At 42.5% G+C, this 144,179-nt stretch overlaps 4 protein-coding genes across 4 annotated transcripts; 1 reads left to right on the top strand and 3 right to left on the bottom strand.

The window, feature by feature from the left end:
* Positions 1–24,126: 24,126 nt before the first annotated feature.
* On the bottom strand, positions 24,127–26,667 carry LOC110888163. The gene is made up of 3 exons (XM_022135702.1): positions 25,957–26,667; positions 25,198–25,849; positions 24,127–25,082 (listed from the first exon to the last, which is right to left on the bottom strand). Exons 1-3 carry the CDS (start codon positions 26,665–26,667, stop codon positions 24,127–24,129), a joined length of 2,319 nt encoding a protein of 772 aa, XP_021991394.1.
* Positions 26,668–38,114: 11,447 nt separating this feature from the next.
* Positions 38,115–38,636, bottom strand: LOC110888164. The gene has a single exon (XM_022135703.1). The coding sequence runs from the start codon at positions 38,634–38,636 to the stop codon at positions 38,115–38,117; it is 522 nt and encodes a 173-aa protein (XP_021991395.1).
* A 273-nt stretch (positions 38,637–38,909) lies between these two features.
* On the top strand, positions 38,910–39,674 carry LOC110888165. Its single transcript, XM_022135704.1, has one exon. It carries the CDS (start codon positions 38,910–38,912, stop codon positions 39,672–39,674), a length of 765 nt encoding a protein of 254 aa, XP_021991396.1.
* A 16,291-nt stretch (positions 39,675–55,965) lies between these two features.
* On the bottom strand, positions 55,966–56,853 carry LOC110888166. The gene has a single exon (XM_022135705.1). The coding sequence runs from the start codon at positions 56,851–56,853 to the stop codon at positions 55,966–55,968; it is 888 nt and encodes a 295-aa protein (XP_021991397.1).
* Positions 56,854–144,179: the final 87,326 nt, after the last annotated feature.

A 144,179-nucleotide genomic window follows, 5' to 3' on the forward strand; every position in this document is an offset into this window, starting at 1 on the left:
AAACTTTTTTTTTTTGGTAAAGGGTTACCCCGGTGATTCTATTATAGACAACCGCCAAATAAGTACAAGTAGTGAGGATGAGTTCCGCACTAGTTTATATACAGGACAGGCCCCATATATGTAATCAAAAATGACAAAAAACAACCAATAAACCACATCAACCTAGCCTACTACAATCATGAAAATGACTAACTAGTAGACAAGACAAAACTAACAAACAAAATCTTCATCCGCCATCATCAAAAATGAAGTTGCCCCCAAGAAGCAAACCCCTAGCCCGATCCAAACAAACTCTATCCATTGGAGAACCTTGTATGAGAGGTGCTTGCCCCTGCCGTAGTAGACGTGGGACGCGTGCCCGATGTCATAAACTCATTGCTTTCATCATAAACCACCTCTACCTCATCCTCACCAGACTCCTCATTAGGAACACGTCCCCCTTTTCTATTTCCCAGTATGGAACCCCCATTCCCCCCATCAACTACAAGAGCACTAAATGGGTTATGAGTTTGAACCTTAGACGAAGTAGTACCCTACTCATTTACATAGGGAGAACTCCCTGTCTTCTTCTTTCTATCCACAGGTCGATATTCGAACTTGGGTTTCAGGTTATTTACTTGAAAACCACTCTTCTTTGCACTCTTTTTCGACCTACCTTCCGTGTAACCATCCTCATCTACTTTCGGCTTGTTGGTAGGAGGTTGCGACGTCGAACCGATGCATTTAGTACATCCCTCAGAGTCATGTCCAAACACATGGCAGTGGGCACATCTTGTGTCACACCCCTCCAAGACCCCACCCCGCCTTGGAGGCGTGACATGCCCAGGATCATAGCCACCAATCATATTGAACAAACATGTAGTTTTATTTATAAAATCCAACACAATACAATTGGTGTCAAAACATAGTTTGAGTTTACAGCGGAAGCAAAACATAAGTTTAATATAAGTTTTCCCCACAACGACCACGCCTCCCAGTGCAAGCTCCTTAAGCTAGGGATCTAACGACCTGCAAGGCATGTAACAGAGAGTCAACAACAAAGTTGAGTGAATTCACGGTTGGTTCGCTGGCTTACTAGCCCGTATCGCGGTCTCCCAGACATGTGTGCGAAGGTTAGTATCCGTATCGCGTCGCATCGCATCGCGGCCCTACAGGCATGTGTGCGAATGATTAGTTGTGACAACTCGGACTTTAGACTTACTTTGATGTAACGTTACATGCTTATGAGAACTGAATTATATGATTAATGAATGTTTTGTTTTATGTGTATTATGTGTGTATGTATGTATTGAACCGCACAACACTAGACAACCCAAATCGCACAACACCTTTAGACCGCACAAGCCTTTTGGGCTCTACACTTTACATTCGGATCCGTGGGCACCGAGTTGGGCTCGGCCCACTCCCCTTTCACGTGAACAAACAAACCGTAAGGGGTTTTGTTTCTCATTTGTTACCAAAACACACAATACACACAAGAACCCTAGGCTCTCTCTCTCTCTTTCGGCTTGCTTAGAACCCGACGGCACACACACCTTTCAAACCGAAGATTCATACTACTCGAATCCCTTTTGTTACCTCCTAATTGGTTAGTGTTTGTATTGTTTTGTTTATTGAATGATTACATGATTTCATTGTTTAAACTAGAATGATCTTGTATTGTATGATGAACATGATATTTAAGCACAAGAGATGTTAATCGGCCACCATGTTATATACTCGGATTATTGTATGATAATGTTAGATTGGATGTTGCCAATTGATGATGTATAAGTGTTCATGTAATCGGTTGATGTTGAACTCGAATGATATACTTAGATGATATGATGGATCCGTATGAATGTCATGATTGTTGTTCATGAAGATTTAGATTAGGGTTCATACGATTTCATGTTGTTATTGCCCTGTTTGATCTATAGTTGGTTAACCGAATTGTAGGAATTGTGTTAATTGATAGAATGTTGATTTTGGAAACTGTTTAAGATTGTAACTGATAAGCATGATTATGGGAATGATTTCCGGAATTTAAAACCAATCGCACAACTAGGCTGAATCACACAAGCCCACTCGCACAAACTGGTCCGATCACACAAGCTGATCCAGTCGCACAAGGCACTACTCAGTCGCACAAGGGGAATGCCGTTTAACGGTTGGGCCTTAGAAGCCCAGGACCCAAACGCACAAGCCCAAACCGCCTGATCGCACAAGATATATGTTTTATTTAAACTGTTGGGCTTAGATTGATCGCACATGTGTCATTTATATGTTATCTTTGGGCCGCATGTTGTCTGTTAGGTATTTGGGCCGAAGACATGGGCTGGGTAATAGAGCCGATCGCACAAGTCATATGTTTGTTTGATTGTTGGGCCGGATGATATGTTGGGCTGGGCTACCTTAGATCGCACAACCCGGCCGGATCGCACAACCCAATCCGGACCGTACAAGTCACATATGTGTTTTATTTGGACCGGTACATGATGGAATGCACAACACATTGGGCCGTTTACATTTGGGCTAATAGTTTAGACGCACATGTACGATTGCATTGTTATACTTTGACTGTTTACGTGCTATACATGTTTGCCATGACTTATACGTGCATAACTTGAAGTCAAAACCTGACTTGTGTGGTAACCCTGTTAGGACGTGGTTGACCACCCTTAGTTCAAGAAACCCTCTTTGTGTATCTGCCGAGCAACCCAAGGTGAGTTCACACTCTTACCAGGGCATGGGATTCCCGGGATGTTGGGAATGGGATCGATAAGGATAAGGTTGAATAGACTCATACGGACACTGTTACTAGACTACCATACCATCGTCCTCGGTCGTGCAGGACACATACGTAAAACCTACGTATAACTAAGTTACTCACTATCCTCGGTTGTGAAGGATACTCACGTAAAACCTGCGTGAACGGATACTCACTAATGCCTCGGTTGTGTCAGGCACTTAAGTAAAACCTACGTAAACCCCCACGTACCCTATCCTCGGTTGTGAAGGATACTTACGTAAATCCTACGTAAACTTGTACGTATTACTGTTCTCGGTTGTGAAGAACACTTATGGTTACGCACAGTCTAGTGGATTAATATTTGGGAAGCCCCCACCTATAGAACGTACTATCGGCCCAGTAGAGCCACCTGATACTCATGAACTTACTGTTACGCATTTACTTTCTGTGAACTCGCTCAACTAGTTGTTGACTCTCTGCTGCATGCCTTGCAGGACCTTAGGTACTTTATGGAGTTTGCACAGGGAGGAGCAGGTCGTTGTTGGAATACGGAACGTGAACGATACTTGAATTTATAACTTATTTTGGGTTTTCATTATTATGCTTCCGCTACTTAAACAAAGTTTGGTTTTGAACATCAATCATGTCGTGATGATTTATTTTATCTACTTTTATTATTAAATGCTATGTTTGATATGATTGATGGCTTGATCCTGGTCATGTCACGCCTCCAAGCGGTGGTACTCCGCGAGTGGATTTTGGGGGGTGTGACAGATTGGTATCAGAGCCAGGTTATAGAGAACTAGGTTTTAATATGGAAAACGTTTTATTAAAACAAGACTATAACAAGAACAGTGCTCTCAACGATCCACAACGACGCTTCGCTCCACGTGAAAGACTCGACATCCTAGGTAATAAGGTTTATGTTTATTGCCTGTTTGCTAGAACTGCTTAGAACTTTGCTCGCATAACGCTTAGATACACATGACTTTATTACATGAGAACACCTACGTGCTTACACTTTTCTGTCATCGCCCTACTCGCGAACCACTCTCACTTACGTTACTTTTACTATGAAGATCATGTCTGGACGAATCAACATGACTCAAGCCCAGCTAGAGGCTCTCGTTCAAGCTCAAGTTGCTGCGGCACTTGCAGCAGCTCAAGCAGGTAGTATACCCTGCAGTATAGATTCATACTAGGATCCTTAGATCCTGCATTAACTATCGTATTTAACTTCGTCCTATTTATACACAATAGGTCAACCCGCGCAGCAACCTGTCTGCACTTTCAAGAACTTCATGGACTGTCGTCCAAGTACCTTTAGTGGCACTGAAGGAGCAGTTGGACTCCTCCACTGGTTTGAAAAGCTCAAGTCTGTGTTCGAGATGTGTGAATGCCCTGAGGCTCGCAGGGTGAAATACGCCACTGGCACGCTAGAAGGAATAGCACTAACTTGGTGGAACGCCCAAGTTCAGATCTTAGGGTTGGCAGCTGCTAACGCCACACCCTGGAACGAATTCAAGGAACTGATCAAGAGGGAGTATTGTACCCGGGAAGACATCCATAAGCTGGAGGATGAGTTTTACCATCTGAAGATGACTGGATCGGAAATTGAAGCTTACACCAAAAGGTCAAACGAACTGGCCGTACTGTGTCCAACTATGGTGGACCCTCCGATTAAGCGCATTGAGTTGTATCTCAAAGGGTTGGCGCCAGAGATCCAGAGCCATGTTACTTCGGCTAATCTTGATAACATCCAGGATATTCAACGCCTCGCTCACCGCATCACAGATCAGGCAGTGGATCAGAACAAACTGCCTAAACGTATCAGCGCGACTGCTACCGCTACTACTACAGCTACTCCTACTACTCCCAGTGACATCAAGAGAAAATGGGATGGGGATTCCAGCAGGGGATCAGCTTCAGTTCAGTCTCAGGCCCAGCAGCGAAAGACTGACAGTCATCAGAGTCCCAGCCAGCATTCTTCAGGTAGTCACAGGCAGGGCGGATATCGAGGGAACCTTCCAAAGTGCAACAACTGCGGTAGACACCACGGTGGCCAGTGTAACAAGGGTCGCTGTCAAAGATGCCTCAAGATGGGTCATGAGGCTAAGGATTGTAGAAGCCCACGTCCTGCAAACCAGAACCAGCAGCAGCCACCAGCACAGCAGGATCAGCAGCAGGGTAGCAAAGTATGTTTTCAGTGTGGGGCAGAAGGTCATTTCAAAAGGCACTGCCCTCAGTTAAACAGGAACCAGAACAACAACAACAATAACAACAATCAGGGCAATGGCAATAACAACGGGGGAAACAAAAGTGGCAACGAGGCAAGGGGTCTAGCTTTCGTGTTAGGACGAGGAGACGCAATGAACGATCCCAATGTGGTTATGGGTAAGTTTCTCCTCGACAATATTTACGTTACTGTTTTGTTTGATTCGGGTGCGGATACAAGTTATATTTCTGTGAAAGCTAGTAAATTGTTAAAACGTACATCAACACCTCTAAACACCAAACACGTCGTAGAACTAGCTAATGGTAAGAGTTTAGAAGCCACGCAGATAGTTAGGGGTTGTAGTATTACCTTAGCCGGTCAAGCTTTCTCCATCGACCTTATTCCCATAGTCTTGGGAAGTTTCGATATCGTCATAGGGATGGATTGGTTATCCCAGCATCAGGCAGAGATCTTATGTAGTGAGAAGATTATTCGCATTCCACGTTCTGGTCAAGAACCTCTCGAAGTCCAAGGCGACAAGAGTGGTGCAGTGGTTGGCATCATCTCTTTCTTGAAGGCTCAGAAGTGTCTGCGGAAGGGTCACACCGCCATCTTGGCACTCGTTTCAGATGCATCAGTGAAGGAAAAGAAATTGGAGGATATTCCAATTGTTCGCGATTACCCTCAGGTGTTTCCTGAAGACTTACCTGGCTTACCGCCTCATCGTCAGGTCGAGTTTCAGATCGAGCTCGCTCCAGGAGCAGCACCCATAGCTCGCGCACCATATCGTCTAGCTCCATCAGAATTGGAAGAATTGTCAAAGCAGCTACAAGAGCTCTTGGAAAAGGTCGTCCAAGCTCTTCGCCATGGGGAGCTCCAGTACTTTTTGTGAAAAAGAAGGACGATACGTTCAGAATGTGCATCAACTACCGTGAACTCAACAAAGTGACGGTGAAGAACCGTTATCCTCTTCCACGCATAGACGACTTATTCGACCAGTTGCAAGGGTCGTGCTACTATTCGAAGATAGACTTGAGGTCAGGTTATCATCAACTGAGAGTCCGGGAGGAGGACGTCTCTAAAACCGCTTTCAGAACACGCTACGGTCACTATGAGTTTCTTGTCATGCCGTTCGGGTTAACGAACGCGCCTGCCGTATTTATGGACCTCATGAACAGGGTGTGCAAACCCTATCTTGACAAGTTCGTCATAGTATTCATCGACGACATTCTGATTTACTCCAAGAGTCAGGAGGAACACGAGCAGCACCTACGCCTTATTTTGGAACTCCTACGGAAGGAACAGCTGTACGCTAAGTTTTCGAAATGCGACTTCTGGCTTCGTGAGGTCCACTTCTTAGGCCACGTAGTGAACAAGGATGGGATCCATGTCGATCCATCCAAGGTGGACTCGATCAGAAACTGGCCTGCACCACGTACGCCAACGAAAATACGCCAATTCTTGGGCTTGGCGGGTTACTACAGACGGTTTATCAAAGACTTCTCCAAGATCGCGCAACCACTTACACTACTGACACAGAAGGGTGTCACCTACCGTTGGGGCAACACGCAGGAAACTGCTTTTCAGTACTTAAAGGATAGACTTTGCAGTGCACCTATCCTCTCTTTGCCAGAGGGCACAGACGATTTCGTAGTATATTGTGATGCATCCATCCAGGGTCTTGGGTGTGTATTGATGCAGCGGGATAAGGTTATTACTTACGCTTCGCGCCAACTTAAGATTCATGAACGGAACTACACGACGCACGATTTAGAGCTCGGAGCTGTTGTTTTCGCGCTTAAGATATGGCGACACTACCTGTACGGTACCAGGTGCACGATTTACACCGATCACAGGAGTCTCGAGCATATCCTTAAGCAAAAGGATTTGAACATGCGTCAACGACGATGGGTTGAATTACTGAACGATTACGAATGCGCCATCAAGTACCATCCAGGCAAAGCCAACGTTGTGGCTGATGCCCTCAGTCGGAAGGATACTTTACCTCGGCGCGTGCGAGCGCTACAACTTACGATTCAGTCTAGCCTTCCAGCACAGATACGAAATGCTCAGGTAGAAGCATTGAAACCCGAAAACGTCAGGGCTGAAACCCTACGCGGCTCTCGACAGCGATTGGAACAGAAGGCAGACGGCGCCTACTATGTAACGGGGCGTATTTGGGTCCCACTTTATGGCGGTCTACGCGAACTTGTGATGGATGAAGCTCACAAGTCTCGCTACTCGGTACATACAGGGTCGGATAAAATGTACCACGACATCAGAACTACTTATTGGTGGCCTAGCATGAAAGCCCACATCGCTACTTACGTTGGAAAATGCTTGACCTGTGCGAGAGTCAAGGTTGAATACCAGAAAGCAGCAGGACTACTTCAGCAGCCTAAAATACCTCAATGGAAATGGGAAGAAATTTCCATGGATTTCGTTACAGGCCTACCTAGATCCCAGCGTGGGAATGATACCATATGGGTGATCGTGGATCGACTCACCAAGTCTGCACACTTCCTTGCTATAAAGGAAACGGATAAGTTCTCCACTCTCACAGACGTTTATCTTAAAGAAGTTGTTTCGAGGCACGGAGTGCCCACCTCCATTATTTCGGATCGCGATGCACGATTCACGTCAGAACTATGGCAAGCAATGCACAAATCTTTCGGCTCACGGTTAGACATGAGCACAGCATATCACCCTCAGACGGATGGGCAGTCTGAGCGAACGATTCAAACACTTGAAGACATGCTTAGGGCATGCGTTATAGACTTCGGCAACGGCTGGGAAAAGCACCTCCCTTTGGTGGAGTTCTCGTATAATAATAGTTATCACACCAGCATTCAAGCCGCTCCATTTGAGGCATTGTACGGACGTAAATGCCGGTCACCTCTCTGTTGGGCAGAGGTGGGGGATAGTCAGATTACGGGTCCAGAGATTGTAGTGGACGCCACAGAAAAGATTGCACAGATACGACAACGCATGGCGGCAGCACGCGACCGTCAGAAAGCCTACGCGGATAAGCGTAGAAAGCCATTGGAATTTCAGGTCGGGGACCGGGTTTTACTTAAAGTCTCACCCTGGAAGGGTGTGGTTCGTTTTGGCAAACGGGGCAAACTGAATCCGCGATACGTCGGAGCATTCGAAATCATAGAAAAGATTGGCAAAGTATCCTACAGATTGAACCTACCAGCTGAACTCGGTGCAGTTCACAATGTCTTTCACGTGTCGAATCTGAAGAAGTGCCTATCAGATGAGACCCTTATCATTCCTTTCAAAGAACTCACTATCGACGAGCGGTTGCAGTTCGTCGAGGAACCAGTTGAAATCACGGACCGGGATGTGAAGGTCCTCAAAAACAAGAGAATCCCTCTTGTTCGAGTACGTTGGAACTCCAAACGTGGCCCATAGTACACCTGGGAACGCGAAGACAGGATGACAGAAAAGTACCCCCAGTTATTCGGAACCAAAGCAACCACTACTGAGGCTGAAGCTACTACTTCGGAATTTCGGGACGAAATTCCAGATCAACGGGGGGAGGATGTGACACCCCAGGAAAGCCAGTGAACGATTGAACTTACCTAGCTTCCTCAGTGAGTGCATACCAAATTTCGGGACGAAATTTCTTTTTAGTTGGGGATAATGTGACAACTCGGACTTTAGACTTACTTTGATGTAACGTTACGTGCTTATGAGAACTGAATTATATGATTAATGAATGTTTTGTTTTATGTGTATTATGTGTGTATGTATGTATTGAACCGCACAACACTAGACAACCCAAATCGCACAACACCTTTAGACCGCACAAGCCTTTTGGGCTCTACACTTTACATTCGGATCCGTGGGCACCGAGTTGGGCTCGGCCCACTCCCCTTTCACGTGAACAAACAAACCGTAAGGGGTTTTGTTTCTCATTTGTTACCAAAACACACAATACACACAAGAACCCTAGGCTCTCTCTCTCTCTTTCGGCTTGCTTAGAACCCGACGGCACACACACCTTTCAAACCGAAGATTCATACTACTCGGATCCCTTTTGTTACCTCCTAATCGGTTAGTGTTTGTATTGTTTTGTTTATTGAATGATTACATGATTTCATTGTTTAAACTAGAATGATCTTGTATTGTATGATGAACATGATATTTAAGCACAAGAGATGTTAATCGGCCACCATGTTATATACTCGGATTATTGTATGATAATGTTAGATTGGATGTTGCCAATTGATGATGTATAAGTGTTCATGTAATCGGTTGATGTTGAACTCGAATGATATACTTAGATGATATGATGGATCCGTATGAATGTCATGATTGTTGTTCATGAAGATTTAGATTAGGGTTCATACGATTTCATGTTGTTATTGCCCTGTTTGATCTATAGTTGGTTAACCGAATTGTAGGAATTGTGTTAACTGATAGAATGTTGATTTTGGAAACTGTTTAAGATTGTAACTGATAAGCATGATTATGGGAATGATTTCCGGAATTTAAAACCAATCGCACAACTAGGCTGAATCACACAAGCCCACTCGCACAAACTGGTCCGATCACACAAGCTGATCCAGTCGCACAAGGCACTACTCAGTCGCACAAGGGGAATGCCGTTTAACGGTTGGGCCTTAGAAGCCCAGGACCCAAACGCACAAGCCCAAACCGCCTGATCGCACAAGATATATGTTTTATTTAAACTGTTGGGCTTAGATTGATCGCACATGTGTCATTTATATGTTATCTTTGGGCCGCATGTTGTCTGTTAGGTATTTGGGCCGAAGACATGGGCTGGGTAATAGAGCCGATCGCACAAGTCATATGTTTGTTTGATTGTTGGGCCGGATGATATGTTGGGCTGGGCTACCTTAGATCGCACAACCCGGCCGGATCGCACAACCCAATCCGGACCGTACAAGTCGCATATGTGTTTTATTTGGACCGGTACATGATGGAATGCACAACACATTGGGCCGTTTACATTTGGGCTAATTGTTTAGACGCACATGTACGATTGCATTGTTATACTTTGACTGTTTACGTGCTATACGTGTTTGCCATGACTTATACGTGCATAACTTGAAGTCAAAACCTGACTTGTGTGGTAACCCTGTTAGGACGTGGTTGACCACCCTTAGTTCAAGAAACCCTCTTTGTGTATCTGCCGAGCAACCCAAGGTGAGTTCACACTCTTACCAGGGCATGGGATTCCCGGGGTGTTGGGAATGGGATCGATAAGGATAAGGTTGAATAGACTCATACGGACACTGTTACTAGACTACCATACCATCGTCCTCGGTCGTGCAGGACACATACGTAAAACCTACGTATAACTAAGTTACTCACTATCCTCGGTTGTGAAGGATACTCACGTAAAACCTGCGTGAACGGATACTCACTAATGCCTCGGTTGTATCAGGCACTTACGTAAAACCTACGTAAACCCCCACGTACCCTATCCTCGGTTGTGAAGGATACTTACGTAAATCCTACGTAAACTTGTACGTATTACTGTTCTCGGTTGTGAAGAACACTTATGGTTACGCACAGTCTAGTGGATTAATATTTGGGAAGCCCCCACCTATAGAACGTACTATCGGCCCAGTAGAGCCACCTGATACTCATGAACTTACTGTTACGCATTTACTTTCTGTGAACTCGCTCAACTAGTTGTTGACTCTCTGCTGCATGCCTTGCAGGACCTTAGGTACTTTATGGAGTTTGCACAGGGAGGAGCAGGTCGTTGTTGGAATACGGAACGTGAACGATACTTGAATTTATAACTTATTTTGGGTTTTCATTATTATGCTTCCGCTACTTAAACAAAGTTTGGTTTTGAACATCAATCATGTCGTGATGATTTATTTTATCTACTTTTATTATTAAATGCTATGTTTGATATGATTGATGGCTTGATCCTGGTCATGTCACGCCTCCAAGCGGTGGTACTCCGCGAGTGGATTTTGGGGGGTGTGACATTAGTGGAGTGGCATCCTACCTCTGGAGGATGGCCGTGCCTTGTAGAAAGTTCGTGAACTCACCTTTGCTTTTGCTTTGCTCGGTTTGCTTCTCTTCTTTGATTGTAAGGGTATGGGATAGAGTTTAGTCTACTGATAAGCCTAATAATCTAATGCACACGAAATTAGGTAAGTAACCAATACAGCATTTACGACAATTCACGAGATTAAACCCTCACAACGATTAATAAGGTGCAATACTTAACAATTCAACGGATTCACAACGAATAACAGAGCATAGTCTGAATTCGAACAGCACTCAAATATTCAAGTCGAAATCACGACGAATCAATAAAGTATCAACTCAATTTGAGCAGCACTTAATCATACGTTGGATAGTTACAATCGATCGGACGTTGAATCGTAATAGCGATCGAATTAATACCCTGAATCGTAGCAGCACTTAGTGATTGTGTGTGTTGTGGACTGATTCTACTATAACTCGACGTCAATTAGAAGTTTGAGCGTCGTTTAAATAGCAAACTGCAAGTGCCAATGTCTGCTATTTATACACAAAATTGGGCTTTGCTTACGGACCGTATGCCTTATCCCTTACGGTCCGTAAGGGACACCTATTTACTATAGGGTAGCCACGTTTGGGACTAGGCCTGCTGAGTTGACAGAATTGGCAAATGAAATTTAAACAACGATTTATTTAGATAATCGTTAGCTAGGGTTTTACCCCCCTGAGTTTTAGGGGCCCTGATCCTGATTCTGATTGTTCTGGAAATCTTAGGGTTTCTGCAGAATCACTTGGGTTTCTCAATTTGGGTTTCCTATTAGACTAATAATAAATAGGATTTTAGTGAGAGTTGCTACATTCTCCCCTCCTTATAGAAATCTCGTCCTCGAGATTTATTGGAATAAGTTAGGATACTTTCGCTTTATTTCTGCTTCGAGTTCCTAAGTATATCCCGGTCCTTTCTTCGAAACCTATTTAACTTTGACCAATACTAATCTTTTATGTTCGAGAAACTTAACCTTTCTGTCTTCTATATAAAGTGGTTTCTCAACTAATCTTCAAATTTTTCATTCACTTATATGTCTTGAAGAGGTACTACCAGCTATTCGTCCGATAGATATTTCTTAAAGTTGGATACATAAAATACTTAGGGAAGACTTAATCCTTAGCTGTAACACTTAAAATAAATATTATAGAACATCGTAAAGTATTGAGTCTTGCACTTGGAGCGAAGCATCGTTGCGGATCATTAAGCACTGTACAGGTTATAGTCCGGTTTTATCAAAAACTTTTCCCTTTTTAAAACCAAGTTCACTATAACCAATGGCTCTGATACCACTCTGTCACACCCCTCCAAGACCCCACCCCGCCTTGGAGGCGTGACATGCCCAGGATCATAGCCACCAATCATATTGAACAAACATGTAGTTTTATTTATAAAATCCAACACAATACAATTGGTGTCAAAACATAGTTTGAGTTTACAACGGAAGCAAAACATAAGTTTAATATAAGTTTTCCCCACAATGACCACGCCTCCCAGTGCAAGCTCCTTAAGCTAGGGATCTAACGACCTACAAGGCATGTAACAGAGAGTCAACAACAAAGTTGAGTGAATTCACGGTTGGTTCGCTGGCTTACTAGCCCGTATCGCGGTCTCCCAGACATGTGTGCGAAGGTTAGTATCCGTATCGCGTCGCATCGCATCGCGGCCCTACAGGCATGTGTGCGAATGATTAGTGGAGTGGCATCCTACCTCTGGAGGATGGCCGTGCCTTGTAGAAAGTTCGTGAACTCACCTTTGCTTTTGCTTTGCTCGGTTTGATTCTCTTCTTTGATTGTAAGGGTATGGGATAGAGTTTAGTCTACTGATAAGCCTAATAATCTAATGCACACGAAATTAGGTAAGTAACCAATACAGCATTTACGACAATTCACGAGATTAAACCCTCACAACGATTAATAAGGTGCAATACTTAACAATTCAACGGATTCACAACGAATAACAGAGCATAGTCCGAATTCGAACAACACTCAAATATTCAAGTCGAAATCACGACGAATCAATAAAGTATCAACTCAATTTGAGCAGCACTTAATCATACGTTGGATAGTTACAATCGATCGGACGTTGAATCGTAATAGCGATCGAATTAATACCCTGAATCGTAGCAGCACTTAGTGATTGTGTGTGTTGTGGACTGATTCTACTATAACTCGACATCAATTAGAAGTTTGAGCGTCGTTTAAATAGCAAACTGCAAGTGCCAATGTCTGCTATTTATACACAAAATTGGGCCTTGCTTACGGACCGTATGCCTTATCCCTTACGGTCCGTAAGGGACACCTATTTACTATAGGGTAGCCACGTTTGGGACTAGGCCTGCTGAGTTGACAGAATTGGCAAATGAAATTTAAGCAACGATTTATTTAGATAATCGTTAGCTAGGGTTTTACCCCCCTGAGTTTTAGGGGCCCTGATCCTGATTCTGATTGTTCTGGAAATCTTAGGGTTTCTGCAGAATCACTTGGGTTTCTCAATTTGGGTTTCCTATTAGACTAATAATAAATAGGACTTTTAGTGAGAGTTGCTACATCTTGGGGGTATCCATTCATATTCCACTCGAATAGTCTCAGTAACATACTTGCCTTCATCCAACTCGGGAATAGCCATGGTTAGAACCTCTTTAAAGTCATGTTCAGCTGATATTTCAATGAGAGCCCTAGCATAGCTGCTCCTTCCCCAAGCCTCATTACACATATCACTTGTATACGAATCCAACCTCATAGGAGAACCAATTTTAGAAGCCAGCATGCTTAACCCATCATCTGTATATGCCACTAACGGAACCTCATGCAATTTAACCCAAACCGCAACCTTTTTAATGTCTTCTTTTTTAAGGGTGTTTGTAGGAGACCAAGTGTTGAGAAACAATGGTTTATTACGAATCAGCCATGGCCCCCCTTCAAGAACATTATTCATACCCTTCCTATCTTCAAACTTGAAGAAGAAAAACCCATTCGAATTCATCATAGTCTTCTGCAGACCATATTTCTTCCAATTTGTTCTCACAAAGTATTCAACAACCGGATATGCAATTCTATCCCCCAAGAAATACCCATAGAGAGTATTAGCTAACCTGTTGTTAACCTGATGCACAGAGGCGATTGGTAAGACAACATCCACTCCCTCCAATGAGACATCAGACTTTAGTGCCCGAAAGTTAATCTTGGGAGTTTGATCAGCCGATCCAGTAGCGTTCATAGCTGAATTATCAACTTTTGTCGCACCGAAATCCATTTTAGCACCACCCTGTTCAGCTTGTTCCTTTGAAACCACATTAGCGTACGATTGGTGTTGAGAATGAACACGGGGAAGAGGGCTAACGTCATTAAACGAAAGCACAAAAGCAACTTTTCGTTTGTCAACAACCCTAGCGTACTGCTGGTTAGGAGAATCAGAACCTCCCCTAGCCGCCATACGTAGCGATTGCTTTGGCTCAAATGGTTTACCATCAATATTCTTGATCTTCTTTACAAATACGCCTGAATTGTCTGGAACATCTGCGATTTGATCATCCATTACCAGCCAACGGAAAGAATCAGAATAAGAATAAGCTGATTGCAACCTATCTTTGATTGAAACCTGATTTATAAACCCTAATTCGTGAATTCAGGTTAACCAGCCTTCAACACCTTAATATTGAAACCCTAATCAGTCGTCAAGCACCTTACTTGAAACCCTAATTCGTGAATGCTACCAAGAATCCTTAATTAAATCAGAATATAACGAATGGAGTCACTCTCTCTAGAAAACCCAAACCACGAACGAACAACAATCCCACTTAAAAAGGCAGCCAAAGAAAAAAGCAAATAGGAAGAAAAATTCGTAGCCCTAATGTGTAAAAACGGATCAATTGATGATATTACTGATTTGCGAGCATGAATAGAGAATCAAGAAACCCTAATCACACAAACAATCACCATAACCACCAAGAAATCACGAAATTAGGTCAAGAACGGAAGGGGGCACCGTTTTTCTCGATTCCTAGAGAGAGTCACCACTATTGTGGCAATTTTTGAAACAGAAACTTTGTGATGCACCTATTCTATCTTTACCCGAGGGTAACGACGATTTTGTTGTGTACTGTGATGCATCAAATTTAGGCCTTGGTTGCGTTCTTATGCAAAGAAACAAAGTTATAGCCTATGCATCAAGACAGCTGAAAGTGCACGAGAAAAAACTACACCACTCATGATCTTGAGTTAGGTGCAGTAGTCTTTGCTCTCAAAATATGGAGACACTACCTGTATGGTACAAAGTGTGTAGTGTTTACTGACCACAAAAGTCTCCAGCATATCTTCAATCAGAAAGAACTTAACATGAGGCAACGACGTTGGATTGAACTCCTGAACGACTACGATTGTGAAATTCGCTACCATCCTGGTAAGGCGAATGTCGTGGCTGACGCATTAAGTCGTAAGGAACATGTCAAGCTTCACTGTGTTCAGGTTCGATCTGACCCTCAATCTCGCATAATTTAGGCTCAACATACTTGTGTTACACAAGATTTGATGGGTAAAGAGTTACCGTGTCATACTAATCCTGCGCTTGAACTGAGAGACTTCGGGATATTTTATTACATGGGGCGTTTGTGGGTCCCAAGCATAGACAATCTTCGTACCTTGCTTATGGATGAAGCTCATAAGTCTCGTTATTCTATTCATCCGGGTGCAGACAAGATGTATAAGGATCTTCGAACCCAGTATTGGTGGCTGGGTATGAAGAAAGATATAGCCTTATATGTTTCCAAATGCCTTACTTGTCTTAAGGTTAAGGCGGAACACCAACATCCCTCTGGATTATTGGAACAACCAGAGATTCCGGTTTGGAAATGGGAAAACATTTCTATGGATCTCATTACCAAGTTACCGCGCACTAAAAAGGGTCATGATGCCATTTGAGTTGTTGTTGATCGTTTAACAAAGTCAGCACATTTCTTACCAATCCGTGAGGATCTATCTGCTGACAAGCTTGCCAAAATCTATGTTGATGAGATTGTATCTCGACATGGTGTTCCTTTGAACATTATATCTGACAGAGATGCTCGATTCTCGTCTCGCTTTTGGAGAACCATGCAATCTGCCATGGGTACTCAACTTCATTTGAGCTCAGCGTACCATCCGCAGACAGATGGTTAATCTGAGAGAACAATCCAGACACTGGAGGATATGCTTAGAGTGTGTGTGATTGATTTTGGTGGTAGTTGGGATTCGCATCTTCCATTGATCGAATTCTCCTACAACAATAGTTATCACTCTAGCATTAACATGGCTCCTTTCGAAGCTTTATACGGTCGAAAATGTTGTTCACCGGTCTGCTGGAATGAGATAGGTGAAGCTCAGCTTACAGGACCTGAACTCATTCTAGAGACTACAAATAAGGTCAAGAAGATTCATGATAACCTTCAGAAAGCTAGAAGCCGTCAGAAGTGTTACGCGGATCGACGATGCAAGCCCTTAGAATTTCAAGTCGGTGATCACGTCCTACTCAAGGTATCCCCTTGGAAAGGTGTGATTAGATTTGGGAAGAAAGGAAAACTTGCACCTCGCTATGTTGGACCATTCAAGATCGTTGAAAGGATCGGAAAAGTAGCCTACAGATTAGAGCTACCTCCTGAACTTGGAAATGTTCATCCAACCTTCCACGTGTCCAATCTCAGAAAGTGTTTAGCTGATGAGAACCTCCACATACCACTTGATGAAATTCGTGTTGATAACACGATGCACTTTGTTGAGAAACCTGTGGAGATAGTGGACCGTTCATTTAAACAGTTGAAGGGCAAAAGAATTAAATTGGTCAAAGTTTGTTGGGAATCTAAACGTGGCCCTGAGGTTTACCTGGGAATGTGAAGATCAGATGAAAGCGAAATATCCACATCTATTCTCACAAGTATCCTCTAAATAAATTTCGGGACAAATTTCCTGAAGTAGGGGAGACTGCGACATCTGTGCTTGTGATATCATTTTACAGACTCTGAACAATACAGTATTAATAAAACAATGTGTTTTGATCCCAATGTTTGTCATTTATGTTTGGTTTTATGCCCATGTTGATATTTGATCAATTTTGAACTCTATATCGCTTTCTGGAGAGTTATACGCAAACTGATGCTTAAACACGATCAGTACAACGCGACAAACACTCCGGAACATCATCATAAACTTAACATACCTTAAATAACCTTTACATAACTTAGAAATAAGTTTTGAAGGCTTTGGTATGGCAAAAACAAGTTTATTCGCTCTCAGGAACTATTTGCGTCAACTTGCAAAAGTCTGCCGTTTCGTAAGGCAACGTACAACGTACAGTCCGGAACTTGATCATAAGTTAAACATACCATATATAACCTAAACATGGCTTAGAAATAAGCTTTGATAGGTTCGGTGTGCGAAAACACGCTTATATGATCTTACAGGGACTAAAAGTGTCAAAAACGGCGTAAGTTTGCATTTTCGCGCATAACGTATGTTCTGGCCACATCTGGACATCCAAAATTTTTGTACACACTAAAATATCTTTATTTTAGTGATTCGGATGCGAAAACGCCATTCGTCGCGCATTTTGGATCGTAAACACGTTCGTTTGAGTTTCGTCGTGAATTAACGAACAACGCGACCGTACGACCAAACGAGCCGACAACCGAGACTCCTCTGAGCATATTTTGAGTCCTCTAAACTTTATTGACCTTGTAGAGCCTTGAAAATGGCTTAACGGGGGTCAAAAAGGCCTAAAATGGACTCGATTACATGCAGGGACTAAGCTGCCAAATTTGAAACTTGTGCTGAACTGGGGAGGTCAGGCGGGGCGCGTAAGCCCACCCCCACCTCTTACGCGGGGCGCCTGAGCAGCCCAGTTACCAGAAATTGTTTTTCAGGTGCTGTTTGATAATTCAGGGGCTGTTCTTGTAATTCCTTTGTGTGATCATCAAGTTAATACTTCTCCAAGTCATGCTAGCTGTCCCTAAACACATGTATGGCTGGGATCATTGTTTCATTGCTCATTCTTCATTCTTCTCCTCTCTTACCTGCTTTGGAGCTCTCATAAGCTGATTGGGACTTTGTCTTCTTTGTTGAAAAGATAGCAAGGACCCTTATTGAGCTTCTTTCATTTCTTTTATTGCTTTTCTTTATATTATTGCAGAAAGTCAAATAGTTTGGCCAACAGTTTGACTTTCGGTTTTGACCATCAAATGGTCAAGTCAAAGTTCAATTGTACTTTGATACGTGATTGTAATCACGATAGTTATAATCCTTCGTGATTATAGCCGCTGATTACCATGTTAGCTAGGCGTAGTGTCGAGTCAAAGTTTCGGTCAAAATGCGTTTTAGCATGCATTTTGCAACGGAACTACTTTAGGGTATCAAAACACTTTGTTTTGATACAAAATCAGTAGGTTAGACATGTTTTGACATGTCTAACTCGACACTATTAGTTTGTGATTGTTTAGGGTCGTAAGTTAAGCGGTCTAAACAACCGCTTACACTTCCGAACCCGACCCGTTTGGTCGATCTTTAGGATCCAGCCAAGCTTAGTTAGTGATCATAGTTGCATTGGGAATAACCACTGAGGTTATACCTTATGATCACATAGGATTGGTTAGTCATTTGCTAGTTAGCTTGTATGCCCATAGGAAATGACTAAAATGCCCTTTTGAAGCTAAAATCCGTATTTTGCCTATGTGAACCTATTTTTGACAAGTAATCTGATTTAGTAACATGTTTAGGGATAATTGGGCATGTAAGACTTGGCATAGCACATAGTTAACCATCTGAACATAGTTTTACGCAAACAACGCCTTATAGTAGCTTATTTTTTTTTTTTTTGGGTAAAGGGTTACCCCGGTGAATTTTATATCAATCAACAAATAAAAACAGGGCGTGTCGCGACATCGACACACACTACTAGACTTGACATACCAAGCCTAGGGAAACAAACAATGGAAAAAAACCCGACAAACGTCACAATCCAGACAAAACTACAAAGGAAGCACAACCCAAAACACACTCGCTAGGCTAAAGAAACAAACAGTAGACTCTTTTAGCCCGGATCAAGCTCCATATTCTTCGAGATCAGCCATGTCTCCATTGTCTTCTTATGCTTCGGTTCTCCACCAAGTTTGAAGCCCATAATCCTCAGCCGAACCGTATCAATAATAATCTTCGAAAGATCACACGTATTCCTTTGAAGTTGAGAGAACAAGCGACTGTTCCTTTCTTGCCATATAAAATACGTTGTAGCTGCTATCAAAATCTTACAAATAATATGATCCAAAGTCTTCGATTGTGCATTGAGTTCCATCCATAGCATAATAGAAGACCACGAATCCGTAACACTTCCCATATCTACCATCTTCCTAACTAAACCCCATACCTCAGAAGAATAAGGGCATTGGAAGAATAGATGATCTCTAGAATCACGGTCATGTTTGCACAAGGGGCAGCACATGAGTCTCAAATTAGTAGCGCTGCCCGCTTCCCAATTTGCCATTCTGTCTTGAATCTTTAGCTTGTTCTTGATGACTAACCACAAGTGGAAAGAATGTCGAGGGATGCATTGACTGAACCAGACCGCATTGACCCAAAACACCTTCCCCTCTCTATGCCGTAAGCTATGCCAAGCCTCCCCAGTTTTAAACTCCTGAAATCTACCATCTGTGTCTTTCCAGTGTAACCGATCTTCCGCATCAGGAATAATCTGAGGAACATTCACATCAATAAGAACCGGATAAAGATCATACCATGCTTGGGGCCATAACCATTGGCCATTATCATTAATAAGATCAGCAACCATAGAGCTTAAAGATAACCCAGCATTTGCAATGACTCGAGGGGTGATAAACGACCGAAGGGGACTATATGCACACCAATTATCACTCCACGCATTAGTTTTGCACCCGTTTCGAATAGACATCCAGAAGCAAGACCGAACTCTAGTGCGAAGAGCCAAGAGCTTCCTCCATCCCCAGCTAATGTTACAACGACTCTGGACATCCCAAAAGCTAGCACCCTTCAACTTGTATGAATGTATCCACTGAACCCAAAGGGACTTTCGATTGGTAAGAATGCTCCAGATATGAGACGTTAGAAGGGCTCTATTGACATCCGTGATACTCCTGATGCCTAGGCCACCCTCCTCTTTAGGCAAGCAAACATCCTTCCAGGCAACTTTAGGACGGACCGATCCCTTTGAACCACCGTTCCATAAAAATGAACGCAATCGTTTCTCCAAATCCTTAATAACACCATTGGGAAGCATAAAAACCGAAGCCCAATAAGAATACATGGCTGCCAAAACAGAATTGATCAGTTGTAGTCTCCCCGCAAACGACAATGACTTGGTCATCCAGTTATCAATGCGTCTTTCTATCCGCTCCACAAGGGATTTACAATCCCGAGCAGCCAATCTAGTGGATATCAGCGGAACACCAAGATAACGGACCGGCAATGACCCCTCCTGAAAAGGCATAACTGCCAGAATTTGATCTTTTACATGCCGAGGCACGTTACTAAAGAAAATGGTGCTTTTGGGCGAGCTAGGAACCAGACCCGAGATTTTCGTAAACTTGTCAAGGGCTTCTCTTATGTGTTTAACTGATGCACTATCACCATGCGAAAAAATGAACAAGTCATCCGCAAACGAAACATTTATGATCTTTTGTTTTTGACAACGAGCATGGAACTTAAAAGAATCATGAGAGGCTGCTTGTTTCAATAAGAGAGATAAAACCTCCATTACTAGCGTAAACAAATACGGGGACAAAGGGTCCCCTTGCCTTAGACCCCGCTTCCCTGCAAAATAACCATGAAGCTCCCCATTAATGCTCAACGAATATGTGACCGTTGTAACGCATGTCATAATCCAATTCACCATTTTTCTATGAAAACCAAATCGATGAAGTATTATTTCCAAGAAGTGCCAGCTGACTGTGTCATACGCCTTCTGAATATCAATCTTAAAAGCACATCTTGCTGGGCCCCGATTAAGATGATAATTATGCATCAATTCCTGCGTTAGAAGAATATTATCCGATATTTTCCTTCCCGGAACAAACGCCGACTGATTTATGCTGACCAGATTATCCAAACTCCCTTTGATCCTATCCGTGATTATCTTACTGATGCACTTAAAAAGAACATTACAGCAAGAGATAGGGCGGTAATCAATAACCGAGTTAGGAATGTCCTTTTTAGGAACCAGAGCGATAATCGTATGGTTAACCTGCTTCAAAAGTTTACCATTATGAAAAAACTCCAGAATAGCATCAGTCACCTCATCCCCCACAATATCCCACGAATGTTTGAAGAAAGCAGACGTGAAACCATCCGGACCAGGAGCCTTGTTTTCACCAATATTAAACATGGCTGATTTCACCTCTTCACGGGTCACTTGTCTAACCATGTGTTCAGCCGAATCTTGATTTAGGGTAGTAACAAAAAGATCCTCATCCTCAAAGTTCTGAACTCCCTGCGTTGTTTGTCTACTAGATGTCGTGTCATGATGTATAGTAGACTAGGATATGGGGTGTTTTTGGTCTTTGGTTTGTTTTGTTATACATATATGGGGCATGTCCTGTATATGAATTAGTGTGGAACATATCCTCACTACTTGTACTTAATTGCGGTTGCATTTTAATAGAATCACCGGGGTAACCCTTTACCCAAAAAAAAAAACTCCCTGCGCCGAACCCAAGAAATTCGAGTAATGATCCACAAGGGCCGTCGTGACATTCTCACCCTCAAACCGATTCCCATGCACATCGTCAATACAGTGTATTTTGTTTCTAAAGTTCCTAGTTTTCACAGCATTGTGAAAATAGGTTGTATTCGAGTCACCCGCACAAAGCCATTCAACCTTGGATTTTTGCTTTAAGAAGCACTCCTCATCATAAGCCGCCTCCTGAAATTCTCGAAGACATTTAGCAGCTAAATTACGAGCCTCACCATCTAAAGGGTTTTTTTTTGGGTAAAGGGTTACCCCGGTGAATCTATTAAAATGCAACCGCAAATAAGTACAAGTAGTGAGGATGTGTTCCACACTAGTTCATATACAGGACATGCCCCATATATGTAAAACAAACAAAAACCAAATACCTATCACACCCCATAACCTAGTCTACTATACATCATGACAAGACAGCTAGTAGACAAACCAATGCAACACACAAAAACAAAACCTCAACCACCATCATCAAAGATAAAGAAGCCACAAAATAGCAGCCCCTTCAGACGAAAAGCAGACAGCCTATCCATTAGAGACCTTGGTAGAAGAGGTGCTTGCCCCTGCTTTCGAAGAGAAAGGATGAGTACCCGATGTCATAAATTTACTAGTTCCAGTGTAGACTTCTTCAACCACCTCCTCATCCGAATCCTGCCTGTCACCCGACGGTTTCTTCTCCACTCGTCCCACATTGGTACCTCCCTGATTACCATTATCATCCTTTAGAACATCAAACGGGTTAGACGTTGAAACCTGATTCTGCATCGGACTCTTTGAGGACGATTTTGGTTTAGGGTTGACTACTGGCCTGTAAACTACCTTTGGTTTCTGATTCTTGATATGAAGACCTTGGTTGTTAGCTTTTTTCTTCCTGGCACCCACAACCTGAAAGTCATCTATTTTCACACCAGAATCCCCATTCGAACCAACCTGACAGTTTTTTGGGCACGAGCTATCTTCATGACCAAAAACACAACAAGAAGAGCATCTTAAAGGCTCCCAATCATATTCAATTTTAACCTCCACCTTTGAGTAACCATTACCATCTAAAGACGGAATTGCAACAGTAACACACCTCTTTAAGTCAGCCCCTGCCTGAACTTCAATAAGTGCCCTAGCATAACTGCTTCTGCCCCAAGACTCAGCACACATCGTGGCAGTGTATGAATCCAGCATCTTGGGCACCCCTATCTTAGAGGCAATCAAACTAATACCATCCTCAGTATATGCCGCTAACGGCACATCATGCATCTTTACCCATACTGGAATAGTTTTAATATCCTCTTTCTCTAGCTTAACTGAGGCTGACCACTCCTTCAAAATTATCGGAACATTTCTTATCATCCATGGCCCGTCCTCTAACATGTTGTCCATCCCTTCCTTTGTCTTAAACTTAAAGAAAAAGAAACCGCTTGCATTCATCATTATCCTCGACAAACCATACTTCACCCAATTGCTTTTCGCAAAAAAATCCACCACAGGAAATGCTAGATGTTTGCCCAAGAAATACCCATACAGAGTGTTTGCATACCTGTCCGTGACTTGCTTAACTGAAGACAACGGAATAACAACATCAGCTCCATCTACGGTCTCTGTAGATTCCATCTCCCTAAAATTCACCTTCACTTTCTCCGTAGTATTGTTTACAACTTTAGCAAACGATAAAGGTACCTGAATTCCCGAAGATTTTATGTTTCCTTGACCAGCCGATTCAGCAAAATCCAAAACAGAATTAGAGTTTGGCGCATATCTCTTGTTTAACTGGTCGGACCCATTCACAGCCTATTCAGTAGCTCCAAAGAAGTCTGATTTTGGCGTGTAATCCCAAAAATTATCAGACTTTTCAACCTCCCATTTTTCTAAGCGAACCGGAGCTGAGACCTTGGTAAGTTCATCGATGATGTTGGTAGTCTTATGGTCACTTAGTGTTGAACTTGTTACACCACGCTTTGGGTTCCCATCAGCATCTAGAAATCGAGCAGCAATTTGTTCAAAGGATAATGACGGCTTCCCACAACTAGCCTGTTGATTTCCACCATAAGATTTAGAAGCATCCATTCCCAAATTGTCACAACCCTAGCAGCCGGCAATTGGAATGTGACGGCTGAAAAAACCCTAGTAGCCGTGAATATGGTGATTGTTCAGCAAAGCCGCCGCAAAAACTTAATTCTATCAATCAGAAACGTATGAGAAAGAACCCTATTTGGTAAATATGCAGCCGTCACCCGAAAATAATCAGAGGAAAAAGAGAAACCGGAAACAGATTAGTAATAGGCTTGACGACAGCAAAACACAACAGCCTACTTGTAAAAAAACCCTAATCTTAACTTCAATCAATTAGGAATCACGGTATAGTCAAGATGCCTTATCAAAGGAATCGACAAACCCTAATTACTAATCAAAATCGATCAAGAAAACAGGTTAGAGATGAATGAAAGTAGGGTTTAGAGAGAGTTCGCCAATTTCGCCCAGAGCTCCTCCATTCTGTGCTGTTGTTTTTGCACTTTCACCATCTAAAGGGTTCGCATCAACAATTTGCTGAATGGAATCCAAGTCACAACGCAGCCGTTTAACCTTGTCATGCAGATTTCCTTGGAGGTGCATAAGCTTACGAAAACAAGGTTTAAGATTCCTCATCTTCTTAGTAACCGAAAACATATGACATCCTTGCACTCCCTTAGCCCATTCATTAACAACTACTTGTCTGAATTCTGGTTTAGAAGTTAGGAAATTCGGAAATTTAAAAGGCCTCTGCTTGGTACGAGTAATAGAAGATAGCTTCAGAACACAAGGGGTATGGTCAGAAACCCGAGCTGGTTGAAAAACCGCATACACTTCCGGAAATAAGTCCATGAACTTCATATTGCTCATAATTCGATCTATTTTCTTGAGGATTCCAATCCCTTCCTTCGGTTTTTGATTCCAGGTGTAATGCAACCCATGACTGTTAACATCCACTAGCTCAACAGCTTGAATGCAATCAAAAAATTCTCTCATACCAATTGTATGAGACGAGGTACCATATAAGCAATCTTCCAGATTAAGGGCTGCATTAAAATCACCTAAAACTACCCACGGGTGATCATGAGCTAAGGTGTTATGCTTACAAAGATCATCCCAAAGAGTTCTACGATCTTGATACTTATTCTCCGCATAGACAAAGGAACAAAAAAACGATTTGGATTCAGCTTTAAAATGGATTTGAGTGTGAATAACCTGATCTGATTGAGAGAGCACCATGAGGTCAATATCATCTGTATTCCACCCCAAGATAATTCTAGTTCCTCTTTGACATAAGCCTCCATTTGACGTCCAGTTCCACCTTTGAAAGACATTCTTGCAAATTTTTCCCAGGTTGTTTACACTAACATGAGTCTCTAGAACAGCACATATACTTAGATGATTTTCAGCAATGAGAACACGCACCTCGTTTTGTTTCAGGGGACGATTCAAACCCCTTATATTCCAAACAGCAACACTACCCATTTAAACTGTTAGAACCGGGAGTGCTTGCCCCCTCAGATTGGCTACCCATCATGTTGTTACTCATAAATTTAGACATTTCCGTTGGGATCGTCTCTAGAACCTCATCATTTATCTTCGTGATCTTGACCACTTCTGCCTTCTCTAAAGGTTGCCCATTAGCATCTTTTAGAAGATCTCCATCATCGTCTGTATGTAAAGCCTGAAACTGGTTTGTCACTTTCACCATAGGCTGCCCACTATTAGATTTCGTACCAGATGTACTAGCACCATAGTTGTTCATCTTCGGTTTATACATAAACTTTGGCCTTTGTTTCTTTTGGGGAAAAGCCTGCTTAGCAACACGTTTCCGGTCCGTTACAAATCCCTCCTCGTCTATCGTAACCTGCTTTGCTTTACCCTTATCATTTTTGCTACATGAGTGTTCATCATGGCCAAATAGACAGCAAGTAGCACAACGAAGCGGTCGCCATTCATATTCAACTTTAATATGTTCCATAATATAGCCTTCCTCATCCATCTTAGGAATAGCAATAGAGATATGATCTTTCAGCTCACTCTCCGCATTTACCTCTATCATAGCACGGGCATAGCTACTCCTACCCCAATTCTCTGCACAAATATCCGCTGTGTATGAATCCAATCTTTTAGGAACTCCCAACTTAGAAACCAATAAACTTAGACCATCATCCGAGTAAACTGCAATGGGAACATTATGCAATTTGACCCAAAGGGGAAGAGTTTTAATGCCATCTTTTTTAAGCTAACCTTCGGCGACCATACATTAAGAAATAACGGAATTTTCCTTATCAACAACGGACCACCTTCCAGTACTTTCATCATACCCTCCTTTTCTTCAAACTTGAAGAAAAAGAAACCCGATGAGTTCATCATTAGCTTAGAGAATCCGAACTTCGACCAAACATTTTTCGCATAGTATTCTACCACCGGGAAAGGAAGTCTATTTCCCAAGAAATAACCATATAGAACGTTTTCAAATTTCTCTTGGACCTGTTTAACAACCTCTCTAGGGATAACAATGTCAGCATCTTCTCTTACCTCATCTGTTTGCATGAAACGGAAGTTTACTTCCCTTTTGGTTCGGTTCTTAGACTGAAGTTTATCCGCATACGAAGTCTTGTTGTCTTTCTTCAAAGGATCCCAAAAAACCTCATCATCAAGAACAGCACCCTTCTTCTCCCCATTACTCGAACTAGGGTTTACCTGAGTCTGCATGTTGGCAGCCGTATACCCTCCTCCGAATCCCCCCATAGCATCTAGTTCCACAGGTTTGGAAATTTGAAACAAGCCATCAATCACCGATGAATTATTAGTAGAGTACAAACCACGTCTTGGCAACATAGGATTACCCTCTATATTAGTTATTCGCAGTCCAATCCCACGTACTGGTGGAGTGTTATCATCGTTCCCAGGAGTACCAGGATCCAAAGGTTTTACCCCATCACTCTTACCCTCCATACATGCACGTAATAAAGAGGAAAGAACAAAGCTTACGTCAAAACCCTAATCAGCCGCCAAATAAAAAACCTTTGATTACGAGAACCCGCAAGCACACAAGAGGACAATCAACAAAACAGAAGACCAAATGGAATAACCCAAGCGATATGGCGGCAGGAACCCTAGCAAGCAAAACGAAACGAAAACAAATCCTAAAACCTGACTTCAAAAGATTAGAAACCACGGTCGAAGTCTAGAACCTTACTCAGAAGGATCGACAACACCACAATTGCTAACCCAGATCGATCAAGAATAGGATTAGATTGAACAAGAAGAAGATCAAGAAACTAGGGTTTCCTCAGATTCGCCAAAATCCATGTGCCTACTTGTTAAGCTATGTGCCTTATAGTAGCTTATGTTACCATAATGTGTTGAAACGGGTCACAAGCACTTAGGTAGACTTTCCAATCAGAATGCAGGGCCTATTAAATCATATCATATGAGTTTAAATTACTCATTTGATTTATTTTTTGGGTAAAGGGTTCCTAGCATATTCCTAGCATATTCCTTAGCATATTCCTTAGCATATTCCTTAGCATATTCCTTAGCATATTAACAAATACGTGTAAGCATAACACAGATATCAGAAAGCAGTTAAGTAATTCCACACAGTCGTTAGACACTTTAATTATCATTAATAATTTGTACGGAATACATGGGATTTTGAGGGTTGTCACATTCTCCCCCTGTTAAGAGAATTTCGTCCCGAAATTTAGTGCGTGGTTACTGAGGAAGCTAGTTAAGTTGCGTTGTTTTCCTGATTTTCCTGGGGTGTCACATCATCCCCCCGTTGATTTGGAATTTCGTCCCGAAATTCTGCGGTAGCTTTAGCCTCAGTAGTGGTTGCATTTTTCTTAAACAACTGGGGATACTTGAGTTTCATTTGGTCTTCTCGTTCCCAGGTATACTCTGGGCCACGACGGGAATTCCAACGAACTCGGACGAGAGGTATTCTAGTGTGCTTGAGAATCTTAACGTCTTGATCCGTAATCTCTACGGGTTCCTCAACGAATTGCAGCTTGTCGTCGATTGTGAGCTCTTTGAGAGGAACTATGAGGGTCTCATCTGACAGACACTTCTTCAGATTTGACACATGGAAAACATTGTGAACTCCGCTGAGTTCTTCAGGTAGGTTCAGCCTGTAAGCGACTTTGCCAATTCTCTCAATGATCTCGAACGGTCCGACATAACGCGGGTTGAGTTTGCCTCGTTTGCCAAAGCGACCTACACCTTTCCAAGGTGAGACTTTGAGCAGCACTCGATCCCCGACCTGGAACTCGAGTGGCTTTCTTCGCTTATCGGCGTAGCTCTTCTGACGGTCACGGGCTGCTGCCATGCGTTGTCGTATCTGAGCAATCTTCTCGGTTGTATCTACTACGAGTTCTGGACCAGTGATTTGACTGTCACCAACTTCTGCCCAACAAAGAGGTGATCGGCACTTGCGTCCATACAATGCCTCGAACGGATCGGCCTGGATGCTGGTGTGGTAGCTGTTGTTATATGAAAACTCCACTAAGGGGAGATGCTTTTCCCAGCCGTTACCAAAATCGATTACACATGCCCTAAGCATGTCTTCAAGAGTTTGGATGGTGCGTTCTGATTGCCCATCCGTCTGTGGATGATAAGTGGTGCTCATATCTAATCGTGAGCCAAAAGACTTGTGCATAGCTTGCCACAGTTCAGAGGTAAAACGCGCGTCACGATCAGAAATGATGGAGGTTGGCACTCCGTGCCTTGATACCACTTCTTTTAGGTAGATGTCTGCTAGAGTAGAAAACTTATCCGTTTCCTTGATAGGCAGAAAATGTGCAGACTTGGTCAGTCGATCCACGATTACCCAAATGGTATCATTTCCGCGTTGAGATCTGGGCAGACCAGTAACGAAATCCATGGAAATTTGCTCCCATTTCCATTTAGGTATCTCTGGTTGTTGGAGTGGGCCTGATGGTTTCTGGTATTCGACCTTGACCCTGGCACAAGTCAAGCATTTGCCGACGTAGGTTGCTATGCTGGCTTTCATACCAGGCCACCAGTATGTAGTCTTGAGATCATGGTACATCTTGTCCGAACCAGGATGTACTGAGTAATGAGACTTATGCGCTTCGTCCATCACAAGCTCGCGCAAGTCTCCATACAGCGGAACCCAGATGCGTCCGTTAACATAGTAGGTGCCGTTTTCTTTTTGTTCTAGTCGTTGCCTCGATCCTCTTAGGGACTCAGCTCTGATGTTCTCTGCCTTCAATGCTTCAACCTGAGCATCGTGAATCTGAGCGGGAAGGTTAGATTGGATGGTAAGCTGTAACGCACGTACACGCCTAGGTATAGTATCCTTCCGGCTGAGGGCGTCAGCCACAACATTGGCCTTGCCCGGATGATACTTGATAGCGCATTCGTAATCATTCAAGAGCTCTACCCATCGACGTTGACGCATGTTTAACTCCTTTTGCTTGAAGATATGCTCGAGACTCCTGTGATCGGTGTAAATGGTGCACTTGGTACCGTACAGGTAATGTCTCCATATCTTAAGTGCGAAAACAACTGCTCCCAATTCCAAGTCGTGCGTAGTGTAGTTCCTTTCGTGAACCTTAAGTTGGCGCGATGCGTAGGCAATGACCTTGTCACGTTGCATCAACACACAACCAAGTCCTTGGATGGAAGCATCGCAGTAAACCACAAAATCGTCTGTGCCTTCAGGCAATGAGAGGATAGGCGCGCTACAAAGTCTATCCTTCAAGTGCTGGAATGCGGACTCCTGTGCATCACCCCAACGATAGGTGACACCCTTCTGAGTCAGTGAAGTGAGAGGTTGCGCAATCTTGGAGAAGTCTTTGATAAACCTTCTGTAATATCCTGCCAGACCTAAGAATTGACGGATCTCTGTTGGTGTGCGGGGTGCAGGCCAGTTCTTGATCGAGTCAACCTTGGATGGATCAACATGAATCCCATCCTTGTTTACCACATGGCCCAGAAAATGGACTTCGCGAAGCCAGAAGTCACATTTCGAAAACTTGGCATACAGCTGCTCTTTACGAAGTAGTTCCAGAATAAGTCTCAGGTGTTGCTCGTGTTCCTCCTGACTCTTAGAATAGATCAGGATGTCGTCGATGAACACAATAACGGACTTATCTAGGTAAGGCTTGCACACTCGGTTCATGAGATCCATGAAGACCGCTGGTGCATTCGTCAATCCGAAAGGCATAACCAGAAACTCATAATGGCCGTAACGAGTTCTGAATGATGTTTTGGAGACGTCCTCCTCTCGGACTCTCAGCTGATGGTAGCCTGACCTTAGGTCAATCTTAGAATAGAAACTCGACCCTTGCAATTGATCGAATAAGTCATCGATGCGTGGAAGAGGATAACGATTCTTCACGGTCACCTTGTTGAGTTCGCGGTAGTCAATACACATCCTGAAGGTACCGTCTTTCTTCTTTACGAACAAGACTGGAGCTCCCCATGGCGAAGAGCTAGGACGTATAAAACCCTTTTCCAGAAGTTCTTGTAGTTGCGTAGACAGTTCTTCGAGTTCTGATGGGGCAAGTTGATAAGGCGCACGAGCTATCGGTGCTGCTCAAGGAGCTAGCTCGATTTGAAACTCGACTTGTCGATGAGGCGGAAGGCCAGGTAATTCCTCAGGAAATACCTCGAGAAAGTCGCGTACAATAGGAATGTCTTCAATTCTCTTCTCTTCCGTTGATGTGTCAGTAACGAGTGCTAAAATGGCAGTGTGGCCCTTTCGCAAACACTTCTGGGCCTTAAGGAAAGAGATGATGCCTTCGACAGCACCACTCTTGTCGCCACGAATCATGAGAGGTTTTTCACCAGAACGAGGAATGCGGACGATTTTCTCCTTACAAACAATCTCCGCTCGATGATGAGATAGCCAATCCATCCCAATAACGACGTCGAAACTACCCAGTGTGATAGGAATAAGATCGATAGAGAAAGTCTGACCAGCTAAGACGAGGTTACAACCTTTAACTACGTGTGTGGCTTCTAGACTTTTACCGTTAGCTAGTTCTACCGTGTGTTTGGTGTTCAGAAGTGTTGGAGTGCGCTTAAGCATTTGGCTAACTTTTACAGACACATAACTAGTATCGGCACCCGAATCGAACAAAACAGTAACAAAGAAGTCGTCCAGAAGAAACTTACCCATCACAACGTTAGGATCGTTCCTTGCTTCTCCCTGACCAATCACGAACACACGACCTTGGGCGCCATTTCCATTATTGTTACCTCCATTGTTGCCTCCGTTGTTGTTTCCATTGTGGTTCCCGTTTCTTTGGGTATTGTTCTGGTTTTGGTTCAGCTGGGGGCAGTTCCTCTTAAAGTGGCCCTCAGCGCCACACTGAAAGCATCCTTTATTGCCCTGTTGATGCTGCTGTTGGTGGTTCTGCGGAGCTTGTTGCTGTTGTTGGCGATTCTGATTCACAGGACGTGGGCTCCTGCAATCCTTTGCTTCATGACCCAGCTTGTGACACCTCTGACAACGACCCTTGTTGCACTGGCCGCTGTGGTGCAGATTACATCGATTGCACTTAGGGTGATTTCCCTTGTACCCACCCTGACCTTGATTTCCAGATGACTGCTGACTGGGGCTCTTGTACTCATCTGTCTTTCGTTGCTGAGATTGAGCTGAAGTAGAACCCTTGCCCAGATTTCCATCCCACTTGCGCTTATTGTCGTTGGGAGCATCAGAAGTAGTGGCGCTAATACGTTTGGGCAGCTTGTTCTGCTCAACCGCCTGATCAGTGAGACGATGAGCCAACTTGACGATTTGCTGTATAGTGCCAAGGTTAGCTGAGGTTACGTGGCTTTGAATTTCTGGCACCAAGCCCTTAAGGTACAGCTCAATGCGTTTGTAAGGAGGGTCCACCATAGTAGGACACAGGATGGCCAGTTCGTTTGACCTCTTAGTATACGCCTCAATCTCAGACCCCGTCATCTTCATGTTGAAAAATTCCACCTCTAGCTTGTGGATGTCGTCACGACTGCAATACTCTTCTCTAATCAGTTCTTTGAAGCCGTTCCATGGGGTGGCATTAGCAACCGCCAACCCAAGCAATTGGACCTGTGCTTTCCACCAGGTTAATGCAGCTCCTTCGAGTGTTCCAGTAGCATATTTCACCTTACGATCTTCCAGGCAATCACACATCTCGAAAACAGACTCAAGCTTCTCGAACCAGTGAAGAAGGCCTACAGCACCTTCTGTGCCGCTGAAAGTGCTTGGTCGGCAATCCATGAAGGTTTTGAACGTACACACAGGAGGCTGAGCATGTTGACCTATGGTGCGAGAATAAATGACAAGGTTAGGCACGAGGGTAGGTTTGCGAAGGTAAGATCTAAACTTCCTAAGATAGGTCGGAGTAGCAGGTTATACCTCCTGCAGGAACAGCTGCGAGTGCCTCAGCAACTCGTTCGTTGATCAGAGCCGTCAACTGGGCTTGAGTGAGGTTGATACGTCCTCCGCGTCCGCTCATGATCTTCATCACGAAGCAACGTAAGTGAGAAAAGTGTCGTGAAAGTGCGTAAGTGTGGGACGACAGTAGAGAGTAAGCACACAAGGTTCAAGTAGCAGTTATCACGTTAACTAATGCACAGTGTGGGCTATCTAACCGATAATCTAACATATATCATACCACTTATGGTGTCGAGTCTTGCACGTGGAGCGAAGCGTCGTTGTGGATCGTTGAGCACTGTACAGGTTATAGTCTGGTTTTATCAAAAATCTTTTCCCATTTTAAAACCAAGTTCACTATAACCAATGGCTCTGATACCAATCTACCACACCCCCAAAATCCACCATGCGGAGTACCACCGCTTGGAGGCGTGACGTGACCAGGATCGAGCCACCAATCATATTGAACAATGTATTTAAGTAAATAAAACCAACCACAATACAATTGGTGACCAAAAGCCAGTTAACCAAGTTTTAAATTTAAACAGCGGAAGCATAATACGTGATACCAAAATATAAGTTCATAGACCATGGTTCATAAGTTTAAAGTCCAAAACGTAGGTTTAATAAGTTCATAAAGTTTATTTATTAAATACGGGACATATCAGTTCGCATCCCACAACGACCACCTCCATATGCAAGCTCCAAGCATTTAGCGACCTGTAAGGCATGTAACAACGAGTCAACAACAAAGTTGAGTGAGTTCACGTTTGGTTGTTTAGTTTTAAGTTGTTTTCCGAAAACGTGGTTTGTCTTTCGTTGGCGTAATTGCCGTGGGGGTTACCCCGTAGTTGAAAGAAAGTTTAACCAGTTCATTCTTTATACTAATATTCATTCATTAACCACCTTGTTCATCATTTTAGTAGACTTTTAGATTTGGATCTTGTATGTTCATAATTTTTAACCGACTAATCTCTTATTAACCACATCAAACATGAACAAGAAGTTGATTAGAAGCACTTACAACTAGCACAAGGCTAGGGAAGAAACTATGCGAAAAAGAGGTGGATAAAAGCAAGATAGAGAATCTGTCTCGAGTCTGAGGGTTCTCTGGGCGACAAGGGCGAATATGGCGATCTGGGATTTCCTGTGAAATCAGTTCTCGTTTCAATCAAATCCTGGTACTGATCGACGTTTGTAATCAGGCTAGGGTCTTGCGAGTAGAGGTGTTTTGATTCTTTTTCGTTCGTTCTACTTAGTTTTTGATTTCTGATTTCGCATTTACGGTTCAAGCTTCTCTATGTCGGTAATTGATTGCTTTTAGTTGCTGAGGTCTGTGTTCCGATTGGATTCTGGTGGGATTTTGTTCGATTCTCACTTTGACGGCAACTAGGGTTTTTGATCGTTTTCAATTATTGGTTCCGGCTAGGGTTTATCAAGGCTGATTTTGTTCAGCCGGTTTTCTTTGTTTGCTGAATACCTGTTGACGGCAACTAGGGTTTTCGTTTCGCCTATCCATTGATCGTTGTTCAACAGTAATTCAGGTTTGTCTATTTTCTTTGAAAGCTGCTAGGGTTTGTCGAATCGGGGATGGATGATTTAAACGGTTCTGGTGGATATGTTAGTAGTTCCGGTGGAAATCGTGCGACACCGAGGGCAACGTTTGAAGAAATTGCAGCAAGGTTTAACATCATTGACAATCTCTCGGCTCAAACTGAACCCCGTAACGTTAACATAATTGATGAATTGATAAAGAATTCAGTTCCAATTGAAGCTGAAAACCTGCGGTCAGCAACTAGGGTTTCTGATTGGGAAGGGATTAAGCAAGCTACCAAGAGATATGCGCAAAAATTAGAATCCAATGGTGCTGCATTGGCAGGTATGGGGGGAGTGAATTCATTGGCTGCACAAGGTTCACCACAGAATTCGGGGGCTGCAAACCCGGTCTCATTCGCTAGCGTTGTGAACACCGAAAAGGAGAAAGTAAAGGTTAATTTTCGGATGATGGAAGCTAGCGAGTCGGTTGATGGAGCTGATGTGGTTATTCCATTGTCTTCGGTCAAGCAAGTCTCAGACAGGTATGCGAATACGTTGTATGGATATTTTCTGGGCAAACGGCTGGCTTTTCCTGTGGTGGATTATTTTGCAAAGAACAAATGGGTTAAATATGGTCTTTCTAGACTAATGATGAATGCAAACGGGTTCTTTTTCTTTAAATTCAAAACAAAGGAAGGGATGGATAAATTGGTGGAGGATGGGCCTTGGTTGATTAGAAATGTTCCGATAATCTTGAAGGAGTGGTCGGCCTCTGTCAAGCTGGAAAAAGAAGACATAAAGGCTATCCCTGTTTGGGTTAAGATGCATGAAGTGCCGTTAGCAGCTTATACTGAGGACGGTCTTAGTTTGCTTGCTTCTAAGATAGGGGTGCCTAAGATGCTAGATTCATACACTGCTACAATGTGTGCTGAGTCATGGGGAAGAAGCAGTTATGCTAGAGCTCTTATTGAAATTCAAGCCGGGGCTGAATTAAAGAGGAGTATTACAGTTGCAATCCCATCTTTACAGGGTAATGGTCACTCAATGGTGGAGGTGAAAATCGAATATGATTGGGAGCCTTTGAGGTGCTCTGCTTGTTGCGTGTTTGGTCATGAGGATAACTCGTGTCCAAAGAGGCCTCAGGTCGTTTCGAGTGGGGAGTCTAGTAAGAAAATTGATGATTTTCAGGTTGTGGGTGCAAAGAAGAAGAAATCTACTAACCAAGGTCTTCACATGAAAAATCAGAAGCCTAAGGTAGTGTACAGACCAGTTGTAAACCCTAAACCAAGCTCATCCTTGAAGAAGCCGGTGAACAATCAGGTATCAACGTCAAACCCCTTTGATGCACTTAACGATGATGATGGTGGACAGGGAGGTAGTACGGTGGGTCGTTTAGAGAAGAAGGAGAAAAAGTCGAGTGACAGGCAGGATTCAGAAGAAGAGGAGGTCGAAGAAGTCTACAATGAAACTAGTGCTTTTATGACATCGGGTACTCATCCGTTCTCTTCGAAAGCAGGGGCAAGCACCTCTTCCACAAAATTCTCAAATGGATAGGCGTCTTTTGGGTTCGTTTGAAGGGGTTGCCGGTTTGTGGCAACTTTATTTTTGATGATGGCGGTTGAGGATTTTGTTATTTGTTTTTTCCATTGTTTTGTCTACTAGATCATGATGTATAGTAGGCTAGGTTACGGGGTGTCATAGTTGTTTTGTTTTACTGGGTCATACATATATGGGGCATGTCCTATATATGAACTAGTGTGGAACACATCCTCACTACTTGTTCTTATTTGCGGTTGCATTTTAATAGAATCACCGGGGTAACCCTTTACCCAAAAAAAAAAAAGCAAGATAGAGAGGTCCTTCGCCTTCCGTTAGCTCCAAGACTCCTTATGCGTGACCCGTAACACTTGTATAACTTTGGAATGAGGAGATCAAGAGCCAAAAATGGTGGTGTGTTCAAGGGGGGTCTCGGCCGTGAGCTAGGGAGGAGAGGGGAGAAAGAGAGTTTTGGTGGAATGGTGGTATTTATAAGATCTTCCATATAGCATATTCCTAGCATATTCCAAGCATATTCCTAGCATATTCCTAGCATATTCCTAGCATATTCCTAGCATATTCCTAGCATATTCCTAGCATATTCCTTAGCATATTCCTTAGCATATTCCTTAGCATATTCCTTAGCATATTAACAAATACGTGTAAGCATAACACAGATATCAGAAAGCAGTTAAGTAATTCCACACAGTCGTCAGACACTTTAATTATCATTAATAATTTGTACGGAATACATGGGATTTTGAGGGTTGTCACATTCTCCCCCTGTTAAGAGAATTTCGTCCCGAAATTTAGTGCGTGGTTACTGAGGAAGCTAGTTAAGTTGCGTTGTTTTCCTGATTTTCCTGGGGTGTCACATAATCGAGAGCCAAAAGCTTTGTGCATTGCTTGCCATAGTTCTGAAGTGAATCGTGCATCCCGATCCGAAATAATAGAGGTTGGCACCCCGTGCCTAGAAACAACTTCTTTCAAGTAGATGTCTGCTAGTGTAGAGAACTTATCTGTTTCTTTGATAGCTAAGAAATGAGCAGACTTTGTGAGTCGATCAACGATCACCCAAATAGTATCATTCCCACGCTGGGATCTAGGTAGGCCAATGACAAAATCCATGGAAATTTCTTCCCATTTCCATTGTGGTATCCTGGGTTGTTGCAATAGGCCTGAGGGTTTCTGGTACTCCGTCTTGACTCTCGCACAAGTCAAACATTTGCCGACGTAAGTTGCAATGTGGGCCTTCATACTAGGCCACCAATATGTAGTTCTGATGTCGTGGTACATTTTATCCGACCCTGGATGTACCGAGTACTGAGACTTATGAGCTTCATCCATTACAAGCTCTCGTAGACCGCCGTATAGTGGGACCCAAATACGCCCTGTTACATAGTAGGCGCCGTCTCCCTTTTGTTCTAATCGTTGCCTTGATCCGCCTAAGGCTTCAGCCCTGACGTTTTCTGGTTTCAATGCTTCAACCTGAGCATTTCGTATCTGTGCAGGAAGATCAGACTGAATAGTGAGCTGCAGAGCTCGTACACGCCTACGTAGAGTGTCTTTTCGACTGAGAGCGTCAGCCACAACATTGGCTTTGCCTGGATGGTACTTGATGGTGCATTCGTAATCATTAAGTAGCTCGACCCATCGTCGTTGACGCATGTTCAATTCCTTCTGCTTGAAGATATGCTCGAGACTCCTGTGATCGGTGTAAATAGTGCACCTGGTACCGTACAGGTAGTGTCGCTATATCTTGAGCGCGAAAACAACAGCTCCCAGCTCTAAATCATGCGTCGTGTAATTCCGTTCATGAATTTTGAGTTGTCGCGAGGCGTAGGCAATAACTTTATCCCGCTGCATCAATACACAACCAAGCCCCTGTATCGACGCGTCACAATAGACCACAAAATCGTCTGTGCCCTCTGGCAGTGAGAGAATAGGTGCGCTGCAAAGCCTATCCTTTAAGTACTGAAAAGCAGTTTCCTGAGTGTGGCCCCAACGGTAGGTGACACCTTTCTGTGTCAGCATAGTAAGTGGCTGTGCGATCTTCGAAAAGTCTTTAATAAATCGCCTGTAATACCCCGCCAAACCCAAGAATTGGCGTATTTCCGTTGGTGTGCGAGGAGCTGGCCAATTCCTGATCGAATCTACCTTGGATGGATCGACGAATCCCATCCCTGTTCACCACATGGCCTAAGAAGTGGACTTCACGAAGCCAGAAGTCACATTTTGAAAACTTTGCGTACAATTGCTCCTTTCGAAGAAGTTCCAAGATAAGACGTAAGTGCTGCTCGTGTTCCTCCTGACTCTTAGAGTAGATCAGGATGTCGTCAATGAAAACGATGACGAACTTGTCTAGATAGGGTTTGCACACCCTGTTCATAAGATCCATGAAAACTGCAGGCGCGTTCGTAAGCCCAAATGGCATGACTAGGAACTCGTAATGACCGTAGCGAGTTCTGAATGCTGTCTTGGAGACGTCCTCATCCCGGACTCTCAGCTGATGATACCCTGACCTTAGGTCAATCTTGGAATAGGAACTCGACCCTTGCAACTGGTCAAATAAGTCGTCAATGCGTGGAAGAGGATAACGGTTCTTCACTGTGACTTTGTTCAGTTCGTGGTAATCGATGCACATTCTGAAAGTGCCATCTTTCTTTTTCACAAATAGTACTGGAGCTCCCCAAGGCGAAGAGCTTGGACGAATAAAGCCCTTATCCAAGAGCTCTTGTAGTTTTTTTTTTTGGGTAAACGGTTACCCCGGTGATTCTATATATCAACATAAACAATACAAAACAAGTAGTATGGATAGTCCATACTAGTTCAAACATGGAACAAACCATGAAAGTAAACCAGACACACAATTACATCAAGACCAAAAACAACTAGCCCACTAGACTAGACATCCCCTCAACAAAGACTCTACTCGAAATCAGCTGCCATCATCAAATACCCGTGTATCATATATCTCCCATGCTCGAAGCAGCTCCTTAACTCTCAATGTATTCTTCAGCTTAGCTCCCATAAGTTTATAACGAACCGTATCAAGAATCACGTCACATAAGGCCTCAGGCGGTCTTGTCTGGTTCTTGAAAAGTCTTGCATTCCTCTCTTGCCAAATAAAATAGGTAGTTGCTGCCAGGACTAATCTGCTAATATAGACGGACGCAGACTTAGACCGGGACCTATGAACCATCCAGTCAATAATAGAGCTCCAATCTGAACTAACATTAGGCATACCACCTTTACTACGAACCGAATTCCATACCCGTTGCGAATAAGAACAATCAAAGAATAGATGGTCATGTGAATCGATATTAGCATAGCAAAGGAGACAGCAAATCATGTTCATATTCTTTCTTCTCGAAAAATCCCATTGTAGGATCTTGTCTTGCGTCAAGAGCTTACGACGAATAACCAGCCACATAAGAAAAGCATGCTTATGACCAGCCATATTTGGAGCATTGTCACTCGAAGGAAGTCTCTATGGGTGGATTGGATCTATGACTATAAGTTGAAAGACCGTAGTTTTTGGGATATTCAACCTCGTGGGAGTATCAGTTAGGGATGGCGGAAAATATTGTCCATTCGAGACATAGTTCGTCCGTTTATTTGGAAGGAGGTTAGGAGTGGGCTGCATACGAATGTATGGACCGATAATTGGTGTCACATTAGTCCTCTAAGCTCTTTTATAACTCCTAGACGCATTGCTCAGGCGGGGTTTTCCATGTCAGCTTCGGTAGAGGATCTGATTGATGGTAATGGTCAATGGAAGTGGCCGATAGCGTGGTATGATCTTTATCCGGTTTTAATCGATTTGGAGGTTCCCCAATTAACCCATGATATGCCTGATCGTACAGTTTGGAAGGATTTGGAGGGTAAGTGTTGTTGGTTTCGGTCACTAGAGGTTTGGAATGTGCTAAGATTCCGTGCAAGTCTTGTGCCGTGGGTTAATGAAGTTTGGTTTGCTCAATGCATCCCAAGACACTCGTTCCACCTATGGTTGGTAATAAAAAATAAGCTTAAAACTCAAGACAGGTTGGCTGAGTGGGAAGTAGGTAGCGCAACGAACATGAATCTCATGTGTTGCCCCTTATGCAGAAATGATCGTGATTCTAGAGACCACTTGTTTTTTCAGTGTTCGTTCTCGGCTACGGTTTGGCAGCAGATGAGACCGATGGGGTTCTTGGATCAGGTTGATGATACTTGGCAATCCATTATGGATTGGATGTTGCTTCATGCCTCGTCGAAGAAGGCGGAGCATATTGTTAGCAAGTTGGTAATTGCGGCGACCACTTATTTTATATGGCTTGAGAGGAACAATTGTTTGTTTTCAAATGATCGGGCTAAAGTTGAATCTGTGGTTGGGAGAATCAAGAGGACAGTCAGGCTTCGTCTTATGGGGTTTGACTTCAAAGGTGATGCCAAAGTTGACAGGATGTTAAGGAATTGGGAGATCGCTGAAAGTGAACAGGAGGAAGATCCGGGTTAGCGGCTAGCAAGCTTTTGGGGTGTGTTCTTTTTCGAGTGTCGGGCTCGTGGCTTTGTTTTTTAGCTGGTCTTTGTTGTTGGTTTTTTAGACTTTGTGATTGTCTTGGGTTGTGTTTTTTCTTTGTTATTTCCTAGGCTTCGGGTTGTGGAGCCTAGTTGGTGTGTCATTCTGGCATACCCTTGTACTTATTTGAGTTATTTATAAAATTCACCTGGGGTAACCCTTTACCCAAAAAAAAAAAAAGCATGCTTCGGGATACATTGTGAGAACCAAATGATGTTCACCCAATCGACCTCTAGCTCCCTTTGCCGAATTGAATGCCAAACTTGAGAAGACGAATGCTCAAAAAAATCATTACCTTCTTTCCATAGCAGTTTGTCTACCTGATTAGGGTGAACTTGGACATGATCAATCTGAATAAGCACTGGAAACAGGTCTCTCCAAGCAACCGGCCAACGCCAGACACCATTATGATAAACATCTTTAACCGTGGCATTAAGACTAAATCCTGCTGAGGTGATAGTTCTCGGCGACAAAATGTTACCCAGCGGACCCAAGTTGCACCACGTATCATACCAAGCCGAAGTACTACTCCCATCCCCTAGCTTGGACCAAACAAAACTTCTAATGAACGGCCTAAGCTGAAGAATTTTCCGCCAACTCCAACAACAATTAGACACAGATTTACAAACCCAAAAACTCTTACCTCTTAACCTATATGAATAAATCCAATCAACCCATAAAGATTGACGTTTGATCAATATACTCCAAATGTGAGAGGCCATTAGAGCTTTATTCACTTCACCAACCCGACGAATCCCCAAACCGCCTTCAAACTTTGGAACACAAACTGATTTCCAAGAGACTTTAGCCTTCCCCTTTTGAAACGAACCGTCAGAAGACCATAAAAAATTCCTCATTTTGGCTTCCAGCTCTAAAATGAGCCTAGAAGGAAGAATAAAAGCGGAAGCCCAATACACATGCATAGCAGAAAGCACCGAATTAATCAATTGTAATCGGCCAGCAAACGACAAGAACCTATTTCTCCAACTCATAATTCGTTGATCCATCCTTTCCACTAAGATACTGCAGTCTTTATATAAAAGTCTAGAAGAGATAAGTGGAACTCCCAAGTACCTGACTGGTAACGATCCCTCCACAAATGGCATGATACTAAGGATGTGAGCTTTAACACTGTTAGGCACGTTACAAAAGAACCCCGTACTTTTCTGAATACTCGGCACCAACCCAGACATTTTAGTGAACTTTGCAAGAGAAGACATAATACATTTCACCGAATTAATATCACCTCTCGCAAACAAAAAAAGGTCATCTGCAAAACACAGATTAATGATCCGTTGCCTTTCACATTTGTTATGAAATCTGAATGACGCATCAATTCTGGTAGAATGCTGAAGAATACATGTCAACACTTCCATAACAAGAGTGAATAGATAAGGGGATAAAGGATCACCTTGACGAAGCCCCCTCTTTCCCTTAAAATACCCATGAATATTTCCGTTCACACAGATCGAGTAAGAAGCCGTCGATACACATGTCATAATCCATTTCACCATTTTAGAATCAAACCCAAACCCAATCAACACACTCCTCAAGAAATTCCAGTCAACCGTGTCATAGCCTTTCTGGATGTCCACCTTAAACGCACATCTAGGGGGACCTGCATTCCTATGATAATTATGTAAGAGCTCCTGGGTCAACAATATGTTATCCGAAATCTTCCTCCCGGGGACAAACGCAGACTGGTTTATACTAACCACTTGATGAAGCACCCCTTTTAAACGATCAGCAATTATCTTAGTAACACATTTAAACAAAACATTACAGCAGGCAATAGGACGGTAATCCGTCACCATCATCGGCGTCAACTTCTTTGGCACAAGAGCAATTAAAGTGTGATTCAGCTCCTGAAGGAGCTTACCTGTAGCGAAAAAATCAATAATCGCGTTGGACACATCATCACCGATAACCGGCCAAGCAGCTTTAAAGAAAGCGGCCGTGTATCCGTCTGGGTCGGGAGCCTTGTCATTGCCTATAGAAAAAACAGCTTTTTTGACCTCATCCACTGTAACCGGCCTAACCATATGAGACGCATCAACTGAATTCACATGATTAGAAAACAACTCAGGAGAAGGTTGGAGAGAAAGATCATCTTGACTGCCTAAAAAATTTTGATAATGTTGCACTAGAACAGCGCTGACCTCGTCGCCCTCGTACATAACCCCATTCATATCCGAAATCACTTGAATCCGATTCCAATGATTCCTACTTTTCACGGCCGAATGAAAATATGCCGTATTCGCATCTCCCGCTCTAAGCCACTCCATTTTAGACTTTTGCTTCAAGAATCTTTCCTCGTCTAAACACGCTTCCTGATACTGAGACGTTAACTTTGTTTCCCGAGCTCTTAATTCCGCATTCGTGGGGTCATTGTCAATAACATGCTGGATATCATCCAGTTTTTCACGAAGCTCTAACACTTTCTTATGAAGGTTACCCTGGCTGAATAATAAAGCTCTCAAAGGAGATTTTAACTGCCGCAACTTTTTCACAATCTGGAACTGAAGCACCCCATTAACAGTCGTTTCCCAATTCTCCTTGACAATACTCATAAAACCCGTTTTATGCACCAGAAAATTTGCAAATTTGAACGGCTTATGTTTTACTTTTACTTGGTTCTGGATTTTGAGAATACATGGAGCATGATCCGATAATCGATAAGGATGAAAGAGCGCCACCGAATTCGGGAATTCAGTAATAAACTGAGAATTACCCATAACTCGATCAATCTTTTTAAGCAAACCAATCCCTTTCTTCGGCTTTTGATTCCATGTGAAATGGAGACCCGATCGATTAATATCCATGACTTCTAAATCTACCACACAATGCTGAAAATCACGCATACCTGCTGACAATGAAGACGCTCCCATAGACTTGTCTTCAAGGTGCAATGCCGAGTTAAAATCTCCCATAATCACCCAAGACTTATCGGCCACCACATGCTTATGCATAGATAACTGAGCCCACAACTCACGTCGAGTAATGTAGTAGTTGGCCGCATAAACAATAGTACAAAATAAAATACGCCTGTCATGTTTAAAGAGAAGCTGAAGATGCATGAGTTGATCCGATTGGAAAAGAACCATGACCTCAAAAACCTCCGGGTCCCACCCTATGATAATACGAGTTCCTTTATCACAACAGCCCCCATTAGAAGTCCAATCCCAACGTCGAAAAACAGAAGAACAAACCTTACTAAGATTCACCATATTCACATGAGACTCCAAAATACCACACAGACTCAGATTATTATCTTTAACTACTTGACGAACCTCTTTTTGTTTAAGAGGACGGTTCAACCCTCTTATATTCCAAGTAGCTAAGCTAACCATCAGAAACTAACGGAGAAGGAGTGCTTGCCCCTTTTTTAGTAGTATTTCGAGTACCTTCCATAATGAACTCATCAGTTTCATTATAACCTTCAAGCACCTCTTCCTCGTCCGATTCATCCTGATCACCTCCTGCATCCCTACTACTCTGCCCTTGCTCCCCACCTTCATTCCTCAAAGCATCAAACATATTGTTCGAAAAGATATTACTAGAAGGCTTCACATTTTTCACCACATCCTTCGGTTTAGCGGCAACAGGACGATACTCGAATTTCTGCTTTGGTTTATTCATAGGATATCCCGTTCTCCTAGCCACTTTCTTAGCTTGCACCCCCATGTACCCATCAGCATCAACTATCGGCTTTTTATCAGGTCGACGTCCTTGATCCACATTTTTCGGCTTACTCCCATAATTCCGATTCCCATCATCCTTCACAGGTTTAGCTATATTCCTCGGTTGCTTCGGACAGTTATCATCCGAATGCCCAAACACACAACAGTGTGAGCACCTAAGAGGATTCCACTCATACTCAACATACATCGTGTGTTTGACATATCCCTCACCCTCTAGATTCGGGATAGCCATTGTGATCTCCTCTTTCAAATCCTTCTCAGCCGAAACTTCAACCAAAGCTCTAGCATAACTACTACGTCCCCATGAATCCATGCACATTGACGTGGTGTACGAGTCAAGTAGTTTAGGCTCACCAATTGCAGTTGCTATCAAGCTAAGCCCATCCTCCGTGTATGCAGCAATAGGAACCTCGTGAATCTTGACCCATAACTGAACCCTCTTGACTTCCTTTTTTTCCAACTTAGAAGTGGGAGACCATTCACATAAGAATAACGGTTGCGATCTAATGATCCATGGCCCCGCCTTTAGAACAGCCCTCATACCCTCCTGGTCCGCAAACTTAAAAAAAAATATCCATTGGCGTTCATCATCGTTTTTTGTAACCCGAACTTCCTCCATTGATTCTTCACAAAATACTCAACAACTGGATAGGCTATTCGGTCTCCCAGAAAATACCCATAGATTGTGTTAGCCAACTTATCCTTAACCATTCGAATCGATTCCTTTGGGAGAACTACATCACAACCCTCCTGTTGATCAAGACTTTCAAGAGACCGAAAGTTTAAGTTCTTACCCTTTGGCTTGGCCACTAGCTCAGCATAAGACATCACATTCACACCCTTTTCCCCATCATTCTGACTAGTATCCGAACCCTGCATAAACTCATCTCCCTTTGATTCCGCTTGAATATTAACCGTTTCACCCTTATAAGGCATGGTCGAACTTTCTCCAGCAGCGAACAGGTTTTCCACAGGCTTGGAAATACTCATCAATCCTTCCAAAATCGAAACATTCGACGTAGAATACATACCCCTTCTCGGTAGTAAAGGGTTACCTTCAATATTAGTTACCCGCAATCCAATTCCACGAACTGGAGCTGTTCCAGGTGTTGACAGCTCCTCCATCACCGGTTCAGAATTAGACGACTTACCGCAATCATGCAGGACGTTAGAAGCATTCCCACTCGACTTAGAACGATCTTCCATAACTAAATGAAGCAACTCTCACGTGAAACCAGACAAAAAACAATCATGCACCCGAACCCACAAAACCCTAGTGCCGCAACCAAAGAACGAAGACAAAGATAAACAAAACCCTAATCCTATAAACCCTAGTTTGAAACCTGAACCCTTAATCGATTAAACCTGAGCATCAATCTAGCTAAATTAATCTCAGTTAACCGCAATCAACGACTACCAGTTTAATAAATCAGGGTTCTTGAATCAAAATCTAGAGCGGCGATTGGAAGAAGAAAACGAAAAAAAACCCTAGTTCTAAATCGATCCCTAGTGCTAACGAGTTCGTTATCGAGATCAAATCTCTAATCACAGACTGTTATACACAAGATCACGAAGAAAAACATAGGATTCATGAAGAACAAACAAAATCGCCATTTAGGAGAGAGAGCAGAGTTCTTGTAGTTGCTTAGAAAGTTCTTCCAGTTCAGTTGGAGCTAAACGATACGGTGCGCGAGCTATAGATGCTGCTCCTGGAGCGAGCTCGGTCTGAAATTCAACTTGACGATAAGGCGGTAAACCAGGTAAATCTTCAGGAAACACCTGAGGAAATTCGCGTACAACTGGAATATCCTCCAATTTCTTTTCCTTTGCTGATGCATCTGTAACTAGAGCCAAAATAGCAGTGTGCCCCTTTCGTAAACATTTCTGTGCCTTCAAGAAAGAAATGATGCCAACCACAGCACCACTCTTGTCGCCCTGAACTTCGAGAGGTTGCTTACCCGAACGGGGAATGCGAACTATCTTCTCCTTGCATAGGATCTCTGCGTGATGTTGGGATAACCAATCCATCCCAATAACGATATCGAAACTACCCAAAACTATGGGTATGAGGTCGATGGAGAAGGTCTGACCAGTTAAGACGATGTTACAGCCCTTGACTACATGTGCGGCTTCTACACTCTTACCATTAGCTAACTCTACGACATGTTTGGTGTTTAGGGGTGTTGGTGTACGTTTTAACATTTTACTCACTTTTAGCGATATATAACTTGTATCAGCACCCGAATCAAATAAGACAGTAACATAAATATCGTCGAGAAGAAACTTACTCATAACCACATTGGGATCATTCATTGCATCTCCTCGACCCAGCACAAAAACACGACCCCGAGCTTCGTTGCCATTGTTGTTGTTGTTTCCCCCGTTGTTGTTGTTCCCATTGCCCTGGTTGTTGTTATTGTTATTGCGATTCTGGTTCTGGTTCAACTGGGGACAATCACGCTTGAAATGCCCTTCAGCCCCACACTGAAAACATCCCCTGTTGCCCCGATGTTGCTGCTGCTGATGCTGATGCTGGTTCTGTGGAGCTGGTGGTGGGTATTGCTGATTCTGATTTGCAGGCCGTGGACTCCTACAGTCTTTGGCCTCATGACCCATCTTGAGACACCTTTGGCAACGACCCTTGTTGCACTGGCCGCTGTGATGCCTGTTGCAGTTGTGACACTTGGGGTGAAATCCTTGATACCTTTTCTGCCTGTGACCACCAGAAGATTGCTGATTAGGACTCTGGTAGTGATCAATCTTCTGCTGTTGAGCCTGAGACTGTACTGTTGCTGAACCCTTGCTCGAATCCCCATCCCACTTTCTTTTGTTGTCACTGGGAGTAGCAGAAGTAGTGACAGCAGTAGTAGTAGCACTGATGCGTTTTGGCAGCCTGTTCTGATCCACTGCCTGATCTGTGAGACGATGAGCGAGGCGTTGAATAGCCTGGATGTTGTCAAGATTAGCCGATGTTACATGGCTCTGAATCTCTGGCGCCAAACACTTGAGATACAACTCAATGCGCTTGATTAAAGGGTCCACCATAGTTGGACACAGCACGGCCAGCTCGTTCGACCGTTTAGTATAAGCTTCGATCTCCGACCCAACCATTTTCAGATGGTACAACTCATCTTCCAACTTATGAATATCTTCCCGTGTGCAGTATTCATGTTTAATCAATTCCTTGAAGTCATTCCAAGGGGTGGCGTTAGCAACTGCCAACCCTAAAATCTGGACTTGCGCGTTCCACCAAGTTAGCGCAATTCCTTCCAACGTGCCAGTGGCGTACTTCACCCTGCGATCCTCAGGGCATTCACACATTTCAAATACCGACTCTAGCTTCTCAAACCAATGGAGGAGTCCCACTGCCCCCTCGGTGCCACTGAATGTGCCTGGACGACAGTCCATGAAGTTCTTAAAAGTGCATACAGGCTGATGAGCGTGTTGACCTAGTGTTTAAATACAGAACGAGGTTAAACATAAGAGTTGTTTAGGAACGTAGGATCTAAAGATCCTAGAATGAGTTACGACTGCAGGGTATACCTCCTGTATTTGCAGCTGCAAGTGCCGCAGCAACTTGTTCGTTGATAAGAGCCGTCAACTGAGCTTGTGTCAAATTGATGCGCCCGGCCATTGATCTTCACATCAAAGGCAACATAAATGAGAAAGGTTCGCGAATAGTGCGATGACAGAAGAGTGTAAGCACACAAGTGTTCTCAAGCAATAACAGATAGTGAGCAATGTATTCTAAGCATACCACGAGCAAAGTTCTATGTAATTCTAGCATGCAGGCAAATAACATAAACCTTATTACCTAGAATGTTGAGTCTTGCACGTGGAGCGAAGCGTCGTTGTGGATCGTTTAGAGCACTGTTCTGGTTATAGTCTGGTTTTAATAAAAACGTTTTCCCATATTAAAACCAAGTTCTCTATAACCAATGGCTCTGATACCAATCTGTCATACCCCCAAAATCCACCTGCGGAATACCACCGCTTGGGAGCGTGACTGACCAGGATCAAGCCACCAATCATATCGAACACAACATTTAATAACCAAAGTAGATAATGTAATTCATCACGACATGATTGATGTTCAAAACCAAACATTGTTTAAGTAGCGGAAGCATGTAAGTAAACCCAACATAAATAATAATGTATGAAATGTCATAAGTGTTTAGTTAAGCATTCATGATCCATGCTCCACAACGACCCGCTCCTCCCTGTGCAAGCTCCATGTTCCTAACGACCTGCAAGGCATGCAGCAGAGAGTCAACAACTAGTTGAGCGAGTTCACAGAAAGTAAGTTCGTAACAGTAATACGTATGTTCATTTGGTGGGGGCTTCCCACATATGCATGTACTAATAGTGGGGGTTTTCCGTAATTATATATTTATTTCCGGTGGGGGATTCCCACGTTTAACCTTTCTACTGGGGGCTTCCCATGTTTATACTTACTAGACTATTTGCGACCATGTGTTCTTCTAAATCCGAGAACAGGAAAACGTACAAGGACACGTAGGATTTACGTGAGTGCCCTTCCCCGAGGACAGTGGTACGTGTGGGGTTTACGTAGGATTTACGTAAGTGACCTTCCGACCCGGAAGACAGTGGTAGGTATAAGTTTACGTAGGTTTTACGTAAGTGTCCTCCCGACCTGAGAGACAATGGTAGATACTAGTTTACGTAGGATTTACGTAAGTGTCCTGACTAACCTGAGGACGATGGTCTGTAGTCTAGCAACAGTGTAAGTACGAGTAATTATCCAATTCAATTCTTCCAACCCAATTCCCACCCGGGAATCCCATGCCTTGGCTGTGTGAACTCACCTTGGTTTGCTCGGTATGCTATGCTCTAGGGTTTATCAAATGTCTAAGTCCGTTACACACGACCTAGGATATGTTGCACATGATACAATGTAAGTGTTTGCCTCCAATTAAGGTTTGTAAGTCATTGATATTCAAGCAACTGTGGTTTGTGTGCTTTGTGTACAGGATGATATCACATAGAATGCTAATACATGCAAGATCATACAGTTGTATTCAGAATCATACGATCATATATAGAATCATACGTCACGTAAACAGTTAATCGTATTCACATAATTCACGCGTCGCGTCGTTGATTACACAGTTTAATCTAACGTAACATGTTATCATTGTTAATAAGCTTAACAGGTTTAATAGAGTTTGCGGCTTAAACAAGTGACATACACATCTTTACAGCTTGAACATTTTTTTTTTTTTTTTTGGGTAAAGGGTTACCCCGGTGATTCTATATATCAACAAAACCAAAACAAACCAAGTAGTGTAGAGAGTCTACACTAGTTCAATCATGAGGCATACCCCATGAAAGTAAGCCAAAAATAGCAACAACCAAAACAACAAAAGACAACCCAAAGCCACTAGTCTAAACAACTAGGAAACAAATACAGAAACAAACTAATCAGCCCCCATCATCCAGAATCTCTTTGCCATGGACCTCCCATTCTCTTAAAAGCCTGCGCACATTCGCAGTATTCTTCAGTCTTGCTCCCATTAACTTGTAACGCACCAGTTGTATTATGTGAGCACCAACAGTCTCTGGCGGCCTTAGCTGATTCTTGAAAATCCTAGCATTACGCTCCTGCCAAATAACATATGCTGTAGCCGCAACCACCACTCTAGCCACATAATCCGCAGCTTGCTTAGAATTGGAACGGACAAGTAACCAGTTTACAATATCGGCCCATTTAGGCTGAACCGAATCCATACCAACCTTTTGTTTCATCATCTCCCAAACTTTAGCTGAGTAATTACATTCAAAAAACAGATGGCTATGAGAATCATGATTAGCATAGCATAATAAACAGCACATCATGTTCATATTTTTACGCCGCTCGAAATCCCAGCTTAGGATTTTATCCTGCGTAAGAAGCTTGCCTCGCATAATCAGCCACATGAGGAACGCGTGCCGCGGGATGCATTGAGTAAACCATACAATCGTGCTCCAATCTACTTCTGTATCCCTATATCGAATCGAATTCCACACGCCTGAAGTTGAAAACCCACTCCGATCGCTACCATCACACCACATGAATCTGTCCCGTTTGTTTGGGTTAACGTGGATTTGATCAAGCTGGATTAAAACTGGGAATAAATCCCTCCATGCAATCGGCCATTTCCACTCTCCATTCAACTGAATATCAGACACAGAGTCATTCAAGCGAAACCCTGCATTCGTAATAGCTCTAGGCGAAATAAAATTTCCAAGAGGCCCTAGACCGCACCAAGAATCATACCAAGCCGAAGTCCTAGAACCATCACCAATATCCGACCAAAAATACTGTCTCATTTGCGGTCTCAGCTGAAGAAGTTTCCTCCAGGAGTAGCAACTATTTGAAACAGATTTAGAAATCCAGAAATTGTTACCTTTAAGTCTGTAACTGTGCACCCATTCCACCCACAAAGAATTCCTTCTCGTGACAATACTCCAAATATGATTAGTCATAAGGGCTTTATTAACATCCCCTAACCGCCGAATCCCCAATCCGCCTTCATATTTAGGGAGACACACAACTTTCCAAGAGACTTTCGCTTTACCTTTCTGGAACGCGTAATCTTTAGACCAAAGGAAATTCCTCATTTTTGCCTCCAATTCATGAATAACCCTAGCCGGCAAAATAAAGACAGAAGACCAGTATACATGCATAGATGACAAAACAGAAATAATGAGTTGCAATCTACCAGCAAACGAGAGTAATTTGTTCCTCCAATGTGTGATGCGTTTGTCAAGCTTTTCCAACATAACACTGCAATCTTTATAAAGAAGCCCCGACGAAATTAGGGGAACCCCAAGATAACGCACAGGCAGGGTTCCCTCTTTAAACGGCATAATATTCAGAATAGCATTTTTAATATAACTTGGGACATTACAGAAGAACACCGTACTTTTCTGAATACTAGGCACCAACCCCGACATTTTAGAGAATTTGGAGAGAGAATCCATAATACATCTAGCCGAAGCAATTTCCCCTCTAGCAAAAAGGAACAAGTCGTCTGCAAAACAGAGGTTGATAATATGCTGTTTCTCACATTTGTTATGAAATTTAAAAGAAGAATCAATTCTGGTCATATGATGCAGAATGCCCGTGAGAACCTCCATAACAAGAGTGAATAAATACGGGGATAGCGGATCTCCCTGACGAAGACCCCGGTTACCTTTGAAAAACCCGTGCACATTGCCATTGACACAGACAGAGTACGAAGCTGTGGATACACAAACCATGATCCAGTCAACCATCTTATTGCTAAACCCAAATCCAAGCAAAATGTTTTTAAGGAATTTCCAATCAACCGTATCATAGGCCTTTTGGATGTCTACTTTAAAAGCACATCTTGGGGGACCCGAATTCCTATGATAATTGTGCATCAGTTCTTGGGTTAACAGAATATTATCAGAAATTTTCCTCCCTGGGACAAATGCAGATTGGTTAATGCTAACAATGTCATTCAAAGCCACCTTCACTCTCTCCGCAATTATCTTGCTAATGCATTTATAAATGACGTTACAGCAAGCTATCGGCCTGAAATCAGTCACAGCCGATGGGGAAAGAACCTTTGGCACAAGCACAATAAGAGTGTGATTTAGATCTCGAAGAAGATATCCAGTATCAAAAAAATCAATAATGGCCCTCGAAACATCCTCACCGACTATCGGCCATGCACTCTTGAAAAAGGCTGCCGTATACCCATCCGGTCCAGGGGCTTTGTCAATGCCGATAGAAAACATAGCCTTCTTTACCTCATCTACGGTCACCTGCCTACACATATAATCCGCAACAATAGGATCCAAGACTTTCGAAAACAAATCTGGAGCCGGATTCAGCGACAAATCATCTTTGCAACCCAAAAACTTCTCGTAGTGATCGACAAAAGCTTTATGAACCTGATTGCCCTCAAAGAGAACACCCCCCGTATCCCGAATAACATCAATACGGCTGCGATGATTTTTGTTTTTTAACGAAGAATGGAAAAAAGCCGTGTTCATATCCCCAGCCCTCAACCAATCCACTTTGGCTTTCTGTTTTAAAAAACGCTCCTCATCCAACAACGCTACTTGGTATTCAGCACTTAGCGTGGCTTCTTCGACCCGAAGACTTGCACTATTCGGCTGTTTATCAATAGAAACCTGAATGACATCAAGTTTCTCACGGAGACTTTCCACTTTTTTATGCAGGTTACCTTGCTTAAAAAGCATAGCACGCAAAGGCTTTTTCAATAGCCGAAGACGTTTAACAACCCGGAACTGATGCACTCCATTTACTCTAGACTCCCACCCCCTCTTTACAATATCTAAGAATTCAGGTTTGAACACTAGAAAGTTAGCAAATTTAAACGACCGAGGTTTCAAAATACCAGCATCCGGGAGCTTCAAAATACATGGGCAGTGATCCGAAAGCCGGTACGGGTGGAAAAGAGCTACAGCATTCGGGAATTTACTCACAAACTGGGTATTACCCAAAACTCTATCGATCTTTTTCAGCAATCCAATCCCCTTCTTAGGCTTCTGGCTCCATGTAAAATGAAGACCAGACCGATTAATATCAAACATTTCAATGTCATCCACACACTCTTGGAACTCTTTCATACTGAGAGACACAGAAGAGGCCCCCACTGATTTATCTTCCAAGTTCAGAGCCGAATTAAAATCGCCCATTAGAAACCAAGGGTTATTTCCAACAAATACTTTATGCATAGACAATTGGTGCCATAACTCCCGTCGGGTAACATAATAATTAGCTGCGTATACAACCAAGCAAAAGGCTATTTTGTTATCATTTTTGAGAAAAAGTTGTAAATGCATAACCTGATCGGTCTGTGACAGAACCATAACATCAAATACAGATGGATTCCAGCCAATAATGATTCTTGTACCCTTGCTACAAAGAGCTCCATTTGACGTCCAATCCCAGGATCGGAACACAGAATTACAAACTTGACTCAGCCTACTAACATCAACATGCGACTCCAGAATAGCACAAAAACTCAAATTGTAGTCCTTAACAGCTTGTCGAACCTCCGTTTGTTTCAGAGGGCGGTTCAACCCCCTTATGTTCCATGAAGCAAGACTAACCATTGATAACCGATGAAAAAGGAGTGCTTGCCCCTTGTTTAGAATCAGGTTTCCTAGCATCATTGACAAGAAATTCAGCCGTCTCATTATAAACCTCCTGTACCTCATCATCATCCGAATCATCTTGCACATCTCCTACACCACTACCACCAGCTTCTTGGTCGTTCCTTGAATCATTTAACACGTCAAAAGGATTGGCTGAAGCAAACCTCGATGTTGATGTTGATTTACTAGGCTCTCCAGTCGTTCTTAACCCAACCGGGCGGTATTCAAATCTCTGCTTTTGTTTGTTAACCGGAAACCCCGTTCTCTTAGCCGTTTTCCTAGCATCCACATCCATGAACCCATCCTTGTCTACCACTGGCTTTTTCGAAGGCCCTCTTGCATTAGGAACTTTAGAGGCTTTTTGAATCACAGCCGGAGCCTTCGTAACCTGCCTGACTTGCCTTGGGCAATCACCATCATGATGGCCATAAACCTTGCAAAAAGAACATCGGTGAGGGCTCCATTCGTACTCCACATACACCTTTTCCTTAGTAAAACCCTCCCCTTCCAACTCTGGGACAGCAATCACAATTTCTTCTTTAAAATCATTTTCAGCCGAAACTTCAACCAAAGCTCTAGCGAAACTGCTACGCCCCCACGAATCTAAGCACATAGAAGTGGTATACGAGTCTAAAACTATAGGATTCCCAATAGCCGTTGCAATCATGCTTAAACCATCCTCTGTATAAGCAGCAAGAGGAACCTCGTGTATTTTAACCCAAAGTTGCACAGTTTTAACTTCCTTCTTCTCCAGCTTCGAAGATGGTGACCATATATTAAGAAACAATGGTTGAGAGCGAATGATCCAAGGACCTTCTTTCATAGCATTCAGCATACCACTTTCGTCCGCAAACTTAAAAAAGAAAAAACCGCTCGCATTCATCATAGTCTTTTGGAGGCCAAATTTCTTCCAATTATTCCTGACGAAATACTCAACTACAGGGTAGGCAACACGATCACCAAGGAAGTACCCATACAACGTATACGCAAGCTTCTCTTTAACAGCCCTCACAGACTCCTGCGGCAGCACTACATCACAGCCCTCATGAGCTACCGTACTTGCAAGTGTTCTAAAATTCACCTTCCTGGAACTCGAAGCCCCAATAGAATCAGCATAAGAAACCTGATGCTTACCTGAATCCCTACGGACATTCTGACTCCCTTGCATTCCAAACTGATTACTCATCATACCCTTGTCGGCCATATTAGGGTTTTCATTAGGTGCACCACTAGGGTTTGCATGGGTATCATTCTTCGTCGCCGTGTAATTCCCTCCACATGCAGACGTACCATCCAACTCCACAGGCTTAGAGATTTCGAGTAAACCATCAAGGATCGAACTATTATTGGTAGAATACAAACCCCGTCTTGGAAACAGATTATTTCCCTCAATATTAGTTACCTTCAGCCCAATACCACGAATTGGAGGAGACTTCTCCTCCGTCCCCGGTGTGACTCCTTCCTTCAGCGGATTGTGACCACCACTATTACCCTCCATGCACACAAATCACCAGAACAAAACAAGAAACCCAGCCGGCCAAAGAAAACGCAGAACGAGAAGAACCCTAATCCTGAAACCCTAGCGCCGTAATTCAATCCTTAACACATTAATCCAGAGTATCAGTCTAGCTGAATTAAACTCAGTTAACCGCGACCAATAACAACCAAACTAATATATCAGGATCTTCAAGCAGCAACTAAGGCGGCGATTGAGAAAAGAAACGAAAAAAAACCCTAAGATCAGATTGATTACTACTGCTAACTAGTTCGTTATAGAGAATTGATAAACAATCTCTAATCACAGACTGTTATACAGACGAATCTCAAAGAAACTAGGGTTCATGATGATCGAAAATCGCCCAGGAGGAGGGAGGGTTTTGATATCTCTTCCCGATTGGATAAATACTAATCACAGACTGTTATTACAGCTTGAACATTATATAACATACAATTCATTGTTTCAATTTGAACATCACACAACATCAGACAGGGCCTTGCCCTTCATAAAACTCAGACAAGTGTGGGGGGGGGGGGGGTTTCCCTATTTAAAAGTCGGATAGGAAAGTGTGGGGGGTTAAAACTCGGATAAGGGGTGTGGGTGAGGGTCAAAAAGTCGGACCAAGCAGGTGGGGGTCACAAAGGTCGGACTACCCCTCCTACAAGCAAAACTCGGACCAAAGGTCCCCTTGCAAAAGCTCGGACCATACACCTCCTTAAGAAACTCGGACCTTCTAAAGGTCACAAAGGTCGGACAAGGTAGTGGGTCACAAACTCGGACCCCTTGCATCATTACAAAACTCGGACCAAGGCCACTATTACAAAACTCGGACAAAGAGCTTGTCCTTTCCAAAAGCTCGGACAACATATGAAATCATCAAATAACTCGGACCACCACACTTATAATAAACATCGGACTATAGTAGTGTATATAAAACTCGGATACGTTATGCAATTCACATGAAATTCGGACAAGACTATGATGCAAAAACTCAGACAAACTTGTACAATTAAAGCTCGGATTCAAGGCATGATTCACATAAAACTCTGACAAACATATTTCATTAGATATTCGATTCCATTGTACTGATTGTAATGGTTACGTTCTTATATTCATACAATCGTGAAACCCTAATTACATATACTGGCAACCAATTTAATCCAATTATCAATCACAATTGTAGCATATCAAGTATCTTGACACAAACAAACCATTACACAACTAATCACTATCATATTACAATAATCAGAATCAAATTAAAGCACAGAACCACCAAATCAAAGCTAGGGTTTACAAGTATTCTAATAACCAAGAATTGATACAATCAAACAATCAATAAACAATAATCATTTACCTTGTGTTGATTCTAGAGAAAATGTGGAAATCGAAAGTGATGAATAGCTTGCCAATGATGATGTGATGATTGCCAGAGAAAACCAAAGAATGAAAGTACGTGCCTTGTTTCTTGTGTGAGGTTTAGTGAATGATTTAGGGTTAAATATTATTTATGTTTCACTAATGACTCTTTACACCCTCTATTATTATATTTTACAATGATGCACCATCTCAAACAATTTCACAGTTTCACCACCAAGTTTATGCATTTGACAAGTCTATCACAATTAACACATAACCATGCACAAACACGCAATACACTTCATTGAATCAAAACGTATACAATTCCATAGCAATCAATTGTGCAAATAAACAACTAAACAATAAATGAACGTGCAATAAATGCGAAATAGGAATCTTGGAAATTCGAGTTGTCACAACATGCCCCATGAAAGTAAACAACGAGAAAACAAAAACACTACCAACAGGAACTCAAAACTAGACAATATTCTAGAGAAAGCAAATAAAAACAACTTAATCAGCCACTGCCATCATGAAGCTCAGTTCCATAAATCTCCCAAGCACCTAGAAGTCTTCGCACATTGTCACACTTCTTCAGCTTTGCACCCATCAATTTGTAACGAACCTGTTGGATAATGAGCTCACTTATAGCTTCTGGAGGCCTCAGCTGGTTCTTGAATAATCTCGCATTGCGTTCCTGCCAGATCAAATAAGCACTGGCCGCTACCAACAATCTAGCGGCATAGTTAAAAACTGAATTGGACTTAGCCCGCACTAGAAGCCAAGCAACTATATCCTCCCAATTCGCTTGAGCCGAATCCATTCCCACTTTATGTCTAACCATATGCCAAACTTGGGTAGAAAAGTTACATTCGAAAAACAGGTGACTATGAGAGTCATGATTGGCATAACAAAGAAGACAGCACATCATGTTCATATTTTTCCTTCGCGAGAAGTCCCAATTTAAAATCTTATCCTGCGTAAGTAATTTGCGTCTCATAATAAGCCACATTAAGAAAGCATGACGAGGAATGCACTGAGCGAACCAAACAATAGGACACCACTCAGCCTCCATTTCACGATGTCTGACCGAGTCCCAAGCCCTAGCCGAAGAAAACTCATGAAGCTGATCCCCTTGGCGCCACAAAAGTTTATCTGCCTTATTCGAATCAAAAGACATCTGATCAAGTTGGATAAGAACAGGAAACATATCTCTCCACGCGACTGGCCATCTCCAAGAAGAATTAGAATAAACGTCAGAAAACTTAGATTCCATATTGAACCCCGCATTCGCGATAACTCTAGGCGAGATGACCTGATTTAGCGGACCTATATCACTCCACGTATCAAACCAAGCCGAGGTACTCAAACCGTTCCCAACATGAGACCATACGAAACTCCTCATAACCTGCCGAATTTGAAGTATCTTCCTCCACGACCAGCAACAAGTAGAAGGAACTTTACAAGCCCAAAGACTTTTACCTTTCAACCTATATGAGTTAACCCATTCCACCCACAGAGAGCCACGTCTAGTAAGAATACTCCAAATATGTGATGACATAAGAGCTTTATTAACGTCACCAAACCATCTAATGCCTAAACCACCCTCATACTTAGGAACGCAAACCGCTTTCCAAGAAACTTTTGCCCTGCCTGTCACACCCCCAAAATCCCACACGCGGAGTACCACCGCTTGGAGGCGTGACTGACCAGGATCAAGCCACCAATTATATCAAACATAGCATTTAATAATAATCAAAGACATAATTGGTGTTCAAAACCAAACACTGTTTAAGTAGCGGAAGCATTAAATGTAAAACCCAAAACATAAGTATCAATGTGTGAATGTAAAAGTGTTTAATAAGCATTCACGAGTTCTTGTCCACAACGACCCGCTTCTCCTCTGGTGCAAGCTCCAAGTATACCTAAGGTCCTGCAAGGCATGCAGCAAATAATCAACAAACTAGTTGAGCGAGTTCACAGAAAGTATGTTCATAACGTAATGCATAAGTATAGCTAGTGGGGGCTTCCCATACTAGTGTGTACTAAAGGTGGGGGCTTCCCATGCTTATCCTGGCTAATGAGGGTTTCTCATTAACGGTACTTACTAGACTAACTTCCGACCATGTGTTCTTCTTTACCGAGAACAGGAAAACGTACAGGGTCACGTAGGCTTTACGTGACGTGCCCTTCCCCGAGGACAGTGGTACGCGTGGGGGCTACGTAGGCTTTACGCGGCGTGGCCTTCCGACCTGGAAGCCAGTGAATGGTATTGGGTTACGTAGGCTTTACGTAACGTGTCCTTCCCGACCCGGGAGACATATGGCAAATATACTGGGTTACGTAGGCTTTACGTAACGTGTCCTGACTAACCTGAGGACGATGGTCTATAGTCTGGTATATGCGTAAGTACGAGTAACTCCTTTCACAATATCATATCCAACCCAATTCCCAACCCGGGAATCCCATGCCTTGGCTGTGTGAACTCACCTTGGTTTGCTCGGCAGATACACAAATAAAAGACTCTTGACTAACAGGTTAACCACGTCCTAACAGATTACCACACAAGTCAGGTTCGGTTCAAACATTGCACGTATATATCATACAGGTGAACACGTTGTTAGCACGTAGGTATCATGGCAACCACGTATGCATATCATAACAACCCGAAATCAGTCAATCAATATGGTTAACATGTGTGAAGTAGAACAAGCCCAATAACATGCATAAGAGATCCAATATAAATCGGTCCAAACAAATCAAACATAGTGGTCTCGGCCCATCCTATAAAACGTATGGCAGTTTTGTGCGATCCAATTGGGGTTGTGCGACCCGTCCAGCCCAACAGTTCATCCGGCCCAACTAATCAAGTAACACATGTACGGCCCACATGATTGTGCGATCAGTGTGTGCTTGTGCGATCCAGCTGCCATTGTGTGATCCGAGGGACCTTGTGCGACAGGCAGCTTTGTGCGACTGGATGTTTTGTCCGACTATATCGCTTGTACGACCATGTGCCCTTGTGCGGTTGGACCAACATGTGCGGCCAGCCCAGTTGTGCGATCGAGCCAGCTTGTGCGTGTGGAACCTTGGGCAGTCCGGCCCAACACATCACAGCGTAACAGGCCCAAACAATTGGACCTTGTGCGATCCAGGAAGCTTGTACGGGTGGGGCTCCCTTGTACGATCGGTTGGTCTTGTGTGATTGATTAACAACTTCCATGGATTAAGCAATCAGTTACAATTCTCATAACAGTTACCAATTTTATCTCAATCAATTAACAATATTTCCAACATGTGTTTAACCTAGTATCGATCAAACAGGTCTTTTTCATCACAATTTCGTTTGAACAGTAGTAATCCGAAACCAAGAACATATAACCAAACACATAAACATATCCGACTTCAACACGCATGGGCCGATCAATGAGCATTAATAAAGACAGAATCATAACAACAGATTACATCAACATACAATACCAATTTCATAAACATGAATCCGTTTACCACATCACAGCCGTTTACCACATATCTACACTTCCAATTTTTGAGTTAAGATCATAAGATATGTTCACATATTCTAACTAGTCTAGATCGATCAACAACCATCATGTAAACATCATGTGAATTCATATCACATACAATCAAATAATAAACAAACAACATACACTAACCGGTTGGAAATCAAAGAGAGACGATGATCCTCTTGTGCCTTGTGCCGTCGGGTTCTAAGCAGCCGAGAGAGAGAGAGATAACAACTAGGGTTGTGTGTGATAATGTGTTGTAACCAGATGAGAGAAGGGCCAAGTCCCCTAAGTGTTTTCACGGTTAAGAGAGGGGCCGGTTCTACCTTGGGCCGTCCTTGAGCCCAATCAAATGATATGGCCCAATGGCCTTGTGTGAATGATGTGAGCTTGTACGGTTCGATCGTTAAATACATACATACATACATTCAATATAACGCAACACATTGCACATTTTCACAAAGTTCATGCAACATTTATTAATTCAAAATATCGTATAGACACGCAACGTTACACAAAACGAGTCTAAAGTTCGAGTTGTCACATTATCCCCAACTAATTGGAAATTTCGTCCCGAAATTTGGTATGCACTCACTGAGGAAGCTAGGTAAACTGTACTGTTCACTGGTTTTCCTGGGGTGTCACATCCTCCCCCCGTTGATCTGGAATTTCGTCCCGAAATTCCGAAGTAGTAGCTTCAGTCTCAGTAGTGGTTGCCTGGTTCCCGAATAAATGGGGGTACTTTTCTGTCATCCTGTCTTCGCGTTCCCAGGTGTACTCTGGGCCACGTTTGGAGTTCCAACGAACTCGGACAAGAGGGATTCTCTTGTGTTTGAGGACCTTCACATCCCGGTCCGTGATTTCTACTGGTTCCTCAACGAACTGCAACCGCTCGTCGATAGTGAGTTCCTTAAAAGGAATGATGAGGTTTTCATCTGATAAGCACTTCTTTAAGTTCGATACGTGAAAGACATTGTGAACTGCCCCGAGTTCAGCTGGTAGTTTCAACTTGTAGGCTACTTTGCCAATCTTTTCTATAATTTCGAATGGTCCGACGTATCGCGGATTCAGTTTGCCCCGTTTGCCAAAACGAACCACACCCTTCCAGGGTGAAACTTTCAATAAAACCCGGTCCCCGACCTCGAATTCCAATGGCTTTCTACGCTTGTCCGCGTAGGCTTTCTGACGGTCGCGTGCTGCCGCCATGCGTTGTCGTATTCGTGCAATCTTTTCTGTGGCGTCCACAACAATCTCTGGACCCGTGATCTGACTATCTCCCACCTCTGCCCAGCAGAGTGGTGACCGGCATTTACGCCCGTACAATGCCTCGAATGGAGCGGCTTGAATGCTGGTGTGATAACTGTTATTGTAAGAAAACTCCACCAAAGGGAGGTGCTTTTCCCAGCCGTTGCCGAAATCAATGACGCATGCCCGAAGCATGTCTTCGAGTGTTTGAATCGTACGCTCAGACTGCCCATCCGTCTGAGGGTGATAAGCCGTGCTCATGTCTAATCGTGAGCCGAAAGATTTATGCATTGCTTGCCAGAGTTCTGACGTGAATCGTGCGTCGCGATCCGAAATGATAGATGTGGGCACCCCGTGCCTCGAGACAACTTCTTTAAGATAGACGTCTGCGAGAGTGGAGAACTTGTCCGTTTCCTTAATCGGCAGGAAGTGTGCAGACTTGGTGAGTCGATCAACTATGACCCATATCGTGTCGTTCCCACGCTGGGATCTAGGTAAACCCGTAACAAAATCCATGGAAATTTCTTCCCATTTCCACTGAGGTATCTTAGGCTGCTGGAGTAGGCCAGCTGGTTTCTGATATTCGACCTTGACTCTCGCACAGGTCAAACATTTTCCAACATACGTAGCAATGTGGGCCTTCATGCTAGGCCACCAATAGGTAGTACTGATATCATGGTACATTTTATCCGACCCTGGATGTATCGAGTAGCGAGACTTGTGAGCTTCATCCATTACAAGTTCGCGTAAACCGCCATAAAGAGGGACCCAAATCCGGCCCGTTACATAATAAGCGCCATCTTCCTTCTGTTCCATTTGCTGTCGTGAGCCGCGTAAGGCTTCAGCCTTGACGTTTTCGGGCTTCAATGCTTCTACTTGAGCATTTCGTATCTGTGCTGGAAGGCTAGACTGAATCGTAAGCTGTAGCGCTCGCACGCGCCGTGGTAGAGTGTCCTTTCGACTAAGGGCATCAGCCACAACATTGGCTTTGCCTGGATGGTACTTGATAGCGCATTCATAATCGTTAAGTAACTCGACCCATCGTCGTTGACGCATATTCAAATCCTTCTGCTTAAGGATATGCTCGAGACTCCTGTGATCGGTGTAAATCGTGCACCTGGTACCGTACAGGTAGTGTCGCCATATCTTAAGCGCAAAAACAACAGCTCCCAGCTCTAAATCGTGCGTCGTGTAGTTCCGTTCATGAACCTTTAGCTGACGAGAGGCGTAGGCAATCACTTTATCCCGCTGCATCAATACGCATCCCAGACCCTGTATGGATGCGTCACAATATACTACGAAGTCATCTGTGCCCTCTGGCAGTGAAAGAATAGGTGCACTGCAAAGCCTATCCTTTAGATACTGAAAAGCAGTTTCCTGCGTGTTGCCCCAACGGTAGGTGACACCCTTCTGTGTCAGTAGTGTGAGTGGCTGCGCAATCTTCGAGAAATCCTTAATAAACCGTCTGTAATAACCTGCCAGACCCAAGAATTGTCGTATTTCTGTCGGTGTACGCGGTGCAGGCCAGTTTCTGATCGAGTCTACCTTGGACGGATCGACATGGATCCCATCCTGGTTCACTACATGGCCTAAGAAGTGGACTTCACGAAGCCAGAAGTCGCATTTAGAAAGCTTGGCGTACAACTGTTCCTTCCGAAGGAGTTCCAAAATGAGACGAAGATGCTGCTCGTGTTCCTCCTGACTCTTGGAGTAAATCAAGATGTCGTCGATGAAAACAATGACGAACTTGTCAAGATAGGGTTTGCACACCCTGTTCATAAGATCCATAAATACAGCAGGCGCGTTTGTTAACCCAAATGGCATGACGAGAAACTCGTAGTGTCCGTAACGAGTTCTGAATGCAGTCTTGGAGACGTCCTCATCCCGGACTCTCAGCTGATGGTACCCTGACCTCAAATCTATCTTCGAATAGTAACACGACCCTTGCAGCTGGTCGAATAAGTCGTCGATGCGTGGAAGAGGATAACGGTTCTTCACCGTCACCTTGTTGAGTTCACGGTAGTCGATGCACATCCTGAACGTACCGTCTTTCTTTTTCACGAAAAGTACTGGAGCTCCCCAAGGCGAAGAGCTTGGACGTATGAAACCCTTTTCCAAGAGTTCCTGCAGTTGCTTTGACAATTCCTCCAATTCCGATGGAGCTAGACGATATGGTGCGCGAGCTATGGGTGCTGCTCCTGGAGCGAGCTCGATCTGAAATTCGACCTGACGATGAGGCGGTAAGCCAGGTAAGTCTTCAGGAAACACCTGAGGGTAATCACGTACAATTGGAATATCTTCCAATTTCTTTTCCCTTGCTGAGGCGTCTGTAACAAGAGCCAAAATGGCTGCGTGACCCTTACGTAAGCACTTCTGAGCCTTCAAGAAAGAGATGATGCCAACCACAGCACCACTCTTGTCGCCTTGAACTTCTAGAGGTTCCTGACCAGAACGAGGAATGCGAATAACCTTTTCGCTGCATAGGATTTCTGCCTGGTGTTGGGAAAGCCAATCCATCCCAATCACAACGTCGAAACTTCCCAAAACTATGGGAATGAGGTCGATAGAGAAAGCTTGGCCAGCTAGGATAAGATTACAACCCTGAACTACGTGCGTGGCTTCTAGACTTTTACCGTTAGCTAACTCTACTACGTGTTTGGTGGGTAAAAGTGTTGGTGCACGTTTTAGCAGTTGACACATTTTCACAGACATATAGCTTGTATCCGCACCCGAATCAAACAAAACAGTAACGTAAATATTGTCGAGGAGAAACTTACCCATAACAACGTTGGGATCGTTCACTGCGTCGCCTCAACCTAGTACAAAAGCGCGACCACGAGCTTCATTGCCGTTGTTGTTGTTGTTCCCGCCGTTATTGTTGCCGTTGCCCTGGTTGTTATTGTTGTTGCGATTCTGAGGGCAATCGCGTTTGAAGTGACCTTCAGCCCCACACTGGAAACATCCCCGATTCCCACGCTGTGGCTGCTGCTGCTGATTCTGGTTCTGTGGAGCTGGTTGCTGAGGCTGCTGATTCTGATTCGCAGGCCGTGGGCTCCTACAGTCTTTGGCCTCATGACCCATCTTTAGACACCTTTGGCAACGACCCTTGTTACATGGGCCGTGGTGATGCCTGTTGCAGTTGTGGCACCTGGGTTGACTACCCTGATATCTCCTCTGCCTGTGACCACTAGAGGATTGCTGACTGGGACTCTGATAGTGATCAATCTTCTGCTGCTGAGACTGTGGCTGAACAGATGCTGAACCTTTACTGGAATCCCCATCCCATTTTCTTTTACTGTCACCAGATGTAGCAGGAGTAACTGAGGTGGTGACATTAGCAGTAGCATTAACACGCTTGGGCAGTCTATTCTGTTCCACTGCCTGATCGGTGATACGGTGAGCGAGACGCTGAATTTCCTGGATGTTTTCGAGGTTAGCCGACGTCACGTGGCTTTGAATCTCTGGCGCCAATCCCTTGAGATACAACTCTATGCGCTTGTATGGAGGGTCCACCATAGTAGGACACAGAACGGCCAGCTCATTGGACCGTTTGGTATACGCCTCGATTTCCGATCCAACCATTTTCAAGTTATACAGCTCGTCTTCCAGCTTGTGAATATCTTCCCGCGTGCAATACTCACGCTTGATGAGTTCCTTGAAATCGTTCCATGGGGTGGCGTTAGCAGCTGCCAACCCTAAGATCTGGACTTGGGCGTTCCACCAAGTCAATGCTATCCCCTCCAAAGTGCCGGTGGCAAACTTGACCTTGCGAGCCTCAGGGCACTCGCACATTTCAAAGACTGATTCTAGCTTCTCGAACCAGTGGAGTAGTCCCACTGCTCCTTCCGTGCCGCTGAAAGAGTTTGGACGACAGTCCATGAAGTTCTTGAACGTGCAGACAGGCTGCTGCGCGTGTTGACCTATTGTGTACGAGTAGGGCAAAGTTTAAATACAAAAGCTAGTTTAGGAGTGTAGGATCTAAAGATCCTAGCGTAAGTTATAACTACAGGTTATCCTACCTGCTTGAGCAGCCGCAAGTGCCGCTGTGACTTGGGCTTGAACAAGAGCCTCTAGCTGGGCTTGTGTCATGTTGATTCTTCCAGACATGATCTTCATAGTAACAAGTAGCATACGTAAGAATGGTTCGCGAATAGGGCGATGACAGAAAAGCGTAGGCATATAGGTGTTCTCATGAAATCAAAGCATGTGTATCTAAGCATAATGCGAGCAAAGTTCTAAGCAGTTCTAGCAAACAGGCAATAAACATGAACCTTATTACCTAGGATGTCGAGTCTTGCACGTGGAGCGAAGCGTCGTTGTGGATCGTTGAGAGCACTGTACTGGTTATAGTCCGGTTTTAATAAAAACGTTTTCCCCATATTAAAACCAAGTTCTCTATAACCAATGGCTCTGATACCAATCTGTCACACCCCCAAAATCCCACACGCGGAGTACCACCGCTTGGAGGCGTGACTGACCAGGATCAAGCCACCAATTATATCAAACATAGCATTTAATAATAATCAAAGACATAATTGGTGTTCAAAACCAAACACTGTTTAAGTAGCGGAAGCATTAAATGTAAAACCCAAAACATAAGTATCAATGTGTGAATGTAAAAGTGTTTAATAAGCATTCACGAGTTCTTGTCCACAACGACCCGCTTCTCCTCTGGTGCAAGCTCCAAGTATACCTAAGGTCCTGCAAGGCATGCAGCAAATAATCAACAAACTAGTTGAGCGAGTTCACAGAAAGTATGTTCATAACGTAATGCATAAGTATAGCTAGTGGGGGCTTCCCATACTAGTGTGTACTAAAGGTGGGGGCTTCCCATGCTTATCCTGGCTAATGAGGGTTTCTCATTAACGGTACTTACTAGACTAACTTCCGACCATGTGTTCTTCTTTACCGAGAACAGGAAAACGTACAGGGTCACGTAGGCTTTACGTGACGTGCCCTTCCCCGAGGACAGTGGTACGCGTGGGGGCTACGTAGGCTTTACGCGGCGTGGCCTTCCGACCTGGAAGCCAGTGAATGGTATTGGGTTACGTAGGCTTTACGTAACGTGTCCTTCCCGACCCGGGAGACATATGGCAAATATACTGGGTTACGTAGGCTTTACGTAACGTGTCCTGACTAACCTGAGGACGATGGTCTATAGTCTGGTATATGCGTAAGTACGAGTAACTCCTTTCACAATATCATATCCAACCCAATTCCCAACCCGGGAATCCCATGCCTTGGCTGTGTGAACTCACCTTGGTTTGCTCGGCAGATACACAAATAAAAGACTCTTGACTAACAGGTTAACCACGTCCTAACAGATTACCACACAAGTCAGGTTCGGTTCAAACATTGCACGTATATATCATACAGGTGAACACGTTGTTAGCACGTAGGTATCATGGCAACCACGTATGCATATCATAACAACCCGAAATCAGTCAATCAATATGGTTAACATGTGTGAAGTAGAACAAGCCCAATAACATGCATAAGAGATCCAATATAAATCGGTCCAAACAAATCAAACATAGTGGTCTCGGCCCATCCTATAAAACGTATGGCAGTTTTGTGCGATCCAATTGGGGTTGTGCGACCCGTCCAGCCCAACAGTTCATCCGGCCCAACTAATCAAGTAACACATGTACGGCCCACATGATTGTGCGATCAGTGTGTGCTTGTGCGATCCAGCTGCCATTGTGTGATCCGAGGGACCTTGTGCGACAGGCAGCTTTGTGCGACTGGATGTTTTGTGCGACTATATCGCTTGTACGACCATGTGCCCTTGTGCGGTTGGACCAACATGTGCGGCCAGCCCAGTTGTGCGATCGAGCCAGCTTGTGCGTGTGGAACCTTGGGCAGTCCGGCCCAACACATCACAGCGTAACAGGCCCAAACAATTGGACCTTGTGCGATCCAGGAAGCTTGTACGGGTGGGGCTCCCTTGTACGATCGGTTGGTCTTGTGTGATTGATTAACAACTTCCATGGATTAAGCAATCAGTTACAATTCTCATAACAGTTACCAATTTTATCTCAATCAATTAACAATATTTCCAACATGTGTTTAACCTAGTATCGATCAAACAGGTCTTTTTCATCACAATTTCGTTTGAACAGTAGTAATCCGAAACCAAGAACATATAACCAAACACATAAACATATCCGACTTCAACACGCATGGGCCGATCAATGAGCATTAATAAAGACAGAATCATAACAACAGATTACATCAACATACAATACCAATTTCATAAACATGAATCCGTTTACCACATCACAGCCGTTTACCACATATCTACACTTCCAATTTTTGAGTTAAGATCATAAGATATGTTCACATATTCTAACTAGTCTAGATCGATCAACAACCATCATGTAAACATCATGTGAATTCATATCACATACAATCAAATAATAAACAAACAACATACACTAACCGGTTGGAAATCAAAGAGAGACGATGATCCTCTTGTGCCTTGTGCCGTCGGGTTCTAAGCAGCCGAGAGAGAGAGAGATAACAACTAGGGTTGTGTGTGATAATGTGTTGTAACCAGATGAGAGAAGGGCCAAGTCCCCTAAGTGTTTTCACGGTTAAGAGAGGGGCCGGTTCTACCTTGGGCCGTCCTTGAGCCCAATCAAATGATATGGCCCAATGGCCTTGTGTGAATGATGTGAGCTTGTACGGTTCGATCGTTAAATACATACATACATACATTCAATATAACGCAACACATTGCACATTTTCACAAAGTTCATGCAACATTTATTAATTCAAAATATCGTATAGACACGCAACGTTACACAAAACGAGTCTAAAGTTCGAGTTGTCACACTGCCCTTTTGAAAAGCACTGTCATGAGACCATAAAAAATTTCACATTCGCGATTCCAAGTTAAGAACCACCCGCGAAGGAAGAATAAACACAGAAGACCAGTAAACATGCAAAGAGGACAGAACCGATATAATAAGTTGCACTCTGCCCGCAAAAGATAAGAATTTATTTTGCCAATGCATAATACGCTTCTCCAACCTCTCCACCAACACATCACAATCTTTATAAATAAGCCGAGTAGAAATAAGAGGCACACCCAGATATCTTACTGGCAACGTACCCTCCCTAAACGGCATAATATTCAGAATAGCAGTTTTAACAAACGATGGCACATTAGAGAAAAAAAACTGTACTCTTGTGAACACTAGGTAACAAACCCGACATCTTTGTAAAAGAATTGAGAGAATTCATAATACACCTGGCCGAAGCAATCTTACCCTTAAAGAAAATAAAAAAGTCGTCCGCAAAACATAGATTGATAATCTGTTGACGCTCACACTTGTTATGGAACTTAAACGAAGAATCAATCCTTACCGCATGCTGTAAGATGGCCATAAGAATCTCCATAACCAGAGTGAAAAGATACGGCGAGATAGGATCCCCTTGTCTTAACCCCCGGTTACCCTTGAAAAAACCATGAACATCACCATTAATACACACTGAAAATGTGGTAGTAGAAACACACACCATGATCCAGTGAACCATACTAGGATGAAACCCAAACCCAACCAAGATGTTCTTTAGAAAGTTCCAATCAACAGTGTCATAGGCCTTCTGAATATCAACTTTGAACGCACATTTAGGAGGGCCAATATTTTTGTGGTAGTTGTGCATCAACTCTTGAGTTAACAAAATATTATCAGAGATCTTTTGCCCCAGAACAAACGCCAATTGATTGATACTGACAATATCATTCAACGCCACCTTAATTCTTTCAGCAACAATCTTACTATTGCATTTATAGAAAACATTGCTACAGGCAATCGGCCGGTACTCTGTAACCACAGACGGAGAAAGGATTTTAGGGATAAGAACAATAAGAGTGTGATTTAATTCCCGAAGAAGTTTCCCTGTATTAAAAAAATCAATAACCGCATTGGACACATCATTAGCAGGGCTGACATCATTTAGCGGGAGCACAAATGATACCTTTCGCCTATCAAAAACCAATGCATAATCCTCATCTGGTGAATCCGAACAGCCAAGAACGTATTCAGTATCATTCAGCGGTAACATGAACCGAACCTTCTTATTACCCACTTCTGAAACCGTAGGAATTTGTGAATTCTGTCTTGGCTCAAAAGGTTTCCCATCGATACTTCGGATCTTTCTCGCAAAAACGTTTGAACTATCCTCAGTTTGTTCATCCTTATCAACAGCCATATGATCAAAACCCTTGGTTTGCTCGGCAGATACACAACAAGGTTCAATTAAGCTATAAGGTGGTCAACCACGTCCGGTTCAGAGTGTGTAACGAGGATGATCCGAACACAAGGATCTTCGAGAGTTGGGAATTGCCGTCGGCTTCACGAGAGAGAGAGAGAGAGAGAAAGAGCTCCTAGGGTTTGTGTGAGTGAAAAGTGTTTTGCAACGTATTTTATAACTTTTATAAAATATAACCTCATATGTTATAAGACTTATGCTATTTTTATTATGTTATTTAACCCATTAAATAACAAAATAAATCATTCTCTCAAAATAAATTATCCATATAATTTATTAGTTTGTCAAGTGCAATTATTTAGAAAACCAATCTCTAAATATTCTAAGTGTTGATATTTATTTGTTTGATCATATCATATATAAATATTGTAAGTGTTTGTCTAGCTTGTTATTGGGTATGACTCGACTTGGATCATAACGTATTAGCCACATCAATTTAATATGTGTCTTGGGCATACAGAGTCCAACAGTGGTCAGGATGTTAGGCGTTCCAAACGTGTTCTACGCGAACGACGCGTTAAGGTAACATAAGCTACCTAAACGGGTCGTAATGGGTCGCAAGCACTTAGGTTAGGTTTCATTTTAGTATGTAGGCTTTGTTAAACCATATTACACGAGTCTCCATACTCGTTTGGTTTACGAACCCGCATACTATCCGATCCTTCCGATTTAGGTCCGGTATATTAACATAGTTACCTATTAGGTGTCGTTTGATATTCCGTGATCTCTAGCATTATTTGGTTATTATACAAGAACTACAAAGAAATCTCAGGTGAGTACATTGAACCCATCTTTTACTGTTTTCCAAACTGTTTTGGGGTGAAACACATGTGCCTACTTGTTACTTTCATGCTTTCAATGTTTTCACATCATATACCGGTTATGTTCGTTAGTATACTATAGTACATGTTTTCATTACATTTCATGCTATGTATGCCCATTGTGTGCGTACTTAGTACATTGCTTTTCATTACATTTCATGCTATATATGCCCATTGTGTGCGTACTTAGTACATTGCTTTACATTACATTTCATGCTATGTATGCCCATTGTGTGCGTACTTAGTACATTGCTTTACATTACATTTCATGCTATGTATGCCCATTGTGTGCGTACTTAGTACATTGTGTGACAACTCGAGTTTCCAAGATTCCATTTTCGCATTTATTGCACGTTCACTGTTTTGTTTAATCGTTTATTTGCACAATTAGTTTGCTGTGAAACTGTAACGCTTGGATTCGGTTAAGTATATTGTATTTGAGCATGGTTATGTGCTAATTATGAAAGATTTGTCAAATGTATGAACTTGGTGGTGAAACTGTGAATTATTTTGAGATGGTGTACATATGTAAAGAATGATACCTAGGGATGTATAGAGTAATTAGTGAAACTCTAATCATTTTAACCCTAATCATTCACTAATCACTACACAAAAACCAAAACACGTACTTGCTTATGCTCTGATCTTCTCTGGCAATCATCATCATCATTGGCACAAGTTCTTAATCACCCTTGATTCCACACTTTCTCTAGAATCAATTCAAGGTAATTGTTTATTGATTGTTCGATTGTTATCAATTCTTGATTCTTGTGATTCTTGTAAACCCTAGTTGTTCATATGATGGTTCTGTGCTTATGATCAATTCTGATTTATTGTGTAATGGTTATGATTGTGTGTTTAATCGATTGTCTGATGTCAATATGCTGAATATGGTGAGGATGTTAATTGCTGAAATTGATTTCTGCTATGCAAAGTATGAAACTAGGGTTTTGATCGTAGTCTGCGTGAAACGTAACCGTTCCAATGAAGATTGAATGTTGTACGCTTAATGTTGTTAACTAGTCCGACCTTTTAATGACATAAGGGATCCGAACTTTATGTATGGATATAAGGAATCCGAGTTTTATATATGTGTGATAAGAGTCCGAACTTTGTGATGTAGAAATATACTGGTCCGACTTATGTGTGTAAGATAATGGTCCGACTTTTAACATATATATGTAGTCCGACCTTTAAGCCCTCATAGTCCGAATTTTTAACCTACATTGAGATGTCCGACCTTTGTTTAAGAATCACGATGTCAGAATCTTATTGCAAGAGCCTAGTCCGACTTTTATATATATATAACATAGTCCAAACTTTGTAAATTATCAATGGTCCGACCTTTGTTCTTAGGATGGTCCGAGTTTTGCAAGAGGACACTGAGTCCGAGTTTTATGCCTTGTTCCCCTGGTCCGAACTTGTGAAGATAACCCCCCCCCCATGTCCGAGTTTCATGGCCCCCAAACCCCCACTCCTTGTCCGAGCTTTTAGGTAGGGAAACCCCCCCTAATCCGAGTTTTAAGGGGGGAGTTGTGTCAGGGTTTTGTTGAGGCTTCATTAGTCCGAATTTCTGATCCAGGAATGTTGTCTGACCTTGTTGATTGTTGTGGTGTCCAACCTCCGTGATTTAAACATGATGTTACCCTGATTGTATGACTTAAAGTCCTAATTTCACAATATGATATATGATGTTTGACTTCTGATGATACAAGACTTTCAATTGAGATGCATAGACTGAATTCCATATGTTGTGTATGTTCTGTATAAGACTGTATGCTATTGAATAAAATTGCATGATCTTGTATGTGTGAACAATCTCGTCATATCATTCTGTACACCACCATCACACGGAACACAGTTGCTTGGATATCAAAGATTTACAAACCCTAATTGGATGCAAACACTTACGTCAAATCATGTGCAATGTACTTAGGTCGTGTGTAACGGACTTAAACACTAATAAACCCTAGAAGCAATAACATACCGAGCAAACCAAGGTGAGTTCACACAGCCAAGGCATGGGGTTCCCAGGGTGGGAATGGGATTTGATTATTTACTTGTACTTACCTGGATAATGGAAATTAGTGATATGATCCTCAGGTGAGGAAGGTTATTAATAAGATACTACTAGACTAGTGATACTAATAGAACTGATCTTCGCATACACGCCGGGGTTGGCTGCGATAATATGACTAATCTTCGCACACATGCCTAGGAAGGCTGTCAACTATACACAAAACTTCGCACAGGTGCCGGGTGGCCGCGATACAAATATACCTAGTCTAGAATACATGGAAACTTTCCCTAATCTTCGCATACATGCCTAGAGGGCCGCGATACAAACTAATACGATACATGACTTAATGAACGAACACAAGGCTTACTATACTATTACAACTACTGAACTATAAACTGTGAACTCGCTCAACTAGTTGTTGATCCTCTGTTACATGCCTTGCAGGTCGTTAGATACATGGAGCTTGCACAGGGAGGAGCTGGTCGTTGTGGGCTTGGATCGTGATTGTTTCGTTAAACACTTATGACATTTCATACTATTTATGTTGGGTTTTATTTATACGATTCCGCTAAACAGTGATAACATACTTGTGTTTTGAACACCTTTCATATTGGTGATTGAATGGCATTTACTTTTACTTATTAAATACATGTTCAATATGATTGGTGGCTTGATCCTGGTCAGTCACGCTCCCAAGCAGTAAAACTCCGCAGGTGGATTTTGGGGGTGTGACAGATTGGTATCAGAGCCATTGGTTATAGAGAACTTGGTTTTAATATGGGAAAAACGTTTTTATTAAAACTAGACTATAACCAGAACAGTGCTCTCAACGATCCACAACGACGCTTCGCTCCACGTGCAAGACTCAACCTCCTAGGTAATAAGGTTTATGTTTATTGCCTACATGCTAGAATTGCATAGAACTTTGCTTGTAGTATGCTTAAATTACCTTGCTCACTATTTGTTATTGCTTGAGAACACTCGTGTGCTTACACTCTTCTGTCATCGCACTACTTGCGAACCATTCTCACTTACACTACTTTTACTATGAAGAACAATGGCTGGACGCATTAACATGACTCAAGCCCAGTTGACGGCTCTTATCAATGAACAAGTTGCTGCGGCACTTGCAGCTGCAAACGCAGGAGGTATACCCTGCAGTCGTAACTCATCCTAGGATCTTTAGATCCTACATTCCTAAACCAACTCTTATATTTAACCTCATTCTGTTCTTACACATTAGGTCAACACGTTCAGCAGCCTGTATGTACTTTCAAGAACTTCATGGACTGTCGTCCAAGCTCATTCAGTGGCTCCGAGGGGGCAGTTGGACTCCTCCATTGGTTTGAGAATCTAGAGTCAGTATTCAAAATGTGTGAATGCCCTGAGGCTCGCAGGGTCAAGTACGCCACTGGTACTTTGGAAGGAATCACGTTAACTTGGTGGAACGCGCAAGTACAGATCTTAGGGTTGGCAGCTGCTAACGCCACCCCTTGGAATGATTTCAACGAACTGATTAAACGTGAATACTGCACACGGGAAGATATTCACAAGTTGGAAGATGAGTTCTACCATCTGAAAATGGCTGGGTCAGATATCGAAGCTTATACTAAACGGTCGAACGAGCTGGCCGTGCTGTGTCCAACTATGGTGGACCCTCCAATCAAGCGCATTGAGTTGTATCTCAAGGGGTTAGCGCCAGAGATCCAGAGCCATGTGACATCGGCTAATCTTGACAACATCCAGGCTATTCAGCGCCTTGCTCATCGTATTACGGATCAGGCAGTGGAACAGAACAAGCTGCCAAAACGCATCAGTGCTACCACTACTGCTGTTACTACTTCTGCTACTCCTAGTGACAACAAAAGAAAATGGGATGGGGATTCCAGTAAAGGTTCAGCTTCAGTTCAGTCACAGGTTCAGCAGCGAAAGACTGACAGTTATCAGAGTCCCAGTCAGCACTCCTCAGGCAATCAGGGGCAGGGTGGATATCGGGGAATTCACCCATTGTGTAATAAGTGCAACAGGCACCACAGTGGACGGTGTCGTAAGGAGCGTTGTCAGAGATGCCTCAAGATAGGGCATGAAGCTAAAGACTGCAGGAGTTCGCGACCTGCAAATCAGAATCAGCAACACCCACCACCAGCTCCACAGAACCAGCATCAGCAGCAACAACAGCGGGGCAACAGGGGATGTTTTCAGTGTGGGGCTGAAGGTCATTTCAAGCGTGATTGCCCCCAGTTAAACCAGAACCAGAATCGCAACAACAACAACAATCAGGGAATGGCAACAACAACAACAATGGTGGGAACAACAACGGCAATGAAGCAAGGGGTCGTGCATTTGTGTTGGGGCAGGGTGATGCCAGAAGTGATCCCAACGTAGTCATGGGTAAGTTTCTCCTTGATGACTTTTATGTTACAGTATTATTTGATTCGGGTGCGGATACAAGTTACGTGTCTTTGAAAGTTAGCCAAATGTTAAAACGTGCATCAACTCCCCTAAACACCAAACATGTCGTAGAGTTAGCTAATGGTAAAAGTCTAGAAGCAACACACATAGTTCAGGGTTGTAATCTTATCCTCGCTGGTTAGACTTTCTCCATCGACCTCATTCCTATAGTGCTGGGTAGTTTCGACATCGTCATCGGCATGGATTGGTTATCCAAGCAGCAAGCAGAGATCCTATGCAAGGAGAAGATCATTCGTATTCCTCGTTCGTGTAAGGAACCTCTCCAAGTTCAAGGCGACAAGAGTGGTGCAGTGGTTGGCATCATCTCTTTCCTGAAGGCTCAGAAATGTTTACGAAAGGGTCATACTGCCATTTTGGCATTAGTTACTGATGCATCGACGAAAGAGAAAAGAATAGAGGATATTCCAGTTGTACGCGAATTTCCTCAAGTGTTTCCTGAAGATTTACCTGGTCTACCGCCTCATCGCCAGGTCAAATTTCAAATCGAGCTAGCTCCAGGAGCAGCCCCTATAGCTCGCGCACCGTATCGTTTAGCTCCAACTGAACTGGAAGAACTGTCTAAGCAACTACAAGAGCTCTTGGATAAGGGCTTCATTCGTCCAAGCTCTTTGCCTTGGGGAGCTCCAGTATTATTCGTGAAAAAGAAGGATGGCACTTTCAGAAAGTGCATTGATTATCACGAACTGAACAAGGTCACAGTGAAGAACCGCTATCCTCTTCCTCGTATAGATGACTTATTCGACCAGTTGCAAGGGTCGAGTTACTACTCCAAGATTGATCTAAGGTCAGGTTACCATCAGCTGAGAGTCCGGGATGAGGACGTCTCCAAGACAGCATTCAGAACTCGCTACGGTCACTACGAGTTTCTAGTCATGCCATTTGGGCTTACGAACGCGCCTGCAGTTTTCATGGATCTTATGAACAGGGTGTGCAAACCCTATCTTGACAAGTTCGTCATTGTCTTCATCGACGACATTCTGATCTACTCCAAGAGTCAGGAGGAACACGAGCAGCACTTACGTCTTATCTTGGAACTTCTTCGAAAGGAGCAATTGTACGCCAAGTTTTCAAAATGCGACTTCTGGCTTCGTGAAGTCCACTTTCTAGGCCATGTGGTGAATAGGGATGGGATTCATGTCGATCCATCCAAGGTAGATTCGATCAGGAATTGGCCAGCGCCTCGCACGCCAACGGAAATACGCCAATTCTTGGGTTTGGCAGGGTATTACAGACGCTTCATTAAAGACTTTTCAAAGATCGCACAGCCGCTTACAATGCTGACACAGAAGGGTGTCACCTACCGTTGGGGAGATTCCCAGGAAACCGCTTTCCAGTACTTAAAGGATAGGCTTTGCAGCGCACCTATTCTCTCATTGCCAGAGGGCACGGACGATTTTGTAGTATATTGTGACGCATCGGTACAGGGGCTTGGTTGTGTATTGATGCAGCGTGATAAAGTTATTGCCTACGCTTCACGACAACTCAAAGTTCATGAACGGAACTACACGACGCACGATTTAGAGCTGGGAGCTGTTGTTTTCGCGCTCAAGATATGGCGACACTACCTGTACGGTACCAAGTGCACTATTTACACCGATCACAGGAGTCTCGAGCATATCTTCAAGCAGAAGGAATTGAACATGCGTCAACGAAGATGGGTCGAGCTACTTAATGATTACGAATGCGCCATCAAGTACCATCCAAGCAAAGCCAATGTTGTGGCTGACGCTCTCAGTCGAAAGGACACTCTACCTAGGCGTGTACAAGCCTTACAGCTCACCATTCAGTCTGATCTTCCTGCACAGATACGAAATGCTCAGGTGGAAGCATTGAAACCAGAAAACGTCAAGGCCGAAGCCTTACGCGGCTCAAGGCAACGATTAGAACAGAAGGAAGACGGCACCTACTATGTAACAGGACGTATTTGGGTCCCACTATATGGCGGTTTACGAGAACTTGTGATGGATGAAGCTCATAAGTCTCGCTACTCGGTACATCCAGGTTCGGATAAAATGTATCACGACATCAGAACTACATATTGGTGGCCTAGCATGAAGGCCCACATAGCAACTTACGTCGGCAAGTGTTTGACTTGTGCGAGAGTCAAGACAGAGTACCAGAAACCCTCAGGCCTACTTCAGCAACCAAAGATACCGCAGTGGAAATGGGAAGAAATTTCCATGGATTTTGTTACTGGCCTGCCTAGATCCCAGCGTGGGAATGATACTATTTGGCTGATGGTAGATCGACTCACAAAGTCTGCTCATTTCTTGGCTATCAAAGAAACGGATAAGTTCTCTACGTTAGCAGACGTCTACTTGAAAGAAGTTGTTTCAAGGCACGGGGTGCCAACCTCTATTATTTCGGATCGGGATGCACGATTCACTTCAGAACTATGGCAAGCAATGCACAAAGCTTTTGGCTCTCGATTAGACATGAGCACAGCTTATCACCCTCAGACGGATGGGCAGTCTGAGCGCACGATTCAAACCCTAGAAGACATGCTTTGGGCATGTGTTATTGATTTCGGCAACAGCTGGGAAAAACACCTCCCTTTAGTGGAGTTTTCGTACAATAACAGTTACCACACCAGCATACAAGCCGCTCCATTCGAGGCATTGTACGGACGTAAATGCCGGTCACCTCTCTGTTGGGCAGAGGTGGGAGATAGTCAGATTACGGGCCCAGAAATGGTAGTTGACGCTACTGAACGAATAGCACAAATACGACAACGCATGGCGGCAGCTCGTGATCGCCAGAAAAGTTACGCTGATAAACGCAGAAAACCGCTCGAATTTCAAGTTGGGGATCGAGTGCTACTCAAAGTCTCACCCTGGAAGGATGTGGTTCGATTTGGTAAACGGGGCAAGCTAAATCCACGGTACGTTGGACCGTTCGAAATCGCAGAAAGAATAGGCAAAGTAGCCTACAGACTAGACTTACCAGCTGAACTCGGTGCAATTCACAATGTTTTCCACGTGTCGAATCTGAAGAAGTGTTTGTCAGATGAGACCCTCATAGTTCCTTTTAAGGAACTCACTATCGACGAGCGGTTGCAGTTCGTCAAGGAACCAGTTGAAATAACGGACCGGGATGTCAAGGTCCTCAAGAACACTAGGATACCTCTTGTACGAGTTCGTTGGAACTCCCGTCGTGGCCCAGAGTATACCTGGGAACGAGAAGATCAAATGGAACTCAAGTATCCCCAGTTACTCGGAAACCGTGCAACCACTGCTGAGGCTGAAGCTACTACAGAATTTCGGGACGAAATTCCAAATCAACAGGGGGATGATGTGACACCCCAGGAAAACCAGTAAACGATACAACTTACCTAGCTTCCTCAGTAACCGCATGCTAAATTTCGGGACGAAATTTCTTTCAAGTTGGGGATAATGTGACAACTCGAGTTTCCAAGATTCCATTTTCGCATTTATTGCACGTTCACTGTTTTGTTTAATCGTTTATTTGCACAATTAGTTTGCTGTGAAACTGTAACGCTTGGATTCAGTTAAGTGTATTGTATTTGAGCATGGTTATGTGTTAATTATGAAAGATTTGTCAAATGTATGAACTTGGTGGTGAAACTGTGAATTATTTTGAGATGGTGTACATATGTAAAGAATGATACCTAGGGATGTATAGAGTAATTAGTGAAACTCTAATCATTTTAACCCTAATCATTCACTAATCACTACACAAAAACCAAAACACGTACTTGCTTATGCTCTGATCTTCTCTGGCAATCATCATCATCATTGGCACAAGTTCTTAATCACCCTTGATTCCACACTTTCTCTAGAATCAATTCAAGGTAATTGTTTATTGATTGTTTGATTGTTATCAATTCTTGATTCTTGTGATTCTTGTAAACCCTAGTTATTCATATGATGGTTCTGTGCTTACGATCAATTCTGATTTATTGTGTAATGGTTATGATTGTGTGTTTAATCGATTGTCTGATGTCAATATGCTGAATATGATGAGGATGTTAATTGCTGAAATTGATTTCTGCTATGCAAAGTATGAAACTAGGGTTTTGATCGTAGTCTGCGTGAAACGTAACCGTTCCAATGAAGATTGAATGTTGTACGCTTAATGTTGTTAACTAGTCGACCTTTTAATGACATAAGGGATCCGAACTTTATGTATGGATATAAGGAATCCGAGTTTTATATATGTGTGATAAGAGTCCGAACTTTGTGATGTAGAAATATACTGGTCCGACTTATGTGTGTAAGATAATGGTCCGACTTTTAACATATATATGTAGTCCGACCTTTAAGCCCTCATAGTCCGACTTTGTTTAAGAATCATGATTCCGAATCTTATTGCAAGAGCCTAGTCTGACTTTTATTTATATATAACATAGTCCGAACTTTGTAAACTATCAATGGTCCGACCTTTGTTCTTAGGATGGTCCGAGTTTTGCAAGAGGACACTGAGTCCGAGTTTTATGCCTTGTTCCCCTGGTCCGAACTTGTGAAGATAACTGTGACAACCCTCACTAAACCAGGTATCCGTACGATTTAATTAATAATTAATTGCTGCTTAATTACTGTGCTTAACTGAAATTGCTGATGAACTGCTACTTGATTTCTAGTACTTGTATATTCCTGCATCACACTTTACATACTGTCACTACGCTATTTACATGTTGAACCTTAGTGACAAACATGATGCACAAAAGCACAGTAGCATTTGAACGGATAACCTATTGAACATGCTGATAGAGCCAGCATCAGGCAGACACTGCCTCTAAGGCCTGTATGAGCCAGAAATATTTTACTACACCCATAGTGAGTGTAGGGATACAAGGGTTGTAGAACTGCGTCTCTAGGAATAAGATATAATGATTGGATGTGCCTAAAACGTACTCTAAGCACCAAATATGTGACAACTCGAATTTCCAAGATTTCTATTACGCGTTTATTGCACGTTTATTGATTGTTTAATTGTTTGATTCACAATTAGTTTGCTGTGAAACTGTAACGTTTTGATTCAGTTAAGTATATGTGTTGATTATGAAAGATTTGTCAAATGTATGAATATGGTGGTGAAACTGTGAACTATTTTGAGATGGTGTGCTATTGTAAAATAAAATAATAAAGGGTGTAGAGAGTTATTAGTGAAACTTAAACTATACTTAACCCTAATCCCTTTTTCACTAATCATTTTCACAAAAACCAAAGCACTGTATTCTCTAATCCCCTAGCAATCATCATCACCACCATCATTGGCACAAGACATTCATCACTTTCGATTCCTCTCTTTCTCTAGAATCATTCAAGGTAATTATTTATTGATCATTGTAATACTTGTAAACCCTAACTGATTTCTTGGTTGTTATCAATCCTTAATTCTTGATGATGTCTTCATGAAAACCCTAGTTCTTCATATAATATTCTGTGGTTTTTGATTTGATTCTGATTATGATGATAATGATATTGAATAGTGGATTAATCGATTGCCTGATGTTTTAGATGTATGATATGTAAAAATCTATTGTTGGTTGATTTGATTTTGCACTGTGAATGTATGAATTAGAGTTTTCCAGATCGTATGAATGAATGAACGTAACTGTTCCAATTGCTTCGCATGAATACCTGCTTGTTGATTTGGATTGCTTGTTGTCCGACTTTTATTATAGATAGATAAAAGTCTGAGTTTTCAAATTGATAAGCTTGTCCGAGTTTCATATATGTACATAACATGAAGGTCCGATGTTTATTATAAGTGTGGTTGTCCGAATTATTTGATGATTGCACATGTGGACTTTTATAAAAATTAATCCTGTCCGACTTTTTAAACCCTTGGAAGGGTGGTCCGAATTTTTAAAACAAAACATAAAGGTCCGATCTTTAAGCATGATTGTGAGTCCGAGTTTTACTTATGAAAATGGTGTCCGACCTTTAGGATGTTAATGCTGTCCGAGTTTTGTAATGGTGCAAGGGTCCGAGTTCTTCACTTGTATTGTTGTCCGAGTTTGTGTGATGATAAAGAGTCCGACTTTTATTGATTCAAGAAGGTCCGAGCTCTTAAGGTGTGAGTGGTCCGAGTATTAAAGGACAAGGGTTGTCCGAGTTTGTGAAGGGAGCTCCCTTGTCCGACCTTGTGACCCTCCTCATGTTCTTGTCCGAGTTCCTTGGCCCCAAAAACTCTTACCTTGTCCGAGTTTTAACCCTCACTTCCTCTTGTCCGACTTTTTGAACAGGGAAGCCCCCCCCCAACTCCTTGTCCGAGTTTTAAATACTTGGGTGATGTGATCTAGTTACGGCCATCTATGTGTTAAACGTTACGTGCTATATGATGCTTGGGTGGGGACATGCGGATGAATAGTATTGAGGAATGCCACATTTACCACATAATATTATGATGAATAATACTGTAAGGGTGTATAATGAATTATTACAATGTGATATAACTTCCATGTAACTCAAGTGTTTAGTGCCTGTAATGGTTTCGATGTATGTTATGGTTAAGTGTGTTACATGATCAACTATTACTTGTCGCATGATATTATGTGGGTATATCGCATGAAAGCAACTTGTGATGAAATAAGTGGTTAAATGTGAATACTGAACAGTTCGGTATACGTGCGTATAGGCTTTGACTAAATTGTTTGTGCACCAATAGCTAAGCATACCGAGCAAACCAAGGTGAGTTCACACCCTTACTAAGGCATGGGATTCCCGGGGCTTGGGAATGGGTTTTAAAGGAATAAGGTTGAATAGATTCATATTGACACTATTACTAGACTACCATACCATCGTCCTCGGTTGTGCAGGACACATACGTGCAATCTACGTACACATATACTTACTACTATCCTCGGTTGTGAAGGATACTTATACATACTACTATCCTCGGTTGTGAAGGATACTTATACATACTCCTATCCTCGGTTGTGAAGGATACTTATACATATTACTATCCTCGGTTGTGAAGGATACTTATACTTAATTACTATCCTCGGATGTGAAGGATACTCACGTAAGACCTACGTGAACTTATACTTACTACTGTTCTCGGATTGTGAAGAACACATATGGTTACGAATAGTCTAGTGGATATACAACATGGGAAGCCCCCACCAATAGAACGTACTATCGGCCCAGTAGAGCCACATGTTACAAACGAACTTACTATTACGCATTTACTTTCTGTGAACTCGCTCAACTAGTTGTTGATCCTCTGTTACATGCCTTGCAGTTCGTTAGATACATGGAGCTTGCACAGGGAGGAGCTGATCGTTGTGGGCTTGGATCGTGATTATCTTGTTAAACACTTATGATAGTTGATACTTTATTATGATGGGTTTTATTTATACGCTTCCGCTAAACAATGATAACTTACTTATGTTTTCGGAACACCTTTCATATGGATTGGGTTTGGTTTAATAGCAATTACTTTTACTATATATATTGTTCTATATGATTGGTGGCTTGATCCTGGTCAGTCACGCTCCCAAGCGGTGATACTCCACAGGTGGATTTTGGGGGTGTGACAGATTGGTATCAGAGCTATTGGTTATAGAGAACTTGGTTTTAATATGGGAAAACGTTTTTATTAAAACCAGACTATAACCAGAACAGTGCTCTCAACGATCCACAACGACGCTTCGCTCCACGTGCAAGACTCAACATCCTAGGTAATAAGGTTTATGTTTATTACCTGCTTGCTAGAACTGCATAGAACTTTGCTCGTAGTATGCTTAGATTACATTGCTCACTATTTGTTATTGCTTGAGAACACCTGTGTGCTTACACTCTTCTGTCATCGCACTACTCGCGAACCATTCATACTTATGCTACCTTTACTGCTCGATCATATCTGGACGTGTTAACATGACTCAAGCCCAGTTGACGGCTCTCATTAACGAACAAGTTGCTGCGGCATTTGCAGCCGCACAAGCAGGAGGTATAACCTGCTATTTCAGACCTATCCTAGGATGTTAGATCCTACTCTCGTGACCCAACTCTCACGCTTAACCTTGACCTATTTTTCTCGCGCAACGGGTCAGAACGCACAGCAACCTGTCTGCACATTCAAGAACTTCATGGACTGTCGTCCAAGCACATTCAGTGGCACAGAAGGAGCAGTGGGACTACTCCATTGGTTTGGGAAGCTCGAGTCAGTATTCGAGATGTGTGAATGCCCTGAGGCTCGCAGGGTCAAGTCCGCCACTGGTACTTTGGAAGGAATCGCGCTAACTTGGTGGAACGCGCAGGTACAGATACTAGGGTTGGCAGCTGCTAACGCCACCCTTGAAACGAATTCAAAGAACGCATTAAAAGGGAATACTGCACGCGTGATGACATCCACAAGTTGGAAGTGGAGCCTTACCATTTGAAAATGACGGGGTCAGAAATTGAAGCTCATACGAATCGGTCGAACGAACTGGCCATTATGTGTCCAACCATGGTGGACTCTCCAAGCAAGCGTATCGAATTGTACCTCAAAGGTCTAGCCTCAGAGATTCAGAGCCATGCTGCATCGGCTAACCTCGACAATAACCAAGACATTCAGCGTCATGCTCATCGCCTCACGGATCAGGCAGTGGAACAGAACAGGCTGCCTAGTTGTATCAGCGCTATTACTACCGCTGTCACTTCTGCTACTCTCGCTACTCCTAGTGACAACAAGCGGAAATGGGATGGGTATTCCAGCAAGGGTTCCGCTACCGTTCAGTCTCAAGCACAGCAGCAGCGCAAGAATAGTGATCACCAGAGCCGAGTCAGCCAACTTCTGGTGGTCAGGGGCAGGGTGGATATCGGGGAATTCACCCAATGTGTAACTAATGCAACAGACACCACGGTGGTTAGTGCAACGAGGGACGTTGCCAGAGGTGTCTCAAGATGGGCCATGAAGCTAAGGATTCAGGAGCCCACGGCCTGCAAATCAGAATCGCCAGCAACAACAGCAAGCAGAAATCCTATGCAAAGAAAAGGTTGTTCGCATTTCTCGTTCTGGCCAAGAACCTCTCGAAGTCAAGGCGACAAGAGTGGTGCTGTGGTTGGCATCACTTCTTTCTTGAAGGCTCAGAAATGTTTGCGGAAGGGTCACACCGCAATTTTGGCTCTCGTTATTGACGCATCAACGAAAGAAAAGAAGTTGGAAGACCATCCAGCTGTACGCGACTTTCCTCAGGTGTTTTCTGAAGATTTACCTGGTCTACCGCCTCATCGTCAAGTCGAGTTTTAAGTCGCGCTAGCTCCAGGAGCAGCACCTATAGCCCGCGCACCGTATCGTTTAGCTCCAACTGAACTGGAGGAACTGTCTAAGCAACTACAAGAGCTCTTGGATAAGGGTTTCATTCGTCCAAGCTCTTCGCCTTGGGGAGCTCCAGTACTATTTGTGAAGAAGAAAGATGGAATTTTCAGGATGTGCATTGATTACCGCGAACTGAACAAGGTCACAGTGAAGAACCGTTATCCTCTTCCACGTATTGACGACCTATTCGACCAGTTGCAAGGGTCGAGCTACTACTCCAAGATAGACTTGAAGTCAGGTTACCATCAGCTGAGAGTCCGGGATGAGGACGTCTCCAAAACCGCATTCAGAACTCGCTACGGTCACTACGAGTTTCTAGTCATGCCATTCGGGCTTACGAACGCGCCTGCAGATTTCACGGATCTTATGAACAGGGTGTGCAAACTCTATCTAGACAAGTTCGTCATTGTCTTCATCGACGACATTCTGATCTACTCCAAGAGTCAGGAGGAACACGAGCAGCACTTACGTCTTATCTTGGAACTTCTTCAAAAGGAACAACTGTACGCTAAGTTTTCTAAATGCGACTTCTGGCTTCATGAAGTCCACTTCTTAGGCCATGTGGTGAACAGGGATGGGATTCATGTCGATCCATCCAAGGTAGATTCGATCAGGAACTGGCCTGCACCGCGTACACCAACAGAAATACGCCAATTCTTGGGTTTGGCGGGGTATTACAGGCGATTTATTAAAGACTTCTCCAAGATCGCACAGCCGCTCACAATGCTGACACAGAAAGGTGTTACCTATCGTTGGGGTAATGCACAAGAAACGGATTTTCAATACCTGAAGGATAGACTACGCAGCGCACCTATTCTCTCATTGCCAGAGGGCACGGATGATTTTGTGGTCTATTGGGACGCATCGATACAGGGGCTTGGTTGTGTATTGATGCAGCGGGATAAAGTTATTGCCTACGCTTCTCGTCAACTCAAAATTCATGAACGGAACTACACGATGCACGATTTAGAGCTGGGAGCTGTTGTTTTTGCACTTAAGATATGGCGACACTACCTGTACGGTACCAAGTGCACAATTTACACCGATCACAGGAGTCTCGAGCATATTCTTAAGCAGAAGGATTTGAACATGCGTCAACGACGATGGGTCGAGTTACTCAACGATTACGAATGCGCCATCAAGTACCATCCAGGCAAAGCCAATGTTGTGGCTGACGCTCTCAGTGGAAAAGACACTCTACCTAGGCGTGTACGAGCTTTGCAGCTCACTATTTAGTCTGATCTTCCTGCACAAATACGAGATGCTCAGGTGGAAGCATTGAAACCAGAAAACGTAAAGGCTGAAGCTTTACACGGCTCAAGGCAACGATTAGAACAGAAGGAAGACGGCGCCTACTATGTAACAGGACGTATATGGGTCCCACTGTATGGCGGTTTACGAGAACTTGTGATGGATGAAGCTCATAAGTCTCGCTACTCGGTACATCCAGGCTCGGATAAAATGTACCACGATCTTAGAACTACATACTGGTGGCCTAGCATGAAAGCCCTCATCGCAACGTACGTCGGCAAATGTTTGACTTGTGCGAGAGTCAAGATGGAGTACCAGAAACCCTCAGGCCTACTTCAGCAACCCAGGATACCACAATGGAAATGGGAGCAAATTTCCATGGATTTTGTTACTGGCCTACTTAGATCCCAGCGTGGGAACAATACTATATGGGTGATCGTGGATCGACTCACCAAGTCTGCACACTTCCTGGCTATTAAGGAAACAGATAAGTTCTCTACCGTAGCAGACGTCTACTTGAAAGAAGTTGTTTCGAGGCACGGAGTGCCAACCTCTATCATTTCAGATCGGGATGCACGATTCACGTCAGAACTATGGCAAGCGATGCACAAATCTTTCGGCTCACGATTAGACATGAGCCCAGCATATCATCCTCAGACGGATGGGCAGTCTGAGCGAACGATCCAGACTCTTGAAGACATGCTTCGGGCATGTGTTATTAATTTCGGCAACGGCTGGGAAAAGCATCTCCCTTTAGTGGAATTTTCGTACAATAACAGTTACCACACCAGCATACAAGCCGCTCCATTCGAGGCATTGTACGGGCGTAAATGCCGGTCACCTCTCTGTTGGGCAGAGGTGGGGGATAGTCAGATTTCAGGACCAGAAATGGTAGTTGACGCTACTGAACGCATTGCACAAATACGACAACGCATGGCGGTAGCACGCGACCGTCAGAAAGCATACGCGGATAAGCGTAGGAAACCGTTGGAATTTCAGGTCGGGGACCGGGTTTTACTTAAAGTCTCACCCTGGAAGGGTGTGATTCGTTTTGGTAAACAAGGCAAGCTCAATCCACGATATGTTGGACCATTCGAGATCATTGAGAAAATAGGCAAAGTAGCCTACAAGCTAAACCTACCAGCTGAACTCGGTGCAGTTCACAATGTATTTCACGTGTCGAATCTGAAGAAGTGCCTGTCAGATGAGACCCTCATAGTTCCTTTTAAGGAACTCACTATCGACGAGCGGTTGCAGTTCGTCGAGGAGCCAGTTGAAATCACGGACCGGGATGTTAAGGTCCTCAAACACAAGAGAATCCCTCTTGTTCGAGTTCGTTGGAACTCCCGTCGTGGCCCAGAGTACACTTGGGAATGCGAAGACCAAATGACAGAAAAGTACCCCCAGTTATTCGAAACCAATGCACCCACTACTGAGACTGAAGCTACTACTGCGGAATTTCGGGACGAAATTCCAAATCAATAGGGGGATGATGTGACACCCCAGGAAAACCAGTGAACAATACAGTTTACCTAGCTTCCTCAGTGAGTGTGTACCAAATTTCGGGACGAAATTTCTTTTAAGTTGGGGATAATGTGACAACTCGAATTTCCAAGATTTCTATTACGCATTTATTGCACGTTTATTGATTGTTTAATTGTTTGATTCACAATTAGTTTGCTGTGAAACTGTAACGTTTTGATTCAGTTAAGTATATGTGTTGATTATGAAAGATTTGTCAAATGTATGAATGTGGTGGTGAAACTGTGAACTATTTTGAGATGGTGTGCTATTGTAAAATAAAATAATAAAGGGTGTAGAGAGTTATTAGTGAAACTTAAACTATACTTAACCCTAATCCCTTTTTCACTAATCATTTTCACAAAAACCAAAGCACTGTATTCTCTAATCCCCTAGCAATCATCATCACCACCATCATTGGCACAAGACATTCATCACTTTCGATTCCTCTCTTTCTCTAGAATCATTCAAGGTAATTGTTTATTGATCATTGTAATACTTGTAAACCCTAACTGATTTCTTGGTTGTTATCAATCCTTAATTCTTGATGATGTCTTCATGAAAACCCTAGTTCTTCATATAATATTCTGTGGTTTTTGATTTGATTCTGATTATGATGATAATGATATTGAATAGTGGATTAATCGATTGCCTGATGTTTTAGATGTATGATATGTAAAAATCTATTGTTGGTTGATTTGATTTTGCACTGTGAATGTATGAATTAGAGTTTTCCAGATCGTATGAATGAATGAACGTAACTGTTCCAATTGCTTCGCATGAATACCTGCTTGTTGATTTGGATTGCTTGTTGTCCGACTTTTACTATAGATAGATAAAAGTCTGAGTTTTCAAATTTATAAGCTTGTCCGAGTTTCATATATGTACATAACATGAAGGTCCGATGTTTATTATAAGTGTAGTTGTCCGAATTATTTGATGATTGCACATGTGGACTTTTATAAAAATTAATCCTGTCCGACTTTTTAAACCCTTGGAAGGGTGGTCCGAATTTTTAAAACAAAACATAAAGGTCCGATCTTTAAGCATGATTGTGAGTCTGAGTTTTACTTATGAACATGGTGTCCGACCTTTAGGATGTTAATGCTGTCCGAGTTTTGTAATGGTGCAAGGGTCCGAGTTCTTCACTTGTATTGTTGTCTGAGTTTGTGTGATGATAAAGAGTCCGACTTTTATTGATTCAAGAAGGTCCGAGCTCTTAAGGTGTGAGTGGTCCGAGTATTAAAGGACAAGGGTTGTCCGAGTTTGTGAAGGGAGCTCCCTTATCCGACCTTGTGACCCTCCTCATGTTCTTGTCCGAGTTCCTTGGCCCCAAAAACTCTTACCTTGTCCGAGTTTTAACCCTCACTTCCTCTTGTCCGACTTTTTGAACAGGGAAGCCCCCCCTCCCCCAACTCCTTGTCCGAGTTTTAAATACTTGGGTGATGTGATCTAGTTACGGCCATCTATGTGTTAAACGTTACGTGCTATATGATGCTTGGGTGGGGACATGCGGATGAATAGTATTGAGGAATGCCACATTTACCACATAATATTATGATGAATAATACTGTAAGGGTGTATAATGAATTATTACAATGTGATATAACTTCCATGTAACTCAAGTGTTTAGTGCCTGTAATGATTTCGATGTATGCTATGGTTAAGTGTGTTACATGATCAACTATTACTTGTCGCACGATATTATGTGGGTATATCGCATGAAAGCAACTTGTGATGAAATAAGTGGTTAAATGTGAATACTGAACAGTTTGGTATACGTGCGTATAGGCTTTGACTAAATTGTTTGTGCACCAATAGCTAAGCATACCGAGCAAACCAAGGTGAGTTCACACCCTTACTAAGGCATGGGATTCCCGGGGCTTGGGAATGGGTTTTAAAGGAATAAGGTTGAATAGATTCATACTGACACTATTACTAGACTACCATACCATCGTCCTCGGTTGTGCAGGACACATACGTGCAATCTACGTACACATATACTTACTACTATCCTCGGTTGTGAAGGATACTTATACATACTACTATCCTCGGTTGTGAAGGATACTTATACATACTCCTATCCTCGGTTGTGAAGGATACTTATACATATTACTATCCTCGGTTGTGAAGGATACTTATACTTAATTACTATCCTCGGATGTGAAGGATACTCACGTAAGACCTACGTGAACTTATACTTACTACTGTTCTCGGATTGTGAAGAACACATATGGTTACGAATAGTCTAGTGGATATACAACATGGGAAGCCCCCACCAATAGAACGTACTATCGGCCCAGTAGAGCCACATGTTACAAACGAACTTACTATTACGCATTTACTTTCTGTGAACTCGCTCAACTAGTTGTTGATCCTCTGTTACATGCCTTGCAGGTCGTTAGATACATGGAGCTTGCACAGGGAGGAGCTGGTTGTTGTGGGCTTGGATCGTGATTATCTTGTTAAACACTTATGATACTTGATACTTTATTACGATGGGTTTTATTTATACGCTTCCGCTAAACAATGATAACTTACTTATGTTTTCGGAACACCTTTCATATGGATTGGGTTTGGTTTAATAGCAATTACTTTTACTATATATATTGTTCTATATGATTGGTGGCTTGATCCTGGTCAGTCACGCTCTCAAGCGGTGATACTCCGCAGGTGGATTTTGGGGGTGTGACAAAACACAGCACTTTTATTAACATATCAGCTTCTGGCTAACTAATAAAGTGCCAAAACATGAGGAAAATATTCCTGACACATTGGGAAATAAGTTGTGTCACTAAAAATGTTATTTACGACACTTAAAAGCTTACTTAAGCACTTTAACGGATTACTATCCAACCGAACAACCGGACTTTACCCGGAACATAAAAATATTGACATTAACAATATTGGTCTTTTTCTGAGCCAGTTAGGGTCTCTGAATACCCTAACACCCGCATTAGAACACATCACACCACTAACCGAGTTAACCCCTAATCTAACCTAGTTAAACTAACTAAACACCAACTAATCTAGTTGAGATCGAACCAAGACCCCCCCCCCCCTTTGTAACCGGCCCCATAACTAGAGGGGACACCATAGTACACCCTTGATTATTTTATTGTTTGTTGCCTAATATCTTGAAGACATAGCAACCAATGGATTAAGGACTTGATTTTGCCTATAAAATCTACACTAAACACAAGAGATCATTATCATTACACACCTCACTCAAAGCTCTCTCTCTCCCTCTTGCTCAACTCTCGGCCGAGCACCCACACTTCCATCCATCCATCATCCAACTTCAAACATTACATTCCAAGTTCATTCAAGTGTTCAAGGTCGCATACGAGGAGTCTTGGAGCTAACGGAAGGCGAAGGACCTTTCTACTTTGCTTTTATCCACCTCTTCTTCGCATAGATTCTTCCCTAGCCCCGAGCTAGAGGTATAACACTTAAAACACTCCCTCGAACTAATCTAAGGTGGTTAATAAGATTTGTAACGGTTAAAACTCGGAAACTTGCATTTTGAAGCTTTAAAGTCTACAAAAAACATGAATCTTGTTGGTTAAAAGCATAATAGTTGTGTAAAAGTTGTAGTATTTGAAAGTTGTGAATATTTAAGCCCGATCTACGTTGTGGTAGCTCGGATCACCATTTAACCCGGTTTGGTTAAGATCATGGATCTTGACATAAGCTTGTTTCGGACGGTACAAGGGTTAAAAGGTGAAACTCTACCACACGAGAAACATGAACTTGTGTAAAAGTATTTTTACTTGTAAAATAGTGTTTAAAACTAGCGGATCTACGTATCTGCAAGTGGTATTTTCAAAGGACCAAGTGTCGATAAAATCATGTTTTCTAAAAGTCGGATAACACACTAACATGCATGATTTTTACAAACCACAAGTGTATAAACACTTGTGAAATGAAAAGTTTCGACAAAATAACGATCTTTGTAAAAGATGACGGGAAGTTGTAAAGATGGATTTATTCTAAAAACGAGGTTTTTACGAGATTAAACTATTTTATACAAAGATCCACAAAATATAACGGGATCTACACTATAGTTTTCGGAAAAACTACAAGTTCATGCGATTATGCAATTTACATACTTGTCGACTAGTTTGATGTGTCAGAAATTGTTTGATTGAATAAAGAAGTTGTTGAAATGATTTTTGTAAAAGAAAATGATACGCTTGAAAGCGTGGCCACCTCCAGTTACAGGGGAAACTCTGGCGAAATTTTTCTAAAAACCTAACACTTAGAATTATTTACAAGTGTTAGAATTATTTTTGATATGTTTTCAAAATATATTTCGCCACGACTTTATTTACAAATATTCGGAGGTGGAATTTTCACAAAATTAAACGTGATAAATATATATTTGGTAAATATAATTTTTCACAACACTGTTTATGATTATTTTGTGAAAATACACAAATATTATTTTTAGAGTAAAAAAAATAATATTTACAAACGTTGACGAATCCAAAATAATACAAACGCTTTCACGATGAACATATAAGTTACAACGGTAATTATTATTACCACGCGATTACTAAAACGTAACTTACGCATTATACGGAAATGATTATGAACGTATATTTTATCAACGTATTATTTTTGGGGAAAAATTATGTGAAATGGAAATATAATATTTTTGAGAAAAATATTTATATTTGGAATTAGAAATGAAAATATATTAAGTGAGACTTAATATTATAAATTGAACGCACATGTATTAAATCCCCCATCATTGGGAAGGAGATTAACTACCAAGTACATGCAAAATATAAACACGAAATAGTTGTCTAACTATTTCCCAAAAACCTAAACTATAAAGCTAAGGCACGACCATCCGTCTAATAGAATTAGTACATGTAGGTCGTCGCACAGCTGACATTCGGAGTACTTGGTAGAGACGCACTGACTGTGAGTTCATGTCCCCCTTTTCTCTTAACTGTTTTCAGTTTTCTAAACTGCGGGGGTGAAATACATGTTACTATGATTACGAGTACTTTTACACATGGTATGGTTAGCGTAAGGAGGGTTACTACTTAGATCATGTGAGTGGGTAGGCGCAACTTGAGGCCATTAATCCTCATTGTAGGACCGAGGGACAGTAGCGGTAGATCTATCTGGGTGTAGCGAGCCCAGCCCCAGGCCCAGCATAACGGACCTCGGGGTGACTTTGTGCCCAACGCAAAATCCGCTAGGTTTGAGTCTTCCTACTTGCACTTCACACATATCAATGGCCTTGCAAACCATTGGTGATCTCTTTTTCCTTATTTGCTACATACCAGGATTTTTGATAAATACAAAGGTTTATTTACTCACTTACACATGAACTCGCTCAACATTATTGTTGATTTTTCAACTTACATGTATTTCAGGGAATTAAAAGATCTGGCACGGTATGGCACGTTTTCCCGCTGCACTAGTTTCCAAGGTCATCCGGGGTTTAGGGAATGTGACTCTTTCCTAGACAAGTCACAATCCTTAAACTGTGTTTATGTTATGTTTAAGTTGTAATGTTTGTTGAACAAGGTTATGGTTGTTAGGGCGTGATCCCGTTTTAAAACAATGGTACTGTATTTGGTTTTTAAAACTTAATGGATGATTCTTGCATGTTTTAATTCATATAGCTTTGTTATGATTAAGCTATGGTATTAAGAAGTCACACCAAATTAACCACACTTCCGCAAAGCCAGGGTGTGACAGCTTGGTATCAGAGCTCTGATCATAGCGAACTAGGATTCATTCTCGAGTCTAGACTATGATCACTAGGGCTCTCACGAAAACATTTTTACTGCATACCACTTAAGTCCAGATCCAAAACCTTTTTACAAACAAATGTTGAGCACATTTTATTTATTATTTTTAGGCTCAGTCTGGGAGGCTGAGGCTCGGTCTGGGAGGCCGAGGCTCGATCTAATAGATCGAGGTAGTTGTCTAGTGGGACTAGGGAGTCAGTCTGGGAGGCTGGGAGAATTGGCTAGTGGGACTAGGGAGTCAGTCTGGGAGGCTGGGAGAATTGGCTAGTGGGACTAGGGAGTCAGTCTGGGAGGCTGGGAGAATTGGCTAGTGAGACTAGGGAGTCAGTCTGGGAGGCTGGGAGAATTGGCTAGTGGGACTAGGAAGAGCAGTCTGGGAGGCTGGGAGGCTAGTGGGACTAGGAGGATTATGTGATATCTTACTTGGTAACTTATGTGATTACTTGATTGTATGGCTGATTATTTGTGCATATTTGTGTTTATGATTACAGACTCATGGACTCCGTCGGTACTGGCGATTCGGACACCACTGGACCCAGACCTATCGTATCTGATGACCTCACGTCCTCCGAGCACGAGGTGCACACTTCTGATTCTACCAGCACGGACGAGGATGATTTCCAGCCCTTCGCACTACCCGAGGGTGCTGATGAGCCTGCAGATGGCCCTCCTGCTGAGTACCTACCTCTAGTAGTGATTCCGGCTCCTATACCTTTAGCCGTTTATCCAGCATATGACTTACTTCTTGACGCCGAGGCTGACGGCGATATCGATCTGTTTGAGGATGAGCCTATCGAGGATGAGATCCCGGACGCAGCCCTACTTCCTGCTGGCGATCTTCTGATGATCGCTGATGCTCCTGCCGAGGACTCACCCGCACATTCACCGGTCCCAGACTCCTTTGAGTCTGTGGCATCCGCACCTTCTCACGAGGTGAGCGCACAGCACTTTGCACACGATTCGGATCCTGACCAGGCATCCTCTGCCGCACCTATTCCCAGCTTTGCATTTGACCATGATGACGTAGAGGATTCTGATCCTATCTTTCCTCCGGGATTCGACCCGGATCATGATATTGAGTTTATCCCGATGGACCAGCCTATGGAGGATCCCGCTGATCCAGTTGATCCTATTGATCCCGAGTTTGATTTCGAGATGGCTTTTGATGACCCTGAGCCTGCCTTGGCTCCTGAGCAGGCAGCTGCTCTAGACCCTATGCTTGAGCATGACCCCGTACATGCTGGCATCCCTGTTGAGCCTGTTCTAGCTGACCCGCCCGTTGATGATCAATTGGAGGGCGATCATGTCGTTGTTGCTGACCCTGTTGTTCCTCTACCTGTTATTGATATACCTGTTGACCATCCTGTTGAGCACGTTGCACCTGTTCACCCTGCTGTTGCTCCCCCATTTGATCCCGTTCCACTTGAGCCTGAGCACGCACTGTTTGCAGACCACATGGATCCACCGGATGAGCATGCACAGCACGGTTGGATACCTGCTGATGAGGATGTTCCACCTTTGCCCCCTCAGATCCCTGTTACACGACATGTTGATTTCACTTTTCAGGTTCCTCAGTTTGTACCTCCAGCGAGACCTGGAGAGGGTTCGTCGGCCCATCCATTTGGGCATGTGCCGACATCTGTTTCTGTCCTGCCACAGTTCCCACCTGTTACACCGTCTACTTCATCATTTCATGTGGCACCGTTTGACCCCACCAGTGAGCCTATGCTTTGGTCGACACCACCAGTCATGCCACCTACTGATCCTTACCATCCATTTCATGTGGGACACACTATAGAGGATGTTTTGATGTCCTTCGTTTATCAGCACGACTCACACACGCAGCGTCTCCAGGAGCTTGAGAGAGCTCAGCTGCCACCATGTTCATGCCATGGTCAGACACACTCTCCTCTTCAGCCATGTCGATCATTACCCCCAGATTATGCTGCTCGCCTCTTTACACTAGAGCAGCAGGTTGCTTCTGTCATCCGTACTCAGCGAGCTATGGAGAAGGACTGGCTCCAGTTACGTCGCTTGCTTTACACTTACTTTCCCCCTCCTCCACCGCCATCTGTATAGAGCTCATCAGTACTGCTTGTGTAGACGTTGGTGAGAGGACCGCGATTGCTTTTGGTTGCACAGCATTTTTGGAGACTACATGATGATCCTGACTTTTGTTGACACATACTTGTTGTATTTGACACTGACTTGATATAGTTTTTGGACAGGGGTGATGTAGCCCCTAGTTGATTGATGATTGTATGACACAGTGATGTACTAATACACTTATTCTGTGGTCTCGATATATAGCAATCGCAGTATTCTCATCATATTTGATTCGCTTGATTGCTTATTTACATTATTATGACATGGGATGTTGTGTGTATATTTTTATGACATGGGATGTTGTGTGTATAATACTTATGACATGGGATGTTGTGTGATCCATATTTGTGATATATTGATAACAGGAGATGTTATGTGTTATTACTATTATTATACGTACGTTATATTATGGCCTGACCGATGTAAACACATCTTTAGAAGATGCCGCCAAGACGTCAACAACAGCAAATGCCTACGACTCAGGCCGAACTACAGCAAGTCATTGCTGCTGCTATTGCTCAATATGCTGCCTCTCAAGGAGGAATGAGTGGAAGCAACTCTGGCAACACTGGCAACAATAACAATCCACCTCATGGTAACCCTAAGTCATTAAGACATACCATGACCTAAATGGATTTCCTTAGCAAGAATGCTAATGCCTATCATATGTTATAATGTATGTGCAGGGTGCACTTACAAACAGTTCTTGGACTGCAAGCCCGTAAACTTTGATGGCACAGGAGGTGCTGTCGCCTTTGTCCGCTGGGCTGAGAAAACTGAATCAGTTCTTCGCATGAGCAAATGCGCACCGGATCAGCAAGTCACCTATATCTCTGGGCTATTTTTGGATGGAGCCCTATCCTGGTGGAATCTACAAGTACAGATACTTGGCAAAGCTGCTGCCTACGCGCTGACCTGGACCGAACTGAAGGAACTCATGCGCAAAAAGTACTGTTCCCTCGCTGAAATCCAGAGATTGGAGACCGAGTTCTGGCATTTGAAAATGGAAGGCCCAAAGATAGCAGAGTATGTTCAGAGGTTCCACGACTTGTCGCATGTGGTACCCTACATGGTCACTCCTGAGTTCAAGAGAATTGAACGTTTCATTTGGGGACTAGCTCCTCAAATCATAAGTATGGTGACCTCCTCCAAACCTGCGACTATCACTGAAGCCATTGATTTGAGCGTGGCTCTCACAGAGGAGGCAATTCGTTTGAACAAGTTTGATGAAGTGGAGCCTAAGAAGAAAGAGACTCATGTGGAGTCGTCAGGTGGTAACAAGCGGAAGTTTTCAAACTTCAAGCAGGGCACAGGAGTGGTGGTTAAGAAAGGGGAATCAAATGCGCCAGCACAGGATACAGCTGGTAGTAGGAGGAAAGGTAAGGGATATATGGGTACACATCCCAAGTGCAACTCATGCCAACGACATCACTCTGGTCGTTGCGGGCTAAAAGTATGTGAAGCTTGTGGAAAGACTGGCCATTCGAAGGATTCTTGTTGGGCTAGTGCTGGCCGGGGAGGCCAAGGAGGATTTGGGAATAGAAATAACCGTGGTGGTACTGGGAACCGCCCACAAGGAAACAATGGAGGTGATGGGAATCGGGTCAATAACGCAAACCAAGCGGGCGCCATGAATCGTAATAAGAGAAACAACCAAGCTGAAAACAATGGTGGAAACGGGCAGAGGCCCGGATGTTTCAATTGTGGTGATCTTGGGCATTACAAAAGGAATTGCCCGGAGTTGAACCAAGCCCGCGGAAGGGTTTTCAACATAGAAGCAAGGGAAGCGCGCCAGGATCCCAATGTTGTCACTGGTACGTTCCTTGTAAACCAACGCTATGCATCCGTTTTATTTGATACTGGCGCCAATTATAGCTTCGTGTCGTTAGAATTTAAGAATATGCTTGGTTTAGCCGCTAGTAAGTTAGATATTCCGTACTCGATTGAATTGCAGAATTGTTGTTCACTAAACACAAGAGATTATTATCATTACACACCTCACTCAAAGCTCTCTCTCTCCCTCTTGCTCAACTCTCGGCCGAGCACCCACACTTCCATCCATCCATCATCCAACTTCAAACATTACATTCCAAGTTCATTCAAGTGTTCAAGGTCGCATACGAGGAGTCTTGGAGCTAACGGAAGGCGAAGGACTTTTCTACTTTGCTTTTATCCACCTCTTCTTCGCATAGATTCTTCCCTAGCCCCGAGCTAGAGGTATAACACTTAAAACACTCCCTCGAACTAATCTAAGGTGGTTAATAAGATTTGTAACGGTTAAAACTCGGAAACTTGCATTTTGAAGCTTTAAAGTCTACTAAAAACATGAATCTTGTTGGTTAAAAGCATAATATTTTTTTTGTTGGTTAAAAGCATAATAGTTGTGTAAAAGTTGTAGTATTTGAAAGTTGTGAATATTTAAGCCCGATCTACGTTGTGGTAGCTCGGATCACCATTTAACCCGGTTTGGTTAAGATCATGGATCTTGACATAAGCTTGTTTCGGACGGTACAAGGGTTAAAAGGTGAAACTCTACCACACGAGAAACATGAACTTGTGTAAAAGTATTTTTACTTGTAAAATAGTGTTTAAAACAAGAGGATCTACGTATCTGCAAGTGGTATTTTCAAAGGACCAAGTGTCGAGAAAATCATGTTTTCTAAAAGTCGGATAACACACTAACAAGCATGATTTTTACAAACCACAAGTGTATAAACACTTGTGAAATGAAAAGTTTCGACAAAATAACGATCTTTGTAAAAGATGACGGGAAGTTGTAAAGATGGATTTATTCTAAAAACGAGGTTTTTACGAGATTAAACTATTTTATACAAAGATCCACAAAATATAACGGGATCTACACTATAGTTTTCGGAAAAACTACAAGTTCATGCGATTATGCAATTTACATACTTGTCGACTAGTTTAATGTGTCAGAAATTGTTTGATTGAATCAAGAAGTTGTTGAAATGATTTTTGTAAAAGAAAATGATACGCTTGAAAGCGTGGCCACCTCCAGTTACAGGGGAAACTCTGGCGAAATTTTTCTAAAAACCTAACACTTAGAATTATTTACAAGTGTTAGAATTATTTTTGATATGTTTTCAAAATATATTTCGCCACGATTTTATTTACAAATATTCGGAGGTGGGATTTTCACAAAATTAAACGTGATAAATATATATTTGGTAAATATAATTTTTCACAACACTGTTTGTGATTATTTTGTGAAAATACACAAATATTATTTTTAGAGTAAAAAAAAATAATATTTACGAACGTTGACGAATCCAAAATAATACAAACGCTTTCACGATAAACATATAAGTTACAACGGTAATTATTATTACCACACGATTACTAAAACGTAACTTACGCATTATACGGAAATGGTTATGAACGTATATTTTATCAACGTATTATTTTTGGGGAAAAATTATGTGAAATGGAAATATAATATTTTTGAGAAAAATATTTATATTTGGAATTAGAAATGAAAATATATTAAGTGAGACTTAATATTATAAATTGAACGCACATGTATTAAATCCCCCATCCTTGGGAAGGAGATTAACTACCAAGTACATGCAAAATATAAACACGAAATAGTTGTCTAACTATTTCCCAAAAACCTAAACTATAAAGCTAAGGCACGGCCATCCGTCTAATAGAATTAGTACATGTAGATCGTCGCACAGCTGACATTCGGAGTACTTGGTAGAGACGCACTGACTGTGAGTTCATGTCCCCCTTTTCTCTTAACTGTTTTCAGTTTTCTAAACTGCGGGGGTGAAATACATGTTACTATGATTACGAGTACTTTTACACATGGTATGGTTAGCGTAAGGAGGGTTACTACTTAGATCATGTGAGTGGGTAGGCGCAACTTGAGGCCATTAATCCTCATTGTAGGACCGAGGGACAGTAGCGGTAGATCTATCTGGGTGTAGCGAGCCCAGCCCCAGGCCCAGCATAACGGACCTCGGGGTGACTTTGTGCCCAACGCAAAATCCGCTAGGTTTGAGTCTTCCTACTTGCACTTCACACATATCAATGGCCTTGCAAACCATTGGTGATCTCTTTTTCCTTATTTGCTACATACCAGGATTTTTGATAAATACAAAGGTTTATTTACTCACTTACACATGAACTCGCTCAACATTATTGTTGATTTTTCAACTTACATGTATTTCAGGGAATTAAAAGATCTGGCACGGTATGGCACGTTTTCCCGCTGCACTAGTTTCCAAGGTCATCCGGGGTTTAGGGAATGTGACTCTTTCCTGGACAAGTCACAGTCCTTAAACTGTGTTTATGTTATGTTTAAGTTGTAATGTTTGTTGAACAAGGTTATGGTTGTTAGGGCGTGATCCCGTTTTAAAACAATGGTACTGTATTTGGTTTTTGAAACTTAATGGATGATTCTTGCATGTTTTAATTCATATAGCTTTGTTATGATTAAGCTATGGTATTAAGAAGTCACACCAAATTAACCACGCTTCCGCAAAGCCAGGGTGTGACAATAACCCCCCCCCCCATGTCCGAGTTTCATGGCCCCCAAACCCCCACTCCTTGTCCGAGCTTTTAGGTAGGGAAACCCCCCCTAATCCGAGTTTTAAGGGGGGAGTTGTGTCAGGGTTTTGTTGAGGCTTCATTAGTCCGAATTTCTGATCCAGGAATGTTGTCGACCTTGTTGATTGTTGTGGTGTCCAACCTCTGTGATTTAAACATGATGTTACCCAGATTGTATGACTAAAAGTCCTAATTTCACAATATGATATATGATGTTTGACTTCTGATGATACAAGACTTTCAATTGAGATGCATAGACTGAATTCCATATGTTGTGTATGTTCTGTATTGTCACACCCCTAAAATCCACACGCGGAGTACCACCGCTTGGAGGCGTGACATGACCAGGATCAAGCCACCAATCATATTGAACATGTAATTAAATGGTAAAAGTTATCCATCAATACGAAAGGTGTTTATCCAAACCAACTTAAGTAAATGTAGCGGAAGCATTAATGTAAAACCCAACATAAGTATTAATGTTCGAAACGTCATAAGTGTTTATTAAGTAATCACGATCCATTTGTCCACAACGACCTGCTCCTCCTTGTGCAAGCTCCATTAGTACCTAAGGTCCTGCAAGGCATGCAGCAGAGAGTCAACAACTAGTTGAGCGAGTTCACAGTAAGTAAAAGCGTAACAGTAAGTCCGTATGTAACGTGTGGCTCTACTGGGCCGATATTGGTTTCTATTGGTGGGGGCTTCCCATGTTATTAATCCACTAGACTATGCGTAACCATAAGTGTTCTTCACAACCGAGAACAGTAACGCGTATGGGGTTTACGTAGGTTTTACGTAAGTATCCTTCACAACCGAGGATAGGAGTACGCGGGGGTTTATGTAGGTTTTACGCAAGTGCCTGACACAACCGAGGCAGTAGTGAGTATAATAAGTTCACGTAGGTTTTACGTGAGTATCCTTCACAACCGAGGATAGCGAATAGCATAAGTATACGTAGGTTTTATGTATGTGTCCTGCACAACCGAGGATGATGGTATGGTAGTCTAGTAACAGTGTCCGTATGAATCTATTCAACCTTATCCTTATCAATCCCATTCCCAACACCCCGGGAATCCCATGCCTTGGTAAGAGTGTGTGTGAACTCACCTTGGGTTGCTCGGCAGATACACACAAAAGGGTTTCTTGAACTAAAGTGGTCAACCTCGTCCTAACAGGGTTACCATACAAGTCAGGTTTTGACTTCAAGTAATGCACGTATGTATCACATAAGTTAGCACAATATGAACATGTGAAGATCATGATTAAACACGTATTGCACATAACAGACTAAAGCATATAACATTTATACTTGTGCAATTTAAATTCAGCCCATTAGTAGTTAGCCCAACATGTTGTGCGATCCAACCTATCCCGGCCCAACATCATAAACAATCCAATATCATTCCCGGCCCAATAAAAATTAGACATCAAACGGCTTGTGCGACTGCTAAGTCTTGTGCGGGTGGGCCTTGGGCTGTCCGGCCCAATAGCTATAAACGAATAACCTCTTGTGCGATCCCAACACCTTGTGCGACTGAGTTGGGTTGTGCAATCCGGACATTTGTGCGATTGGGATTGGGCTCGTGTGATCCGTACCAGCCCAATCCAGTATGTATACCCAGCCCAACTTATTAAATAACTTGTGCGATCCAAGAGGCCTTGTGCGAGTGGACCACCTTGTGCGATGAGGAGGTTTGTGTGATTCAGCCATGATGTGCGACTGGCTTGTGTTGTGCGATTAGATTTAATATACCCGCAACTTATGGAAATCAGTTTCACACGTTAATCTAATCAATCAGTTACAAAGTTTCCAATCTTACAATCAATCAACAATTAATCGGTTTCAATCATGGCAATTATTCGATCAAAACAAGGCATCTATTCTTTAATCCATATGAACCCTAATCCAATCATGAACAAAAATCTCAACAATTCATATGAACATGTATCATAACATTCGACCCGAAGCGCAAGAAAACTTTTAATCATCATACTTAACCCATCGAACAAATCCTAGCAGCCGACTATCATTCAACAGTTTCTATTTCATCATGCAAACAATTCGTGAATAAGCTATGCTAGTCGATTATTATCAATACTAACTCATTGATTTAACATTATGATTTAACACAATTACAATCCCGGGGCTAGTTGCGTGTGCTATGTCAGGCACATGCTTTGTTCTTATTGGTTATTTATAAAATTTACCGGGGTAACCCTTTACCCAAAAAAAAAAAAAAAAAAAAAAAAACACAATTACAATCCCTAATCGGTTTAGTCTATCTAGGGATCAACTCAACATTCGACACGTAAATAATAACGAAATACTAACCAATTAAAATCAAACCGAGAGGATGATCTTCGAAGGAGAGGGTGATCCGAGCACTTTGATCTTCGATCACCAAGAGGGTTGTTGCCGTCGGGTAGAGAGAGAATGAGAGAGCTAGGGTTATTGTGTGTGAGAATGTTATGGCAAAAGTGTGAAAGGGTTACAACACTCCCATGTGTTAATCGGCTAAGGTAGGATGGGCCGAATCCATTACTTGGGCCGCCATCCATCCGCGTGCAAGTGTAAAGCCCGAATGGACTTGTGCGATCAAACGGGTGTTATGTGATCGGGCCATTAATATACATACATATTATATACACAACACACGTAACACATCATTCATTAAATCATATAATCTAGTTCACATAAGCACGTAACATTTACACAAAGTAGGTCTAAAGTTCGAGTTGTCACATTATCCCCAACTAAAAAGAAATTTTGTCCCGAAATTTGGTACGCACTCACTAAGGAAGCTAGGTAAGTTATATCGTTCACTGGTTTTCCTGGGGTGTCACATCCTCCCCCCGTTGATCTGGAATTTCGTCCCGAAATTCCGCAGTAGTAGCTTCAGCCTCAGTAGTGGTTGTATTGGTTCTGAATAACTGGGGGTACTTTTCTGTCATCCTGTCTTAGCGTTCCCAGGTGTACTCTGGGCCACGTTTGGAGTTCCAACGAACTCGGACAAGAGGGATTCTCTTGTTCTTGAGGACCTTAACATCCCGGTCCGTGATTTCAACTGGTTCCTCGACGAACTGCAACCGCTCATCGATAGTAAGTTCCTTAAAAGGAATGATAAGGGTCTCATCTGACAGGCACTTCTTCAGATTCGACACGTGAAAGACATTATGAACTGCCCCGAGTTCCGCTGGTAGGTTCAGTCTATAGGCTACCTTGCCTATTCTTTCTATGATCTCGAACGGTCCGACATATCGCGGATTTAGTTTGCCCCGTTTGCCAAAACGAACCACACCCTTCCAGGGTGAGACTTTAAGTAAAACCCGGTCCCCGACCTGAAATTCCAAAGGCTTTCTACGCTTGTCCGCGTAGGCTTTCTGACGGTCGCGTGCTGCCGCCATGCGTTGTCGTATCTGTGCTATCTTTTCTGTGGCATCCACTACGATCTCTGGACCCGTGATCTGACTATCCCCCACCTCTGCCCAACAGAGAGGTGACCGGCATTTTCGTCCGTACAATGCCTCGAATGGTGCGGCTTGTATGCTGGTGTGATAACTGTTATTATATGAGAACTCCACCAAAGGGAGGTGCTTTTCCCAGCCGTTGCCGAAATCAATAACGCATGCTCGAAGCATGTCTTCAAGAGTTTGGATCGTTCGCTCAGACTGCCCATCCGTCTGAGGATGATATGCTGTGCTCATGTCTAACCGTGAGCCGAAAGATTTGTGCATTGTTGCCATAGTTCCGATGTGAATCGTGCATCCCGATCCGAAATGATGGAGGTGGGCACCCCGTGCCTCGAAACAACTTCTTTGAGATAGATGTCTGCGAGGGTGGAGAACTTATCCGTTTCCTTTATAGCTAGGAAGTGTGCAGACTTGGTGAGTCGATCCACGATCACCCATATGGTATCATTCCCACGCTGAGATCTGGGTAGGCCTGTAACAAAATCCATGGAAATTTCTTCCCATTTCCATTGCGGTATCGTGGGTTGCTGAAGTAGGCCCGCTGGTTTCTGGTATTCAACCTTGACTCTCGCACAGGTCAAGCATTTGCTGACATAGGTAGCGATATGGGCCTTCATGCTAGGCCACCAATAAGTAGTTCTGATGTCGTGGTACATTTTGTCCGACCCTGGATGTACCGAGTAGCGAGACTTGTGAGCTTCATCCATTACCAGCTCGCATAGACCGCCATAAAGTGGGACCCAAATACGCCCCGTTACATAGTAGGCGCCGTCTGCCTTCTGTTCTAATCGTTGCCTTGAGCCGCGTAGGGCTTCAGCCCTGACGTTTTCTGGTTTCAATGCTTCCGCCTGAGCATCTCGTATCTGTGTAGGAAGGCTAGACTGAATCGTAAGCTGCAGCGCTCGCACACGCCGTGGCAAAGTGTCTTTCCGACTGAGAGCGTCAGCCACAACATTGGCTTTGCCTGGATGGTACTTAATGGCGCATTCGTAATCGTTAAGTAGTTCAACCCATTGTCATTGACGCATGTTCAATTCCTTCTGCCTGAAGATATGCTCGAGACTCCTGTGATCGGTGTAAATTGTGCACTTGGTACCGTACAGGTAGTGTCGCCATATCTTGAGTGCGAAAACAACAGCTCCCAGCTCTAAATCGTGCGTCGTGTAGTTCCGTTCGTGAACCTTGAGTTGACGTGAAGCGTAAGCAATAACCTTATCCCGCTGCATCAACACACATCCCAAACCCTGGATGGATGCATCACAGTATACTACAAAATCGTCCGTGCCCTCTGGCAATGAGAGGATAGGTGCACTGCAAAGTCTATCCTTTAAGTGCTGAAAAGCAGTTTCCTGCGTGTTGCCCCAACGGTAGGTGACCCCCTTCTGTGTCAGTAGTGTAAGCGGCTGAGCAATCTTTGAAAAGTCTTTAATAAAGCGTTTGTAGTACCCCGCCAAACCCAAAAATTGGGGTATTTCCGTTGGCGTACGTGGTGCAGGCCAGTTTCTGATCGAGTCTACTTTGGATGGATCGACATGGATCCCATCCTTGTTCACTACGTAGCCTAAGAAGTGGACTTCCCGAAGCCAGAAGTCGCATTTCGAAAACTTAGCGTACAGCTGTTCCTTCCGTAGGAGTTCCAAAATAAGGCGTAGATGCTGCTCGTGTTCCTCCTGACTCTTGGAGTAGATCAGAATGTCGTCGATGAAGATAATGACGAACTTGTCAAGATAGGGTTTGCACACCCTGTTCATAAGGTCCATAAATACGGCAGGTGCGTTCGTTAACCCGAACGGCATGACAAGAAACTCGTAGTGGCCATAACGAGTTCTGAATGCGGTTTTGGAGACGTCCTCATCCCGGACTCTCAGCTGATGATACCTTGACCGTAGGTCTATCTTGGAGTAGTAACACGACCCTTGCAACTGGTCGAATAAGTCGTCTATGCGTGGAAGAGGATAATGGTTCTTCACCGTCACCTTGTTCAGTTCACGGTAGTCGATGCACATTCTGAACGTACCGTCTTTCTTTCTCACGAATAACACTGGAGCTCCCCAAGGCGAAGAGCTTGGACGAATGAAGCCCTTTTCCAAGAGCTCTTGTAGCTGCTTTGACAGTTCCTCCAATTCTGATGGAGCTAAACGATATGGTGCGCGAGCTATGGGTGCTGCTCCTGGAGCGAGCTCGATTTGAAATTCGACTTGACGGTGAGGCGGTAAGCCAGGTAAATCTTCAGGAAACACCTGAGGATAGTCGCGTACAACTGGGATATCCTCCAGTCTCTTTTCCTTCTCTTATGCATCTGAAACGAGTGCCAAGATTGCGGTGTGACCCTTTCGCAGACATTTCTGAGCCTTCAAGAAAGAGATGATGCCAACCACAGCACCACTCTTGTCGCCTTGGACTTCGAGAGGTTCTTGACCAGTACGGGGAATGCGAATAATCTTCTCACTGCATAAGATCTCTGCCTGATGTTGGGATAACCAATCCATCCCAATAATGATATCAAAACTTCCCAAGACTATGGGAATAAGGTCGATCGAGAAAGCTTGACCGGCTAAGACAATACTACAACCCCTGACTATTTGCGTGGCTTCTAAACTCTTACCATTAGCTAGTTCTACGACGTGTTTGGTGTTTAGAGGTGTTGATGTACGTTTTAACAATTTACCCATTTTCAAAGACATGTAACTTGTATCCGCACCCGAATCAAACAAAGCAGTAACGTAAATGTTGTCGAGAAGAAACTTACCCATAACGACGTTGGGATCATTCCTGGCATCACCCTGCCCTAACACAAATGCACGACCCCTTGCCTCGTTGCCGTTGTTGTTTCCCCCGTTGTTGTTGTTGCCATTGCCCTGATTGTTGTTATTGTTGTTGTTGTTCTGGTTCCTGTTTAGCTGAGGGCAGTGCCTTTTGAAGTGACCTTCTGCACCACAATGAAAGCATCCCTTGTTGCCCTGTTGCTGATTCTGCTGTGCTTGTGGCTGCTGCTGGTTCTGGTTCGCAGGACGAGGGCTTCTACAATCCTTGGCCTCATGACCCATCTTGAGGCATCTTTGACAGCGACCCTTGTTACACTGGCCACCGTGGTGTCTACCGCAGTTGTTGCACTTTGGGAGGTTCCCTAGATATCCGCCCTGCCTGTGACTACTTGAAGAGTGCTGGCTGGGACTCTGATAACTGTCAATCTTCCGCTGCTGGGCCTGAGACTGAACTGAAGCTGATCCCTTGCTGGAATCCCCATCCCATTTTCTCTTGCTGTCACTGGGAGTAGTAGGAGTAGCTGAAGTAGTAGCAGTAGCGCTGATACGTTTAGGCAGTTTGTTCTGATCCACTGCCTGGTCTGTGATGCGGTGAGCGAGGCGTTGAATATCCTGGATGTTATCAAGATTAGCCGAAGTAACATGGCTCTGGATCTCTGGCGCCAACCCTTTGAGATACAACTCAATGCGCTTAACTGGAGGGTCCACCATAGTTGGACACAGCACGGCCAGTTCGTTTGACCTTTTGGTGTAAGCTTCAATTTCCGATCCAGTCATCTTCAGATGGTACAACTCATCTTCCAACTTGTGGATGTCTTCCCGAGTGCAGTACTCTCTCTTGATCAGTTCCTTGAAATCATTCCAGGGTGTGGCGTTAGCAGCTGCCAACCCTAAAATCTGAACTTGGGCGTTCCACCAAGTTAGTGATATTCCTTCTAGCGTGCCAGTGGCGTATTTCACCCTGCGAGCCTCAGGGCATTCACACATCTCGAACACAGACTCGAGTTTTTCAAACCAGTGGAGGAGTCCAACTGCCCCCTCTGTGCCGCTGAAAGTACTTGGACGACAGTCCATGAAGTTCTTGAAAGTGCAGACAGGTTGCTGCGCGTGTTGACCTATTGTGTATGCATAGGACGAGATTAAATACGAAAGTTAATGCAGGATCTAAGGATCCTAGTATGAGTCTATACTGCAGGGTATACTACCTGCTTGAGCAGCTGCAAGTACCGCAGCAACTTGAGCTTGAACGAGAGCCTCTAGCTGGGCTTGAGTCATGTTCACACGTCCAGACATGATCTTCATTGTAAGAGTAGCGTAAGTGAGAATGGTTCGCGAGTAGGGCGATGACAGAAAAGCGTAAGCACGTAGGTATTCTCATGTAATAAAGTCATGTGTATCTAAGTGTACTACGAGCAAAGTTCTATACGTTTCTAGCAAGCAGGTAATAAACATAAACCTTATTACCTAGGATGTCGAGTCTTGCACGTGGAGCGAAGCGTCGTTGTGGATCGTTGAGAGCACTGTTCTGGTTATAGTCTGGTTTTAATAAAAACGTTTTCCCATATTAAAACCAAGTTCTCTATAACCAATGGCTCTGATACCAATCTGTCACACCCCCAAAATCCACACGCGGAGTACCACCGCTTGGAGGCGTGACATGACCAGGATCAAGCCACCAATCATATTGAACATGTAATTAAATGGTAAAAGTTATCCATCAATACGAAAGGTGTTTATCAAAACCAACTTAAGTAAATGTAGCGGAAGCATTAATGTAAAACCCAACATAAGTATTAATGTTCGAAACGTCATAAGTGTTTATTAAGTAATCACGATCCATTTGTCCACAACGACCTGCTCCTCCTTGTGCAAGCTCCATTAGTACCTAAGGTCCTGCAAGGCATGCAGCAGAGAGTCAACAACTAGTTGAGCGAGTTCACAGTAAGTAAAAGCGTAACAGTAAGTCCGTATGTAACGTGTGGCTCTACTGGGCCGATATTGGTTTCTATTGGTGGGGGCTTCCCATGTTATTAATCCACTAGACTATGCGTAACCATAAGTGTTCTTCACAACCGAGAACAGTAACGCGTATGGGGTTTACGTAGGTTTTACGTAAGTATCCTTCACAACCGAGGATAGGAGTACGCGGGGGTTTACGTAGGTTTTACGCAAGTGCCTGACACAACCGAGGCAGTAGTGAGTATAATAAGTTCACGTAGGTTTTACGTGAGTATCCTTCACAACCGAGGATAGTGAATAGCATAAGTATACGTAGGTTTTACGTATGTGTCCTGCACAACCGAGGACGATGGTATGGTAGTCTAGTAACAGTGTCCGTATGAATCTATTCAACCTTATCCTTATCAATCCCATTCCCAACACCCCGGGAATCCCATGCCTTGGTAAGAGTGTGTGTGAACTCACCTTGGGTTGCTCGGCAGATACACACAAAAGGGTTTCTTGAACTAAAGTGGTCAACCTCGTCCTAACAGGGTTACCATACAAGTCAGGTTTTGACTTCAAGTAATGCACGTATGTATCACATAAGTTAGCACAATATGAACATGTGAAGATCATGATTAAACACGTATTGCACATAACAGACTAAAGCATATAACATTTATACTTGTGCAATTTAAATTCAGCCCATTAGTAGTTAGCCCAACATGTTGTGCGATCCAACCTATCCCGGCCCAACATCATAAACAATCCAATATCATTCCCGGCCCAATAAAAATTAGACATCAAACGGCTTGTGCGACTGCTAAGTCTTGTGCGGGTGGGCCTTGGGCTGTCCGGCCCAATAGCTATAAACGAATAACCTCTTGTGCGATCCCAACACCTTGTGCGAATGAGTTGGGTTGTGCAATCCGGACATTTGTGCGATTGGGATTGGGCTCGTGTGATCTGTACCAGCCCAATCCAGTATGTATACCCAGCCCAACTTATTAAATAACTTGTGCGATCCAAGGGGCCTTGTGCGAGTGGACCACCTTGTGCGATGAGGAGGCTTGTGTGATTCAGCCATGATGTGCGACTGGCTTGTGTTGTGCGATTAGATTTAATATACCCGCAACTTATGGAAATCCTATTGCCAGGGCTCCCTATCGTCTTGCACCGTCTGAGATGCAAGAACTGTCTAAGCAGCTTCAAGAGCTTTCTGACAAAGGTTTTATTCGTCCTAGCTTTTCACCTTGGGGTGCTCCCGTTCTTTTTGTCAAGAAGAAGGATGGATCCTTCAGAATGTGTATCGATTATCGTAAGCTGAATAAGCTTACCATCAAGAATCGATATCCCCTACCTCGCATTGATGATCTCTTTGACCAGTTACAGGGTGCTACTTGCTTTTCGAAGATCGACCTTCGTTCTGGGTATCATCAACTTCGTGTGCATGAAGAGGATATTCCCAAGACAGCATTCCGCACTCGATATGGGCATTATGAGTTCACAGTCATGCCTTTTGGTTTGACCAATGCTCCTGCTGTTTTCATGGACTTAATGAATAGGGTTTGTAAGCCTTATTTGGATAAGTTCATCATTGTTTTTATTGATGACATCTTGATTTATTCTAAGACGTGAGCTGATCACGAGCGCCATCTTCGTCTTACTCTGGAACTCCTAAAGAAAGAGCAACTTTTTGCCAAGTTCTCCAAGTGTGAATTTTGGCTTAGGGAAGTTCAATTTTTAGGACATATTGTCAACAAACAAGGTATACATGTAGATCCCTCCAAGATCAGTGCGATTAAGGATTGGGATACGCCTACTACTCCTACTGAGATTCGTTCTTTTCTTGGTCTTGCGGGTTATTACCGCCGCTTCATCGAGAACTTCTCGAAGATTGCAGTTCCTCTAACTACTCTAACTCAGAAGAACAAACCCTTTGAATGGGGTTGTAAGCAAGAAGAAGCATTTCAGACCTTGAAGCAGAAGCTTTGTGATGCACCTATTCTGACTTTACCCGAGGGTAATGATGATTTTGTTGTCTACTGTGATGCATCGAAATTGGGTCTTGGCTGTGTTCTGATGCAAAGGAACAAAGTCATAGCCTACGCATCTAGACAATTGAAGGTACATGAGAGAAACTACACCACTCATGATCTTGAGTTGGGTGCAGTTATCTTCGCTCTCAAAATCTGGAGACACTATTTGTATGGTACAAAATGCGTGGTTTTCACTGACCACAAAAGTCTTCAGCATATCTTCAATCAGAAAGAACTCAACATGAGGCAAAGACGTTGGGTCGAACTCCTAAACGACTATGATTGCGAAATTCGCTACCATCCTGGTAAAGCGAATGTTGTGGCTGACGCATTAAGTCGTAAGGAACGTACTATGCTTCATTGTGTTCGTGTTCAATCTGCTGTTCAAGCTCGATCGGATATCCAAGCACGCATTACTCAGGCTCAACAGGCTTGTGTTTCACAAGACTTGATGGGTAAGGAATTACCCTATCACATTAAGCCTGATCTTGTGCTGAAAGAAGATGGATCGTATTATTTCATGGGCCGTTTGTGGGTCCCAAGCCAAGATGATCTTCGCACTTTGCTTATGGATGAGGCCCATAAGTCCCGTTATTCTATTCATCCTGGCTCAGACAAAATGTATAAGGATCTTCGTACTCAGTATTGGTGGCCTGGTATGAAGAAAGACATTGCCTTATACGTTTCAAAATGCCTTACTTGTCTTAAGGTTAAGGCTTAACACCAACATCCTGCTGGTCTTTTAGAGCAACCAGAGATCCCAGTTTGGAAATGGGAAAACATTGCTATGGATCTCATTACCAAACTCCCGCGCACTAAGAAAGGTCATGATGCCATCTGGGTAGTCGTTGATCGTCTTACTAAGTCAGCACATTTCTTGCCGATCCGTGAGAATCTATCTGCTGAAGATCTGGCCAAAATCTACGTGGATGAAATTGTATCTCGACATGGTGTTCCTTTGAACATTATTTCTGATAGAGATGCTCGTTTCTCTTCTCGTTTTTGGAGAACCATGCAATCTGCTATGGGGACCCAACTCAATCTAAGCACAACATATCATTCACAAACAGATGGCCAAACTGAGAGAACAATCCAGACTCTGGAGGATATGCTTAGAGCTTGTGTGATCGATTTTGGTGGTAGTTGGGATTCACATCTTCCATTGATTGAATTCTCCTACAACAATAGTTATCACTCCAGCATCAACATGGCTCCTTTCGAGGCTCTCTATGGTCGAAAATGTCGTTCACCTGTCTGCTGGAATGAAATAGGTGAGGCTCAGCTTACTGGACCTGACCTCATTCTAAAGACAACTGACAAGGTTAAGAAGGTTCGTGATAACTTACAGGCAGCTCGAAGCTGTCAAAAGAATTACGCGGACCAACGACGCAAGCCCTTAGAATTCCAAGTCGGTGATCGTGTATTACTTAAGGTCTCACCTTGGAAAGGTGTGATCAGATTTGGAAAGAAAGGAAAACTTGCACCTAGATACGTTGGACCATTCAAGATCGTCGAAAGAATCGGTAAGGTAGCCTACAGACTTGCATTACCTCCCGAACTTGGAAATGGTCATCCAACCTTCCACGTATCCAATCTCAAAAAGTGTTTAGCTGATGAGAACCTCCACATACCACTTGACGAAATCCATGTCGATAAAACACTTCATTTTGTTGAGAAACCTGTGGAAATTATGGATCGTGAAGTCAAATGGCTTAAACGCAAGCGCATTCCGTTGGTTAAAGTTCGCTGGGAATCTAAATGTGGACCTGAGTTTACTTGGGAACGTGAAGATCAAATGAAGGCGAAGTATCCACATCTTTTCCCAGGAGTTTCCTCTAAACGAATTTCGGGACGAAATTCCCACAAGTAGGGGAGACTGTGACATCTGTGCTTGTAATCATTGTAAACAGTTCAATTATCAATGAAATAAAGTTATTTGATCCCTACGTTTGTTTGTTTATGTTTGATGTTTTTCATGTTTTGACTTTTATTCGATTTCAAACTCTATATCGCTTTCTGGAGAATTATACGCAAACTGGTGCGAAAACGTAATCAGTTAAAAGCGACAAATACTCCGGAACATCAATTTATGCTTAACATACCTTAAATAACCTTTACATAACTTAGAAATAAGTTTTGAAGGCTTTGGTATGGCAAAATCAAGTTAATTCGCTTACAGAGACTAAAATTGACAAACTGCGAAAGTATGCCGATTTGAACTGTAACGAACATTCCGGAACATGCCCATATGTTAAACACACCCTAAATATCCTTTACATAGCTTAGAAATAGGCTTTGAGGGGTTCGGTGTGCTAAAATGAAACTTTATGCTCATTTAGGGACTAAAAGCGTCAAAAAGTGCATAAGTTTGCATTTTCGCGCATAACTTACGTTCTGAATACATCCGGACATCCAAAAATTTAAGTAAGCATTAAAATATTATGTTTTAGTGTTTGGCTTGTCAAAAATCCATTCATCGCGCAATTTGGACCGTTTTTGCGTCCGTTACGACTTCCGTCGTAATTAACCGAACAACGCAATCGTACGGCCAAACGAACCGACATCCGGCATATTTTTGAGCATGTTTTATGTTCCCTATACTTTAACATCCTTGTAGAGCTTAGAAATGGGTTTGACGGGTGTTAGAAGTGCCAAAATACGACTATACGCGCACAGGGACTAAAACTGCCAAAATGCAAAATCTGCTGGTCTGCAGGGTCCTTACGGACCGTATGGGTATGCCAACGATCAGCAGAATTGCATTCCAACCATTTCCAGCTGTTACCCACCCTTGCACATGGTTTTGTTGAGTCTATGGGCTGGTTTAGGGGCCCCCATGGTTTTCTAAAACTATGGGCTTGATGTGTACGGCTAGGATTGAATCTCGGATTACGAGGAACGATCTTAACGGCTCTACGAAATCTATAAATACCCCCCACCCCATTCACTCAAACCCACTTGATTTTTCTGAGATTTCTCTAAGTTGAAGTGTAACCACTTCATACCTGAGAATACTTGGAAAGATCAATCTTGCGGGGACCTTCTGTAAGTTTTCTTTCGCGTTTTTCGTTCATTTTAGCGTTAAAGTCAAGCTGTGTTTGACTTTCTGCATTGACCAGTTTATGGCAACGCGAAGTTCGTTTGAACTTCATAACGTGAGCGTAATCACGATGGTTATAGTCCCTAGTGACTATACCTACTGATTACCACGTTATCTAGACTCAGTGACGAGTCGTAGTTTCGGCCAAAATGCGTTTTCTCGCGTACTTTGTAACCAAACTACTCTAGGGTATTAAAACCGTTTGTTTTAATACCAAACCTGTTTTCTAACATTACTAAACATGTTCTAGCATGTTTAGCTCGTCGCTTTTAGATTTGTGCTTGTTTAGGGTCGTAAAGGTAAGCGATCTAATCAATCGCTTATACTTTCGAACCCGACCCATTTGGTCGATCATTAGGATCTGACCAAACACTTTAGGTGACCATAGTTGTATAGGGAATAACCTTCCGAGGTTATACCTTATGGTCACATCGTTTAACTAGTTGTATGATAGGTAATGTATGTGCCTTAGGTAAATTACCAAAATACCCTTTTTACGCCAAAATTCATTTTAAGCCTATGTAACATAATTTTTGGTATCTAAGCTGATTTAACAACAATATTGAACATGTTAAGGCATATCTTGTTTATCATAGGGCTAGTTAGGCATTCCGAACGCGTTTTACGCGAACGACGCGTTAAAGTAGCATAAGCTACCTAAGCGGGTCGTAACGGGTCAAAAGCACTTGGGGTTTCTAGGAACCCTAAACGAATTCAAGCAACTTTCTTCGTCTGAATTGATATTGATTTGTATCTAAGGATTCGGTTCTTTAGATTTCAATCAATTGATATCAGATTAAGCTTTCAGTTCTAGGGTTCGGTTTCTTTAATTCGATTTCCTGATTGTTTTTGGCGTGACGGCAGAATCATTAATCAGGCTTCGGGCAGAATCAACAATCAGTGTTCTAGGGTTCTGTTTTTCTCCAATACGAATTCGTTTTTGTTTCTCTGATTGTTCTTGGAGCCGAATCAAGCTTTAGGGTTTTGGGGCGGTTGTCTAGTCCGATTAGGGTTTGCGGATTTGTTTGGCGGCGGAACAGAATTTTCAGTCGAATTAGGGTTTTGCGGAGGCGTAATCTTCTGATTAGGGTCTTGCTGGTTTGGACGACATCTTTAAGGGTTTATGGATGATCTTAGCGGCTCTGGTGGAAATCATCAGGAAGCTCGTACGACACCGAGGGCAACGTTTGAAGAAATTGCAGCAAGGTTTAAAATCATTGATGATCTTTCGGCTCAAACTGAACCTCGTAATGTTAACATAATTGATGAATTGGTTAAGAATTCAGTTCCAATTGAAGCTGAAAACCTGCGGTCAGCAACTAGGGTTTCTGATTGGGAAGGGATTAAGCAAGCTACCAAGAGATATGCGCAAAGATTGGAATTCAATGCGGCTGCTTTGACAGGTCAGGGGAATTTGCAACCTTCAGTGACAAAGGAACCGGTATCTTTTGCAAATGCAGTAAAGAACTTGAAGGAGAAGGTGCCGGTGAATTTTAGGGAGATGGAGTCTTCTGAGGTTGTTGATGGAGCTGATGTTGTTATTCCGTTGGCTTCGGTTAAGCAAGTCACGGACAGGTATGCAAACACTCTCTATGGGTATTTCTTGGGTAAACGGCTAGCGTTTCCGGTGGTGGATTACTTCGCTAAGAACAATTGGGTTAAGTACGGTCTGGATAGATTGATGATGAATGCGAATGGCTTCTTCTTCTTTAAGTTTAAAACTAAGGAAGGGATGGATAAAATGTTAGAGGATGGGCCATGGATGATAAGAAATGTTCTGATTATCTTGAAGATGTGGTCGGCCTCTATCAAACTAGAAAAAGAGGATCTTAAAGCTATTCCGGTGTGGGTAAAGATGCATGATGTGCCGCTTACAGCTTATACCGAGGATGGTCTTAGTTTGATTGCATCTAAGATAGGGGTGCCTAAGTTGTTGGATACGTATACTGCTACGATGTGTGCTGATTCTTGGGGAAGAAGTAGTTACGCTAGAGCTCTTATTGAAGTGCAGGCGGGGGCTGAATTAAAAAGAAGTGTCACTGTTGCCATTCCATCTTTAGATGGTAATGGTTATTCTAAGGTGGAAGTCAAAATTGAATATGATTGGGAGCCTTTAAGGTGTTCGGGTTGCTGCGTTTTTGGTCATGATGATAGTTCGTGCCCAAAGAACCCTCAGGTTGTTCCAATTGGGGAGTATGGGAAAAAAGGTGATGATTTTCAGGTTGTGGGTGCTAAAAAGAAGAAAGCTACTACTCAAGGGCTTCATATAAAAAATCAAAAACCTAAGGTAGTCTATCGTCCGGTTGTCAAACCTAAACCGAATGCGGCTGTGAAAAATTCGAATCAGGTTTCAACGTCGAACCCCTTTGATAGTCTTAAAGATGACGATGGTAATGGTAACATGGGGGGTCGAGTGGCTGGTAATCAGGGAGGTACCACCGTGGGTCGGGCTGAGAAGAAACCTTCGAGGGATGAGCAGGAATCGGATGAGGAGGAGGTCGAAGAAGTCTACAACGAAACTAGTGCATTTATGACATCGGGTACTTATCCTTTTTCTTCAAAAGCAGGGGCAAGCACCTCTTCTTCCAAGTTCTCGAATGGATAGATTGTCTGCTTTTCGTCTGAAGGGGCTGCGGTTCTGTGGCCACTTTATTTTTGATGATGGTGGTTGACATTATATGTTTGTGTTTTGCATTGTTTGTCTACTAGATGTCGAGTCATGATGTATAGTAGACTAGGTCTTTGGGGTTTTATAGGTCTTTGGATTTGTTTTGTTTTACATATATGGGGCATGTCCTGTATATGAACTAGTGTGGAACACATCCTCACTACTTGTACTTTATTGCGGTTGCATTTTAATAGATTCACCGGGGTAACCCTTTACCCAAAAAAAAAAAAAAAAAAAAAAAAAAAACGGGTCAAAAGCACTTAGGATAAGTTTCGTTTTAGTACGTAGGCTTTGTTAGACCATATTATATAAGTTCCCACACTTATTTGGTTTACGAAACCTCGTACTACCCGATCCTCCGATAGGTCCGTTTATTAATGTAGATACCTATATAGGTGCCGTTTGATTCCGTGATCTTCTAGCATTGCTTGGTGGTTATCCTACGACTTCTAAGAAATCTCATGTGAGTACATAGACCCCTCTTTTACTGTTTTCAAACATTTTGGGGTGAAACACATGTGCCTACTTGTTACTTTCATGATTTCACGCTTTTATATCATACACTTGCTATGTTCATTAGTACACTATTAGTACATGATTTCATTTATGTTCTTGCTATGTATGTCCATTGTGTGCATACTTAGTACATTGTTTTACATGACATTTTCATGCTATGTATGTTCATCATACTTAGTACATTTGTTTTACATGATATTTCACGCTATGTGTGTACATTTGATTACATACTTAGTGCATTGTTTTCACATGTTTATATTTTGGGTATGACATTTGGTTTGTTTAAGTGGGACCATATACATTCATTAACTTTGATCACGCCGCTCGTTAGTAGGTAGTGGTACCATAGGAATTGACAACTCCCGTTCCTGACATCCTGGGTATGTTTGGATGAAAGGAATGACCGAATTCGATTTAAACATAAAAACCGATAGACCTTTAATTTGTTTAAAGGTTTATCACCACAGTCACAACGCTTGGATGTATGCATTTTCACAATACCGCATAAATGTTTGTATTCAGTATAACATGCATCTCCACAAAACATAACGTTGATTTAAACTGAGTTTTACTTCAATACTTTGTTTTGTGCATTTTCACCTATGGTTTAGTTGATACATATTTCACTTACCATACATGACATTTTGTTTACACATGACATGATTGACATTGACAAAGACATTTTGACATTGTTACGCACATTACATGATTTACACTTGACGTTAGACATGGTTTTTCGCATAAACATTTTGACATTTGGTTAAACATAAACATGTTTACATTGGTGGTTTGTTTGGGTAAGTGATTTAAGTAACGAGGCGTGTGTAATATGATAAAAACATGGTGGATACGCCGCTGGTACTTCCTATATATAAGTGTTTGTATGATATTACGCATCGCAGCGTTGTTTAAATCATTTCAGTTTAGCTATATATCATATTTTCACAATACATTGTTTTACAAACAACTTGTTTTATACAACTTATTTTACTTGGTTATTCATTTAACCATACATTATTCTTTCAAAAATACATATCTACCATCGTTTTTCAAATGATTTACAAACAATACAATCAACAAGGTTCATGACTATATTTCATTAAACATTTTTCTAAAACCTAAGTCATGGATCCTATTTTCACAAAACCTATGTATCTCACAGGCATTTTTATGCTGACGTACCTATTTTCACATGTGTTTCAGGAGCAAATGCATTGGATGATTGCGATACACTAGGGTGGACTTGGGCCTTAGTGACGATAAAATGGATCTAGACTAGTTAAAACTTGTTATGTACCTTGTTTCTTTTTATTTTAAGACAATGTAACTTGTGGGTTCTCGTTTGAAACAATGTATTCCACCCTTGGGTGATGAATAAAATATTATTTAAATTACCTTGGTTGTGGAACAATAATTCTGTTACAACACTCCCCGACGTTTCCGCCAGGATTTGATGTTTTACGTGGTCGGGGTGTGACATTCCCGCTCAGATACAAGATGCTCAGGTTGAAGCATTGAAGGCAGAGAACATTAGGGCTGAGTCTTTACGAGGATCGGGGAAACGGTTAGAGCAAAAGGAAGACGACGCCTACTACGTGACAGGGCGCATCTGGGTCCCACTCTATGGTAATCTACGGGAGCTTGTGATGGATGAAGCACATAAGTCTCGTTACTCAGTACATCCTGGTTCGGATAAGATGTACCACGACTTAAAGACTACATACTGGTGGCCTAGCATGAAAGCCCACATAGCAACTTACGTTAGCAAATGTTTGACTTGTGCGAGAGTCAAGACCGAATATCAGAAACCATCAGGGCTACTCCAACAACCAGAGATCCTGAAATGGAAATGGGAGCAGATTTCCATGGATTTCGTTACTGGCCTGCCTAGATCTCAATGCGGAAATGACTCTATTTGGGTGATAGTGGATAGATTGACTAAGTCTGCACACTTTTTGGCTATCAAAGAAAAGGATAAGTTCTCTACTCTAGCAGACGTCTATCTAAGGAAGTAGTATCAAGGCACCGAGTGCCAACCTCCATTATTTCTGATCGTGACTCACGTTTTACATCAAATTGTGGCAAGCAATGAACAAGTCTTTTGGCTCTCGATTAGACATGAGCACAGCGTACCATCCACAGACGGATGGGCAGTCTGAGCACACCATTCAAACCCTTGAAGACATGCTTAGGGCATGTGTGATCGACTTTATAAACGGCTGGGAAAAGCATCTCCCGTTGGTGGAGTTTTCGTATAATAACAGTTACCACACCAGTATCCAGGCCGCTCCGTTTGAGGCATTGTACGGACGTAAATGCCGATCACCTCTTTGCTGGGTAGAAGTCGGTGACAGCCAAATCACAGGCCCAGAACTTGTGGTAGACACAACTGAGAAGATTGCTCAGATACGACAACGAATGGCGGCAGCTCGTGACCGTCAGAAAAGCTACGCTGATAAGCGCATGAAACTACTCGAGTTCCAGGTTGGGGATCGAGTGCTACTTAAAGTCTCACCTTGGAAGGGTGTAGTCCGTTTTGGTAAACGAGGCAAACTCAACCCGCGTTATGTCGGACCTTTCGATATTATTGAGAAAATTGGCAAGGTGGCCTACAAGCTGAATCTATCTGCGGAACTCAGCGGAGTTCACAACGTATTCCATGTGTCAAATCTGAAGAAGTGTCTGTCAGATGAGACCCTCATAGTTCTTCTCAAGGAGCTCACTATCAACGATCAGCTGCGATTCGTCGAGGAACCAGTGGAGATTACTGACCGAGATGCTAAGATTCTCAAGCGTACCAGAATACCTCTTGTTCGGGTTCGTTGGAACTCCCGTCGTGGCCCAGAGTTTACCTGGGAACGAGAAGACCAAATGAAACACAAGTATCCCCAGTTGTTTGTGAAGAGTGCGCAACTACTACTGAGGCTGAAGCTACTACGGAATTTCGGGACGAAATTCCAAACCAACGGGGGGATGATGTGACACCCCAGGAGAACCAGGAAACCACGCAAACTAACTAGCTTCCTCAGTAACTACGTGCTAAATTTCGGGACGAAATTTCTTTCAACTTGGGGATGATGTGACAACCCGTAATTTCGAGGTATAAATCGTCGTTTCGCTCTTACGAATAAATAGATATACTTATTTATTTCGACAAATTAAATTTATACTCATTTAGTTATTGTGTGCAAATTTGTAATCGAAACCAAGTCCGTTTGGCGACTAACCTACCCGAACTGTTTAAACCATGTCATAAACCGCATAGCATCAACTTTTGAGACCCGGACCCTTAACGTGAATATTGTACATCTATGTTTGTTGGTTAAAAAAAATAAATCCCTATTAATTATTCTTATGTTTATAATAAGGATAGATTACATAAGTAGATTAACCCAAACCAAACTCCCTAACCCCCCCCCCCCTCATGTGCATACTTTTAACACTAAATATATATAAATATTGTTGCCTTTCCCTGTGTAAATCTCGACCCAGTCAATTATGTTCTAGCAGCCCAATTCAAGTCCCTCAACCTCTGCGTGTTCAGCGCTATTAATTGGACTTGAGCCCATTAGCGGCCAAAATAAGGAACCGACAATCTATATACTTTTGTATATATGCACGTAACATTTAATATGTATTATCCCATGTTTAAGAATCAAACCCTACCCTCTCTCTCAAATCTGCGATCGGCAGTAAACCCCCCCCCCCCTCTTCTCTGATTCGCGACGAGTAATAGCAGACCCCCTCCTCCTTGTACCAAGCTTTATACACCGTGTGGATTAGTCTTGCATCATTGTCTTTCGGTTAGTCATGCATATTTATGTTAACTTTTACGTGATCGTTTCAGTAGGAGATTTTATTAGCAAGAATGATATATGTTAATGCTTGTGTTTTATGATATTGTTAATGCTTGTGTTTTATGATTTTGGTTGTGTCTCTAATGATGATCATGCTCCGGAAATATTTCGGTATGAGATTAAACATGATGATGATTGATCGCTGAGAGCGCATTGTGAGTAAAAATCCTTACTGTATGATTTATATAAATCAATGAGGATGGGTGGTAATTGGGCCGGGTCACCGCTGGGCTGTAGTTCAGTTGTGCAGGTCATAGAGTTTGGTGATGTTAGTGCATGGTTATCTAGTTAATGTAGTTTTCTATTATGGGAAATCTAAAAAATTCATTATTATATTTGTGATGATGTTATGGTCGTATGATGTGGTCTTGAAGTTATCAAATAAAGTGAAGGTAATAATCAAATGGCAGCCATGTGACACTATATAAATATTCAGTGATGATCAATTAGATGTGATGTTAATGATTAGCTATGGGAAGCCATGTTGGTTGGTTTGCTATGATCGAGTGACACATGACTTTTATATGCTTAGATTTGCTTAGTGGCTATTCTAGGGTTGCAGGATGTTGGGCGAATAGAATAGAAAGGGGCCAAGCTGTGTCGTGATTGTTTAGGTGGTCGGCATGCCTTAGTCTATGCTATATTGTGTGATTTAATTATGAATACGTGATACTTGTGCTATACGTGTACTTATGTGATGTGTGGTACCTGGTATGTTGTTTGATCTGTAATGTGTGCCAATACGTGAAATACTTGTATACGAATCTGATTAAAACTTAGATTTCATTAGTTGAAAGTCTCGCACTATTGGGCGATTTGGGTGTTTCCTTGAAACCCTAGACGATTCAATCAATTCTTGGTCTCGATTGATCTTGGTTTGTATCTAAGGATTCCTTATTCGTTTCTTTAGGTTCTAATCAATTGAAATCAAATTAAGATTCGTGTTCTAGGGTTCTGTTTTTTTCCATTCATTTTTCTGATTGTTCTTGGGGTGAGCGGCAGCATCATTCCAATTGTTTCGGCAGATTAAGTCTCGTTCCAATTGTTTGCTGACTAGGGTTTTCGGCAGAATCAATCCAATTGATACTCTGATTTATTTAGGGTTTTGGCGGAACCGATTCTTCGTCCTGGTCATCTGTTGTGCGTCCAGTTGTTTGCTGCTTCTATTTCACTTCGGTTACATCAGATTAGGGTTGCTAAACATCGGTTACATCAGATTACGGTTGCTAAACATCTGTGGTTTTAAGTTAGAGGTGACGGCTGATTGTATTGACGAATTAGGGTTTCTTAATTAACCTGATTTGGATTCAATCTTTGGCCACAATTCAGATTTAAGCAAGTTAACGTTTTGAAGGGTTGTGGCTGCTGAAATGGATGAACAAAATGCAGACAACGTAAACGTCTTTGCGAGGAAGATAAAGAATATTGACGGTAAATGTGACAACTCGTATTTCCGAACTTATACATGTGCTTAATGTAACGTATGTGAACTTGGTGTAATTATTTGATATGCTAATTTAATGAATGTTATGTTTGATATGTGCTATGTGTAATATATGTATGTATGCAAACGAGCCCAAACGCACAACACTCACCCGATCGCACAAGCCCATTTGGGCTACACTCTTGTATTCGGATCAATGGGCAGCCCAAGTTTGGGTTCGGCCCATCCTCATTAGTTCGATTAACACTTAGTGTGTTAGTAACCATCTCACACTTTACCAAAACACTTTACACACAAACCCTAGCTCTCTCCTTTCTCTCTAGAACTCGACGGCACACACACCCTCTCTATCGAAGATCTTTTCTTGTTTGGATCAATCATTTATTCCATCCTCCTCTCAATCGATTAGTGTTCAATGATGTTATGATTCCATGATTGATATAATGATTAAGGTGCTGTGTATTATGATGAACAATGATGTTTATGTGATTATGCTTATGTGGATCGGATGTTACAATATTAATCTAAGAACCGAATAGATGTTATTTGATCATCATGTCCTGTTTTCGGATTGTTGTTAATGATTTGGAGAATGTTATATGACTGCTTATGATTGCAAATCACTAGGGGATGCTCATGTCTATCGAATCACTTGTGTAGGGTGCTTAAACCGAATTAGAGTTGATGTTTATGTGATGATAATCTTGATTCAGATGCATGTAGTCGGTTGTATATTCAGGAAATCGGAACAAACAATAGGATTTGATAAGTTATTGTTCGTGTTTTGACTATGTAAATCATTAGGGTTCATATGAATGGAATGATTAAAAACCTTGTTTAATCGATTGTATGTTAATCGGATAGTTGGAAATCTGTTAACTGATGATTGTAAATACGGAAGTTATTTAGTCGGTCAAACGAATTGATTGAGATTGTAACGGATGTGCATGATTTTTGGAATGTTATAACTAATCTCACAAGAAGTCCATTCGCACAAGTTGGTCAGTAGCACAAGGGGTCCTCAGTCGCACAAGACTGTTGGATCGCACAAGTTGTTTAACGGTTGGGCCAGGTAGACAAGTTGGGTTGGACTTGTTCCAATCGCACAACCCAAAATGGATCGCACAAGTCGACCGGATCGTGCAAGCCGTCTGGATCACACAAGGCCTATATTTATTTATTGGGCCGTATTCTGTTGGGATTGATCATTGGGCCGGGTTATTCTATTGGGCTTCTAATGGTGAATCGCACAAGGCAGTTAGACTTGTGCGAGCCCAATCCTTTAAATCACACAAGCTGAATGCGTTATGACTGTTAAACTTGATGATGTGTATTTGCCATTGATCAATGTGTGTTCTTAATCTGCTAGCTTATGTGATATTTATGTGTACAACTCGAAACCAAAACCTGACTTGTGTGGTAACCCTGTTAGGACGTGGTTGACCACTCTTAGTTCAAGTAACCTTTCATGTAATCTGCCGAGCAAACCAAGGTGAGTTCACACTCTTACCAAGGCATGGGATTCCCGGGGTTTGGGAATGGGATTAAAGGAATGGGATTGAACAAATACTTGTACTTACACCGTTACTAGACTATCTACCATCGTCCTCGGATGCAAAGGATACATATGTAAAACCTACGTATACTTGTAGTCATCACTGTCCTAAGGATGCGAAGGGCACTTACGTAAAACCTACGTAAACTTGTATTTACTACTGCCTCGGGCTATGACAGGCACTTGCGTAAAACCTACGTAAACCCCCGCGTACCACTGTCCTCGGGTTGAGAAGGACGCTTACGTAAAACCTACGTAAACCTTGTACGTATTACAGTTCTCGGGTTAAGAAGAACACTTATGGTTACTAATAGTCTAGTGTATATACAAATATGGGAAGCCCCCACTAATAGAACATGCTATCGGCCTAGTAGAGCCACATGTTACGAAAAGAACTTACTATTACAAACTTACTTACTGTGAACTCGCTCAACTAGTTGTTGACTCTCTGTTACATGCCTTGCAGGACCATAGGTACTTGGAGCTTGCACGGGAGGCGCGATCGTTGTGGGCACATGGACTGTTGAGTTCCATGTTAAACATTTACATTATGAGAACTTGATACTTACCTCGAGGTTTAATTGTGGAAGATGATGACTGTGGCTACTAGTTTTCTTGTTTTGTTCGTTTTGTTTTGACAGACGTGTGTGTCTAGTCGGGTTTGCTTGTTGCTTGTTTCTTGTATTGTAGTGATACTCTAAAATGGCATGTCATTTTAGAGAACTGGGGTTTGTTCTTTCCCCACTTGTTTTGTTCGTATGTTGGTATAAAATTCACCGGGGTAACCCTTTACCCAAAAAAAAAAACCCACTTCTCCCCCACGAGTCAATGCACATTTTAGTCGTTTCATTGTCAAGCACCTTTGGAGTACCTATCTTCGATGCAATCAAACTCAATCCGTCCTCCGTATAGGCTGCCAAAGGGACGTCATGCATTTTAACCCATACTGGAATTTTCTTCAACTCTTCTTTTTTCAGTTCAGTATTCGGAGACCACTGTTTCAGGAATAACGGAATATTCCTAATCAGCCAAGGACCGTCTTGAAGCACTTGATCCATTCCTTCCTTAGAGTTGAACTTAAAGAAGAAAAATCCCTTCCCATTCATCATAGACTTTTGCAACCCGTATTTCTCCCATCTATTATTAACATAGTAATCAACAACAGGAAACGCTAATCTCTTTCCCAAAAAGTACCCAAACAGCACATTAGCAAATCTATCTTGGACCTGTCTGACCGAGGCAACCGGTATAGTGACATCAACATCTTCAACATCTTTAGAATTTTCCATAAAGCGAAAGTTTACCTTTTGGGTAGGCTTGATTGTGGTCAGTTTCTAAGCATACGAGAGCACATTACTTTGGTTGCTTTTCAGATCTGGTTGGTTAATATGTCCTTTTGTAGTAGCATTGTTGCACCCCAGTTCATCAGTATGATCAGGTTTGGAACCCAAGTCAACCGGCACAGTAATCTTTGTCAGCTCATTAATCACGTTAATCATCCTTGGTTCCTGGACCTGTTGCTGAATAGTTCCTCGACGAGGCATAAAAGTAGTCGCTTCAACATCAACTACCCGGCTTGCAATATCCTGAAAGGATATCGGCGGCTTGAATCTGCCATCATGCACGTTTCCCTCAGACTTTTTACGTTCATCCATACTAGTGAAAGCCCAACTCTCCTCCAAACACAGAATTATCACCGCATGCACCAGAAACTCGCAACAAGAAGAACGACAAAATCAATCAGCAAAAACCCTACTCCTAAAACCCTAGAACGAATCTTCAATCCTTAATCGATTAAGGCGATGTATTGATCTAGCTAAGTTAAACTTAGTTAACCGCGATCAATAACTATCAAATTAATAGATCAGGATATCTAATCAGAAGCTAGGGCGGCAATCAAAGAAAGAAGAAAAAACCCTAATTCCAAGTTGGTCACTATTGCTAACTAGTTCGTTATAGAGTTCTAGTTTTATCAAACTTTTATACAAAACCCATCTTGTATGCTTCTTTTTATAAATATTGTAAAACATTGTTTTTAGTTAAAAACTTTATATAGTTTAACAATACCAAATATTATGATCATCCATTAAACCTTATGTTTAACAAAAATCCTTTTAACACTTTCATGTACACTTGTTAGATCATGTTTTTAAACATCATCTAACAAGTTATTTGTATGATATTCATCAATACTAGATCAAATATGCAAGAAATAAGCTTTAAATCACAACATAAACAATCTTATATATCATGATTTTTATTATGCTTCTTTGTATCTTCATCTTATTTTGTATTATTGTTTTAGTTATAACTTGTTCTTTAAACAATAAATACATAAATAAGTATGAAAAAAAAAGGATTTAGAAGGCTCACTTCTAGCTCTTGGCTAGGGATGATCTAGGTGAAAATGAACAACAAAGAAGATGAAGATTTAATGGTTGAAAGCTCTTAGATGGATGAGAAAGCTTGCTTCAACTTGTGTATGCCTTAGATCTTCTCAAGTTCCATGAAAATGCGTTTGATCATCAAGAAAGTGGCTAGAAAAATGAAGGTTTTTGGTGGGTGTTCTTGGCTAAAATGATGAAGGTTGAGAGAGTCTTTAAGTGTGTGTTATGAAAGATGAAAAGTGATGGAAATGTGCTAGTAAGCTTAATGTGTAAGTGTTATAATAATTCACCAATTTTCACCCATTTGTGCAAGTTGCATGTGAGCAGTAAAATGTCACACCCTGACTTTTACGGAAGCGTGATTATTGGTGTGACTTCTTAATACCATTGCATATGATCATAACAACACTATATGATAAAACCAGTAGATGTACCTCCATTAATTTAAGTTTAAAAGTAGTACAACATAATTGTCTGAAATGACGAGACCAATTTCAAGTTACCAACCATAACATGTTGTAAGGAGTTCAAAAAGACTCAACAAAAGATTTTTAAAACAACCCCGAGTTTAGGACCACGTATCTCGTCCAGGATTAAGATACGCCTCCTAAGCCCTAATGACTTGGATGACATCCTTATTCACAACGCAGCTTAAAAACTCCAACGCCCGCCAGATCCATTTACTAATTCCCTGAAATACATGTAGTTTGAAAAATCAACAAAAGTTGAGCGAGTTCATGTGTAAGTAAGTATGTATAAACCTTTGTAAAAATGTCTGTATGTATGAAAATCCCTGGTATGTAGCAATAAGGAAAAACCATCATTGGGTTGCAAAGCCAATGATAAGTGTGAAGTGATGCAGGAAGAGCCTTAATCTATTTGGCACTTAGTCAACTCATGGTCCACTCAGCGGACTCAGGAGTGGGGCTCGCTACACCCAAATAGATCTATCACTAATGTCCCTCGGTCCTACAACGAGGATTAATGGCCTTAAGTGTCATGCCCACCACTCACATGTTCGCGTATTAAAAACCCTCCTTAAGCTAACCATACCATGTAAATAAATGTCTGTAAACGTCTGTAAATGTCTATAACATGTATTTCACCCCCAAGGTGTAAAACTGAAAATAGTTAAGAGAAAAGGGGGACATGAACTCACAGTATTGCGTCTTCGGTACTCGTAACCCAAATCTCTTCAGCAAACACGACTACCTACAATGTTCTAACGTCTATTAGACGAACGGGTCGTGCCTTGTCTTAGTATTTATGTCTTTGAGTTACGTTTCTTATATTATTTCGAGTGATAATTATTTGTCAAATTAATTTGTATTTCAACTTAATCATATGTCGTGTTGGAATATTTGTTCGTTCCATATTCTAGTATTAATACTTCTAAAGTATCTTATATACGCGTTTCCTTCCCAAGGATGGGATGCCGGAAATATATATTTAACCATATTCATGTATGAAACCAACCTCCGATACTTTGTATTTTGTGGTAAATATTATGACGAGTTTTATTTTTGAAAACAAAATCTAAAGTATACTAGTAAACACCCGTCTCACAAATATTTATTAAGTGTTAGGATTTTCGGAAAATTTCGGCAGAGTCTCCTTTGTAAATAGGGGTGTCCATGCTTAAATAGCATATCATTTTCTTTTACATATACCCCGTAGTTCATTTTCAATAATCAAACCGACATATCGGCAAACAAAACGTTACTTACTTTATTTCAGCTTCGTTACTCAAAACCGGACTGTTTTCGAGGATTTTTATAAAATAGTTAACCTTTTCTAAAAATTACCAAATTTTTTACAGAATGTCACATATGCTCCAAAATTTATTGTGTAAAAATATCAAAGTCCAATTCGTTACCCATATTTTATAGAAAATCATTTTCTCGACTGCAACCAGATTTGTTACTTTCTGATTGCAATTTACGGAAATATTCACTAAAAATTAACTGTAAGTCCGTTTGACGAAATTCCAGTTGGAGGGTCGTCCTGACAACGGTGTCCATCTACTGTAAAAATTCCATGAGTCGGTTTCACTCAGGTTTCAGGTTATGAAATCAACACACTTTTTCTACAGTAAAAATGCAGCTTGAGCTGCTGTCCAAAAATAGTCTTTTAAAAATAGTAAACGGTCTCGAAAAATTACGATTCCAGTGCCATTTGTTTAGTTATTCCAAAATACTCATTTTAGCCTTCAGAAAATCCGTTTTTCGATTCAAAATGATCCCGTTACAGCCTGTTGAAGTTGGCTGGTAATCCAACTCAGCAAGTTGTTTACGTTGTAGAAGTAACTAAAAACGCGTAAACAAGGACCCTAACCATGGTTTATTGATGAACAAATGTTAAAACTTCAATCATGCTTTAACCCACCCTAAACCATTCAGATTTCAACCTCACACAACCTTTTTATATATGGTTTTTAGGCAGAAATTTAAGTTCACATTTTAGTGTTTAAGCTTTTGTGTGTGATGAACATCAACAAATCGTAACAAGAATCAAGGTGGAACAAGAGTGTAAAGAGACTTACTACTAGCACAAGGCTAGGGTAGTAATCTTAGGATGAGATGATGGTGAAATGTTGGTGACAAAACTTGAATCAAACTTCCTTGGAAGCCCTTCAATCTTACACTTCTATGGAGGAACTTCACACTTGAAGGAGAGCTTGTTGGAGAAGAAAATGGAGGATGTGAAGAATGATGGTGGTGATTTCGGTTATGGAGAGAGGGGGGGGGGGTATATGAGCCGAAATTTTAGAGAGAGGAAGGAGGAGATTGGTTGTAGTTTTTGTAATGATGGAATTTCCTTGGAAACTTGCACTCTCCACCCTAAGATCATCATTGCCTATCTAATGGCCAATAAGAGTGAAGGTGGTAATATCAAATATCTAAACAAAATATTCTCACATCATTAGGGCAGATTTTCGGTTGGGGGGGGGGGGGTAAAGTGTAAATTTTTGGTAATTAGTAGGTAATTATTAGAAGGTTAAGGGTATTTACAAGTATAGTGGGTGTATTGTCATGTTTACATGGTGCATGGGGATTTTTGTGACCATAATTAATTAAAAATGATAAGATAATATTTCTAACAATATTTTCGTGTCTCGGGTAATGTTTGGTTGTTCGGTTTCGCATCGTTCCGTTAAAGCGTTTAATTGTCCCGTATAGCGTCTTTTGTGCATCTTTTTGTAACGAAATTAATTCCAACACTTAGGAAAGTGTCCAGGACCATTTAGTCAATACTCTGTATAATATGAGTGTGTTAAAAACTGAATTGTTACTGAAAATGCGGAATTCTGTATTTAAATTGCGTTTTAGGCACTTTCCGGCACTCAAACTATCACCTAGTGACATAGTCTTATGGTCCTCGCTTCCCTACACTCCATACTGGTGTAGTGTTTCATCCCTGGCCCATACTGGCCTAAAAATAGTATCTGTCTAAGTGCTGGCATTGTCAGCATGTGTCTGAGTTATTCGCTCACTGTACTCACTGTGCTTTATGCATCAGGTTTGTCACTAAGAGTCTGTATGAAATAATTGAAGTGACTGTATGTAAAGAATGCACATGTAGTATGGCATGTGTCCATTGAAGCGAAACCTTAACATGAAAAACACAAAATTACCTCTCTCTAGCTAATGGCGATTTTGTTCCCTCATCCGAAACCCTAGCCTCTTCAGCGTATTTTCGTCAAGATCAGATTAGGGATTAGAGTTTCGAACATCTAATTCTCTATTCAGGTTTGCGGATATCTTTGATTTGTCGTCTAGGGTTTTTTTTCTCTTCAATCGCCGCCGTCAATTCTGCTTCAAGCTTATTGGATTGAGTTTTTGGTTATCAATTTCTTCGTCCGATTGGTAAGAATCATGGGTTAGGGCACTTGCTAGTTTAGGGTTTCGGTTTTTCGTTTTGTTATTTGTTGTCGGCTGGTTGTGTGGGTTCTTTTGATTCGTCTTGATTGATTGGGCATAGAGAGTTGTTTTGCTTTGATATGGATGATCGGTTTAAGTCTGGTGGAAGGTCACCTTTGACGTTCCAACAGATTGCTGATCGTCTTCTGGATGTTAATGGTAATTCGGTGCAGCCAAAACGTGGGATTAACATTATTGATGAACTCACAAAGGTTTCTCGACCCGTTCAAGTGCTTAATCTGGATTCGTCAACAGCTGAGGAATTGGCTAAGGATTCGGGGCACACCAAGGCTGGATACTTACGGTCAAGCTCTAGCAGTACTTATATGCCTCCAAAGTCTGATCATGTTGCTGAATCGGATGGGTTAGAGAACATAAGACCGTCCGGGATGTCTAGTAATAGTGGTAACAACTCAAAACCGATGTCATATGTAGAATCGGTTTTAGCAGCCAAACCTGCTAAGGTAAATTTCAGATCTCTTGCTAGCACTGGTACGTATGAGGGTTGTGATGTGGTTCTACCTCGTGATTCGGTTAGAGCAGTGCAAGAAAAATTAGCGAACACTCTGTACGGTTACTTCCTAGGCGACAGAGTTGCATATCCGGTTGTGGACTTTTTTGTGAAGAACCAGTGGAAGAGGTTTGGATTACAGAAATCAATGATGAATGCTAATGGGTTCTTTTTCTTTAAGTTTGCTGATGAAGCTGGTATGTTGAATGTTCTTAAAGAAGGCCCTTGGATTATCCGGTCACAGCCTTTGTTTTTGCATACTTGGTCTCCTACTTCTAAGTTAGAAAAGAAGGAGGTAAAGAAGTTGCAAGTGTGGGTTAAAATCCATGATGTTCCGCTTGCTGCGTATACGGAGGATGGATTGAGTATGATTGCTACGGCTATTGGTGAGCCTAAGATGTTGGACACGTATACTTCATCTATGTGCATAGATAATTGGGGGAGGAGTAGCTACGCGAGAGCGTTAGTAGAAATTTCAGCTGAAAATGGGTTTAAGGAGGAGATAGTTATGGCAGTTCCAGAGTTGGAGGGGGAAGGCTTTAGTAAAGTGGTTTTGTCGGTTGAATATGAATGGAGTCCTCTTAGGTGTGCTCATTGTAAGGTGTTTGGTCATTCTGATGATTCTTGCCCGAGTCAGCCTAGGAGGGCTCCTAAGGGGCCGGTCACTGGTCAGAACAAACAAGAGGGAAGCAATTCCCGGAAGCAAGTGAAACAGCCGGCTGTAGACAAAGAGGGATTTACGGATGTGGAGCGCAAAAAAGCGGCTAGGAAATCAGGGTTTCCTGTTAATAAGCAGAAGCAGAAATTCGAGTATCGGCCGATTGGATCCAAGCCGCAGGGTGGGGCTACTACCTCAGGTCCGCCACCTAGTGTCAAAACGCACAATCCGTTTGATGTTCTATCGGATACGGGTAAGAATGTGGGTAAAAATGGTGAAGCTCAGCATGACCAGCAGGAATCGGATGAGGAGGAGGTTGAAGAAGTCTACAATGAAACTAGTGCATTTATGACATCGGGCACTCATCCTTTCTCCTCGAAAGCAGGGGCAAGCACCTCTCCTACCAAGTCCTCGAATGGATAGGCTAGCTGTTTTTCGTCTGAAGGGGCTGCTGTTTTGTGGCTTCTTTATATTTGATGATGGTGGTTGAGGATTTTGTTTTGTGTTTTTGCGTTGTTTGTCTACTAGATGTCGTGTCATGATGTATAGTAGACTAGGATATGGGGTGTTTTTGGTCTTTGGTTTGTTTTGTTATACATATATGGGGCATGTCCTGTATATGAATTAGTGTGGAACATATCCTCACTACTTGTACTTAATTGCGGTTGCATTTTAATAGAATCACCGGGGTAACCCTTTACCCAAAAAAAAAAAAAAAAAGAATGCACATGTATGTATATAACATAAATCAGTAAGCAGTTTAAAGCATCAGATGTAATCAAGCACAGTCATTAAGCACATAATCAGAGTTAATTAATTTGTACAGTACCTGCAATTGTGAGGGTTGTCACATTCTCCCCCCGTTAAGAAAATTTCGTCCTCGAAATTTGTACTACCTTAACTCCTTAGGGTTTCATTATGCATGTATGTATATGAATAGTACCGAGGTAGATAATCACCAAACCGAAACAAACCTTATTCACATCAAGTGAGTCCAAGAATATATAACAACACGAATCCAATGGTTAAAGGTATGTGCTTTTAGCATTTAATGTCAAAGGCATAAGTCGTATTGACGTGTAGTCTAGTGTAATCCAGTTACAGGGGTTCCACAAAAGAGGAGTCTTGTCCATTAGGATACTTAGATAGTCGGTCACAATTTTTGCCAACGAGTTTTCGCAACCGTAGCATCCGCTATACGAACTCAAAATCAATAACTCAAAAGTAGTAGCAAAGTGATCTGTAAATCTCCCGACTAAATGGACGGAAAGGTTTAGTGTGTTGGCACTCTTAAGTTTTGTAGGTACACCGAATGGAATACAAGCGAATTTTTGGTGTATCACGGTCTTGATTAGTAGTTGCATCAGAAATGTTTAAATGACAAGTCAACAAAAGTATATGTAGTTTTGGGTGAAAAAGTTGACCATGATTAGCACAAGATAATGACACCACAGGGTGTCGAAATGACAAGATTCAATAATGGTGGTGACTAAACAAGTTTACCGTGCCTGAAATCAAATGAAAGTGTACAAAGACAACCCGAAGGTTTGATTTACACAATGTCGTAAAGTTTCCAGTTGAACAAAGAATATCAAAGAGCCACTGTTTTTGATCGAAGGTGAAAAAAAGTATTAAATACCACAAGATATTCGATTAGTCAATGAAAGTATCGTCAGGAGGTAGATTGGGCTTATGAAATGAATCTATGTACCATTGCCTTAACACACAACTGTGTTGAGACTGCTTTAATCATGATAAACAAAATGGATTTAGTGCAAGTCAATAAATAATCAAATCCGTGTATGAGGTGCGTAACGAACTTAGCGCAAGCTTCAATTCTGTGAAAGTATCACCGCAAGGTATCGAAATCAACAAATGATTTAGTGGAGTCGTAGGCCAGTCGAGTCCACTATGTCTCGAAACAAAAGAACCTTTGCAAGAATATTTAAATGTGATGTTCCTAATACATCACATGGCGTCTCAAATCAAAACATGTGAAATGGATAAGTTCAAGCAGTTGAACTTATTTTCAGCATAACCCGACAATAAACGTATGTACCAATAAGGGAAATCTCACCATGGTTACAAAAATAAATCATGAATGTATCTTGAAACAAAAGAAGTTTTCGAGAAAGTGTGTTGACTTGATAGAAAAAGAGTCAACCGTTACAATAATGTAGGCCATTCGAATCACAAACCAGTAGTCAGATTTAGCAACATAATATTCGAATTTCAATGAAGCGTTCGAAATGAAACCGTATGCGTAGCAGATGGTGCACGCGTAATATGTGAGTTTCCAGGTGATGAAACAATGAGTATGAGGTAATGACCATGTATCGAAGCAAATGTGTGTTCGCTCTTAGCGAAGAAAATCAAAGCGATGCAACTACTTTAAGGGGAGTAGAGATGCAAACATCTACTCGGCTAGAAGCAAAAGTGAAGATTTTAACGAAAGAATTTCAAGTACTTTCTGTTCTGTTAACTGAAATGGCACATATGTCAGGTTAATAGCGTTCGATTGAGTTAACAGATATGGTGTCTAAGTAACAACCTTTACAAGTTTGGACCTGGGTTCCCAAGGGTCCTAAGCATATGTTTTCTAGATCCTCAAGGTTTCGTATTTTGTGTAACTCGGTTTTGTGCGTTGTGTAGGAAACACCATCTTGGTGTACGTTTAAAAACAAGTTATTGTCCCACAATTTCCCCCGGTATGCTTTCTTCCTGAATTCATCACTAACGACACTCGATCATCAATCAGTCGTGTAACAGTAGTTGGATCCTCACAGTTAGTTAAGTAAGAAATTTGTTACTTCTCAGCAAGAGTTACTGACTCTTGTGGGTTAGTTTGTTCGACTCTTGATAGTCGATGCCTATTTGAAAATTACGTTGTGACAACTCGAATTTCCAAGACTTCGATTTCGCATTTATTGCACGTTCATGTATTGTTTAGCTGTTTAGTTGCACAATTGATTGTTATAAAATTTGCATACGTTTTGATACAATGAAGTGTACTGTGTGATTGTGCATGACTATGTGTTAATTGTGATAAACTTGTCAAATGTATAAACTTGGTGGTGAAACTGCGAAATTGATTGTAATGGTGTACTTTTGTAAAATAGAATAATTGAAGGTGTGAAGAGTGATTAGTGAAAACTTAATTATACTTAACCCTAATTCTTCACTAAACCACACACACAAGAATCCAAGCACGTACTCTCATTTCTTTGGCTCCCTAGCAATCATCACCATCATCATTGGCACTAGATAATCATCACACTTGATTCCTCTTTCTCTAGAATCATTCAAGGTAATTGTTAATGATTGTGCGTTGATTGTTTATTGACTTCTTGATTATGTGTTCATGGAAAACCCTAGTTTCTCATGTGATATTCTGTGATTTAATCCTGGATAGTTGAGATTACGACAATGATTAGATGCATGCTTGATAGGTTATCATTGTGATGATTGTTGTGGTTTAACATCGGTCGAATAATCTTGTTTTCTGCCGTCGATACGATTGGATTTAGGGTTTGCTTGAATGATATACGTAACTGCTTGAATCACAAAGATCGTAGGATTGAAGTTGTTGTCTGAGTTTCTGTGCATAGTTGAATGTCTGAGTTTAATGATTAACATACGTCTGATTTTATAATGAAAACATCAAGTGCCCGAGTTTATTTATAAAACATGCATGTCCGAGTTTTTATGTTAATGTATGCCCGAGTTTAAATGACAATTCATGTATGCCGAGATTAATGAAATAAAAGTTCTACCCGAGTTTATTAACAAACAAAAATGTTGCCTGAGTTTATTATAAGTGACATGATCCGAGTTTAATGGATTACCTATTGGACCGAGTTTAATGATGGTGTTGTGTCCGAGTTTCATTAAAATGTTGTTGCTTGTCCGAGTTTGTTTAACACACTCATGGGTCCGAGTTTAATTAAAGAAACTCTCACACACTCATGGGTCCGAGTTTAATCTATGATCTCTAGGTCCGAGCTTGTAATGACATCATGGTCCGAGTTTAAGGGGGGGACTATATGTCCGAGTTTCAAGCATGAAACCCCCCCCACTTAGTTCGAGCTTTAGGAGGTAAATGCCTTGTGTCCGAGGTTAAAGGGGAAGCCCCCATGTCCGAGTTTCTTGATGAAGAAACTAAACTAGGTCCGAGTTTTTGTGGCTTTACCTTGAGTCCGACATTGTGTAAGGACTTTCCCAGGTCCGAGCTTTTGTAACTAGGGCAGCCCCCTCTTGTCCGACCTTTAGGGTCCGAAGTTCATGCCCACTCTCATCTATGTCCGAGTTTTTAACCCTAGCTCCCCATGTCCCCTAATCCGAATTGTAATGGATGTTAAACATAGGAGACCGACTTTGTCACTATAGCGTGTTACCAGGCTCTCGTTGAATACTCAAGCATATAATTTGAACTTATAATGATTTTTACACTTGGTAATCTGCCTGACTCTTATGCATGATAACCTAGCTTGAGTTTTACTGTAAATGCATAGTCTGAACTGATTACGTGATAAATGATCCGACGTTGTTAATGAACTGTCGGAATTGGGTTGACGTTATGATCCGGAATGCTTGTTGTGATGCATGTACTGAATTATGTTTAAACTTAAAAGAACTGTATGATTGTGTGAAGTTGAATGCAACTGTATAATCCTGCATGCTACTGTTTACTACTGCATACGACTATGAGATACTGTCTGATTATGATGATACGTGTTACTGAATGATACTGCATGTTACTGTGCGATACGTTACCGTATGTTACTGTTTGAACACCAAAGAGTTGTAAACGTAATTGAACGTAAAATACTTACATCGAATCATGTGCAATACATCCTAGGTCGTGTGTAACGGACTTAGCCGATTAGCAAACCCTAGAAGCAATAACATACCGAGCAAACCAAGGTGAGTTCACACAGCCAAGGCATGGGGTTCCCAGGGTGGGAATGGGATTTGATTATTTACTGGTACTTATCTATACTGGAACGTAGTGATGTGATTTGATGAACTATTGTACAAACTCCACTGTTAGAACTACTACTAGACTAGTAACACTTATTGAACTGATCTTCGCACACCTGCCAAGGGTTGGCCGCGATATTACGACTGACTTCGCACACCTGCCTTTGGAAGGCCGCGAACTGTAATTTACTAATCTTCGCACACCTGCCTGGTAGGCCGCGATACAGGTAAACCTAGTCTAGAATATACGGGATGAACACCCACTGATATCTTCGCATACCTGCCTGGGAGGCCGCGATGGGAACTAATACGATACATGACATAACGAACGAACATACTACTACTCACACTGTACTACTACTGAACTGTTAACTGTGAACTCGCTCAACTAGTTGTTGATCCTCTGTTACATGCCTTGCAGGTCGTTAGATACTTATGGAGCTTGCACAAGGAGGAGCTGGTCGTTGTGGAGCATGGATTATGTTTTGAAACTTATTGAACTTATGTTACACATTTGGGTTTTCGTACTTATGCTTCCGCTATACTTTAAAACTATGATTATGTTTGAACACCTATCATATTGAATGACTGGTTTACGATTATTATATTTGGTATTAATTACATGTTCGATATGATTGGTGGCTTGATCCTGGTCAGTCACGCTCCCAAGCGGTGATACTCCGCAGGTGGATTTTTGGGGGTGTGACAGATTGGTATCAGAGCCATTGGTTATAGAGAACTTGGTTTTAATAGGGGAAAACGTTTTTATTAAAACCAGACTATAACCAGAACAGTGCTCTCAACGATCCACAACGACGCTTCGCTCCACGTGCAAGACTCGACATCCTAGGTAATAAGGTTTATGTTTATTACCTGCTTGCTAGAACTGCATAGAACCTTGCTCGTAGTATGTTTACATTACTTTGCTCACTACTTGTTATTGCTTGAGAACACCTACGTGCTTACACTTTTCTGTCATCGCCCTACTCGCGAACCACTCTCACTTACATTACTTTTACTATGAAGATCATGTCTGGAAGAATTAGCATGACACAAGCCCAGCTAGAGGCTTTCGTTCAAGCTCAAGTTGCTGCGGCAGTTGCAGCAGCTCAAGCAGGTCAACACGCGTAGCAGCCTGTCTGCACTTTCAAGAACTTCATGGACTGTCGTCCAAATTCTTTCAGTGGCACCGAGGGGGCAGTGGGACTCCTCCATTGGTTTGAAAAGCTAGAGTCAGTATTCGAAATGTGCGAGTGCCCTGAGGCTCGCAAGGTCAAGTACGCCACTGGCACTTTGGAAGGAATCGCGTTGACTTGGTGGAACGCGCAAGTACAGATCTTAGGGTTGGCAGCTGCTAACGCCACACCCTGGAACGATTTTAAGGAACTTATCAAAAGGGAATATTGCACGCGTGAAGATATTCACAAGTTGGAAGATGAGCTGTATAATTTGAAAATGGTTGGGTCAGAGATCGAAGCGTATACTAAACGGTCGAATGAGCTGCCCGTGCTGTGTCCAACTATGGTAGACCCTCCGTACAAGCGCATTGAGATGTATCTCAAGGGATTGGCGCCAGAGATCCAGAGCCATGTGACATCGGCCAATCTTGACAACATTCAGGCTATTCAGCGCCTCGCTCACCGTATTACAGATCAGGCAGTGGATCAGAACAGACTGCCAAAGCGTGTCAAGGCTACTGCTACTGCTGTCACTACTTCTACTACTCCCAGTGACAACAAGAGGAAATGGGAGGGGGATTCCAGTAAGGGATCGGTTTCTGTTCAGTCTCAGCAGCGCAAGACAAATGACTACCAGAATTCGAGTCAGCAATCATCTAGCAGTCAGGGGCAGGGTGGATATCGGGGAGTTCACCCACTGTGTAATAAGTGCAACCGACACCACAGCGGAAGATGTCGCAGGGAAAGTTGTCAAAGATGCCTCAAGATGGGTCATGAGGCTAAGGATTGTAGAAGCTCACGGCCAGCAAATCAGAACCAGCAACTCCCACCGCCAGCTCCATAGAACCAGCAGCAGCAACCACAACATGGAAACCGGGGATGTTTCCAGTGTGGGGCAGAAGGTCATTACAAACGCGATTGTCCTCAGTTGAACCAGAATCGGAACCACGACAATAACCAGGGCAACGGGAACAACAACAACAACAATGGCAACGAGGCAAGAGGTCGAGTTTTCGTGTTAGGACGAGGAGACGCAATGAACGATATTTGAACTTATAACTTATTTTGGGTTTTCATTATTATGTTTCCGCTACTCAAACAAAGTTTGGTTTGAACATCAATTGTATTGGGTTTTATGAATTATTTTAACTACTATACTTTATGTTTGATATGATGGATGGTTTGATATTATTGAGCGCACCTGCCGTATTTATGGACCTTATGAACAGAGTGTGCAAACCCTATATTGACAAGTTCGTCATTGTCTTCATCGACGACATTCTGATCTACTCCAAGAGTCAGGAGGAGCACGAGCAGCACTTACGTCTTATCTTGGAACTTCTTCGAAAGGAGCAACTGTACGTAAAGTTTTCAAAATGCGACTACTGGCTACGTGAAGTCCACTTCTTAGGCCATGTGGTGAACAGGGATGGGATTCACGTCGATCCATCCAAGGTGGATTCGATCAAGAACTGGCCTGCACCGCGTACACCGACAGAAATACGCCAGTTCTTGGGTTTGGCAGGTTACTACAGGCGATTCATCAAAGACTTCTCGAAGATCGCTCAGCCGCTCACAATGTTGACACAGAAAGGTGTCACCTACCGTTGGGGAGATTCCCAAGAGACCGCTTTTCAGTACCTTAAGGATAGGCTTTGCAGCGCACCTATCCTCTCACTGCCGAAGGGCACAGATGACTTCGTGGTTTATTGTGACGCATCGATACAGGGGCTTGGTTGCGTATTGATGCAACGGGATAAGGTCATTGCTTACGCTTCGCGGCAACTCAAGATTCATGAACGGAACTACACGACGCACGATTTAGAGCTGGGAGCTGTTGTTTTCGCGCTTAAGATATGGCGACACTGCCTGTACGGTACCAGGTGCACGATTTACACCGATCACAGGAGTCTCGAGCATATTCTTAAGCAAAAGGATTTGAACATGCGTCAACGGAGATGGGTTGAACTTCTGAACGACTACGAATGCGCCATCAAGTATCATCCAGGCAAGGCCAATGTTGTGGCTGACGCCCTCAGTCAAAAGGACACCCTACCTAAGCGCGTGCGAGCGCTACAGCTTACAATTCAGTCCAGTCTTCCTACACAGATACGAGCTGCTCAGATAGAAGCATTGAAACCCGAAAACGTCAAAGCTGAAGCCTTACGCGGCTCAAGGCAACGTATGGAACAAAAGGAAGACGGCGCCTACTGTGTAACGGGGCGAATTTGGGTCCCACTCTATGGCGGTTTACGAGAGCTTGTGATGGTCGAAGCACACAAGTCTCGCTACTCGGTACATCCAGAGTCGGATAAAATGTACCACGATCTCAAAACTACATATTGGTGGCCTAGTATGAAGGCCCACATCGCTACTTACGTCGGCAAGTGTTTAACATGTGCAAAGGTCAAAGTGGAGTATCAGAAACCAGCAGGCCTACTTCAACAACCCAGGATACCACAGTGGAAATGGGAAGAAATTTCCATGGATTTTGTTACAGGCCTACCTAGATCTCAGCGTGGGAACGATACGATATGGGTGATCGTGGATCGACTCACCAAGTCTGCACACTTCCTGGCTATAAAGGAAACGGATAAGTTCTCCGCTCCCGCAGACAACTATCTTAAAGGAGTTGTTTAGAGGCACGGGGTGCCCACCTCCATCATTTCGGATCGAGATGCACGATTCACGTCAGAACTATGGCAAGCGATGTACAAATCTTTCGGCTCAATGAGCACAGCGTATCATCCTCAGACGGATGGGCAGTCTGAGCGCACGATTCAAACTCTAGAAGACATGCTTCGGGCGTGTGTTATCGATTCCGGCAGCAGCTGGGAAAAGCACCCCCTTTAGTGGAGTTTTCGTACAATAACAGTTACCACACCATCATTCAAGCCGCTCCATTCGAGGCATTGTACGGACGTAAATGCCGGTCACCTCTCTGTTGGGCAGAGGTGGAGGATAGTCAGATTTCGGGTCCAGAGATTGTAGTGGACGCCACAGAAAAGATTGCTCAGATACGACAACGCATGGCGGCAGCACGCGACCGTCAGAAAGCCTACGCGGATAAGCGTAAGAGGCCATTGGAACTTCAGGTCGGGGACCGGGTTTTACTTAAAGTCTCACCCTGGAAGGGTGTGGTTCGATTCGGTAAACGAGGCAAACTCAATCCACGGTATGTTGGACCGTTCGAAATCACTGAAAGAATAGGCCCAGTAGCCTACAGACTGAACCTACCAGCTGAACTCGGTGCAGTTCACAATGTATTTCACGTGTCGAATCTGAAGAAGTGCCTGTCAGATGAGACCCTCATAGTTCCTTTTAAGGAACTCACTATCGACGAGCGGTTGCAGTTCGTCGAGGAACCAGTTGAAATCACGGACCGGGATGCTAAGGTCCTCAAGCACAAGAGAATCCCTCTTGTTCGAGTTCGTTGGAACTCCCGACGTGGCCCAGAGTACACCTGGGAACGCGAAGACCAAATGAAAGAAAAGTACCCCCAATTATTCAAAACCAATGCAACCACTACTGAGGCTGAAGCTACTACTACTGAATTTCGGGACGAAATTCCAAATCAACGGGGGGATGATGTGACACCCCAGGAAAACCAGTGAACGATATAACTTACCTAGCTTCCTCAGTGAGTGCGTACCAAATTTCGGGACGAAATTTCTTTTAAGTTGGGGATAATGTGACAACTCGAATTTCCAAGACTTCGATTTCGCATTTATTGCACGTTCATGTATTGTTTAGCTGTTTAGTTGCACAATTGATTGTTATAAAATTTGCATATGTTTTGATACAATGAAGTGTACTGTGTGATTGTGCATGACTATGTGTTAATTGTGATAAACTTGTCAAATATATAAACTTGGTGGTGAAACTGCGAAATTGATTGTAATGGTGTACTTTTGTAAAATAGAATAATTGAAGGTGTGAAGAGTGATTAGTGAAAACTTAATTATACTTAACCCTAATTCTTCACTAAACCACACACACAAGAATCCAAGCACGTACTCTCATTTCTTTGGCTCCCTAGCAATCATCACCATCATCATTGGCACTAGATAATCATCACACTTGATTCCTCTTTCTCTAGAATCATTCAAGGTAATTGTTAATGATTGTGCGTTGATTGTTTATTGACTTCTTGATTATGTGTTCATGGAAAACCCTAGGGTTTGTTCGTTTCGTTTTTCTTGCAAGGGTTTGCCGCCAATTTGCTTGGGTTGATTCTTGATTTAGTTTTCGGGTTCGTTGCATGTTTTGGATTTGGTGGCGGATTAGGGTTTCTGATTTGCTACTATTTTTTCATCAAGGTATTGATTTGTTGGTGGGTTAGGGTTTGATATTGCTTTGCTGGGGTTTTTGTTCCTTGTCGGCTAAGTAGGGTTTGTTCCGTATACTATTTAGCCATTTTACGTCTGCATGCGATTAGTTTCTTATGAAAATGAATTCCGAACCGCCTGACATTAATGAAATTTTTGGGAAACCATCTTTGAATGCTGATGTATATGGGAAGCCGCAGTGCATGGAGGGTAATTCAGAACAAGGGTTGGGTGATTTAGGGTTTCAGTCGTTCTCTGAAAAGTTGCATGGGGATATTTTTATAACTTCAAACAATGCAAAGCAGTCGAATCCAAAGGAATCCCGTAGCAACCTGTCTTCCTTTTGGAGTAGTCTTGATGCTAAGTCGTTGAAGATTGATGGTAATCCGGTGTTGCCAAGAAGGGGTGTCGTCCAAAAGGACCCACGAATGATTAACATAATTGACGAACTGGAAAAGGTCTCAGTTCCAGTCCATGAGGCAAGTAGCTCTGAAGATCGGAAGAAAGAGGAGGGAGCCGTAAAGATGACTTATGTGGATAGGGTAAAGAATGTGTCCATTGTGAAGAAGGAAGTTAATTTCAGGAAGATGGATTCAGGAGAGACGAAACCTGATGCAGATGTTGTTATCCCTAGAGAGGTAATTCGTAAAGTTCAAGAGAAGTTTGTTAATGTGTTATATGGTTACTTCTTGGGTAATCGGCTACCATTCCCTGTTGTTGAGTACTATGCCAAGAATGTTTGGGCGAAGTTTGGATTTGCTAAGCTTATGATGAACGCTGACGGTTTCTTCTTCTTTAAATTCGACTCAAAGGAGGGTATGGCAAAAGTGTTGGAAGGTGGACCTTGGTTGATCAGGAAGATGCCGCTGTTTCTTAATGTCTGGTCTCCGTCCGTTAGTCTTAAGAAGGAAGGAATCAAATCTGTGCCGGTTTGGGTAAAGCTCCATAATGTGCCTATTGCTATCTATAGTGATGATGGATTAAGCTTATTAGCTTCTAAGATAGGGGAACCAAAACGGTTGGATGGTTATACGGCTGATATGTGCTCGGAGAACTGGGGAAGGAGTAGTTTTGCTAGGGCTTTGGTTGAAATTAATGCTGATCATGAACTTAAGGATCGCATTGTTGTTGCCATTCCAAAGCTTGATGAGGAGGGATATATTATTTTTTTTGGGTAAAGGGTTACCCCGGTGATTCTATATATTCACAACCAAAAAACAAAAGTAGTGTAGTGAGTCTACACTAGTTCAATCATGAGACATGCCCCATGAAAGTAAACCCGAAAACCAAAACACAAAACAAAACAACCAAGCAAAGGAACGGCAAACTAGACTAAACTCTAGAATCAACCGACCAACACAACAAAACAACGAATCAGCCACCATCGTCGCCATCTTTATGCGCATGGATCTCCCATTCTTCAAGAATCTTCCGTACCCTCCCAGTATCCTTCAGTTTTGCACCCATCAACTTGTATCGCACTGTTTTTATAATGACATCGCAAACAGTCTCCGGAGGTCTTAGTTGATTTTTAAACAGCCTAGCATTCCTCTCTTGCCAAATATTGTATGCAGTAGCCGCAACTAGAAGCTTAGCAACATACGTATCAGCCCTCTTATGATTAGGACGAGCACAAAGCTAAGAAACAATCTCCGACCATCTAGGGAAAACCGAATTCATCCCTCCATGATCTCGAATTTGCGTCCACACCTTAGAAGAGTACTTGCATTCAAAGAACAGGTGAGGATGGGAATCGAAATCCTCAAAGCACAATAAACAACACATCATGTTCATGTTTTTTCGACGAGGCAGATCCCATTGCAGAATTTTATCCTGCGTAAGAAGCTTACGTTTCATAATCAACCACATCAAGAAGGCGTGCCTCAGAATACACTGAGCAAACCACACAATACCACACCAATTCACTTCCGGTTCTTTGTGTCTCAACGAGTGCCAAACCCCAGCAGACGAAAACCCATTGAGATCGGTCCCATCCTTCCACAACAGCCTATCATTTTTCAAGGGATCCAAAAGAACTTGTTCAGTTTGAATAAGAACAGGGAATAGATCCCTCCAAGCCGTAGGCCATCTCCAAGCTCCATTCGAAAAAACATCAGCCACCGAATCTTCCAATCTAAAATCAGCATCAGTGATAACTCTAGATGAGAGAAAATCACCTAGAGGCCCCAAATCGGTCCAATAATCAAACCATGCTGAAGTGTTAACACCATTACCCACTTCCGACCATATATGACGTCTAATTAGAGGCCGCAACTGAGTGAGCTTTCGCCACGACCAACAGCTATTTGAGGGCGTTTTGCAAACCCAAAAACTCTTACCTTTTAAACGATACGAATACACCCAGTCAACCCACAAGGAATCTCGCTTGGAGACAATGCTCCAAATATGAGACGTCATCAGCGCTTTATTCATATCCCCAACACGACGAATACCCAAACCCCCTTCATATTTCGGCGTGCAAACCAATTTCCAAGAAACTTTAGATTTACCTTTGTTAAACGCAGCCTCTTGAGACCAAAGAAAGTTTCTCATTTTAGCTTCAAGCTCCTTAATAATACGAACCGGCAAGATAAAAACCGAGGACCAATAAATATGCATAGATGATAGGACCGAAATAATAAGTTGAAGTCTGCCCGCAAAAGATAAAAGCTTATTCCTCCAATGCATAATTCGCTTTTCTAATCTTTCCACTAGCACTCGACAATCATCGTACCCTAGCCTAGCCGAAACCAGGGGGACCCCCAAGTACTTGACAGGCAACTTTCCTTCCGTAAAAGGCATAATATCCAGAATAGCTTGTTTAGTTTGATTTTTAACATTACAAAAGAAAACCGTGCTTTTCTGGTTGCTAGGCACCAAACCCGACATCTTGGTAAACTTCGAGAGAGATGACATGATACAATTAGCCGAATTAACTTCCCCTCTAGCAAAAAGAAAAAGGTCGTCTGCAAAACAGAGATTAATAATCCGCTGTTTTTCGCATATATTGTGAAATTTAAACGAAGAGTCAATTCGAACCGAATGGTGCAAAATACTCGTTAAGACCTCCATGACTAGAGTAAATAAATATGGGGACATTGGATCACCTTGCCTTAGACCACGGTTGCCTTTAAAAAACCCATGCACTGAGCCATTAACACAAACCGAGAATGAGGTAGTAGAGACACACAGCATAATCCACTCCACCATTTTGATGTGAAAACCAAACCCAATCAGCACATTTTTCAGAAATCCCCAATCCACCGTATCATAAGCTTTCTGAATATCAACTTTAAACGCACATCTAGGAGGACCCACATCTCTATGATAATTATGCATTAACTCTTGGGTTAAGAGAATATTATCCGATATCTTCCGATCCGGAACAAATGCCGATTGGTTTATACTGACAATATCATTAAGAGCCCCTTTAATTCTGTCTGCAACAATCTTGCTAATGCATTTGTAGAAAACATTACAGCAAGCAATCGGACGAAAGTCAGTAACAAGCATGGGAGTCGAAACCTTTGGAATGAGAACAATGAGCGTATGATTCAGTTCCCGAAGCAAGTTACCCGTTTCAAAGAAATCCTTAATCGCATTAAAGACATCATTACCAACTAAAGACCAAGCACTTTTAAAAAAGGCTGCCGTGTAACCATCCGGCCCGGGGGCTTTATCGTTACCAATAGAAAACATCGCTTTTTTTACCTCCTCCGTCGTAACTTGTCGAACCATATGAGAAGCCACATTGGGAGATAACGTTCGTGGGAATAAATCTGGGGCCGGCTCTAGCGAAATGTCTCCTTGCGAACCAAAAAATTTTTCATAATGCTGAACAAACGCCTTATAAACCATGTCGCCTTCAAAAAGAATACCACCTGAATCAGTAATAACATCAATCCTGGAAAAATGGTTTCTGGCTTTCAAAGAAGAGTGAAAAAAAGCCGTGTTCATGTCGCCTGCAGCTAACCACTCCACTTTAGATTTTTGTTTCAGGAAACGCTCCTCATCCAATAAAGCTACCTGTAAATCACGGCTAGTTGAAGCTTCATCGGCTCGGAAGTCAACATTAGACGGGTCCTGATCAATGTTCTGTTGAATCACATCCAACTTCAATCTAAGTTTCTCGACTTTCTTATGAAGATTCCCCTACTTAAAAAGAAGCGACCGAAGCGGATTTTTCAGCAAACGCAGTTTCTTGACAACTTTGAACTGATACACTCCATCAACATGAGTCCCCCACCACTTATTGACAATCTCTAAGAATTCGGGCTTAAAGACCAGAAAATTAGCAAATTTAAACGACCTCGGTTTCAGTTTCATAGCTTCCGGGATAGACAAAATGCAAGGGCAGTGATCCGAGAGCCGATAAGGTTTGAAAATAGCAACCGAATTCGGATAATCAACCAAAAAAGAAGTGTTCCCCATTACCCGGTCAATTTTCTTCAGTAACCCAACCCCTTGCTTTGGCTTTTGATTCCAAGTAAAATGAATACCTGAACGATTGATATCAACCACTTCAATATCATCTACACATGCCTGGAACTCCCTCAT

The sequence above is a fragment of the Helianthus annuus genome, chromosome 11 (assembly GCF_002127325.2).
Source record: "Helianthus annuus cultivar XRQ/B chromosome 11, HanXRQr2.0-SUNRISE, whole genome shotgun sequence".
In the NCBI taxonomy this organism is placed as follows: domain Eukaryota; kingdom Viridiplantae; phylum Streptophyta; class Magnoliopsida; order Asterales; family Asteraceae; genus Helianthus; species Helianthus annuus.

What these genes read in the sequence shown, in the direction of transcription:
- LOC110888163 (XM_022135702.1), bottom strand. Translation starts at nt 26,667, where the DNA reads ATGGAGGGTAAGAGTGATGGGGTAAAACCTTTGGATCCTGGTACTCCT. An exon ending in TTAATGTATGGTCGCCGAAG is followed by an intron (nt 25,850 to 25,956) that starts GTTAGCTTAAAA and finishes TTGGTTTCTAAG; the next exon opens with TTGGGAGTTCCTAAAAGATT. An exon ending in AAGCACTCCCGGTTCTAACA is followed by an intron (nt 25,083 to 25,197) that starts GTTTAAATGGGT and finishes GTGCTGTTCTAG; the next exon opens with AGACTCATGTTAGTGTAAAC.
- LOC110888164 (XM_022135703.1), bottom strand. Translation starts at nt 38,636, where the DNA reads ATGGCTGGTCATAAGCATGCTTTTCTTATGTGGCTGGTTATTCGTCGT.
- LOC110888165 (XM_022135704.1), top strand. Translation starts at nt 38,910, where the DNA reads ATGTCAGCTTCGGTAGAGGATCTGATTGATGGTAATGGTCAATGGAAG.
- LOC110888166 (XM_022135705.1), bottom strand. Translation starts at nt 56,853, where the DNA reads ATGAGGAGTTTCGTATGGTCTCATGTTGGGAACGGTTTGAGTACCTCG.